Source organism: Mixophyes fleayi, chromosome 12 (assembly GCF_038048845.1).
Source record: "Mixophyes fleayi isolate aMixFle1 chromosome 12, aMixFle1.hap1, whole genome shotgun sequence".
NCBI classification, from domain to species: domain Eukaryota; kingdom Metazoa; phylum Chordata; class Amphibia; order Anura; family Limnodynastidae; genus Mixophyes; species Mixophyes fleayi.
The window spans coordinates 39,111,554-39,255,732 of record NC_134413.1 but is presented as its reverse complement, the minus strand read 5'-3'; the positions used below and the strand labels follow the sequence as shown (position 1 = coordinate 39,255,732).

At 38.1% G+C, this 144,179-nt stretch overlaps 1 protein-coding gene across 4 annotated transcripts; it reads left to right on the top strand.

Annotated features, from left to right (window-relative positions):
* The first annotated feature begins 36,969 nt into the window (after positions 1–36,969).
* NOVA1 (NOVA alternative splicing regulator 1) lies at positions 36,970–108,257 on the top strand. 4 transcript variants are annotated; one of them, XM_075192187.1, is made up of 5 exons: positions 36,970–37,793; positions 39,557–39,700; positions 99,707–99,873; positions 101,746–101,817; positions 104,279–108,257. In XM_075192187.1, the coding sequence occupies exons 1-5, from the start codon at positions 37,658–37,660 to the stop codon at positions 105,284–105,286; spliced, it is 1,527 nt and encodes a 508-aa protein (XP_075048288.1). In that variant the 5' UTR covers positions 36,970–37,657; the 3' UTR covers positions 105,287–108,257. The 4 variants fall into 4 exon arrangements, with proteins under 4 accessions (XP_075048288.1, XP_075048290.1, XP_075048291.1 ...); XM_075192190.1 differs by lacking the exon at positions 36,970–37,793 and adding an exon at positions 38,110–38,570; XM_075192188.1 differs by lacking the exon at positions 36,970–37,793 and adding an exon at positions 38,577–38,725.
* The last annotated feature ends 35,922 nt before the right edge of the window (positions 108,258–144,179 follow it).

Genomic DNA, 144,179 nt, shown 5'->3' with positions numbered 1-144,179 from the left:
GCAAAACCATAAATAATGGTAATCTCCTTGAAAAAATATTAGTTTCTATAATAAAAGGAGTATTTGTTCAGTAGCAGTCCATATCCCTGTATTTCATTCACCTCGGGTATATATATGATGATCCCAAAAAATCCGAAACCAAACCTTGTCACAAAAGCGATTTAACTTTTGCTCTATATATTTATAAGTAAACTACCAAATGAATAGATATGTTCCATGTGTCTTAGTCCATTGTGGTCAGATATTAACAATCATCGGGGCTGGCGCGTTTCATCACTTAGGATAGTTCACTTCAGTGTTTTGTCTATATAATAGACTTCATCAGGGGGAGAATAATGTGTCCCTTGCCAATAGTGTATCTATTTTAGTGTGCAGCATCATTTTGTGCCTGCGCACTTGCGATGTACAGCGCCATTTTGCCCATGCATGCCAAGCCACTTCATTTATGATCCTTATATAATGTCCCATTCAGATGAAGTACTGGACTAACCATTAACATCCATCTTTAAACTGGGCATACATATCGGTATCATTTTGTTATGCCCAATAGTAATATGGTATTGTGACCTTTAAAACACTACATATATACTATGGCCTATAAATAAATCATAAACAAGATAAAAACTTAATATCAGCCCAGTAATATAGTGCAGATACTGAAACAATATAAAACTCGGTAATATTATTAAAAATAAATACTGCATAAAATTTAAACAATCAGTAAAGATTATAAAATAAGTAATTAATCCAAACTGACATAAAATAAATGGACATAAAACAATTGATGTACAATATATTATAAAATAGATAATCGATCAAGTTGACATAAAAGCAACAGTCTAATAACGTCCACCCTAAAAACTCAAATATATAAAATTCATAAATGGACCATAACCATATACAGAGAATGTTATAAATACAAAATGCAAATCTATTTCAAACTGTCAAATATAAAATTCACAATTAATTATAGAAATCAAAGAAAAAGAGCTATTTCAAAGCTTTCACTTAAGCCTTGTGGTGGAAGGGTCCCTAATTCATATATCCAAAACATTTTTCTTTGCGCTAGCTTTTTCTATATATCTCCACCTCTAGACCTTAATTTAACATGTTCAATAGCTTTAAAATACATAAATTGTGGGTCTGAGTTGTTTTTAACAATTTAGTGTTTGGACACAGAGTGGTTATCTATCTTACTTTTTATAATTATAACATGTTCTTGGATTCTGAGCCATAATGGTCATTTGAGATCTTCCTACATACTTTACACTCTTTAAAATATCCCAGTGCTCGGAAAACGTGGCCCTAATTCTGTTTTCCCCACTATAGAAGTAGGTGATGAATGAGATATCTTCCCATTTTTGTTCTTCCTTTTTATATATATATATATATATATATATATATATATATATATATATATACACATATATATATATATATATATATATATATAATATAAATGTCTAGTGGCGTGTGTTAGTCTGTCTGTGTGTGTGTGGAAAAAATAAAACCAAGCTGTAGCGCCACCTGCTGGGCGGAGTTATACACTGACCTACTAAATTCTTAGTGTGTGTGGAAAAAAAAATTCAGAAAGGGCTGAAATTTGGTATACTAAGATGTTTTTAATTTGTTAATTTAATTTGTTAATTGTTAAAAGTGTTTATAAAGATTTTAAAAATATATATATATATATATATATTTCTTGAAGTCGAAGTGACAGTTGGGAGTGGTTGGTGGTTGCCGGGGGTGACAGTGGGGAGTGGTTGGTGGTTGAGGCCTGGGCTATGGCCCAAATGCATGACAGGAACCTTTTTACCACCTTAAGTAGCTTGATTTGACTGGAATGCATGAGTATCATGCATGGGTTAACATATATATATATATATATATATATATATATATATATATATATTATAGACAACATTTTGCACTAGTATTTCTATCTACGTCTAGTTGAATCCCATGACTGCTAGTGCTTGGGAAAGATTTGCCTTTAAAGCTATGTGCAGTATACTACTGAATTAATGGTCTGCAAAGAAGATCTGGGACTCTAATAAGATAAGCCCCTTACTTACTGATCTTTGGTACGCAGCCGCTCTTATGGAATTATAATTCACTTTTAGGTTTACAGATTTACACTATGCCTGGCGCTTCTGTTTTTTTTTTGTATATATACATATAAATATATATATATTAGATAACATTCTGCACTAGCACTTCTTTCTGAGTTTAGTTAGTGGAGAAAATCAGGGTGTAGTTGCTGTTTGACTCTGCACTCTGCACAACACACCCCAAAAACAATTAGATTTATTTCATTTCAAATCCAATCTTTTTCTAGTGAAAGAAGTAATTCTTATTTCTTCAATATATTTTTATTGAGTTTTTCAAAATTAAATGGGTTACAGAAATAAGAAAGGGCAACGAATACAAATGAGGGGAACAGACATAAGGGAAAAAAGAGGAAACCCCCACCCAGGGGGGAGGAAAAGTCACCCAATTAAAACAGCATTCCTATAACATACAGATTACTTTGTAAAGCAGAAGTAAGGCATACACATTGGTCTTTCTTGTAGCTCACCAATAAGAAACACAATAAATCCTGAGCATCTGGAATATTACATAGGCGGAACTTGTTCATTAGGCTGGGGACCATCTATGAGGGCTACTGGAGAAGGAGAGGGTGAAAGATTTGAGGCAACACGAAGTCTACCGGAGCCATCTGTGACATGTTCATGCCATCTAAACCATTTAATAATTGGGTCAGAAGCGGATGCTGTATAGTGCAGAAAGAAGCAATTTTGTGAGGGTTGGTTTTAGTGACATTTTTTTGAAGCAGACCGAAAACAGGGTTTAGCTGTGAGCAGCATCCACCAAATAAACAATTATTTCTTTTAAAATCTTTTTTTCTTTTCTAAACAAAATCATTTTTAGTCAGACTTGAACCCCTACAATCTATTTTGCACGCATCGGATAGATTGATTTTCCTTACAAACCGTTATTCCTCTGCTAAGCCACTCTGTCAGTCTCTACATTGGCTGCCTGTATTTCAACGAATCCAATATAAATTTCTTCTACTAACATACAAGACCATCAACAAAATTGCACCGACATACATTTCCTCACTTGTCTCGAAATATCTCCCCACTCGACACCTCCGTTCTGCACAAGATCTACGTCTCTCTTCCACTCTCATCACATCCTCCCATTCTCGGTTACAAGATTTTTTCCGGGCTGCACCCACTTTGTGGAATTCCCTCCCACGCACAGTAAGACTTTCCTCTAGTCTTCAAACCTTCAAGCGTTCACTGAAAACCCACCTTTTCAGACAAGGTTATGATATTCCTCAACCATCATCTTAATTTCCTAGATTACCCTATTACCACCCTCTACACAGCTAGCACAAGACAACAACCCTCTGACCAACATTACCACACACACAGCACATTCAATACTTTTACCTTTGCAGTCTAGCTGGTCCATTGTGCAATATGATGTAGCACATGCCCTTGTGTTTCTAACTCCCATTGTCCCATAGATTGTAAGCTTTCGAGCAGGGTTCTCTTACCTCTCTGTCTGTATGTATTACCCAGTATTGTCTTATCAATGTTTGTTCCCAATTGTAAAGCGCTACGGAATTTGATGGCGCTATATAAATAAATGTTGATGATGATGATGATTTTAAATTTGGTGAGGGGTAGTATAAGTTACCTCTTTATTAAGAGTTTATGTGTGCTCGAGTGTGAGCAGCAGTGCAGCAGGAGCTCCAAAAAACAATATATTTCTTCTAAAATCTATTTTTTTTTCTTTTATACTCAAAGTGATTTTGTCAGGGGCAGGCAGTGACATCTTTATTAAGTGGGCAAAAATCAGTGTGTTGTGCTTGAGTGTGAACAACAGAGTGTTCTTTTCTTTGACTCTGAGCAAAACAAAACCCCCAAAAATATAAAATTTGTTTGTTAAGAAATAATTATTAAACTGCCATGTATTTTTTCTGTTACTTTGTAACTAAATTTTAGCCAGCCAGCTCGCTACAGGCTTTGGCCAAAATTGGTGAAAATTTGAACAGTTGTGAAGAGATCATTAGTAAATAGACTGTACACGACTGGAAATGAATGTAAATCCTATAAATAGTAATATAGAAGCAAAAACAGCTCAAAATAACAACATTTTCCTTATTTCTCACAAATTTTAATTAAATCCAGACCCAAAAGCAAAATCTTTCAGGATTTTTTGACAAAACCAGTAACAAAGTGAAAACAATAAGACATTTTAGAGCCAAAACCACATCTAAAATACAAAGGGGGGGGGGGGGGTGAGCGCACATCTCTATTGATTACATGCATACACCCCTTCCTCTCCCGGTTCTGCCCCTAAAATCATAGGTGGTAGTAATTGTCCTTTGCATTCGAAGATGAATTGGATGTTCTTGCATACACTGCGTACAGTCTGTTTCTGGGCATAAGAAAATGCAAAATAATTTAATGCATAATATGGCATGTATCAACATTTATGTTCCTTAGTTAATCAGACCCAACATATGCTTCACAGGGACTCGCTACCCGGCTTTTTCAAGAGCATAGTTCACAATGATTACAAAGTAGCAGCAGCCTTCTCACTGTCAATAGGATACACATACCCAGTAGGAAGCAAGGGAATAAATAACCTTGGCATTAATGTAATTGTATTAATATAATGAATAGAGATAAATCGCAGGCACACTGTTAATCTGTTGCATAATAATGGAAAGAAAGAAACAGTGTAAAAGAAGCAAGTCTACTAAACGTAAGGTATAACCTTTAATCCACAGAAGCCTGAACACCATGGGTTTTCAATACAATGTCATAGAGAATAAATCAGGGAACAATGCTCAACAGCTGGGTCTAACATGTGAATGACAACCTCCCTGCCAGTCCATGGGGACTTTCTGTATTTAAATAATTAATCCTTTTACACTGTTCCCAAAATAGTACTTTATACACATGTTCTCCACATATGCCTAGATGTGCCTGTCAAATACCCCAGTCCTTTAGTACTCCAAGATTACAACAGTTATACTTCTTCTTTTCTTATCTTTCTCAATGTCATTAGCATTGTTAGTGATATTTTTGAAGTGTTCACAAATTCTAACCTTAATTGGAGGTCTCATATTTGAACCTACAGTTACATTTACAGGCACATAAATGAATCTCTCTGCAAGGTCCTCATTTAGAGACTGATGTTTTTTACATTCTTATTTTGCATGTACAGATTCTGTCACAAAAAGCATACTGAGGAGTGTATATTTAGTCACATATATCTTCAGAAAATCATATCTGGGAATGTGTCCATATTTTACCATGATTCTTCTCCAGGGATGTGCTATATTTACATGAACACTCTTACTGTACCTTACTAACTAATTCTTGCCCACCCTGTTCCGCCTCTCCAGACATAAGGGTAAACAACAGACGTATGCAAGTCGCATTACCCTGTTTGTACACAATGTAATACTTTTATTAGAGTTTCATATAACCAATGCAATTTTTATTGACAGTTTTACTAATAAATATGAAAGTTGCATTTTTCCTACAAAGTATATTTAAATACAAACATCCTCACATGTGTTGTTAATCACTTGGAATGGGAAGGACAAATAAGCAAGTCAAATAGCCAATCACTCTCTGTCCTCTGTTACATTCTGTTTACATTAGACAGTGTCTGCCACAGCCAAAGCCCCTCAAAACTGCTTGTAATATGTGGGGGTCTTACCATTTATTGATTCCTGTGGCGATACACTTACCTGTTCACAACTTAGCACGTGTTAAAGTCTTATGCATTGGAAACATTTCATTAAGACATTTAGATTTTCTGGACTTTAATGTGCACTAATCTGTGGGTGGGCAAGAGTGTTACCGACTAAACACTTTAACCAACAAGGATAATACTGGGTGCTAACTTAGGATACTGATAAATTACCAAATCAACAATTTTAATAAATCTCTTAGCAACATAAATATTAAATAAGTAAATAAAACCACAGACCTTTATATACTTGGCGAGGGTAATTGTTGCTCCTTATTGGAATTGTTGTGCTTCAATCCTTAAATTCACAACACAATACAGAGAAGAAAAAGAAAACACAAAAACCTTCTCTCAGGTATAGATGCCACCATATACACAATAAAATAATCATAAACTATAGTTTATTAAAAAACCCAACATAAAACAAATTACAGCCACATAATATTAATATTAAGTCCTCTTAAATAAATAATACTAGGACCCAACTATTTCAGTTGAAATCTCAATTACCCTATTGTGCAATTATAGGGAATTTCTTTATAATAATAATTTCCCACATACTGACTCCAGACTTTATAAAGGGCAAAGGTAAATATAAACAGTACCAAACTGTAGATTCAACCAGCGTTGGTTTGGGATCACATCCACAATGAACGGAGGCATATTCAGATTCCGCTTAGCAGGAGCAAATAGAAAATAAGAAGTGAGACTTGAACAGTCTGTGTTTACGGCTTCTGACATCACCGGCAACAGCTGAACTTCTAGTCTCTCATCAAGCAGGCGTGTTTTGACTATCAGTCTCCCATTGACTATCTTACCCTCCTTGATCCGAACAATCAATGAACAGCTGATATACCCGCGTTTTTAAGGCAATGTACCATTTCAACAAAAGTTCTCTGAGTCAAAATTTTCCTAGGTATTCATTACTGTAAATCGATTCCAATATTATGCGCTTCTCCAAATGAGTTGTGGTTTTCCTTTTCGAAGGAAACAGTGTGATTGTTGACATTCACAATTTCGAACATCCCAATGCTGACATTAAAAGGCCAATGCTGGCAGGTCCAGCAAATAGCCGCCGGTCCTACCGGCATTGGGCTGTTAAGGTTGGCATTGCGGTTATCAACATTGTGCATGTCAACAATCACACTGTCGATATTTTCAAGCTGTCCCCACAATGGAAGTGACGGCATTTAGCCTGCCAACATTCTCATGTCGACATGTCACCTGCCGACATTTCCTGTGTCGCAGTTTTGTGCCTAAAGAATATGTATGCCACAGGCAATTTGCCTGAATTTAGTTGCCTGCTACTAGGCTCTGAGCTTAATTACTATTACCCAAAGGCTCTAAGCCTGAATAGCCGCATGACAGGCATAAAGCCTGAATAAAATGGACTCAAATAAGCTCTAAGCCTAATTATAGTGAGGGGACAGGCTTAGGGCCTGATTGTGCCAAACACAGGCATGTACTATAGAACTAAAGGAGCAATGGGCCTTGCACCAAACTATCTGTGTCATGGGCCTAGTGTCTGAAAATGTACCATGGACCTTGTGCCCAAAGAATAGCCCTTTGACGTGATAGATGTTAGTAAAAGGTAGTTAGATCTGAAGTAATGAACTAGTGTTCAGAGCTGTTTTAAATAATACAGGGGATTTGAATTCCTCGCCCTACGGTCACATGACTGCATCTGTTATCGAAAATCACTTGTGCTTATTGAGCGGGCAAGGAGGTCTGCTGACAGTGCATGCCGCCGCATAAGGTAAGTATTGTTGCTTACAGTACCCCTTCCCTTAGGGGTATACACTGAACACCCTAAAAGGTTTGTCTGGAAATCTCTTGTGAAACCGTTTCAAGAGGACAGGAGCAGGTACATCCTTAGCTCTAAAACAGGAATGTCATTCGGGCTCATAACCCTTCCGAGTCAAAGATTACTTTGACTTCATATTCCTGATGTTCTTGCACAGAAATTGCAGAAGGAGGTTCCCGGAGGGTGGAAAATTTATTAATGATGAGTGGTGTCAGAAGAGAGATGTGAAAGACGTTGGGCATTCTCAAGGAGGGAGGTAGTATTAATCTAAAGGCCACCAAATTGATAATTTATAAAATTTTAAAAGGGCCATTAAAGCGAGGAGTGAACTTATTGGATGGGACTCGAAAGTGAAGATTTCGAGTGCATAACTAAACTATATCACCTGGAGATTACAGAGGAGTGGGTCACCTTTTCTTGTCAAAATATTTCTTACTCTGAGTGAAAGCTTGAATGAATCTCTCTATGACATGAGAACATCGTGACGACAGGTCTTTAAACAAGAAATCCACTGACGAAACTCCTGAGGATTGTAGATTAGTAGATTATGGATGAGATGTACATTATGAGAAATGTTTTCAGTTGATTAGTCCTTTCAGTTAGGCCATTCAACTGGGGGTGGCAGGCTGATGAAACTTTGAGCTTTATTACAATGATTCGGCTAAAGGCTCTCCAAATTTGGATACAAATTGGGTCCCTCAATCAGAAACAATTTCTTTGGGACGTCCATGTAAATGAAAGATCCCCTTTATATTTAGTTGAGTCTAGGTGGAGGCAGAGGGAAGCCCTTTCAAGGATACAAAGGGGGCTGCTCGAAAGAAGTGGTCAGTAATTACCCATACCACTGAGCAGCCTTCAAGAGAAGAAGATCCGTAGTAAAATCCATTGACAGATGAGTCCATGGACACTTGGGAATGGGTAAAGGATTCAATAACCCATAACGTGCTTGCGAGGTACTTTGTTTCGAGCACAAATGGAGCATGAAGAGACAAATTCCTTCATGTTGGCATATAAGGAGGGCCACCAATAGCTATTAGCTACTAGATTAGCTCTTTATAGTTTTCTTAGTGCCGGCATAACCAGAAAACCGACAAGCATATGCCCACTTGAGTAGTTTTTGTACGAAGATGGGCAGCAATGACAGAATCCTAAGATTGGAAAAGGTGGTGACTGCCAGAACACATTTAGGATCCAGAATGAATTCACCTTTTGGGGTGGTTCCATATTAGAAAGGTCAAAAGACCGAGACAGTGCATTGGACTTCTAGTTCTTAGACCCCGGAAAGAAGGTGATGAGAAGATCAATGCGGTAGAAGAATAATGACAATCTTGTCTGGCGAGGGTTCAAACACAACTCTGTTTGTAAATGGTCCCAATATGACAGATGTCGCCATTCCTCCAATGCTAACTTGATGGCTAGGAGTTCTTTATCCCCAATGCCGTGATTTTTCTCAACTGAATTTAATTTTTGCGAGAAGAACCCACACGAGTGAAGCTTCCCTGAGGAGGCTCATTGCTATAAAACTGCCCCTACCCCATAGGAAGATGCCTCTACCTCCAAGAAGACAGATTGGGCAACTAGTTGTTGAAGAACCGGGGCTGGAGAAAGCAGATTTGAGGGGCCCGAGTCATTAAGTAGAGGAAGGCAAAAAATTGAGTAAATTTAATCCAGGACAAACCATGTTAGAATGCATGGAGTGCAAATTAGTTTATTATTTTGCACATAAAGAAAATACTGGCTGCTTTTTCATGCAGCACACAAATACTTGATAGCTTTATTTATAAACTGAAATTTAAAGTTGATCTAGGACATGCCTTACCCTAACTATAAATTTGTCCCCATATTTTAAAGTTACCTCCCCTCCAATGCTAAATGTTTTTGCCCAGGTGCAAAGTTACTCATTTTGCTCTCTTTAACTACTCAGGCCCAAGATGTTTAAAGGCTTCTCTTAGGCACATGTAAGGGAAAATGTAAAGAATTATATCAAGGAGTAATATATGCAAATTTAGGTGTGTCACCATATTAATATCTAAAAAAAATAGTTAATTCACGCAGTATAAATAGATAAACAACCACTCTCTGGCCAGAAATAAACAATAAATGAGAGATTAAACAACAAATACAATTATGAGCACAGAGAAATTGTACATTTAAGGCACTTAGTACTAAGTCCCAGATAGGTGAGCGATCAGCTCAAGTCCATATTTTCAATGTAAATAATCAAAATATCTCAATGTACTTAATTATGAAAATCTTATAGTTTGTTTCTTTGCATAAACGCTCACAGAGGCCACAGGATTCCAAAAGAAAAACAGCTTGATGTAAATTAGATGATATATATTAGTTCATAACTAAAGGGTAAATTTGTATACAGCAGAATATTTTTATATGGCATATTCAAAAATCTCAAATACCTTAGTTGAAAATAATTTTTTTCTGCAGATCTCCAGGGAATGATATATAAAAGATGGTGATACCTTTCAGACGAGAGGCAATGCATCTTTAATTCCCAGGGAGTTTCCTCGGTCCAAGAAATAGCAGAAGATGAGGAGGTTGTGATCCTTAAGCTGTTCTTCTTAATAATATTGCCCATATACCTCTGATTTAATAGTCTGCTGCAGTGATTCCTTTTCACCAGCGACATGGAGATGCCTGAAAGTCCTAAAGGAGCCGGAGCTCCAATTCTAGTGCAAAGTTCTGTTTTCAGGTCTCTGTTCAACAGAGTCAAAGAGAAACTGGTGGTTTTACAGCCAATGCTGGCAGAGATAACCGGTAACAGGCTTCCCAATGGTAGATAGCTGTGGTTTCTCTTAAATTAGCAGTATAGGTAGAATTTTGTCAGGATAGTAGTGTAAATTCTGGCTTAACCAACGTGTTACGTTGAAAGGGCTTCATCAAGGATAAAGTATAGTAGAAAAACTGGATCTCTGGCGCTAGTAAATCCCAAATAATTGTATATATGTTATTAAATTCTAGGCAATAAATGCAGCAACTTAGAAAGGAGGTAGTGTCAACCCTCCATGAAAATATAACAACAAAAAAGGAGCGTTGCGCAAGAATCGCCTGGTAAAACATTTATTAAATCAGATCACGTGAAAGTAACCTATACAAAACTTTCATAGATCAATAGGTATTGATCTCATAACAGTATTAACATATTAAATTGGTAGAAGTATAGATATAGACAATGCTTATGAGGAGTGAAGCATAGAACATTAATATCACATGGCTTCCAATGAGAAAAACATTTGATCAATTAGCACTTAACCCTTGATAGATAGTATCCAGTTTAAATAGGGGTATCCAATAGCTGAATCAGTTGAAGTTACAAATGCGAGTAACTCTTTGGAAATCCTTAACAGCCGTAGAGAGAACCAATAAAATGTCACTTCCAGTAAATAACCTGTGGGAACAGAAGTTGCCTCTTTTGGTGAAGAGGAATACAGTAGCTTAAATGTCCCAAAATGCGATTATAAAATCATATGACCACAAACAAGTTATATCCGTATAACTGGGGTTTAAGAATGATAAGGGTATGTAGTAGATGAAAGCTTCTTACCGCCTGGACGGCTAAACATCGGCAGACATCACGTACCTCCACAAAAAAGCATGTGTTCTTACCCCCAGCGGATAATATCCTCACATCAAGGAGCAGTGCTATGTTAGGCTACTGTTTGATGAATCAATCCGGAGACAGACTGAAGGTCCTCTTCGGTGCGCACCAATCCGGATAATCTTTACAAGTCACGTGACCAAGGGTTCCGTTTGTAATACAAACTAACTTATCCCTTTATTGGGCTCACGATAACTCGGGTAATATAAACAGAGCAAAATAGCAGCTCAAATGGATAGAAGTTCCATCACTGGTAAAGTACAGATCATTCCCATCGGTACACGGACAATGTCTAATTGATAGTTCAGGCAGCAAACACAAGGCGACGCGTTTCGTCTGGTACACAGACTTTCTCAAGCAGTAAAACCCTAGCTAGGGAGCTGCCTTTTAAAGAGGAAATCTCATCAAGCATAATTAAGAACACATGTCTGGATACTAAGGCTAATACATATGTATAAGACCTGCTATTCAGCTCTTCATATGGAACAAAAATATATATATTGCGTTAAAATATATATATATATATATATATATAGATACGCATATACATACGCATAAATATATACAAACGTACAAACACACATACATGTAAAATCAGACCTACATATGTGTGAAACACATTTTCTATTAATCATAAGACAAAGAATGTTATATATATATACAGAAACCTAGATTTGAGCAATCATGGTATAAATCAGGATTGCCAATCATTAAAATCCATAGTCTCATTCAGGCCAGCTGGACAGAGGGCTTGTAACTTAAACATCCATGACACTTCACTTCTACAAAGTTTCTTATAACGGTCACCTCCTCTCAGTGTTGGGTCTAATCTCTCTATACCAATAACTTTAAGGCCCTTTGGATTATTATCATGCTTCTCACTAAAATGTCGGGATACACTATGATTCATGTAGCCTTTCATAATATTCTGTCTATGTTCTCTAAAGCGGCTTTTTAAAGAGCGGGTGGTTCTACCCACGTACTGGAGGCCACACGGGCACTCCAGCACGTAGATAACAAATGGAGTTTCGCAGTTAATGTATTGGGAGATACCATATTCTGTATTATTAGCCCTTGATTTGATAGAAGTAACTGCTTGTCCAATAAATTCACATGTAAGGCAGATGTTTCTATTGCACCTATAACAGCCTGGTTTCTTATTTAATAGCCAGGACTGAGATGTCGTTTTAGTATGACTAGTGTCATTTTTTAAGACACTTGGGGCCAACATGTTTTTAAGATTATTATTTCTTTTATATACCACTATAGGAACCTTATCGAGAATGTTACTCAGGATAGTATCCTGAAGTAAGATTTTGTGGTTGTTAGTAATAATTTGTTTAATTAGATGCAATTTGTTGTTAAATTTGGAGATATAAGTAAGAGAATCACCCTTATCATTCTTAAACCCCAGTTATACGGATATAACTTCTTTGCGGACATATGATTTAATAATCGCATTTTGTGACATTGAAGCTACTGTATTCCTCTTCACCAAAAGAGGCAACTTCTGTTCCCACAGGTTATTTACTGGAAGAGACATTTTATTGGTTCTCTCTACGGCTGTTAAGGATTTCCAAAGAGTTACTCGCATTTGTAACTTCAACTGATTCAGCTATTGGATACCCCTATTTAAACTGGATACTATCTATCAAGGGTTAAGTGCTAATTGATCAAATGTTTTTCTCATTGGAAGCCATGTGATATTAATGTTCTATGCTTCACTCCTCATAAGCATTGTCTATATCTATACTTCTACCAATTTTATATGTTAATACTGTTATGAGATCAATACCTATTGATCTATGAAAGTTTTGTATAGGTTACTTTCACGTGATCTGATTTAATAAATGTTTTACCAGGCGATTCTTGCGCAACTCTCCTTTTTTTTGTTGTTATAAAGTATAGTAGATAGAATACAATCGTTATATTGTTTTTCACAGTAGGCTAATTGGCAGGTGATTTGATCACAGGTGTTTTCCTTAATCCTTACTCCAGTTACACAAGGTAGATTTGAAAAGTACATGCAGGCATGTTCAATTTTCACTCCACAAGCTCACTGCCTTTGTCACTCGCAACAGCTAAACATAAGCAGTAGCGAGTTGGCGAGAGATGCCGCAGTGAACTTCAATTGGCTCACTGCAGCCCCAAATTTCAAACTGGCTTACTGCGCAGTATGCAAACTTCCATAAATTAGATGCAGTTTGAAAACAGGCCGCAGTATTATAAACTGTGGCTTGCATTCAATTGCATGCAATGTGTGGTGGTTTGAAAAACAAACAAAAAACTGTACATTTTAAAGCCAAACAGTTGGCTAAAAGTGTTTGAATGAAACATGTGGCTTTAGTGAGCAGTTTTAGAAATATAATTAAATAATAAAAAATTAGGCCGGGTGCCCCCCAATTCTTCAACAAGCCCCAGTGCTAAACAGCACTACTTCTGATATCCAATAGTAGAGGAGCCACTATAGCTAGCGAGACTTGTATTGACTCATCTGGTATTGGATATCAGAAGGAGGGTCATACATTCAAGGTCCTGGATTTATCGCTGAGAAGTGTGAGCTCTAACAACCTTGCAGTACAAACATTTGTTTGCAGCTGATCAGTGAGAATTTTGTGGAAGAAAGTACATTTTGATACTACAGTAATAAGATGTGCTGTGCACTATTAATGATCCTACATATTATAAGGATCTGACAATCAGGTACTTGATAAGGACATTTTAAGGAAAATATCAGACACAAAACAGACTTATAAGCTCCTTTGTTTATTTATGTTGTACATTTTAATTTAGATTTCAGATTAATGCTTTTTTAAGATGGTTTATTTGGTTTATTGTTTTTTTTTAACTAATATATAATTTAAAAAATATATATATTTTGGGGTTGTATGTATATTTTACTGAGGAAATAATGTTTTGCGCTCCTATTTTTTCATAAAATATAAATATCTTATTAGGAATTGGCGGCACACCAATTTATTAGGGAGCTGCATCTGTTTCATTCGGTACATAAAAGTGGTGACTATACGTATATATATGTTTGTGTATATTTTTATACACTTATGTCTGTGATTAAATATATACATATATATGGGCATATTGATTTTTATAATTGTTTGATGTGGTTGGTTTTTAAATCAGTGCCCAGATAATACCCGGGAGGGTATAGTATTCTGTCCTCATTCCAAACCCACTGTGGGGGCTACGGTAATCAGGAAGATTGGGACCCCAGGAGATGCAGCTTCTAGTGTAGGGCGATAACATGTCCAACAGGTTGGCTTTGACATCCACCCAGAGCTTGGTACCTATGTTAGAGAAGAAAAGAACTGTTTGGGTAAGATCGCTTGTAACATAATATATTTGCAGTTCTTAATAAAATGAAAACAAATTCTTGTGCTTTTCATTCACACCATATGCTATGTAAAGCTAATTTAATTTCCCGTGATGTATATATTGGTCAGTTTCGAGGTATGTCTGTAGAAGGTACGGGTCTCTTACCTGACCTTACATATCTAGCAATTTGGCGCTGTAAGAGTTTCAGTGCAGATGAAGGAAGCTTAATCGCGAGAGTTTAAAATGAGTATAGGATTCTGAGTAATATATTCATTTTAATCGCTGATATTCTCCCTATCCACGAAATGAGTTGTGTATCCCAGCCAATGAGATTTTTTTTAAAGTGTCTAATAGTATATACTACAAGTATTTTATTTTATCTAGTTAGCACTTAAAGTTTTGGTGTTGTTTAATAAATTGTTTGTATGCGGAGGCAAGTTGAGAGGAAGGAGTTCAGATTTGTCAGGTTTAATTTTCAAAGTAGAGAGTTCTCCATATGTGTGGAATTCAGTGCATAGAAAAGATAGAAAGGTGCGTGAGTTTGTTAATGTCAATAGCACATCATCCGTTTACATGAATAATTAAAATTCTTGAGAATCAACCTTGAATGCTTGTTATTTTAGGATTATTAAGAATTCTAGACACCAGTGGGAGAGGGGGGACAAAGGACAGCCCTGTCTGGTGTCATTTGCTATCAGGAAGGGAGTTGATGCTGCCCCATTAGCAAGAACTTAGGCTGTGGGGCTGTAGTACAGCACTGCAATTTCACAAAGAAAGGGTCCATGAAAACCCATAGTCTTAAGCGTGCTTCTCATAAAAGGCAAGGGGACCATGTGAAAAGCCTTTTCAGCACCAGACACCACCAGAACAGGATTCAAATGCTTATTAGCAATGTGGAGCAAGTGAATTGGTTTCCTGGTATTATCTGCCGCCTGATGGCCTGGAAATAAGCCCACTTGGGCCGGGTGCACCAATGTTGAGATAATAGAAGCTAATCTGTTTGCCAGCACCTTAACAAATAGCTTTGGATCCACATTCAAGAGTATTATGGGTCTATAGTTTACACATATAGGCTGGGGTCTGTCACAAAACACACCTGCTCCACACTTCTGGCGGTCACATGACTATAGCTGGGAGGCAGCATATCCAAATCTGCAGAGTATATAAAGCTTACTCAGACACTGTAGCATTGTCAAAACAATAAGTTTGCCGGCCAGTTTGACTTCCTGTTTGCTGCAGAAGCTGAACCTACCTGTGCTTCTCTTTTGGCTTGTCTCTCTACCTGTTAACCCCTCGTGTACGAGTCCTTGCTTGTTTTGACCACTCTCTCTCGGATCCTGATTTTGTACTGCACTACTGCCTGTGTGCCAGATTCCGGCTTCTTATTGAACTTCCGTTCTGCATACTGATTTTGTACCTCACTACCGCCAGTGTACCAGTCCTTGGCTAGCTGACCTGCTTTCAGATTTTCCTCTTCTCTCCACTGTATTACGCCTAGTTGCTGTTCAGATTGTGTTCGCAGCCGTAAGAGTCCATCCTGCCTTGCGGCGGTTCTTGGTGAAGACTAGGGGACCCAATAGACTCCGTGCTTCTGTTTGGCCAGTGCTAAACCAGGCTAACACATATATCTATCACCTCAGGGCTCTCTTCCTGAGACAATCGCTACATGGTCTCGACCAAGTTTTGGAATAAACCCCCATTCTTTTACCATTTTATTAAAAAATAAATTGTTTTTCCTGTCTGTTCATCTGGTGTAAATAAGTTGATTAAAAAAAAACAACTTGTGATTGACTGGCAGCTATGGAGACAACAGGTTACTCTCATTCATGTTCATTCACTGGTGGGTGCTCATAGTGATCATCAACCTTACACCTCATTTGGATTTTCCTGCCGCTTTTGTGGTCTCTCCTTTTTATAAAAGCATTAGCCCTGTGCTTTTGGGTTTCCCTTTTATAGTGGCTCAAACAGCCCAAGGCTTGTGGTCTTTCTGTTATAGTGAAAGTCAGCCCCAGGAGCTGGTTGAAAAATTGAAGGGTAGACACAGCATCAGATTTTTTAATTACTTATTACTATTATAGACTTCATGTAAACAGCTTGGTATGGGGAAAATGTCTATGGGCCAAGCCGTGTGTTTGGAATCAGGGAATTGATTTTTTTAGACCCTTTCTATAAGCACATTACTCAAATCACATGCACATTTGATCAATCTCACCAATCAGAATCTGGTCTAAAATGTAAAATATTTTTTTGCATTTTGACTTCCAGTTTTGCATTGCTTGCTACATTTTATGTTTTGTGTTTGTGTAAGGTAAAAAAAATATCGTTGCAGTTCGACCTTGGTGGTTTAAATTTATGTGGTTGATGTTCAGATTTGCCTTTGGTAGACTACATGGTTTGTATACTGCACACAAAATATATTCTGGCCATGGAATACAATATCCTCCTCCTCCCAGCCAAGTATATATTTACTAATGTTGGTATGCCTGCCAATTCTGCTGCCAACCCACTTGTCTGTAAGCGAAAGTGATTGTTAAATACATAGTTAAATAGTGGTTATACTTCAGTACAAACATTAATAGTGGAAATCCTTTCTTTCTGCGCTAGTTCATGTATCTCTGTTAAGAAAAAGTAAAACAGCTCTGTAGCCCTCCACATCACAAGAAACTAAGAGATTATCATTGTCCAAAGTAAGACATTGTCATTTTAAGACATTCAGTATATCTGGCTCCCATCTGCACATCTATATCCTATGTTACCTGTTCCAAGACATGTGGTATTATTGCAAGAACCTCGTGCCTCATCATCAGTCCCGTCCTCAAACTATTCGCTTTGCAGGGATCTCAGTGCATCAGTTCTCTGCAGTTCACCACCTCTCAGTTGGTATCCTGTATACCCGTGCCATGATTGCAAGAACCTCGTGCCTCATCATCGCTCCCATCCTCAAGCTATTCGCTTTCCAGGGATCTCAGTGCATCACTTCTCTGCAGTTCATCACCTCTCAGTTGGTATCCTGTGTTACCTGTTCCACGATCAAGACCTGCGGTATTGTTGCAGGAACCTTGTGCCTCATAATCAGTCCTGTTCTCAACTATTCGCTTTCTAAAGACTTCAACGCTTTGGTTCACTGCCGTTCACCTGAAGCATTTATCATCAAGCAGTCCTGCCCCACTTCACGGTTCCATCTCACCCTGCTCTAATCCCCCTTAGAGGACCGTGACCTGCGGCTAGAGAGCAGCTAAGTCCATATTCCCTGGTGAATACCGCTCTACCATTAGACTCCGCACCTCTCTGTGGGTAAGTCTATTTAGAGTGGGGCTTCGAGGTCTATTCCAAACTCAGGCTTCATGACACATGTATTTCTTGGCCTCTATTTCCATCAGCAACTATGCTTGAGCTAGGTACAATGCTGGAGAAACGGTCTTCTCTGAGAGAGTAGTAAAAATGTCCCTAGTCACATTTCAAAGTAAGTAAGTAACAGCTATGGAGCCCAGGATGTAATAAAGAACATAGGTGTTTATTGCAAATAAATAGTACGAACCAAATAATGCTGAAGCTGCACAGGAATATCTGAGATGACTGGATACTGGTTGCATGGAATACTGCAGATACAGGAGGAATGGTTAGATGAAGAGGGATCCGGAGCAGAGATGTTGAGTCCAAGAGCACAGGAGACCTAGGAGACAAACCAAAGGGAAAGGCAACAAAACAACAATGTCTAGCATAGGAAATAGAGGGAGGCAGGTATAAGTAGGGAACACCCAGGTGCAGGAGATAATTGGTGAGACAGGTTAACCCCTAGTAATAACAGAGGAAAGGCACAATAGCAGCACCTCTGGTGATAAAGAGGCACTGCCAGATATATATACAATGAACACAATAATAAAGTCCAATAGTCCTGGAGGCAGGAGCTGCCAATACAAAGCAGCAAGCTGCAGGCATATTGTGACAGTCCTCTATTTTAAGCAAGGATACCTAACAGAATGTATCACTGGATTTATTGTCCTTTTAAAATTTCCACAGATGTGGATACTTCTCACTTTGTCCTTCTTTACCACGGGAACTATATGCGTAGTACATTAACTCCATTCTATGAGGCAGAGTATTCCAGAGTCTTACAATTTTCGGAATTCTAACTCCACCCCTAGTCAGTTAGCATGTGGAACAGTAAGGGCTTTGTGAAATTTTGGAACAACTTTTGGATCAAACTCTATACTAGCATTAATGTGATTTACTGTGCTTATCCCTTTTTTAAAAAATGTTTGTGTGGTAGCTAGCAAAGTCCTTTAGTAGCTGCATCATTATTGTACACTTTAGATGTGAACAAACACAGAAGAGAACCCCACCCTTTCAAACACCTTCTATGACCCTATAAATTGATTGAGCAACTTCCACTTCTGTACACATTAGATGTGGTAGAGTTAAACATGTGAATGGGCTGCCAATCAAGTTGAATTTTTCTTATTCATTTGTGGCCTAATAGTGCCAGGCCACCCTGATGGCTGACTCTTGGCTCCTGTTCCAAAGTGTTCCTAGAAACTCTTGTTCCAGTGTGTTTCCTGTTCTAATGTATTCCTGTTATTCCTTCTGCTGCAGTGTTTTTCTGGTAATTCAATTAGCTCCACTGTGTTCCTGGTAACTCTTGTTCCAATGTGCTCCTTATAATAATCTACTGTTCTAGTGTGTTCCTGGTAATTCCATCTGTTCCAGTGTATCTGGGTATCTTCAGCCATCCACTGTATTCCTGGTATCTTCAACAGCGCACTGTATTCCTGATATCTTCAGCAATCTGCTGTATTCCCAATGTATTCAGCAATCCGCTGTAGTCCTGGTTTCTTCAGCAATCCGCTGTAGTCCTGGAATCTTCAGCAATCCGCTGTATTCCCCGTATCTTCAGCCATCCTTTGCATTCCTGGTATCTTCAGCAAGCTGCTGTATTCCTGGTATCTACAGCAAACTGCTTTTTTCCTGGTATCATCATCCAGTATATACCTAGCATATCTACTCATTTTGTACCACCTTATTCATTCTTAGTTCCACTTGACCTGCCGGTCATATCTGGTACCTGTATGGAGATCCACAACATGTGTAAGGATAGCAGCTAAGCTCATACTTCTTTGCGGGGGTCCCTGGTGAATACCTAACATGCATTAAATTATATGCCTCGATTATAGGTAGAGTCAAATTAGATTGACTATTCAAGTTCAGAATTCCTGGATATACCTGAAAGATGTGCCCTGTACTAGCAAGTATGAAGCTTATATATGTGAGCAGCAGAAAGCTTTATTTGGGGAATAATTAGTAAAAAGATTTGAAAGGGAGAGTTTCAGACTAAGAAAGACTTGTGTAACTGGGTGGAAAATCTGAGTACAAGTGTGTCAGTGGTGTTCTAGGTTTGCAAATAGCAACAAGTAGCAAAAAACTTTTACCGATTGTATAACTGTATATTTACTAAAGCAACTATTTAAATAGCCATCTGATTTAGCCCCGCCCCCTTTTTGGCACCTAAGGCTGCCGACGGCTGCACACTATGTGCAGGTCCGTTCGGCAGAGAGAGTTAGGGAGAGAGTCCTGCTCGGCTGCTCTGATTGTGTCAGTCAGAGCAGTTGGGCAGGACTCTCTCCCTAACTCTCTCTGCTGAATGGACCTGCACATAGTGTGCAGCCGCCGGCAGCAAGCCCCTGCTAGGGGGGCGATCGCCCCGATCGCCCCCCCTGGATTCGCCACTGCCTCTGACCCGCGCCTTGTCTTATCTCTGGTAACCACCTCTCAGTACCGCCTACAAGACTTCTCCTGTGCTGCTCCCCTCTTATGGAATTCCCTACCACGTTCGATCTGTCTTTTCCACAGCATTCAAATCTTTAGATGCTCTTTGAAAACCCATCTCTTTTTTTAGAGGCGACCCCACCGCCTGTATAATGTATACAAACAGTGGGTCCGCCCATTGCCACTTTAAAAGAGCCATTTGCACTGTGTCTATTAGAGATGACGTGATTTCCTTATGTAAAAATTTATGACAGTCGCATTTTCCATCTGTACATCATTAAACCTGCCGGAGATAATGAGTGTCTGCTATATGGTAAGTCCATATTGTCATAAATACCAAAAAGGAAAAGAAGATAAATATGTATTAATGGGGCAGTCTGTGAGTGCCCAATTAATGAGAGATTTACATTTGTATTAAAAAATATCTTTATTAACTCATTTAAAATGAATAAAAAAGAGTGTTCCCAATATTGTCCTAAGGATTACTAGTAGCGAAAAAACAAACTGATGAAAATGATAGACTGAGTTAAAAAATTGTCATAAAATGGCAGCTATGCCACCAGGTCTCACTGTGTATATATTCACACAATATGTTGGTTTGTATAGACACCAATGTGTTAAGTATTGATAACAATCTATTAAAGTCCTTAGTAATCATTATTGCTTCTCAAATAAAGAAATTATATCCACCTATTTTATTTAGTGTCAATTCTTCATTAGATATGATAATAGCTTATGGAGAGTGTCAAAATGATTGCCACATAGTTATATTGGCTAAAGAAACAAGGAGATATAGTAGTATCAGACTAAACAGATACCTATTCCATTTTGTATTCCCCTAACAATCTATGGTGAACAGATTATATATACACAGCGAGACCTGGCGGCAAAGCTGCCAATTTATGACAATTTTTTCACTACTGCCACTACTACCGCCGTTGTTATCTATAGTTATCTATCCATGTCTAAAAACATAGAAACATAGAATTTGACATCAAATAAGAACCGGTTCTTCCAACTAGTCTGCCCAATTTTTATCCTATGTTAACCTCAAACCTGATTTGATCCTTTATTCTTTGTAAAGATATCCTTATGTCTACACCAAGCATGTTTAAATTACGGTACTCTACTGTATTAGCCTCAACCACCTCTGATGGGAAGCTATTCCACTTATCTACTACTCTGTCTGTAAAGTAGATGTTAATCACATTTCCTCTTAACCTACTTTAAGTGCATTTTCTAATATTTCTCTTCCTTTGAAGAATGATTCCCTCCTGTCCCTTGTTAAAACCCTTGACATATTTGAAAGTTTCTATCATGTCCCCCCTTTCCTTTCTCTGCTCCAAACTATACATATAAGATCTTTTATTCTTTCCGTGCATGTTTTGTGCTGTAGGCCATGCACCATTTTAGTTGCCCTTCTCTGTACAGTCCCTAGTGTATTTATAGTATTCTGGAGATATGGCCTCCAGAAATGAACACAGTACAGTCAAGGCCAAAAGTTTTGAGAATGACACAAATATTATTTTTCACAAACTCTGCTGCCTTAGTTTTTATGATGACAATTTGCATATACTCCAGAATGTCATGAAGAGTGATCAGATGAATTTCAATTAATTTGAAACTCCCTCTTTGTCATGACAATGAACTTTATCCCCAAAACATTTCCATTATTTCCATGCATACCAGCCCTGCCACAAAAGTACCAGCTGACATCAGGTCAGTGATTCTCTTGTTAACCCAGGTGAGAGTGTTGATGAGGACAAGGCTGGCGATCACTCTGTCATGCTGATTGAGTTAGAATAACAGACTGGAGGCTTTAAAAGGAGGCTGATGCTTGAAATCATTGTACTTCCTCTGCTAACCATGGTTATCTGCAATCAAACACGTGCAGTCATCATTGCTTTGCACAAAAAAGGATTTCACAGGCAAGGATATTGCTGCTAGTAAGATTGCACCTAAATGAACCATTTATCGGATCATCAAGAACTTCAAGGAGAGAGGGTCAATAGTTGTGAAGAAGGCTTCAGGGCGCCCAAGAACGTCCAGCAAGCACCAGGACCGTCTCCTAAAGTTGATTCGGCTGCAGGATCGGGGCACCACCAGTGCAGAGCTTGCTCAGAAATAGCAGCAGGCAACTGTGAGTGCATCTGCACGCACAGTGAGATGAAGACTTTTGAAAGGTGGCCTGGTGTTAAGAAGGCCAGCAAAGAAAACACTTCTCTTCAGGAAAAGACTGTTATTCTACAAAACGTCCAGGGATTGGAATGCTGAGGACTGGGGTAAAGTCATTTTCTCTGATGAATCCCGTTCAGATTGTTTGGCGCATCCGGAAAAACGCTTGTCCGGAGAAGGAAAGGTGAGCGTTACCATTAGTCCTGTATCATGTTGTGACAGACCCGGGCCTTATATTGAGAATATCGTGCCAACCTGGTCTGTCCTCAGTGGGCCAACTGAACAACCATGGCCCACTCTGTTATTAAATGCCGCCCGGTGGCCAGATCTGTTATTGCTGTGGTGTCCAGAGAGGGAGGGAAGAGGCAGCTCACAGGAAGTGTGAATCAGCTGTTGACCTTGTGACATCAAAAAGTAGTGGAACGGGTTAAAAAGAGGAGGGTCAGGACCTTATCTAAAATCAGGAGGGGGTCTCTCCCTGTTTGCTAACTATTGTTCTAGCAAGTCTGCAACACAGCCCGAATGGCACCATCATCGCAGGGGGGAGACCACTGATGTCATGCACTATTTCCACCCCTGTTACCACGCAAATTCTTCACACCACCAATCACAAGAGGACAATGAGTGGGGGGTTGTGGAAGGGACAAAAGGGAGCTGTCTGGGGGAGGGGGGTGTTGTTGGAGAATCTGGAGACAGCGAGGACTTGGACTGTTGGAGAGTAACCGTATTCTCGCAAGGCCTTAAAGGAATGCTTGAGGCAGGAACTTCTTGACAGAGACCGGACAGTGTGCCTCTAGGACTGATTCTGTTACCACTCCATCGGGAGACACTCGCAGATTCTAGGGAATTGGTGAGCCTACATCGGTAGGGAGACTATACCCAGGGTCCCACCAAGCTGGTGGAGAGTTGGCCGAGCGGCTGGGATCAGCAAGATACACAGACCCACCTTAAGGATCAGAAACCGTGGCCCACTTGGATTGTTAGCTGTGGATTTTATTACCAGGAGTTTGGGCCTGCTAGGACTCTGTGCTTGGAGGTAACCTGCTGGGAACTTTGTTGGGGAGCTTTTACTTGCACTGGTGATTTTCTGACACTTGATATATTTGGTGGGGGAACAAGTTTCTCCTTGGGGAGCACTGTTGTATTTTACTAAGTGTGTACACTTTATGTAATAAAAGGGATTATTATTTCTTTCCTGTCTCCTTACTTGTGTGACCTGTGAACCTAGAGGACAGGGTATCTAGTGAGCTTTGGTTCTAACCCCGGTGTCCTCAAACATGTCAACAGTAAAGCATCCTGAGACCATTCATGTGAGTGGCTGCTTCTCAGCCAAGGGAGTAAGCTCACTCGCAATTTTGCCTAAGAACACAGCCATGAATAAAGAATGGTACCAAAATATCCTCCAAGAGCAACTTCTCCCAACCATTCAAGAACAGTTTGGTGACGAACAAAGCCTTTTCCAGCATGATGGAGCACTTTGAGATAAGGCAAAAGTTATAATTAAGTGGTTCGGGGAACAAAACATCACAATTTTGGGTCTATGGCCAGGAAACTCCCCAGACCATAATCCCATTGAGAACTTGTGGTCAATACTCAGGAGGCGGGAGGACAAACAAAGACCCACAAATTCTGACAAACAACAAGCATTGATTAGGCAACAATGGGCGGCCATCAGTCAGTATGTGGCCCAGAAGTTGATTAACAGCATGCCAGGGCGAATTGCAGAGGTCTTCAAAAGGAAGCATCAACACTGCAAATATTGACTCTTTGCATAAACTTAATGTAATTGTCAATAAAAGCCTCCGACACTTATGAAATGCTTGTAATTTTACTTCAGTATAACATAGCAACATCTGACAACAAGGTCTAAAAACACAGAAGCAGCAAACTTTGTGAAAACCAATACTTGTGTCATTCTCAAAACTTTTGGCTATGTATGTATTCTAGATGAGGTCGTAACATTGACCCATACAATTGCATTATTACTTATTTTTTCTGCTACTGATTCCTCTCCCTATGCAACCAAGCATCTGACTTGCCTTTCTTATTGCTTTGGTACATTGCTTACCTGCCTTTAAGACACCTGAAATAGTGACTCCTAGATCCCTTTCCTCCGCAGTAGTTTCCATTATAGTGCTATTAATACTGTATTTAGCCTCTGGTTTTTTGAGACCCAAGTGCATGATTCTGTATTTTTAGCATTACACTGTAGTTGCCACTCTCTTGACCATTCCTCTAGTCTACCTAGATCATCGATCATTTATTTTACCCCTCCTGGTGTGTCTACCCTGTTGCATATCTTTGTGTCATCCACAAAAAGGCATACTTTCCCTTCAATACCATTTGCAATGTCACCAATGAAGATATTAAAATCACTGGTCCAAGTACAGATCCTTGGGCTAACCTTTCAGATAATTCACTGGCAACCTTTCCCTCCTGTGAATGCACTCAATTTACTATAACTCTCTGTTTTCTCCCCTGCAACCAAGATTCTATCCATTTAACCATCTTAGAATCCAGTCCCAAGATTTTGAGTTTATTTAACAGTCTGTGATGTGGGAGAGTGTCAAAAGCCTTACTTATATCTAGATAAGCTACAGCTACGCCCCCCCATGATCTATTACTTTAGTAAACCAGTCAAAAAAGTGAACAAGATTTATTTGACATTATTTCTCCCCAGTAAATCCATGCTGTTTGGGATCCTGTAAGTTACTGGATTTAAGACATTCCATACCTCTTTCTTTTAAGAGTAAAGGCTCACTTGTTGGTAGTTGCTTTTCTCTTTTCACTTATATACCTAAAAAATGTTTTGTCCCCTTTATCTACTGACTGGGCCCTTTTCTCTTCAGCTTGTGCCTTTGCACATCTGATTACCTTGTTAGTCTCCTTCTGCCTTATTCATTAAGGTAAGTAAGGCAAAAAATTGAGTATGTTTTCTCCTGGATAAAACCATGTTGCAAGGAGTGCTATTAGATTAATATTTTGCACATAAGTTATAAACTGGCTGTTATTTTATGTAGCATGCAAATACTTAATAGCTTTATTTGTACACTGACATTTAAAATTGATCTAGGACATGCCCTATCCAACTATAAATCTGTCCCTTCATTTTAAATGTACCTCCCCCTCCAATACAACATGGTTTTGCTAAGGTGAAAAGTTACTCATTTATTTTGCTTTACTTTGCTTAATGAATCAGACCTCTTTGTCTTCATTTTTTTAGCCTGATTATTGTTCCTAAAGGTCATCTGTTTTGCTTTTACACTACTTGCTACTTCTTTTGCAAACCATACTGGCTTCCTTTTCCTTGTGCTTTTCCTAACCCTTTTGATACAAAGGTCTGTTGCTGTTAGTATTGCATTTTTTTAACTGTTCCCACCTATCATACACCCCTTTCAAGTTCTTTCACTCTGCCCACTCTTAGTGGGAACTTAGACCAGGGCAGCACAGTAGATGTGGTCTACTTAGATTTTGCAAAGGCCTTTGATACAGTGCCACACAAGAGGTTGGTTTACAAAATAAGGGAACTGGGTCTAGGAAACAACATTTGTACTTGGATCGAAAACTGGTTAGAGAATAGAGAACAGACAGTTGAGATAAATGGAACATTTTGTAATTGGTCAAAAGTTTTAAGTGGAGGACCTCAAGGTTCCGTTCTGGGGCCACTCCTTTTTAATATATTTATTAATCACCTTGGTGATGGTTTAGAGAGTAAAGTTTTTGTTTTTGCAGACGACACTAAACTCTGTAAAGTAATAAAATCAGAGCAAGATGTAGCTTCTCTACAGAGGGACTTAAATAAACTGGAGGATTGGGTGGCCAAATGGAATATGAGCTTTAACATAGATAAATGTAAGGTTATACATTTAGGGATAAAAAACAAGAACGCAATCTATAAATTAAATGGAATTAATTTAGGAGAATCTGTAATGGAAAAGGATTTGGGAGTGCTCGTAGACAGTAGACTTAGCAATAGTGCTCAATGTCAAGCAGCAGCTGCAAGGGCAAATAAAGTATTGGCATGCATAAAAAGGGGCATAGATGCAAGGGAAGACAGTGTAATTTTGTCACTGCATAAATCGTTGGTAAGACCTCATCTTGAATATGCAATACAGTTCTGAGCACCACTCTTTAAAAAAGATAATTTGGAACTAGAAAGGGTTCAGAAAAGGGAGACAAAATTGATAAAGGGTATGGAGTCATTAAGTTATGAGGAAAGGTTAGCCAGTTTAGCCATGTTTACTTTAGAAAAGAGGTGACTAAGGGGAGATATGATTACTATGTACAAATACAGAAAGGGTCAATACATTGAACTTTCATGGGAACTTTTTACCCCAAGGACTATACACAGGACATGTGGTCACCCCCTAAGGTTAGAGGAGAGGAAATTTCACAACCAGCAAAGGAAGGGGTTATTTACAGTAAGGGCAGTCAAGATATGGAATTCACTGCCTGGGAAGGTTGCAGATTCAATAGATATGTTTAAAAAAGGGTTAGACAATTTTTTAGCAGAAAAATGTATCCAGGGATACGACCGTTGATTAACATTGAGGATAGTAGTGGATATAGGGTAAAAATAGGACTGAAATATTGGGTCTGGGGGGATTTTTCACAATTAAAACAGATTGGCGGTTGCTTACTCTGGATCAATTTCAAATATAAGTGCAGGATCGCAGGAGATTCAAAATAGGTTGAACTTGATGGACTGGTGTCTTTTTTCAACCTCATCAACTATGTTACTAGGTATGTATTAATTGGGAAGATACAGTGGGCCTGATGCTGAGTTTGAACGCATTTGTGTCTAATAAGCAAAATATGTTAAAAAAGGATGCAACTACATGTATATTCTGAGTCGCATGTATCTTAAGGTATATTAAATCCATCGGAATGTTTAAAGCATGTGATACACTTTAAGAGTATCATGATGCTTTTAAGAAACCAGTTGTGATGATGACTGGCGATTTAATGTGGAACTTAAAAATCTGAAAAAATGAATTCTAAAAAACAATGTTGTCCCCCCCATAGTATAGTCCCTTCCACAAAACCTGCAAGCACCACCAGGATATGATAGGTTGGGCAATATAACAGGGACATTCACAGCATGTGGCCCATTTCTTATAATGTGACACAGCCCCAGTCTGTATAAAATGGGGCTAAATGGGTGAATCAGGAGTCAGACTACACAAAAATTGCTTCCACCTCTCATAGGAAAATACAGCCATGTGCTGAAAGTACAGGGACTGTACCCAATACCCTTTCCAGTGGGTATTAGAGTAACAGTCAAAAACAGTGAAAAGAAAAGCATTTTTGTATGTGGCATTATTGGTCCCAGCAAGTCCTGGCAGCCATAAACTGTATGGAAATGCATGTACTGTAATACGGTTTGTCCTCCTGCAAATTTACACCCTAACTCTGGATTTGCTCCTAACTTTAAACAAGACCCATAATGCCCAGGTTTGACACAATATAGACAAAGGTGCTCCTAGCACTTTGTTCCCTTTTCTCATTTGATACTTCATTTGTGAAGTGTGTCTGTCAGCATAACTTCATTTTTTAATCCATTTGTCAATTTAATAATTTGAGGCTGTAGAAACAAAAGGGATAAATCCATGTTCAAAACCCTTTTCTATTGATCAATTGTCAATATTAATACAATGGATGGATAAAAGGTTCATTTGGTGCATCAGTTTGAATCATTTAATCTCTGATTGCATAAAACTCTGGAAAAAATTCTATGTTGTGTCAAGAATAAATTTTTAAAAGTCTGCAGTATATTCGCTGCTGAGCACCTCCCCTAACAAACCTTGATAATGCCTTTTCAGCAGTACCTTTCTGAATCAATCATCCAAAGTCTGTCCCATTGCTTTGAGCAAGTCATTAAAGTCTTTTTATACTGGACTAGTAGTTTCAATAAAGGAAGAGGCCCATGTCAGAGCGATGTCTTTGAGAAGCAAATGTATACACTGTACTTTTAACCTTTCAGATAGGAAATGAGAATGTAGCAGTGAAATACATTGCTATAATGTAGTTTATTGAGGTTAGTGTTGTGACCCCATGGGGTATCAACACTACTAACCAATACGGAGCAGCTTTCCCATTCAACGAGGAAGAGGATCCCCCTCAGGATTTAAGTGAACAGTAAATTGGTGAATGGGAATGTGTGGATTATTTTTTTTCAAGGGATTTAAAAGCAGGTGAAAGAAGAGGGAACCATATGGACTTAGGTGAGTAATAAATGGGCAAAAAATGGTATGTTTTTGGAGAGTCTTTTTTTTAATAAAGGATTTTTTCATTGTTTGTTTTTATCTCAGTGTATTTTTTACAGGTGCACTACAGGTCCCAGAGAGCCCTGGATGCCAGGGCATGCTGGCACTTACAGCTCTACAAGTGCCAGCATGCTCTGACAGCCATGGTTACACTGGCACTTGTATTTCTATATGTGCCAGCATGCTCAAGCAGATTACAAGTTTGCTGGGACAAGTAGTGAACCAGAGAAAAATGCATTTATATCAATTAACTCTTTATAACCCACATTTTATTATTTTGCAGGCTTGATATTCCTAGAAAATTAATGCTTAACAGGCTGGGGCAGGTTAACTTTATCACAAGGGGGCCACATGCTATGGGTTCCACTGTTGTGGAAGTGTCTCAAGCCCAGCCTGTCATAGCCTAGTGCTGGTATCCGCTTTATTGGGGGGAACCCACATTGTTTGTCAGTCCAATTGTGCTGCTACCAGCCGAGGCTATGAGCACTGGTGCTGGCAATACTTGGGAGGCAACAACCGTTTTTCTTTTAGTTACTTACATTTTTTATTTTTTTTCAAAAAAACATTCTTCATTATCAAGATGATGATGATGTCTGGCATATACACAGCATGATGATACACTTTTACACCTATATGCTGATTCTCACAGATCTTAAAATCTGTGCAACCTATCCTATAGGATTAGATACACTAATATTTTGTGAAACTTTTTTGGCATGAGTTACACTCATTTTGTGGCCAACTCTGCATAAGGCCCAATGTGTCCTAGATATCGAACTTGCACTTGTAGGAGGTTGTGTTTAGATTCAACTTTAAGCAATGTTTTTGTAATTGAATTAAATTAGAGCAATTTTCAACTAATGTTTCCAAAGGCTGTCAATAACATTGTCTAGATAGATTAGCACAGTCTTGTAATTCTGGTCTCCTAGATATTACTCCATCAGTCTTTGGAATGTTTATGGAGCATCTGATTGAACTTGTAAAATGGGTGTTAAAAAGGGTGTCTTGTGTCTCTTTTGGGGTTCTAGCATTCCCTGCCACTACAGGCCAAATAAAGAGCTCAGAAATATGAGTCCTTTCAAAGAACTACAAAGGACTCCTGTTTTATTGGCAATGGGTAAGTATTGCAATGAGTACATTCATTCAGTTTGCTGTAGTCTACATGAAACCGAATATTGCTGTTTTTCTTTCAAAACAAACCTACTGGAGTGGCCTATGGATTTGAATTTCTTAAGTAATTTTGCTATCTAACATCTGTTTTAGCATCCTTTCAATTTCAATTTCTATATTTCTTAATATACTGTTGGCAAGATGGTTCTGTACCTCTCTCTGATAGTAGCATTGTTTCCTGTGGAAAATTGGTGGGGGATATTTTGGGTACACCCATACTTCATTGCTTGAAAAATTGCTTAGTCATAGTAGTCAAATGGGAGACTGTGTCAAGAGGGCAAACCATGGCTCTTCCGTCAATCTGCGTCCAGATGATTGTACAAGTTCCAATGAGATGGGCATGGGCAGCATTCAGATCAGAGCCTTGTATACATGCTACTTGTGTTTGGCCTAAAACAAAGGGTAAATATAGTGTAATGGAAAAGTTAAAGCGGATCATGGTGTTTTGGCCATGCATGACTGGCAGTGTTGAGCGAAATGTCAAGGGCTTCCACAACATTGGTTCTGAACTAGGTTGCTAACAAGCATCAGTTTGGAAAAGATGTTCTTTGACCCTCCATTCTCTGTTTCTATGACAATTTTACCGTAAATTTTATTGTACTCGCTCAGTTCCCTTTGAACTTCCACTAAGAGTGAAGCAATTTTTATTATCTTTATTTATAAAGTGCCAACATTTTATGAAGCGCTGTACATTGAGGGGATAGTGCTAAAAATAAATACAGTGACAGGAAACAAAAAGGTAAAAATGGCACTCTCCTAGCTAGCTTATAATCTAAGAGGTATGGGTAACAACTGATACATAAGGTAGGGGAATGACTATGGTAGCTGTTGGTGGGGAAAATGTGTGTGGTTAGTGTAAGGCAGAAGCATTATCAGCAAACAATAATAATGCAGCCATTGACTACTGTAATTTATATGCAGCCACTGCTGGTGTTGTATGATTCCTTATTATTTTCATTGCTTCGATCACCTCCGCAATCTCACTTATTGGATTACTATTGACTGGAGCCACTTGAATTTGCTGGAAAACGGCAACAGTACCATAATCATGTTCACCTACTCTCTATTAGATCCCTAAAGCAAATGAGTTTAGTTGATTGAGTTCAAATTCACTCCCTGGACTAGTAAATTCCTGCTACAAAGTGATCTCAGAGTAGTCTGTCATCACACATTCCATTCGGATCTTTCTTTTCTAACTTTCTCACTATTCTTTCCAAGGTCAATGCATACAACATTAGGGTTCCCCCTTCTTTTTGACCATGGGTAAGAAGTTTCTAAAAGCTCAATAATCTCACATAGATCTTTTCAGTCTGAAGCTGGAATTAGCATCACCAACATTTTTGCATCAACTCCTAACATATTAAGGGGTATATTTACTAAATTGCGGGTTTGAAAAAGGGGAGACGTTGCCTATAGCAACCAAATTCTAGTTATCATTTATTTAGTACATTCTACAAAATGATAGCTAGAATCTGATTGGTTGCTATAGGCAACATCTCCACCTGTTCAAACCGGCAGTTTAGTAAATATACCCCTAAGAGTCACATCAGCTTGATATAATTCTGGCATGCTGTGGAGATGGGCAATAATTTGTACTTGTTCTATCCATTCTGTAAAGTTGATGGTGAGAACATCAAATTGGTGGCACTTGGGAAACCCCAGCGAATGGAAAGCGCCATGAAACCTGTGGGATCGACCTACCTACCATTTCCTGAATCCATAAATATAATTTGGGTGTGGCTAAGATACCATGCACACAGTGCCAAAATAACATGTAGAGGGTTCGCAATATTCAACAAATACACTTTTAATTATTGATGATATATGTAACGCTTTATATATTTTTAAACAATCAATAATGACAAATATATCAAAATTAAGTAATTTACGGCCCACGTAAGTAAATTAAATTATATAATAGGCATTAAATCAGTAACACCAATGTTTAATCATTAGGCCTCCCCCTTGCACCCAGCCCCAACTATTAAATGAAATAAAAATAATAGTATTCACACTTAATAAATAAACCTATTTCCCACCAACTAGCCCTGACCTTAATTTAATAGCATGCACATTTAATAAATAGCCATATTTTCCCCCCAACCAGCCCCAAAATTAAATTAATAGTATTCCCTTTTAATAAACAAGTCTATTTCCCTCCCCAAACACCAATGGTAATAAATGAATAGGTATATTTATTATATGTAAATGCTATTTTCCACAACCATCCCTAGCATTAATTAATTAATATGCACATTTAAAACATAGCCCTCCTTCTCCCCAAACTCAGCACCACATTGAATTAATAGCCCAAAAATCCAAGCCAGCATAAAATTAAAGGTCCGATTACCCCACATTAATAAGTTCCACTATTAAATGTAATACCCCAACATCACACCACAAATAAATTATTAGCACCCACCAATAATTAGCCCCCACCCACAGCCCACCATTAAATTACTAGGCCACCACTCATCCTCATTGAATTAAGACAACCCCCTTCCCTTATTGCATTCAGACAATTCCCCCTTTCCTTTCCTCACACTTACCTTCTTTCCGGTGTGCTGTGTGGGAGAGTTAGACTCGTCTGTCTGCCTCTCTTGCAACCTGCACGTATGGGGTGGCATCTGTCATGTGGTGCGTGCCCCATGTGACTTTTCAGTCACAGACACACATGAAGGTGGCAGCAAGTCTTATGCACATATGTTCTGCAAAGATAGCATAGCATGTGTGCAGCTTTATATGAAATGGGAAAAAGTGTCGATACCAAAAGATACCCCCCACTTCGAGCACTAATTGAATATTAAAAAAGGCCAATTTAGCTTACCTATCATTCCTAAAGATGCAGCTTCCCTTGGTCAGCAGGATAACTGACAGCACCACAGACTCTCAAACAGGTTTTCAACATAGTTGCCAATTCCGCTTATAACAAGCGGAATTGGGCTTCTTTTTTTGTGAAGTTGCAGGGTTTTTTTCCACTGCCGCGGGTAGCTTGTTTTTGGGCTTGGAGACGTTATCAAGCCAGATGGCTTGATAAAGTCTGTTTCACAGACGAAACGCGTTGCCTTGCTCTCTGTTGCCTGCTATACCCCGAGTGTTCTTACCGGGTTACAACTTCTATATTAGTGGGACTCTTTATGCCTGTTTGTTGTTTGTCTGGATCCGGACTAACGGTGCGCACCGAAGATTCTGTTTACTACCTGGATTCACATACATGGTAAGGAGTCCTTATCCTCGCTTACGCTGACAAGCATTTGCCATTTGTTGATCACAATCACGGAACCACGGAATGGACACAATTGTTATATTCTGGAGGTATGTGGAACGTTTATTTTAGTTAGCCGCTGAAGCGGTAAGAAGCTATATCTCAGCTGGATGTCCAACGTATGCTCTGTGGTTTCACACACGGGATCTGAGTATTTTCTGTAGCCGCGGCTGCGGTAAGATATTCCATTATATCCGAAATTACTCTCAGTCTTACTGATCGTATGACTGTATACCCGTATATCGGCTATTATTAACATCTGACTATAACAAGGATGGTTCTGAGGACCTAATTTCATAAAGCTTTAGTTCATTGCATGGACAGACATCGATCTATACACTCGTATATATGCCCAATTTCTCCAGAGTCATCTCTAGAGAGAGTTTGGTACCTTCTCTACTACATCTTAAAGGAACGAAACTTTATATATTTTTTCAATGATTTTTACCAGCTGGTGATATATAAATTATTGGAGTATATTCCTTTACATGTATGCATATTTGTAAACTAAGATCATGTGGTCTATATCTTATTGAACCTATATTAGAGTTTTTGTATTGTTCATCTCAAAAAGGACAAGTGTATACTTAGCTTATTTAGTTTATACCACTTCATTGTGGCTGTGTGTGCTTGCTATATGCACTCTGCACATTTTATTATGAATTTTTATTAAATGCTTATTAAGGTACTTCTGCGCAACTCTCTGTTTTCTTTTTCTATATACATTATAGGCAAACATAGTCAGCTAAAGCATAGAGGTACATATGAGATGGGGCAAAAGAGAGTAGGCATACACATAGGTGTGCTATGAGGCCCAGAAGTGAAAGAAAGGGATCAGTAATGCTAGTACATTAATTACAGAGCGGATCACCGGCCAACATCCTCTCTCGCTCCCCCTTTCCCCTCTCCGTCTAAATGTAAATTTTTTATGGCGCACAGTGAGTGAATGTTACTGTCCTGGATGTGAAATATGAGACATATTGGACATAAAAACAAGCCAACACATAGAGGCAAACATAAAAGTGGACAGATAATATACAGACGTGGAACAGGCAGGTGTTAGAAAAAAGGATATAAAGGAAGAGGGTGTTAGGAACCCCAACAGCCAACACCACAAAACCCGGAGTCTACTCCGAAAATCTGGTTTTCACTGTTGCCCCTAGTGGTGGGGACAGACTTGGCTGCAGACAGACGGAGGGTCGTGAGATGGGTGCTGGCTGCGGAGAACCCAGGAAGGCGGAGTGAGGTCCAGGCGAGAGTCGAGGGCTGGCAGCAGACAGCGTATCCAGTAAACAATCCGAGGTCAGAGGTCACAGGCAAAACAGCAGAGTCCAGGCAATGGGTCAAGGGGCACAGGCAGACAATCGTAGTAGAGAAATCCAGGCAAGGGTCGGCAACAATAAACAGGAATAATGATAAGCAGGTACAGAGAGGGAGCAGGCTAAAGCACAGAAGCTGGAACTATAACCGGCAGGAAGGGCTGCTCTAGATGCCGGGACGCAGCGCTGATCACTGAGGGCATCCGGAGCGTTGCCTAGGCAACGGCCGGGGGCGGGAAGAAATGACGTCCCGGTAGCCCACTATGGAACCGACCCATGGGCACATGCCTCTCTGCCCCTGAAAGTGTCCCAGCACACTTCAAAATCTGTCACGTAAAAATGTGAAATTAAAAGCCTTTAAATTTTAAATAAGGAGATCTTTCGGTACTTGTGTACTTTACGGACTCATTACCTTATTATACAGAACTTTCGGTGACGTCCGATGCTACTTCCGATTCTTCGGTTGTTAATTCTTTGGTTGTTTTTTCCAGCAAAAACTGGAAATATCTTCTAAAATCACTTTGCAAGGATCACGGTTATTTAGGCTAGTCCTCCACATAAACTTGGCCATGTGCGACTCAAAGAAATTCTTGTTCGTCCATCTTCTTATTTTGTTTCCCCACTTAGCAGCAGATCCCCACATCCTTTCAATCTTCTGTGTATTTGCTAGCGTTTCGGGATCCGCAAACTTGAAGGTGTGATTCACGCTTAGATGCTGGAAACCACTGTTACCGATATCCGCATAAGCTCGCCAACAATCCAATATGATTGTAATGCCAGGCCTGATCCGTTCTCTAATAATGGGGAGGAGAGTGATGCTGAACGGTTTGGGATGAGGACGACAAAACATTCGTTGCTTTCTCTGCAATGAGTCCGCAAAGTACAAAAGTACCGATCTTTCATATGGCCAGATGCTCTCCTACAAAGGCATTCTTGGCATTTATTAAAGGTGGCATAGTCATACTTGCCAACTTAATGCAAGTATAATCCGGGAGCCTGCCGGGGAAGGTGGGCGTGCAGGGGAGGGGCCTCCGAAAATCGTGTCATTTTGGCCCCACCCCTGTGACGTAATGACGCATAATTTTACAGCGGGGGCGGGTCCAAAACCCCGCGATTCACCGGGAATCGCTGCGTTTTGGACCCAATTCTGGCCACTTCACTAGGAAGTGGGCAGATCCAGCAGATTGCCACACTCTCCCGGGAGTCCGTGAGAATCACGCAAACTGCGGGAGTCTTTCGGACATTCCGGGAGAGTTGGCAAGTATGTAGTACATACATATGCATTTTGCCTCTTTGGAGACAACAATCATTTATTGTGACTTATGTGCATAAATGTGCTTTTAACTCATAGCAAATAATCAGATATTGATCTAGTTGGACAATACAAACCTCTGATTGGTTGCTATGGGTACAGCACAGTTGTGCATATATCACCAAAGAAATGTTGACAAAACCTTATATAAAACCATCACTTGGATTATAGGCTGCTCTTCAGGCCAAAAGCCTAATGTAATGTCTTTTTTTACACTAAACACGAAATAATACAGTAAAAGATTTCTGTGACTGAACTATATCTGACCAGAGTGGACATGATGTAACAGAACCTGCTTCTAGCTAAGAAACCAGTGACCTTGCTACTTGCAGAAAACACAGAGCAGGTGCTTCCACTTTAAGAGACGTCAGCTTTATATTATACTGGACAGATACGTCACTAATAACGCCAACTGTAACCAATCATTGTCCCTCCCCAAACGCTTACCTATTGGCTGCGCGGTGTAACAGCGTTAGACCGGCCTTTATCCCACTGATTGGGTCGGTCTTCTGTCACCAGTTTGCGGGTCCCCGTGAGAAACCCCGCCCCCCATAGTTGTGGAGTTAGATTGTCTCTTGTTGCTAAGGCTAACAGTCATCACCACGGGCCTGGTTACAGCGTGTTGCTAACGTCTGTGCCGTGAGGGTCTACGAGCCCTTGTTTTCTGCAGCAACCCTGTGAATGGAGCTGCTTCACTGCACACCATGTATTCAATGACTACAGTCTACTCTGTTATACTTTGTTGCTGCTGCATTGGTCCCTGATAAAAGACAGGTGATGTGATTATTACATAATCTCCTATGTGGACTGATTACAAAAAAAAAGTGGACTGGGGGTGTCTCTAACAATACACAGGTAACAAAGCTTCGTAGTCTGGCTGTACGTTCCACACCTGCTCTGTGATTACTATGATACAGACAGTTTATGGTTAAACAGGTTTCAATGCATATGTTCCCCCCCAGGCATTACTTTCAGAGGAACCATCTGGCCAGGAACGCGTTAAATTACCATGTCAGAGTACAGAAGAATTGAAGCCTAAAATAGACCAGCGTGTTGAGTTCATGCTACTACAGTTGACCTATATAGGTAGGTGTAGGTAGCAGAGAGTCTTTGGGATAGGGATGTGCTACAGCATCCTCTATATACACAGACACTTCAGACCCCAGCCAGGAGAGGACAGAAAGCTGTAGCACCGAGAGCAGAAGCCACCAGAGAGCCAGTGTGAGCAGCAGGCAGGGGGATTATTAGGAAACAAAAGAGAGAGGAGGAGGAGAGAAAGCAAGGAAACAACTCAGAGCCTGCAAGCAGCACCGCTCCTCTCACACATACACATCTAGCTCTCGCTCTTCTCTTTCCTCCTCAGTCCTTCTTCATCCCCCTTTTCTTCCACACACCCCTTCCCTGCCCATCACTCTGCACCCTCCCTCTTCTCTGTGTGTCTCCATCCAAGCCATCCTGCTTTATTTTCTCCTGGCCACCCTCCTTTATCTTTCTCTCATTCCCCCAATCCTTGTCTATCACCCCCTTCTTTTCCCTGCACATTCTCCTTGCCACCCCCACCATTCTGCACTCCTCCCCCTCTTTTCTCTCTCTATTACTCTCTCTCTCCATCCCTTTCCTCCCCCTCCTGGCTTCTCATTTATTTATTTATTTTCAGCTGCTCTTCTCTGTCTGTTTCCCTCTCTCTTGTATTGCTGTGTCTGTATATTTTGGAGGTGCAACAGGGGGCTCCCCTTTGCAGTGCTTGCAGTGCAGGTAGTGGGGTCCCCCCTCACTCCCCTCCTTCCCCAGCCTGTAAACCCCCCCCCACCCCCCTTGTGTCCCCCCGTGCTCTCAGCCTGCTGCAGCCTACAAACATGATGGCGGCAGCTCCCATCCAGCAAAACGGGACCCACAGCGGGGTCCCCATAGACCTAGATCCCCCAGACTCAAGGAAAAGACCCCTGGAGGCCCCCCCGGAGGCTGGAAGCACGAAGAGGACCAACACCGGAGGTGAGTGCACCGGCTGCTGTTCTGCGAGGGGGTGGAAGAGAGATACTGAGGCAGCTTCTCGCCGACACCGGCCCTGTACGTCCCCCCCCAATGAGTTCACCACATCTGGGGTCTCCGGCACATAGCGGGGGCTGCTCCAGTAACCATGCCCATTGTAATCTACGGTCAAAATGGCGTCTTCTGTTATTATTGTAGGTTTTTTTTATGGCTCACATCCTCAACCTGTCCTATGCTCGCATTGCATTAGACTTTCTATTAAGGCGCCGCAAACATACGCCCCTTGTGATTTTGGGGAGCAGGCAGAGAGTGGCAGGGGTCCCTGTCAGTGAGCACTTCCTAAAGATGCTGTGGACGTATGGAAGGCTGATTTAAGGGTTTAAGCGGGAATCACCCCCTGGCTGATGGAGGGTTACTAACACTGCAATCACTCCAGAAACTAAGAGGTTAATTTCCAGTGCTGGAAGATGCATGGTGGAGGCAGGGACTAGACCAGTCAGCTGCACATCAGTGGCTGCACCTCTCGGTCCCCTCTCATTGTTTCTGGGCATCCTTTTATTTAGCAAGACAAACCTTCCTTTTCTCGACTGCCCGGAATTTTGGAGTAATACTGTGTTGCCCTCTTTATCCCCCAATCATTAATTGTGAGCTTGGGGGAGGGGGGGAAGAGAGAGGCTCAGCTCACAGGAGCTGGGGGGTGCTTCTTCTGCATCCTGGTGATGTGTCCCAGCATCTTCACGTTCATTTCTATTGGAGGCATAACAATGCAACGATGCAGAGGTGAATGCATTTGCTGAGGAATTGCAAGGACGAGCAGTGGGTTTTTTCTTGGCTTGGATGTATGCTCCCAGCACAGGAATCACACATGGACCTGCACTTTTATCATAAACTGTACAGGGATATATATTTACTGGAACATGTTGAGGTTATGCAAAGTCAGTGACTTGTTATATATTAAAAAAAAAAAAAACATGCAACATTTTATGACATTTCATTCAGCAAAGACAGTGTTTTGTCTCCCACATTATTTGCTTTATATGTTATATATTTTTGTGGGGTTTTTTTTATTGCTTTTACATTCTGCATTGGGTTTCTGGGTCTCTTTCCGATGACCTGTGCGTACCCAAGATAACAGTGATTTAAGCTGTAGATCAGTTTGAAATAAGAGTAAAAAATCTTCTTAAACTGCTTTAATTAATAAGCTTATAGGAGGATCATGAGAGATTGAAAGAAGCTAAAGAAATACATTGGGATTAGTGTGGAAGTCATTCCACATTACACTGATTTTTTTTTTTTTTTTTTTCTTGGCAACCACTTAATGCTTACAAATTAAACATGCTGTTCAGGGTGATAGTTTGTAAAAGGTTGATTCAGAGTGCACATTTTTAAATAGCTTTGCCTGTCAAATGCTTCATCTATACATGTATGTTCATGTTCCATTGCTTTGTTTTCAAAAGATCTCATATTATTTGTACACAGTGCGCACTTTCAGCCTTCCCAATGTTTATTGTTCCATTTATTGTAGGTTGAACTTCAATTTAAATATGTTTAATTTTGGGAAACATACATTAGTCTGATTTAGTTGTGTTCATTAATGGCATTACTGTGGGGTATTTAAACGACTAACGATAACAACGTGAAGCGGACACGTATTATTCTATGCATTCGTACATTGGGTAGTACAATGAACACCTGAAAAATTTAGTATCCCTTGCTTTTTCCTTGCCAAACACTAACTGTTGCTCTGTTTTTTTCTTACTCTGCAGAAGACGGACAGTTTTTCCTAAAGGTCCTCATTCCTAGTTACGCAGCCGGATCTATTATAGGAAAGGGTGGGCAGACCATCGTCCAACTACAGAAAGAGACGGGAGCCACAATTAAGCTGTCTAAATCCAAAGACTTTTATCCAGGTAAGGACCGAGATTTTGCTAGTATGTAACATGTCTAATAAGAAGTAAGATATGGATGTATCAATGAATAACTGCAGCTGTAATGATAAGGATGGAATGTAGAGTTATGTTTGCTGCCTGGGTTTGTTTTTCTGTTTTATCCTTGTTTTGGTACTTGGCTGAGAGGTTGCTGACCTAGCAGTCAGTTATTGCCCACTGTATACTTCTTAGTGGTAGTGGCACATCATACTCATTGGAAGGTTGTTGCTAAGTAACTATTCATTTTGGTACATAGGGAGGGTAACAGGGCAGCAAAATAGGTGACTGTGTATTGCAACGTAGCTGTGTGGGAGGATTCGGTTTGGTGCTACGCAAACTTGGTGATATTTTAGTTCGCTGCAAATGAATGGATATTGTTGCAACTGATTTTCATGTTGTATTCCAGCGTATATTTAGTTATATAGCCAGTGTATGCTGCTCAAATAATACAAAAAATGTTACATTGTACTCATATAATATATCTTAATATAATATCTAACTGGTTAGGCTTTTACAGTAAACCAGCAGTAAATGTCTCCAGTTTCCAGCATCGCAGGCATTTGAACATTCACACTTGAATTATTATGATTTGTGTGTACTTTATTGACAACCCAGAAGTATAGGTAAAGCATATATTACAGTGGGATTCATATTCTGCAAATCCTATTTAGATATATAAAGGCAGTGATTGTTATCAGTTGCTAAAGCAATGGTGTCACCCTGTAGAATATAATGTTAAAGGTCAGTCAGCTAATTAGATGTTCCCACTACAAAGATTCTTGCACAATAAGGTAGGCCGAAAATCGCTTATTGGACTAATATATTTAATAGCAAAATTTTTAGTAATTGCTCTAAAACGTACATTGTTTCCATTGCCCATCATCTCATGCCATTGAGCTGATGTGCAGACGTTTTATTTTAATATAATTTTATATGAAATATAATGCAAATTACAAGTGCACTAGGCGTCTGTTGTGACTGATTTTGCAGCCAATGTTTGCAAATAAGGCTCAGATAAATATATGCAAACATTTAGTGTTCATTTTCTATCAGACAAAACATTGTTTTAATGAGGTACTGTTATCATATGCCTTTTTGTCAAAAGAACGATTTCGGAAAGATGAGGTTGTGTAGTTTTTCTATGTGTGACTTTATTGTTAGTGCATTTGGACACCTTTTTATTTTCCATTTACATGTTTATTTTTGCCATTTTCATTACTTTTAATCCATTCCTTACAGCTTAAAGATCTGATTGCATCACTGGTAATTGAGTGGTTAATTAGACATTTTAGGTTAGGAATTTTAGATCAATTCTTGCAGTGCCATCTCCAGCCCTTGTATGTATCAGTGTCTTACAGCTCTATATAATAAAGATGTCATAGTCACACAAAGTCTGCAAACGGTCGTGGTTGGAGATTGTGGGTATCATACCTGGGCTTATCCACTCATACAGCATATGTACAGAGCAGTGTAGCTGAAGATACAAATGCTTTATAGCTATCATGATAGCTATAGATATAAATATATTATATATAAATATATATATATATATATATATATATATCTGTATTTCTATGCTATTTCTATGCGTAATTTTATATATATATATATATATATATATATATATATATATATATATATATATATATTTATAGATACAGATATATAGATATAGATATCTATATCTATATATATATATATATATATATATATATATGTATATATATATATATGTTTACAGATACACCTTGTTATCTTTTTATTCATTGAGGAAAATTGGAATTCCAAATTTAAATACAAACAAGGATTTCAGTTTACTGCATAAACAGATAAAAAAAAAAATAACATAAAGGGGGTTTAACGCTCAAATTTAATAAGGTAATATATCTGGCAGAAAACCGCTCAGCCAAATTGAATTTTCTCTTTAACAGCTGAAAATGAAATAGCATTTCTTGAATTATACATGAGGTTGTATTAGATGTGCTGCAATAATATAGGAAAGCAGTGTTTAGAAAAGATAGTCCAAATTACTAATTAAAAGATGTTTTGTTTTGCCAGTAATGCAATTCCACTTGAATTGGTGAAGAATTGGTTTTGGGCTGGCAGTCTAGGGATATCCTTGTAGCACACTGGGTATATATGTCTCTTCGCTATAGTTTTATTAGCTATTTCGACTGTAATGCACATGATACTGAAGTGCCGTCTTGGAGTTCAAAAACATTAACTATTCTAGTTGCTTTTTTTGATTATTGTAATGCTTTGAAACCATATACATTTGATTTCCTTTTCACCTTTTCCTGCCCATGCACTGCTTCTCTTCTTCTACATCTACATCTCATCTCCCACTGTTAGGAGGCATCACGCTGTACCAGTGCTTGCCAGGAGGTTGTGGGACATCTTGAAGACTCATCTTTAAAAACACAACGTATCACAGGCATTGGGGGAAGGACAATTATTCAGAAGTGTACACACTGTTATCCTATCAGCAGTGAAATAGTTATGAAGCTTGAATATTTAGAGATAACATTCTTTTAATATTACATTCTATCGTTTCAGTTAGGATTTCAGGCCTAACATTAAAGTGCTATTAAATAAACATATAACTACCGCCTAATTATGCTTCATTGAGCAATTTACAAATACATTCTTTTGTTGTATTTAATATATACATACATAGGTACACACTATTTGGTATTTTGTCATATTTGACAAATACCTGTTGACATATTTACTCTAAACCAGTTTTAACCATTTATTTCCTATGTTTGACCTACTTGCTTTATATGCTAAATATGAAAGTAATTCTTTAAAATTTGCTGCCCACGTCCTGGTTTATTGATTTTTGTTGTGTTTAAAAAAGTCAATGTCTATACGTCATTTACTAAGACTAAAATCCGCAGCATGAAATCAAAAAATCTTTCATTTTCTATTCAGGGTAATGTGCTTTCAGTGTAAGGGTTAAGCGGCTTGATAAATATAAAGGTTGTGTTTTGAGGTTCCAATACAAGGTCTATTTTCCTAGTCAGTTCATCGTTTTCTCTACAGCAACGCTGGCTGAAATCTCCGCAGGACTGTAGAATGATATCATATACTTTTTGTCCTGGAATTATTAGTATTCCCTCTAAACTATTTTCTCTTCTCCCTAATTGTACTGGTTTGGATTTTAAGGATCACAAATTGAAATTGCTAGACCGCAAGTCCAAAATATTTTAAATATTACATTTAAAGCCAATACTGTTAATATTTTGATACAAACACTCCTTTAATTAGATAATTCATGTTGTTATCTTGCATTATTAGTGAATGTGTACACATACAACTGTGTATGGGATTTTCCATAGATGCCTTGCATCCTGTTATTACTTAGACAATCAGGAATGAAATTATGTCACTTTATGCGTCTTCTCTCCGTGACAGCTGGTGGTGTTTCCAACGTAATCCTATTGTTACTGGACTTTTTTGTGTCCCTTGTCTTTTATTTTCAGGGTTTCAATTCGGTTGTAACAGTCGTTTTTACTTTCAGTATTGAAAATAATAAAAAAAAAGGCTGACAACATTATTTATTTTGCTTTGAGGTGCAATTAAAATATAGATCCAGTTTGCTTGTTATGAGGTCAGAACTACTCTGTGCCTATAAATACCACTACAGTATATGGTAGTACATGTCTTATATGGTCATCTGTAGACATTGGAATATATATATAGTAGAGCATGGTGCAGGATATGCAGAAAATTATTGTTTTAGGTGCAGTTTGGCTCAGCACTATGCTCTGTTTGTCATAAAGAATGTAATGTTTAATTTTCTTGTGATCATACGTGTGTTAATTTGGGAGTACTTATAGGAGAAGCTGAATACTGTATATTTAAGGGAAATGCTTAGTGACTGTACATATTTTTACACTCTGTAGGTTACTTTGCTTAGATATCCGCTTTGAGACTTGTTTTGACCCTCCTTATAACACCCATCTTTACAACGCCACCCTGACTTACCACCAGGTATATTCTCTTAACAAAAGGATGTAAAAATATATTCATTCCATTATATGTCACCCTCTTAGTAATGTCGCCCTCACTATAATGCCTGTCTTGGCCTGTGTTTTAAGATGGTGGTATAAAGAGGTAGCATTTATTTTCATTGTTGCAGATTTCATCTCGTGGACATTGCGAACCAGCAGAAGACGTCTTTCACTGGAAAAATATTTTTTTACGTGCATAGCTGAATATTATTCTAGAAACTGTAATCTCTGACAAGATTTAATTACCTCTCTCCCAATGTTCCTAGAGAACACTTGAGAATATCATAGATGTTTAGATTGTAAGTTCTCTCGTTCACCGTCTGCACTGACTGTATAATATCTTCTAATAGGAATTAAGGAGGAAATATTCATTTACTGAATGACTAGTTTAGAATGCAATTCCAGCAGATTTGGCTGGTGAAAGCAATAGTAAATTAGTTTATGATCAACACAGGTCTGTCTTGAATGTAATTTATTAGGAAGCGAAAATGAGCCTTCATGTGTTTAGAAATGGTATACATCTGTGCTATTGTTTGTAGTGAGAATTCCTCAGGTGGTAACATTAGAGCATAGAGTCACACAATGGATTTTACTGAGTGGTAATTAATGACAGACAACTATCACAAAACTTTGCATTATTATTACAGGTGACTATCAATTATCATACGATCGTAGTTTTGCACTATGTTTACACAACCGCAGTCAAAATCCCATACATAGTATAAATGAATGAAAATTGTAGTTCCATAATTCTAACTTTATTTGAAACTGGGGGTACAGAATATCCTTTTTTCAGTCCATCATTAGCAGCTAATGTTAATGTGGGACTCAATATTTTAACAGAGGGTGAACCTGGGATTCCTGTATCAAGGGTATACACATAACTCAATTTTTACACTTTTTTACAGCTGTTTTAGTCAACAAATGCGTTCTGCTGCTGTCAGTCACGCTCTAATAAAGTGGTGTTTAATGACGTACATGTTAATTCAGAAGGAGCCATTTTTGAAGACTGCAAAAGCAGGCTCTAGAAGCATGACAAACGTATATGTCAGACATATGGGGGTTCCTTTGCTACCCATAACCCCTCTTTCCTATAATCACTTTTGGTGCAGTTAATATTGAGTGCTTGTTCCAGGCTGCAGAGGTTTGTGGGCAGAATTGACTTGCTGTTATTTAGATGAAAAGTGATATCCTGAGATATAAGAAAGGATTTACTGAAGCGTGTTACACAATTACTTTGCTCTCGATCTGTACTACACAGAGGCAGTTAGCAAAGATAATCACAGCCGTGCAGAGACTCTTCTCATTGCTCTCCACTTTCACACTCCTGTATTTTTATCACAAGTTCCCACAGCCGTGTTCCTCATTGAAAAAAAAAAACTCTACTATTTCTCTCTTAGTTAAAATTATACCTGAGAGTGAAACTTGGCCGCACATACAACTGACAAGCTGCGCCGCAAAACACTATTTGTTCATCTCTGGTGAGAGCCACAGGCGAGTTCCTTTACTTTACTCTGCCAACTTTGTAATGCAATCACCGGTGTCTTTAGCCTTGGTGTGGGAGATTTAGAGAAAGTCTGTTTGTTTCTGTCACAGCTATTTATTTGTGGCCTGCTCTATGTGCATGTTTCTGGGCCTTGGCCAGCAGTAAACAGAGAATGAAAAGTGGCTGGTCAGGGACAGGATGATTACGCAGTAGGGATATAGTTGCTGTTCAGAATGGTCCCCGTTCAGGCCTACGTTACAGCACCGAGGCCTGTCTAGATGTTCACAAGTGGAAGCATCAACTTGCTTACCTGTATTTCAAGAAGTTTAAGCGCCTTCAGCCAGTAACCTTATGGCTTGAGTCTGCATGCGCTTGGTTTAAACTGCACATAAACTGGCTTACTCCCGAAGTCAATAAGGAACAGATTTTAAGATACGTATGGTGATGACTGCGGGTGTAGGTTTACTCTGCTCTGCTAGACCAGGCACTGCAGGATACGTACCATACCTGTGTGGAATATAAAATCTCAAAAGAATGCACAGAATAAAAAATATTAAGCAATTAATGATACCTGACAATAATATAGTCATTTATGATACATGGAAATTGTAAAAAAAATGTTGTTTTTTTTTATTAAATTTTTTTCCTTTGGAAAAACATTTATTAGGCTGTCCTTAATGTCTACTGTACATAACGGACATTTTTACAGTTGTCCCTGATTGCAGACACATGTTATAACATGCATACGAGACTGACTTAACTTGGACTCAGGACTAGCCCTATAGCTGGTGCAAGAGATACGACAGAAAAGCAAGTCACTTTGAGACAGCCAACGCTTGATTCGGACATGGCTGCTTGTGCTCGAGCTTGGCACGGCTTCACTGTAAATTGACAATGGCCAAACGTCCCTTCCTCGCCACATTCACGGCCATATCTTCCAAGTTCTGGGCATGTGTAGAGTGATTTTATGTACGATACGTTCAAAATCGGCAGATATGTGTCTTAATGACTCAGGCCCTTAGTATTTAAGGTCAAAACTTCTGTTCTATAGTCACCAAACACTTCTGTCTCATGCTGTAGAAATGTTTATTATTATTATTATTATTGTTGTTGTTGTTGTTGCTTTGTAATGCGCCACAATCGCCTGCAGCAATGAACAGTGGGGAAAACAGGTCATACATAAAAAAAGGTCGTACATGGTAGACAAAATAAATGCAGACATTGTAATAAAGTGCAGGGAGGGCCCTGCTCCTGAGAGAGCTTGCAATCTAATGGAGATTTTACAATCTAAGGTAATGTAATGTAATTTAATCTACTAATGTGTCTGTCATTGCATTGCTTCTTTCACTGTTGGACTGGCTAAATTTTGACTGTAAAATAACATAGACGTTCAACCAGTCTCACGTTCAATTGAATGTTTTTCTACTGTCTCCATGGGTAAATGTATGATGCAGAGAATAAAGTCATCACTCGTCTCCTAAGTAATTTGTGGCTTGTTCCCGAACCATCAGACTATAACTGTGTCCGAAACTACAGCAAATATGGACAATAATGGGATGATTACTGCTTTAGACTGGTTTACCTGCAAACAAAATGAAAATGCTTCACGTTCCTTATCTGTGAAGTCATGCAGATCTTTTCTTAGTCCCGCGGGGCGTGTGTATGGTTTTTGTGCCGTGGAGATGTCTCAGGGTCTGATGCTACAGTTCACAATGAGAGGAACTAGATGAAAGGTACACTACCATTGTATCTGTAATAATAGGTGAGTGCAATTTAGGGAATGTGAGTCATTTAAGACAAAATTTTTTACCATTATTATTATTTTATCTACATATTTCTTCTTTCTCATCATTAAACATGCCTAGCATGAAAAGGAGAATTTATTCCACCATTGGTTAGACTTGCTAAGTTGTGAACTTCGTTTCATAAACGTGTATTATACAACTCTATAAGCCACAAAGTTCATGGAATGCTGACTGCAAAATGATGGAGAAGTCAATTGTAGGCTTTTATTTCAGGTGGGTTAGGGTTATGTACAAACATTACTCAAAGGTGCAAATCTGCACTAAAACTATAAGAGCCAGGCAGCAATTAGTTTATATCTAGTACAAGTCAAACAGTGAAAGCAAACGTCTGATTGGTTCATATGGCTTTAGTGCAGATTTGCACTTTTGAGCATTGTTAGTAAATAACCCTCTAGTGTAGGAATAACGCAGCGCTAATTGTATTACCGTACTAATGGTAATGCATACTATTACCATAGTAACGGTAATATTGCACACTATTACCATAGTAACGGTAATACTGCACACTATTACTGTAGTAATGGTAATACTGCACACTATTACCATAGTAACGGTAATACTGCACAGTATTACCATAGTAACGGTAATACTGCACACTGTTACCATAGTAACGGTAATACTGCACACTATTACCATAATAACGGTAATACTGCAGACTATTACCATAGTGACGGTAATACTGCACACTATTACCATAGTAACGATAATACTGCACACTATTACCGTAGTAACGGTTTTACTGCACACTATTACCGTAGTAACGGTAATACTGCACACTATTACCATAGTAATGGTAATACTGCACATTATTACCGTAGTAATGGTAATAATGCACACTATTACCGTAGTAATGGAAATAATGCACACTATTACCGTAGTAATGGTAATATTGCACACTATTACCATAGTAATTGTAATACTGCACATTATTACCATAGTAGCATTAATAGTGCGCAGGCCATGTTATTCCTAGAATAACGCTGCCAAATTGAATCGGGCCTTATGAATGGAGTCTTGCCTATTGGATGGAAGTGGTAAACGATCATTTCTGTTCCTGGTAGACGACCACTTTAGTTCTGAGCAGGACTGTGTTCATTGAATGCATGAAAAATACAGCTCCCTGCTCATGCGCTATTCCATAATCAGGAGAGACGGATATCAATCATCTGAAAACTATTACAATAGGCACTGATGCCCAAGTTCAAAGTACTTAAAAAAATAAGTTGTCTTCATTAATGGTGATTTGTTGGAGGCTTACTGTGTAAACTAGCACCTTTGTACATCTGAAAATACATAGCATTATTTTAATAAAAAATCCTGGTGCTATATTTGCTTCAGTGAGGAACATCTTTGCAGAAATACAGCAACACCGCTATATAAGGTGGCTTAAGCAGTGGACATGATCATAATACAATTCTGTTGCATTGTATATGTTCATCCTTCGTACATTCTAACCTAAGTAGAATGTATGCTGAGAAATGCAGCCAGTGACCAAAACAAGGAAAGAAATTCTGAGGAATTGGATCAGTACGTAAATCTGCTTATTAGGTAGCATCAACCGCCAGTAAAAAGTAGCCACATTTTTGCCTGTCTGTAAGACTGAATACAGGTCTAAATATGATAACTGGTGGCAGTACTAAATTTCACATAACATTCACTGCACCAATGGTTTTGGAAGTAGTGCTTTGTGCGCTTGTACAGATGTAAAAAAGCACATTATACGGCAAAAATGCAATTTGCGTTCAACTCAATATGAGCCCCTGAATGAGGTTAGAAGCCCATGTCTTTTTTGTTCCTCAACACCTTTTTTCTTAACATGTTTCTATTTAACATTTTTGTTATACAATTTAAAGTTCCGTAAATAACTTGTCAGTAAAAATATCTAAGTAAAGAATAGTTTGCAGGGGTGAGGTAGTGTGAATGTGTACCCATAGCAACCAATGAGCAATTGGCTTTGATCGGTGTAGTACAAGTTAGACTGATGTCTCATTAGTTGCTATGGGTTGCTGAACAATTACCCTAGTGTACTTATTTTTAGTAAATCACACCCTGAATTACACACAAAAAGAGCACCCACTACATTTTAACTACCTCATTATTATTCCATAGTCATGTCATGGTGTTCTTGGATTTTTTTCTGTCATGTCCTTCAAACAAATATCATGATGATAATTTATCTTATTGTTCTTTTAGATAATTATACTTTTTGACGTGTGTAGAAATACTATATGTCTGCTGTTTTACATAGCTAAATTGTGTATTTTATTTATCATTTGCAGCTAGTCTATAGACATATACGTATAGATTAATTGTAGCTGAAGACGGAGAGGGTTTATTTAAATCACACACTTTGTGTGAAAGGATGGTAAATAAACAGGTTTCCACATTTGGAGTTGAATTTCGGTAGGTTTCAGAATGCTTAGTGAGACAAGACATGTTTTGTGTGATATAATATAGTAACATGGAAATCTCAACAGACAGAACTTGGGATTGGGAACTGTCACTCATCAGGATTCCATATTGTAGGCTCTCACTAACAGGTATTATCCAGTTCATGGGAAGAAGAAACTGAGCACATGTTATTAGTGAATTGGGGGAGTGGCATTTGTGTTAACCCCTCTTACGGTGGTGAACAGTTACCAGGCCTTTTTAGCAGCACTTGCGTTAAGGAAAGAGGTCCGATATGTGTCACAAGAAAGCTGCAGGTATTTGGGACCCGGATAGTAGCAATTCAACCACACCAGTCTCTGGTTTCACTGCAGCTGCTGTCGTGCTTAATTACCCTGACCTGTGGGGCAGGAGGAGAAGCTCTGTCCAACAGAAAAGCGGGCGGTAACTACCTACTGGCGCCATTTATACCTCTTTCCAATCCCCCCTCCCCCTGTAATTTACTCGAGTAATATGACATAAGTACACAACCACATATATATTTATATAACATTGCTTTCTACCCTAGCAGCACAAACACTTTACATTAGTTTTTTGATACAGATTGAAGAGTACAAAGACATAGTTCTGCAACAAAATGACCCATAATATTGTTCGGTAGACTGTGCGTGTTTCATCTTTGGGTGCTAGTTATTGTAGAAGTCTAAAAAAATCATATTTTTTGCAAGGATAGTATTATGTATTTATCGTTATATGTTGTCAAATAAACATATTATCAGAGTCTCTGTTATTTATCTTTCCAAAGTAAAAAAATTATGTGTTTTACACGTTAAATGTGCTATTTAAGAAATAACACCCTGTTAGTCTCTTTTAATAAATACATAACTTTTTTCCCTTATATGATTAAACTGAACATTAGCACTTTTATTCTTGCCAAGGTTTAATCAGTTATAGTTTTGTCCTGATAATCCCATATTTTAATAAACAACTATTCGTATCTTTAGATTCTGCATATTTCCAAATTGAGAAATGGAATGTCAGATTCTTCCTGTCAAAGAAAATAGATAACTGTGTTTTGTTTGACTGTACATTTAGCTTTTTGATGAACATAATTTCAATGATATAAAAATTGCATTGAAAGCATTTTGCAGGATATTACACTTGGCACAATGAATGAGTCATAAGTCGTTATTAAAGAGCTGGCAACAAATTGCTCTGCGTAACAAATCTTCTGCAGACACTTTCAGTTTGCACATATCTACCCTCTATATATTCGTATTTACCCTTGGAGCAGAAGAGTTAGATTGAGCCCGGGTCTCATTTAGACATTTGGACCCCAGCCAAATTTGAGGGCGCTTCTACTCCCTCCACCCGGGAAGTGAGGATATTCCTGTAATCTCGCAGCCCTGGGTCATCTGCAGGGACAGTTAGCTCCTGAGCATTTATCCAGTCACCTGCCAACGAGGAGAGACATTCTTTGGACATTCCCTTCATGTCTTTGCCTCTTCGTTCCAATGGCGACAACAAAAGTTGTTAGTGCAAAAGAGAGACTCACATACCGTAATGATAGTATGACACGGTAATAGAACTAGCACCATTAGACTGACTCTTAGCAATGGAATACCTGAAACACAACGCTGCACTTTACACTTGATTGGTAGGTGTAAAATCCTTCAATGGGATGCATACAATTTATGTAGTGTACAGATGATCACATTGAGAATTAATGATATTATAGTTTAAAATACACATATCTGGCACATAGTAAAACCAGATTAAGTTAATGGGAGGGTGCAAGCACTCGCATTCAGTTCTCATACTGACTGCAAAGACATCCTACATGACATTGATCATGGGCAGTGGCGGAATTACCATTGGTGCTGCAGGTGCGGTGCATCGCGGCCCATGGAGATAATGGGGCCTGCTGCATGGCAGATGCAGAGGGTCGGAACTAGCGAGTTGTGGGCCCCGGTACCCTCCTCCCCGCTTTCCTGCACCGGGGCCCACAGCTCGCTAGCTCCGCCTCTGATCATGGGTAAAGTCATGCACCCTGGTGTAGGTATGTGCAAATGAGTGTGTGAACAAAAGAGACAGCACTGACACATAAAAGTCTGCTCTGCAGATGGATATCTTAAATTGTGTCCAGAAGAGTGAATTCTCTAGTCAATCCACATAATTAGGTGATCTTATTGCTATTTAGAAACCTTCCATATAAAGCCATTCTTTATATTCTCTGCATATGTATACTCAACAAATGCAATATCTAGATATCAAGCACACATTCTACACTAGAACACTAAACGTTATAATGATTACAAGAAGATTTGGTTCGGAACAGTGGGAGGAGTCAGGTTGTGCTGACTTTTGTTGTGACGGGGTTATGTGAATGAGGCTATAATCCAAGGACAGAGTTGCAGAATACATCTCAGAGTAATCACTTGTGAATCCTGTAAATCAGAGATATGTTTTAAATAAATAATTGATGTTTTAAGGATTAAAATGTTCTTCTGAATATCTTCTCTGGTACTGTATATGTCTATGAGTTATTTTAAGTGTACTTAAAGCATGCAAACAATTGTTTTGGGGCTGAACTAATGTTCGTAAGAATGCAGCAATTTACTAGGAACGGAGGTATGCGTTGATAGGCTGCATTCTCTTGAGTATTGGTTCACCCATAACACGGCTACCTCTAGTGTCGGAACTAACGATACATTTTTAACAGCTCCTTATATATAGTATTATTTAAATAAAGTGTCTTAAGTGAAGATGTATAGCAAAATTATATACTTTACATGCTTTTTAATAATGAGCCTCATTTAAGGATAGGAGTAAATCCCGGTAGATGGTACAATTTTGCATCTTGTCAAAACCACAGGAGCAAATTTATAATGTACGGATAGAATTTACAGGTCTATTTATTAGTAAGTGGTGATAGGGATAGTATTCTATCGCCGGTTATGGAAGTGACAGAAAAGATGCTATCACCATGAATTACTATCGTGATATAATGATATTCAGCTGCCCGGTGATACTGGGCCAGTGTTCAGGGATAGACGCATGCGTGACCCACCTCGCCGATTCAACTATATATATATATATATATATATATATATATATATATATATATATATACATACGAAAAAAATAATATATATATATATATATATATATATATATTAATGAAATTCACAGTTGAACAACAGCTTTGTTGAATAAGACAACATGTTTCATTGCATATGTTCTGCTATCACCATCCTGAGATAGCGATAGCAGAAGCAGTATTGCAGCAGTATATCGCTGTGACCCTTTTTAAATTAGGCCAGAAAAAGTCAGTAAATCTTACCACCAACAGGGGGTTACATCCTAGCAGTGCTATTGCTGGTGTTAACCCCTTGACAGATAGGGAGAAGCCCAAATACCCATTTTTGATGGAGAATGAATTTTTCTGATAAATAGAGCTGGGAGGTAGGCACGTCCTGGCTCAAATGCGAATCACAGGGGGGTATTCAATTGTCGGCGGGAACACTGAAAATCCTGAGGTCCACGCACTATTACCGTTATTACGGTAATAGTGCGCTGAGAAACCGTTACTACAGTAATTTTCTCGCTGGATTTCAGCTCGCAGCTCCCTGAGCCGCGAGCTGAAATCCAGCTAACTACTTTTACGCAGCGGGGAAACGGCACAATTGAATATGCCCCACAGTGTTTTAAAATGAAGCTGCCCAGATTTTGTATGTTACATATAAAAAAAGCAGGCAGTATTTTCCCTGCTCACAAAATAAATTGCATGTACACCCCTTGCATTGCAGCAAGGTTTGTCCTGGTGGAAATGTGTACCCGTCAATTAGATTTACACCTAACTCTAAATGAGATTTTATATATGAAACTGTCCATTCTAAGTAAATTCATCAAAGAACATAATATCTGGCTTTCTGCACACTTCCATGAGTAGTTTTGCAGTCAGTAGGTTAGCAAGAAGCCGGCTACACTCACAAAATCACAAATCCTTCTGCATCTGTTTATTACAAGGAAGAACAGGGCACATTCTCAGGACTTGCTATGCACAGTTTATATTTTGTTGCAGTGATACAGTTAATGTATATCTAAATGTATTGCTTCATATTCAGTTTCTCTCTGTATAATTTTGGCAATGCATGGGTTACCTGTGTGAGGTTTTCTTTCCTCAGGAAGTCTGGCGATGGGTGGGCCTCAAATTTGTCTTTCTGTGTTTGGAAGTTGTGGGTTCTCTGCTTGGCTGGGAAAATGTCATATTTGGCTACTTGTATAAAGGAACGGAGGGGGGAGAAACAGGGGAATTGAGGGGGGCCTGCGAACAGCTGAAGTGACACTAAGCGCCAGCTGGGGGATCTGAAATCAAAATAAGCTGTGTGTGAGTTGTATTAACATGCAATTAGAATGCACAATAGCGATTGTGTGGATCAAGGTCAAATTGCACTGGAGAAAAAAAACAAAAAACAGCACAGAGCTCTTTTCTAATTTTGTTGTCACAACCCTGCATCCAGTATGGAGTCAGTTTATCCTGTGAACAGATTGAACATTTTGCACTACCTGCATGGATGCTTAGTATTCTGTCCATTTGATATGAACATTAATGCTATTGCTCCAAGACCCATACAAAGTTCACAGATGTTAGGATCCGGGCAGCAGGACTGTATATTTAATATTCTCTCTTGCTATTTTTGCTACTCTTTATGACATTGATGTTAAAGGCTGGTACATATAAAAGCAGACAAGACTTCAGAGCATGATAGAGACAGACATATTAAAAGCAATGATATGGAACAGAAAGTATAACATATGTAGGGCAGCTCTGTGTACATCTAATCATTGTCCACTGATTGGGAAAACTGAGCACTGGGATAAATCTTTTAGGGTCCTATGTCCGGTAGAAAGGCTCATTTTATTGGGGCTGGAGATGGCTGTATACCTGGTTCTTTTTGTCACCTTGGCTATAAAAGTCTAGTCCTACTTACTGTAGTATTAATCCTTTGTATTGGTGGTAACACTTCATTTGCTAAAATAAATGACTGGAGCAACACCAAAACACTACGTTGGAGAAAAAGCAATGAAACATTATGGTCTACGTTATTTACACTGAGCTGATATGTGCTGGACAAAACTATTATCTAGTGAAGTGCTTTGCAGGATACACTCGCATTTTAGCAATCCTTTCCATGCTGTCCACAATGATCCTTTCTTATTCGATCTCCAGAGAATCCTGCCTATTGTTTTGTATCTGTAAAGTTCAGGAAGAGGCTGGCGTGTCCTCTCCTGGGAAGTCATGTTTTTGTTGTTGTAATAAATGCATTGTGCATTAATTCCTAAACAGAGTAGAAATGTACCAGACCACAAACACTCCATGTTTAGAAATCAAACAGTTATTGCATTATTCTGCTAATATGAAATGTATTAAATGTGCGATCAAATGAATGGAGAGATGCCAATTAGCTAATAAAATTGTTTAGGACTGTCTTCGGTTACTGGTCTTCAGTACAGCCTTCACTCATCAGCTCATCAGTGGCACAGCCATTATGGATAATTTTAGCAGAGAAATAGTCTATTATTAAATATTGTATTAACCCCTTAGTGTTTTTACATCTTTAGCCTAGTACACTCTGACAATTGCAATTCTGTGTTTAAGATTTGTTTCTAACGCAAGTTAAGCACATGTAATTATCACAATCATTGTACTAAGAGACCATACAAATTTGCACTGTTGTGTGTGTGTGTTCCTTGCAATTCACTGCAGTGTTTTCTTGAATGTTTCTTGTTCCACTTCAGTACGTCTGACGCATTTCAATTCAGTCGAAAACTTACATTCATCATTGTAAAAGCAGAGGGATGAGGTCAAAAGGTCTTTTCATAAGCATTTCTAAGTGCGTTTCAATGATAACAACTTTCACAGACATGTTTAAAAAGGCGTAGATTAAACGCAGTCTACAACCATATCAAACACATACATAATGTGATTTAAATGTAATGTTACTTGTGTTAAAAATGGATTGCATGCATCAGTGTCTGCATAGACCTATTTTTTACATTTTACAATAATTTATATATACTTGAAAGAACATGTTTTACTTATTGCTGCTAAAACTTTCCATTTAGTTGCAATACTTGAATATGGAATACACTTCAATATTTTGCACATTGTTACGTCTGTGCAAATAATGCTATTTTCAGAAGTTTAGTCACAAATTTGATTCAGATATTTCTCCTGAATATATGAATTGCTAAGTATATGTTCATTACTCAGGGGTTAACTCAGAAACAAGAGTAAACATTTTAAACCTTATAACAAAAAAGTAACCCAATGAATCAGAGGCGGTAGTCTTCTTTACTGCTAATACTAAATGAGAGTGTAGCAAGGATCTAATAGTAACTGGATCTAATTGTAACTGGCATGTCTGCTACATTAGACCCAGAAATAGCAAGTAGCATATACCATTACCCTAAATTGATCACCTAACAAGTGCTGCTTTGTGGTAAAGTGAGTGTATCTATCATTGCTAGAGTGCAGGAAGACTTTGTCCAGGGGACACACGGGAGAACCCTGTTACTATCTTTAATACAGTTTTATTTACATCTATTTGGGACAACCACACTGACCAAAGCAGACATTGAGAAAAGGCCATTCAGAGCTAAAGGGCTCATCTAGATTAGAGCCAGCCACATTCCTGGGCACAGGTGGGGTTGATCTCGAAAATATTAGTGCACATGCATTTTTATAGCCCATTTTATAAATCTCAGTATGATTCTTTATCTCGTTTGTTAAACAGTCAAGCTAAGTCCTAGGCCCATCTCATTGAATTCTAGATGTTATATATCAATAATATACATTATATTTTCAATATATTTTCTGAAAGGTTACAACTGAGAACTAAAGCACTTAAATTCAATAGTTTTACCTCAGCTTAGTTCCTGTTGTTTACAGGCCCCCATCCATTTCCTGACTACATATCCCAGAATCCTCATTTAGTTGAAGTTGAGGGCCTCATCTAGAGTTGGATGCAATTTCCATCTAAAACACACATGTAAATTGCGTCGGACACATTTTACACGGGTATGTTGAGCGAGACGAATCTTAGCTGATCACCCTCATTATCAGTTCGGAACTTACACCGGTGGTCGACCACCGGCAAGTTTTCTGTCTTACAGGTGCATGTGCGTTTGAGTCTCAGTCTACATAAGTCAGACTTGCTCTAACATGCCCATAATCTATCCTGACTACGCTTAATTTTCCTGTTCTGTCTCTTCAATCGTAAGAGGATGCAAGCGGTCTAAAGCGCAAGGTACGACTCGTCTTCATATGGCTGCACCCGTAACTTGTGCACAGAAGTGAAAAGGGTATTATACATATAATACCGCACTTTGCGTCCACCTGTACATGACCCCCTGAATAATGATTATGTGCATTGTATTTTGCTGGAGTAATCATCATCATTTATTTATATAGCGCCACTAATTCTGCAGCGCTGTGCAGAGAACTCATTCACATCAGTCCCTGCCCCATTGGAGCTTACAGTCTAAATTCCCTAATATAGACATACACTCACACACAGACAACGACAGACAGGGAGATAGAAAGACAGAGACTAGGGTCAATTTTTGATAGCCGCCAATTAACCTATCAGTATGTTTTTTTTGGAGTGTGGGAGGAAACCGGAGCACCCGGAGGAAACCCACGCAAACACAGGGAGAACATACAAACACAGATAATGCCATGGTCGGGAATCGAACTCATGACCCCAGTGCTGTGAGGCAGAAGTGCTAAACACTAGGCCACTGTGCTGCCCAACAAATACCAAGTAAAAGGGACTCAGTTAAATGTTCATTAAAGGAGATTGACACCCAAGCACTTAATTTTATATCCTAAGTATCAGAAAGAGAGAGATCCTATACCAGGGACCTCTGCAGGAGCAATTTGAGGCTAAGCAAAATAGAACTTTGAAATGCAGAGTTTATGACAAATATTGTCTTGTAATGCATGTAGGTCAGTGCTCATGACCTATGCCAAGTCGCTATGTGTAAAAAAATATCCTGCAATTGGTGGCAGGAAATATAGCCAGGAGAGAGCATACATACTGGTACTTTGTTGAGCGGGTTTATTATTAAATAAAAATGTGTTTGGGTAAACATCTCCTTTTGAGTGTTTTGTTTATGCAATCTATACCTGTCGTACATAAGTCATTGAGAACTTATCTGAAACCTATGCCTGCCTATGTATTATTCCCAAACATCCCTTAATGTATTATTCTTTAATGTATATTATGTAAATTTACTCCTGGATTCCACTGACCTTTCTTGCATACATCACTTTCTTATTCTGCATTAAGCCTACATGAATACACTCCAGATATGCTGAGGTATTCATATTCATCGGTAATTGCTGAATGTTTATTTGATATTTAGGCCATATATTAAACCAGTTCACTGCCAAACTGGCAACAAAGACAGTGAATAATCATGCGCCTAATTTTAAGCCATTAAAGATTTAATTATAATTGTGTTGTGTCACATTTCAAACACTGGGGAGAAAATGCGTCTCTGCCGACCTAGCCAGGATTTTAAAAGCCATTTGAAATGTCTTGATCTATTTGTTTTGCTGTTCTTTCTTAATTCACACACAGTTGTTTCCTCATCTTCTAATGTAATTGTTCCACATGTCCGAGGCATAGGCATCCAGCAGCGAAGGACTTTGCTGTGTTTTTTTTTTTTTTTTGCTGATTGCTACAGAATATCGTTTCTCATCCACTCCTGCAGCTTTATTTTAACGAAGCCGTTCTGTGATCTGTAAACACGTAGCTTGGTGCAAATATAAAGACAAGTGACACATATCCAGGGGAAGGGACAGTGTAAAAGCGAGACACGGTCTGCAAATGAAGCTGGTATGGAGCATAAAACAAGAAGTGTGGTATATAACTAATGAGACAAGGCTTGTGCAGAAGGAAGAGAGATAGTCTATCTGTCAGGATGCGATAGAAGACATGACGGCCTTTCATTTGTAAGGACCGGTTACTGTACACAGATCTTAGCAGGAGACAGACCAGCAGAATTTTTTTTTTTACTAACCTGTCACCCCATTCCCATCTGCTTGCAGCAATAACAAAATGACAGCACTGCATACAATGTATACACTTGATGGTGTGGCATTAGAGAAGAAAGGAAAATATTTTAATGTTGTACCATTATGTCTGCTTTACTATATCAACTATATGCTTAGATCATTTTACATAGAGGATGCACTCATTACTCACGTGTATCCAGTGCACTGTGTACGATCCAAACAGGTACTAGCCTGTGTTCCAAAAATATGCAAACAGACCAGCACCAGTATTGAAAAAAACATTGAAAATTTAATTAATCACAAAAAATGTTACTGAATCATGTCCAATGATCGTTTCAGTGTCACAGGCGTACTTTATATATATATATATATATATATATATATATATATATATATATATATGTAACTGAAGTAATTCCTGAGTCTCATTGAGGTACTGTACAAAACCACACATTGATAAACTATAATGTAGTGCAAGTGCATGTGCCCGATTGCTTGCTTTAGCTGCTCTGTAGAAGTTTGCCCCTTTGATAGTAGCCCCTACAGTGTCAGCATGGCTGCTTGCCTATGCTTGTATTATAGTGTGGTAAAAAGGTGAGAGCAAGGGTCATGTGATAAAGGAGGGAAGACCATAGGCAATGTGTCAAAAGAGGTGAGACAAGGTATGGTGCAGTAAAAGGTTTTAGATCGAGGATAGCTTGGTCTGAAAAATTAGTCTGGGCATAAGATGGTGAAATAGGTGAGACCTAGGATAGCAGGGTAAAATGTTTGTGAACAAGAGTAGATTGGCAAAATGAATTAGTCTGTGCATAGGGCACTTAAAGAGGAGAGACATTGAATAGTATGGTAAGAAAAAAAGTGAGACAGACCATCGTGTGGTAAAAGATTTGACACCAAGACCAATATGTTAACATAAGTGACACAAGAAAAATATGTGAATGGAGGTAAAATATTGAATAGTGTGATAAAATGGGGGAGACCTGAGATAGTGTTATACCAGACAAGACTTAGAAGCAACCAACCTGACGAGTAATTTTCCTTTTTGGTCCTCTTCCTACATTTTGGTAAATATGGTCAGACAATAATAAATATATAATAACCACCGTAAGCGCTAAATGTATGAAAAAACAATGAAAAATTAGGGCACACAAACCTAATAACAGACAAAATAAAATAGAAAACATTCAAGGTTTCCAGTGCCTAAATGCACCCATAGCTTAGGAGATTACAGAACAAAAAAAGAAAAGAAAATATCACAATCAATACAAAAGTCCACAGTTATTTTTTCAATGTGATCTTCCCCAAAACTCTTAGTGGTGATGATATGGCATATAGCTGTATATCTGGAAATTTCAAATCCAAAGTGACACACACCTCAACATCACCTCCGTGTTAATGAATAAAATGGATTCCTACCAGATAGTAGGAAATCATAAGCATTGAAAGGTATCTTTGCATCCTTCTTTCCAGTTAATAAATGATCATAAATATTCAGAGATTTCTCTATGGTCTTCCTCATTCATCCAATAAGCTCATTAGAGCAAGCATGTAAAAAAATAATAAAGAGTGGACAACTCTAGCGTAATAAAGTCACTAGTTCCAAATTTATTTCTATAAAATGGTTCTATAAAATGGTAAACATATCACACAAAGGCAGCATATTCAGCATGGGTGCAAATTGATGCCAGAAAAACGAGGCTTTAAGCATATGTCATGAAGTTTAAAGATGTTAAAGTCTCCCAGGATACAAATATCACTCCTTGTCCATATAGCTCAAGTCTTGAGATGTAATGTCAATAGGATAGCACTCCACACCCTTTGTTAGTTCCACCTCAATCCACCCAACGCGTTTCGACAGATAAAAGGTCTTTATCAAGGAAAATCTTTTCTATTCTGTTTTATTTTATTTTTATTTTAAATATGGTCAGAAGATGAACAATATCAGCCTGTAATCATGGGTGCTGACCAGTTTGCTTCCATCCAGTTTGGCCACAATGTGTGTTGCAACATTGGACAGTAATCACAGGATCACAGCGTGTGGGCAGATTTAGGGCAGTGACAGACAGGTTTTTCAGAATACTGTGATTTTCTGACCAGGTGTTACATTAAAGTAAATGGCTTCCCTTATCACACCAAATCATCTCCACAGTCAAAACACTGCAAGCAATAATTTGAGACCAAAATTGTTATGGTGTGACAGGAGAGCAGTGTTGCCCATTCACTTTAATGTTGCGCTGACTGAGCATATTCTCCCTATAGAACACAATGATTTCCTGTTGAGAAGAAGGTGGGGTTCTAGAACACCCTTTTGACACTGTCTTTAGAAGAGTAATGTCTACTGAGAATGTCTACTGAGAAAGAGTCTACTGAGAAAAAGGAGATCATAAGCTACATCCCTGAAAATTTCTGGTCACTGAAAAACAATCTGTATCTGACAAAGCTGTAGCTGTTTCATATTAATTATATAATTTATACCTGTCGTGTAACATGACGATTAGTAATTCCTGTTAATTTGGACATTGCCGATTTACTTTGTATTCTACCAAACCAGCTCAGTAATTTTCTATGCAGCACAAGGCTAGTTTACTGGTAGAATGTGGAGTGTAAACTGCTTTGCTTACTAAGAAGAGCAACTGGTAACAATAAGGTTAATCGACCTAAAAAACCATTCTAAGCAACCACAATTGTAGAATAAGGAAATGTTGTGACCACATTATGGGGTGGATAGGCCAGTAACAAACTCTGTGGTATCTGTGGTTCTTTCTGATTACAGGGCTTCCCTAGGGTTTTGGCTGCATAGGATTTCCTAAGTTAGCAAGTACTGATCGTTATCATGTTAGCCAACAATTTTTGCATACAGCCAAACATATGGGAACAAGTGTAGTATTGATTTATTCTCAATGTCCCTGGCTGCAGACGTGTTTGGGAAATAAAACTGCCTATTTGAACAACATATTTTGAACACTTTCAGCTTGATTTGCCTATAAACCACTGTCCTTTTTTTTGTTGGTCTTCACAGTAGCTGCATGTAGTGTATCCTTCCCCCTCTCACTTGGTCTCTGGCACAGTAGTCTGGCACTGTGCATGGGGCTTGTTAATTTAAGATTGCTGCTGATGTTGTAGTAATTGCTCAATTAGCGCAAAGTTTATTTTTTCTTTGGCTCATTGGAGAGAAAAAATAAACCAAACAACCTTTCACACACTGTCACTAATTAGTTGTGTGTGAAGTTCAATGCTAATTATTTTAAAGGTTTGATTTTTTTCTGTAAGTAATGGGGGACTTGTGTCAGACCCCCATACTGAACATTTTGCCTGTCGTTTTAATGTATGCCTGCTTCTAGACCTATATCTTAGGTCCATTAAGGAGAAGATTTCAGGTCTATGTCCAATTGACTTTTCATTCCAGATGGTTTTGCTATAGGACAAATATTATAATGGTGCAGGGACGTTGCTGGGTCTTTTTTTATTTTTCAGTACCTCAGCATATACAGAGCTTAAATTCCATCTGCTGTGTGACAAATCAAATGTTTGCTTTTGACACAATAATTAATAAATACACACAAACCCACGGCCCTGCCAGCAATTACAGCTTCATCAGATTCTGTGTCGGATGATTATAGCCATTTTACTTGCTAATTAACTAACTCAATTAAAGCACAGCGTTATATTCTGTAGTAAAATTGTCATATCACATTATAGAGTGATATTGAGCATTAACACCTATCCTGCACCATGTTTGTATCACAAAGGTTATCACCTGGGGGTATATTTACTAAACTGCGGGTTTCAAAAAGTGGAGATGTTGCCTATAGCAACCAATCAGATTCTAGCTATCATTTTGTAGAATGTACTAAATAAATGACAGCTAGAATCTGATTGGTTTCTATAGGCAACATCTCCACTTTTTCAAACCCGTTTAGTAAATATACTCCCTGGAGTAACTGATGTCGTAGTTCAGGCAAGTCCTTAATTTGAGCAATATATGTTGAGACCTTTCAGGGGTTCCGTCCGTCTGTCCGGTCCGTCCATCTGTCCGGTCCGTCCGTCTGTCCGGTCCGTCCGTCTGTCCGGTCCGTCCGTCCTGTGTGTATGTTAGGGAACTTAGACTGTAATCCCCAATGGGGCAGGGACTGATGTGAATGAACTCTCTGTACAGCGCTGAGGAATAAGTGGTGCTATATAAATAAATGGTGATGATGATTACTGATCCACACACTATTTCAAACCAGTGATCAACAAATGGTCGCTGAGCTTCTCATTGGTTTGCCTGGTGTTTCCCATGTGTTGGTAATGATGGCTCTGAGATTCTGTCTATATGTGATGCTTACTTTTGTGTTTACAAACTGCAGACAGATGTCTGTTGTTGGGAGTAGCGAGAACAATGACAGAGTCCGCAATGACTTTACATATACAATTACGTACTCATCTCAATGGAATGAAGGATGCCTAGGGATACTGTCACTTCTTCACTTTCACATACTATTTCCCTGACTGCTAGTAAAGTTGTAAGAGGCCACATGGGACAGAAAATATATTTTACACTCGGGTTAAACATTCTGTCATATTAAGTGAATGGGCCTTGATTGCAGAAAATCACAATACACAAAATATATCAATGGGCCAAACTTGCAAGACATAATAATAGCAGATTATACCAATACTGGTACAAGCTGTTATTACAATGTCCATAATTGTAATGGCTGTCACACATTGAAGCAGACAAAGTGCAAATGTGCAATATTTTTTAAGGCAAAATGTCTAGCATCATAATTGTAAATGAAAAGATTGATAGATAATATAACTAAAATGTGTATAAATAGTAGGAAAAAGAGAATATATAAAACGGTCCTATGATAAATTACATGTGATAATATACGTATAAGGTGTTATTTATATGGTTATTAGGCTGCAGGTCGAATGTTTGTATAAGGGGCTTAAAAGTATAAATAGTTCATATTGATAGTAGAAATCTGAGATGACTTATAATTCTGCTTATAAACAGTATTACTAGATATGTTATTCTTTATAAAGCACAAACGTTAAATAGAAACTGAACTTGTGACATCACTTGTAATGACACTGGCAATAAGCTATTGTATTAATAATTTACAGGAGTTCATACATGTGTAATTTATGGCATATACAATATATGAAATATTTACTTCAATTGATACTATAACTATAAGTCAGTGAACTTTAGTGACAGTAGCCCTTGTGATTTTATTGAAGGCATTGAACTGTGTTGACTTCTATTGTCATTATTAATAATATACAGCAGGGGGTATGCCATTCTTTACATAGCAGTAGTATTCCCAATGATTAATGATGTAATGACATCACAATAGTTTGATACTTACATTAGAGAGCAAATAAACCCAATATTGGACAATATTTGCTCTTCATAAGCCTGTATATTACTAACTTACCTATAAACACTGAGGTGTTTATACTAAATTAAATCTGTACTATATGCTAGCTGTGATATCACATTGCTGTAACTAGCATTATCAGACTGTTATACACAAGGGTGGTGCTTCTCTATCTTCCATCACTCCGGGAAAGCCAGAGACTCGGCTTGGTTTTCAGTCATCAAGCACAGACAAAAGAGTGCTCTTTATAGAACCCCTAGATTCGCACACTTAGGGACATGACCAAGACTGTCCCAGCAAGCAGAACAGAAATGCTATGATTTGCTGTTAGATTCTTTTGTTCTGTGTCAAATCCGATTTAGACTATGTTTAAGAGTTGTGGGTTGCGGGTTTAGTTGTAGTGCCTGGTTAGGGTAAGACATGATCCATCATTCAGCCATCGCTCTCAGCAAAAGTGAACCTCATTGGAAGTGCGGAAAAAAGATATTTATCCGCCAGCCGCCATAGGAGAATTAGCCATTATAGATGAGCTGCTTGACTGTGCATCTCCCCAGTAGCAGAGATTCCATACATTGGACCATTCTGCCAATATGCAATCAGTGGTTTAATATTAAAAATTTAATTTGAGTCATCTCCTTTAATGCATCTCTATTTTTATGCAAGTATAATTAGATCAGTGTGGGTTATTAATCTCTTATTTTGTAAGCCTGGTAGATATCTCTTACACAAACAAATCTGTTTGTACTTTAAAAAAAAACATAAAGAAAAAATGGAAAACCTTATACGTTGCCTATCCAGATACTACTAGTTGTGTATCGGTGTTGTTTCATGGAGATTCCTGTAAAACGTTTTCTGAGCATGTAAGTTAATTACTGGAGCCGGGTACGCTTTCAGAAATTGTCCTTTGAGTGCTGACAGGCTGAGAGAATGCAGGGGACTTGCTTGGTATCTCTGGCAATAACTCACCACAGAATTATGCTGATTTAATTTCATTTATTTGCTGCAGAAACCTTCCAAGGACATCTTTTTGATTAAATTGTTCAAACTACATGAATATTTATAGGTATTTTCGTAAGAACCGTGTCATAAAAGAGACCCCCTGTGTGGTCTGTCTGTGACATTTCTGTTTCATAAAAGGATTACATTAAATACTTTTTTATGCCAGTTATTTGAAGGATTATAGAGTGGGTCTATTGTGTCTTACTGCTTGTAGCCTTTAAGTAGTTAGTTGAATCCTAAAATGTATGCAAATATAGTAAAATATTATTATTATTATTATTATTATTATTACTACTATTATTCTCATCATCAGCCTTTATTTACAAAATGACAACACAATGTGCAGTGATAGATATATATATATATAGAGAGAGAGAGAGAGAGAGAAGAAAGTTATGTTATGTCGCAAGTGCAAACAATAACATACAAAAGCAGGAAGTAATAAGGGCTCTATTCTGACAAGCTTGAAATCTATTACTGTATTACCATGTTCTGATACAGAAAATTATATTTTACCCTTAACATATCTAGTCAAACCACAGGAACACTACTTTTGGTTCCAAAATAAAATAATAAGGGTTATTTCTGTCTCAGTTGATCCATGTATTCCCCCTTTTCTAAAAATATTTATTGAAACCTACATATATTTGATATGTGTCTTAGTTTTACATTATTTCCCCCCCCCCTTTATTGTTAGGTAGAAGTAAAGGACATATTTAAAGACTAACCCAAGTTATAAGTAGATGTTCACCTTAGCTGTAGCATGCACGAATAATTCATTTTCACCCACCTTTGCTCAGCTGCCCGGGCACACATGTAATGGTAGATTGAAGTGAGAGTGAGGTTTTCTATCCCTGCGATAAGCAACGATATACAGCTAGTCCTATTGCTGCTTGATAATAAATAGGCCTTTATGTCTGATACTATGTAGCGAGACGGACGGATCTGTCAGCTGGATTGATGGACTACTTGCACCTTGTATATCAGAAACAATCATTTATAATACATAGAGTTAAACACTGTGCATCTCTGCATTTTATGGGATCGTGGAGTAATTAATTCCAACCAAATCCACTGCTCACATCTCATTATACAGACAATGCCACATGTCATTCCCACTGCACTGTGACACTCACAGAGTGCACTCTTTGGTCCCACCTTGGTGAAGGGAAAGCATAGGCTGCAAATGATTCAGAAGGTGATAGTAGCAGAGTCCTCTAACAGGACATGTAAACCTGTTTTTATTCCTAGTTACAAGGGGCGGAGCTCATATTTCCACTGCACACGTCAGGGTCAACAAGCGTGAACAACAGGGCAAATTATCAGTGAGTGCTTAAGAATATGTCCAAGACCTTTGAATACTTGATAGAATGTTAACCCATGTGCAACACCTTTCACCTGGCTGTTTGCATAACAGAACCAGGTCCATCCATTAGGTTTGGCATGTTCTGCCTTAAATTAAGCTAGTCTATGTTTACGTTTTAAGTAAAATAACAGATAAAGGAAGGATCAAATAAAAGCACACATATGATGCAATAGAGTCCTAATGCCCCCTTGCTCTTATTTAAGATATATATATATACGAACAAGCAGTATTTTAGGCGGTAAAGATGTAAATAATTAAGGGGATGGTCCAAAAGTGATAGTAAGTCTTTCTAATTATTTTTTTACTTTTGCTGACATAGTTATTTTTGTGGTGAAAGGCATGCCTGCAATTTGGTGCACAGAAATTCTATATGGGTGCACCTAAAAAATGAATGGGAGCATCTACCTTTGTAGAGCACTCAGAAATGTTAGTGGAATCTCCTTTACACTTGGTCGGAACCACTTTGGGGTGTCAATCTGTTCCTGGGGTCTCCTCACAGTCAGGTATACCATAAATTGTATTGACAACTGGCGGTCCCACAACAACGGCACACTGGTCTTCAGGGTCTTAGAACAATGACCCAGCTATTAAACCGTGGAACAATACTGCAGTTCCTTACTGTCTTAGGATCCCTGATTGGTTATGGATGCTGCTGTGATATCTTAGCAGTGCTTCTGCATTTATCAGCTCTCTCACAAACCACTAAGTGGGTACTCTGGCCAGGGAGGATAATCCCAGGAATGAAACTTACATTTGCAGCTGTTGCTTGACTTGCTGTGAACAAAACAAACCCCTTTTAAATAAGTACCATTTCTCTGTAAACATTACAGTTCCTTTAGATGAATGAAATACTTTGATGACATTCAATAAAATATACATTTATACCCATGGCTATTAAAACAAATGACTCCTTGGGGGTATATTTACTAAACTGCGGGTGTGAAAAAGTGGAGATGTTGCCTATAGAAACCAGTCAGATTCTAGCTGTCATTGAAGAATGTACTAAGTAAATAACTAGAATCTGTTTGGTTGCTATAGGCAACATCTCCACAACCCGCAGTTTAGTAAATATACCCCTTAAATATATTGTACAACATGAAGGGGAACCGAAAAAAGTGCATAGTGGTAGAAAATGGTATAGCAATGAAAAGCAAAGGCACTCAGAAGCAAAGGCACCAAACCTCCACTTACTATTTTTCATCACTTACTAAATCCCCTTTGTCTTTCAACTTTCTGCAAGGCTGCGTAACATTATTTTACAAAATATTTAGCTAAAAATAAATTTTTATGCTTTGGAATTTTATCCACAGTGATTCAACCCCACACTATGATAACAACTCTATTAAAATGCAATTTGATAATGATGTTACTATAGAAACTAGAGTCAATCAGATCACTGAGGAGGTAAAGCAGCACAGAGTAAGGGCTAAATATAAGACACATAAGTAGACTTATTAAATAAAATGAAGAATATGTGTTTTTCATAAAAAGCCTCTGACTGTTATCGCCTCTTAAATAAAGTGAGGGAAAATAGGAAATAATCTTCATATCCTGGGAGGGGGAGTATTTATTCATAGCAAAAAATGTAATATTAGTCAAAGATAAACATCAATTTTACTAAAGAGGAAGTAAAGCTGAAATAATTTTCTTGATACATTGTAGAAAATAGTAAATTGTATTGCCTTATCTTTAGTTGAATGGCTGAATAGCTCTGCTTAGTAATGGAATAAGTCAGATATTGCTTGGTACATGCTGTTGTGTGCTGGCATATTTGTAGTCTGCCCCACATCCTTAGTCGCAGAATGGAATCAATGAGAGCTATGTTTCCTCATTGCTAGTTACTGACTGTATGATTGCTGTACAATACATACATACAGGAATAGAATTATCCTCTTTGAGGGAGCTCATCATTACACCCTAATCAGATGAGGCTATGGGGTATATTTACTAAACTGTGGGTTTGAGAAAGTGGAGATGTTGCCTATAGCAACCAATCAGATTCTAGCTGCCATTTTGTAGAACGTACTAATTAAATGGTGACTAGAATCTGATTGGTTGCTGTAGGCAACATCTCTAATTTTTCAAACCCGCAGTTTAGTAAATATACCCCTAAGACTGTAAAATTGATATGTGTCTGTGTTAAATACCTCTGTATCACTTTCACATTAAGAAAATATATGGCCATGAGAAAATAACACATTATCTGGATGACAGAGGACATGTGTTTGGATAGGTCTGGACCTCATGGGCTATTCAATAAGCATCAGACCTGAGCACACCTTCCATAGTGCATACTCCCATATTGTCCCAGTTGCTCCTCTCCTTTTCACTTAATGCTTTTCCTCAATTATTATTCCATCTGACAACCTGAGACCCTTCTAAATAAAAATAAACCTCTCTTTTTTAGTAGATTAAAATATAGGGAATCCCTACCTTTCCCTCAGCCATTGCTCCTTTGTTACTCATTCCCTAGATGAGTGTTGTTACATCCCCTATAGTTACAAAACATATTCACATTCGGTAAATATACTGTATTTAGTCAGGTGATTTTAGAAAGTTCTGTCAGTTGCTCTGTAAAACATGGTTTATTCACTGGTTTTACCAGTTTTCTTGCATTGTTATAATTGTTTACATTGACCTGTTAGTATAAAGAATTTAAAAAATGGAGCATTGAAACAAGTATCCTGCCCTTAGTTACTGTCTTTGAGGTAAAATGATCTCACAGTTTTGTTTCTTTCATTATGTATTACAAAGAATTGTATTGTTACTTAGTTTTCTATTTTAATTGTAACATTATGTTAATCCCGTAGCTGTATTTGCTGTGGTTTATATCATTATGCAGCCTGCAAGTAGGATTGCACGTATGATTTGGTTGTAGTATAATGCTTGTGCATCCATCATTGTGCTTTTTGTCATGTGACTGTTATTGCCGCGATTTATATATCTTCATCCTCTACTATGGACTTTTGGGCACTCTCTTCCACTGGATCCAGTACTGTTATGGCCAAGCAGAAATGCCAGCAGAAAACAGGACAAACATTTTTCCTTCTAGCATCATTAACATAACGTGAGAAGTGTCTTGGTTTATTTATCAGTGTGTTTGTGCACCAGAAGTTTGGGTTTTAATAAAGGTGCCTCTCTGGAAAAAATTTGATGCCTGAAGAATTTGTAGGATCCACTATAGAAGGACCTACTGTCCTAATGAGGCCATCATATAGTGCAGTCCCTGCCCTATTAGAGCTTACAGTGTAAATTCTCTTACACACATACACACACACACTACAGTCCATTTTTGTCAGCAGCCAATTAATCTACCAGTATGCTTTTTTGGTCTGTGAGAGTAAATGGAGTGAACTCTGCACATATAGGGCCATGGTTGGAATAGAACATATGGCCCAGGTGCTGTGAGGCAGCAATGCTAACCAGTGTGTCACCATGCAGCCATAATGTCCTACATGACAGACCAGCAAAACTGAATCAGTATATTGAGGTACCTGGTAAGCTTGGCTCCAATTTACTCCATGGAAGGGTTGTCTTTTAATAAAGGACGTATGTGAATTGCACATGTTATATAGGTGCTTGAGACCAGGAGAGATGCCAGCCACAGAGCCTGCATACTTTATTTGTGCCCTGTATTAAAATGAAGAGTTGATGACTGCACGCCCACAAAGCTCTAGTCCCATGTTAAAAGACTTGAACGGAATCTCTGCAGGAGCCCAGGTTAGGGGCAACTTGCTTAAAGGACAGTCTCCTATAATTCCATTTTAGTGTTCTCAATTTAAGCTTCTGCATAAAAATTACAAGCCACATCACTCTCTGAAAATGTGGAATTCATGTGACCTATCATGCTAGTTGTTAAGTGTTGAGTGCTGTGTTTTCTTGCAGAATTTAGAGTACCTTGTTTGCTATGAGATGATTGTGTGGAGTGCTTTTACTTGTTCATGGCAGGTGCAAGCAGAGTGTTGTGTGACCTCTTGCTTATTGGTTGTAGAAGTCTAACGAGTGCTCTCCCCCCTCCTAACTGAGCGGTCTGTAAGCTGCAGACGCTCTTATCCAGCAGATCGGCTGAGCAACGATGAAAGAAAACAATCAGTGTTAATGCAGAACAGGCAGATGTTTGTGCTATTACATAACAGTGGGCAGATGTGTGTCAGTGACAGAAAACGTGATATTGTAACCCTTTCACAGTCTTGCTCCAAAAATGTAGTAGTGCTGCAGTGTTGGTGTCTATGTGTAAAAAAACTGACACGTATACTATCTATATAGCACATTGTCAATGAGAAGCCGTGTGCCACAAGGGAAACAGCTAGGCTCTTAGACCATCCACTCCTACATCTTAATACACCCAAACAAACCCATGTTGGACAGTATACAGATACATATTCCCTCTTCTTACAACCCACACCCACCCATGTCATAATGAATTACATAGACATACACATGAATATATGAAGACATGCACAATTATACTCTAAGTCTGTGCAGTGCAAACAAATGACAGCAGCATTTGGCCAGTTTGATGCGAGCAGGGAGAGTGTTAGAAAAGTGTTTCCTCCGTATTGATTTCCTTGGCTCTGCTTGTGCTGTTTTCCAGGCCCCTTTCCCTACACCCACTTCCCCCAAATCACAACAGCCAAAAACATTTAGTTTCTGACCCTGTGTGTCTTACGTCATCTGGACTCTGGATTCTTTCCACCCTCTCCCTTTCTGGTGATCTCTTTTCTTTATCCTTTTGTCTTCAGCTTCATTGTCTGCTCCCTTTCACTATTTACTGCTTACTGTTTTCACTTTCCTTCATTAACTTCACCATGGCTGCACTGAATGAATTTCCAAGCAGTACATTCCATCCCCAAGCAATGAACATGTCCTGTTTCTCCCTAGGTGCTTATGTGAATTTCTCCAGATTATGACCTATTTATTGGTCACCATGATAGTCTTATATCCGTGTCAAAAAATATAGTTTCAGAGATAAAGAAGTGATGAAATATTCTAGTGTGAACGTTTATAGAGGTTACATAAGGTAACTATTGGAGAAGTGTGTGTGATGAATTGGGAATAGTTGCACAGTTGCAGCTGAGAAGGTGTCAGGTAGGTCTGTTTTCAGTTCTGAAGGCAGCGTGGAAACCAGATGAAGCACAGGCCATCATGGTAGTAGCCTTATGGGAGACAGTGAGAAGTGGTTGTGAATGTGGTAAAGAAACAGAGATCAGGGTCAGCTGAGAATCTTCTGAAAATGAATCGCAACACGACACAGTTAGATAAATACCAACAGTAGAATTAGCAGAAGCAAAATGCAGCAGCATTGCTATATATTCTTTTCAGATCTATCATTTTATTTTACAGGCAAGAAGTAAAGTTAAAACTTATATATGTAAGACCTATTTTTTTTTATTGTAGCCCTTTATGGCAATGACAGAGTTAAGGGTGGACTGGAATTTTTAACCTTTAGAGCATATTATGTTGGCTATAACCATTCCTGTGTGTGGCTGACCTCCCTCCTTTTTGAACGGCCTCCCCCTTAGTGTGTCAGAGCTCCATGTCCACTACCCAGCGTCCTCTATTCTCATGGGCTCACAGTTCTGACATCATGCTGAAAGTATGCCCAGGAAAACTCTGCTGAAAATACAACAGAAAAACATCCTGAAGTTAAACAGTGGGAAAGTGCCCTAGAACAGCATACCATGTTACCATGTTATTGATTCTTTATTAGCATACAAGCAACGTACAAAGCAACATATTCAAGTGTAAAACATTACAGCTTAGCCGAAACACAATATGTCCTGTAACAAATCAGTCACACGGTATATTACAATACAGGGCATATGGCATATGATTTGACATCCTATACGAGACAACATTTCCAACAAAGATCAGACTGTCTGATGGGGATGGGAATGGGGAAGGGAGGGGGAATTACAGCCATGAAGCTTTATTGAAAGACAGACACATATATGGGGGAAGGAGAGGTTGTTTAGTCCTATTCTTCATTGGGACGGTCTATGATGGAATAGTCTCTAAGCAGTCTGTAGATCAGCCTGCGACAGTCCTGGATCGACATCTTCTCCCTTTTAAATACAAGACGATTTCTGGCAAGCCACAAATCACGCTTAGCACAGCTCATAAGACGTCAGGCCTCCTGGATGGCCCCATGGGTATGTGTGCTAGGAAATAGTCCATGAAGTACCGAGTGGTACGAAAAAGCTGTTCCTGGACGCACTGGGCCTGATTCATTTTCGGATATAAATCCATTGATGTGCCATACCATGCGTGAAATAGCTCTGCGCATGCTCAGAAACGGACCTTACGCCAATAAACCCAATTGCATACAGTTCATGTCTGAATGCAAATGACACGGCTGCTTTCGACTTGAGAGGCGGAACTGGGGAGGGAATGGGCAAATAGTTGTAGACCATTTACAGTAAGGGCATGCAGAGGACACGTCGATGCAGATGTGGCAGATTCAAGTCCTGTGATTCTCATAAGTACTCCTGGTTTCAGCTGTATCACATGCACCAGCTACAGGGCAGGTGTAAGTGATGGCATAGTCATTTTATTTTTAATAAACTATACATATGCATGCCACTCAATAGCACAGAACATATGTAAGCAAGGAGGACTGACTATATAAGCACATTGTCTGTACAGTGCGTATTAAATACATCTTGATTTATGTATTTAATGTAAAAAAATATATATTTTAAATCATTATGTCTATTAGTGATTATACTGTTTAGAGTTGTTAATTTATTTTATAATTTACATTTTTTTAAAGTGTTCAGATATGACCTTTTGGTGAACAGGTGCTTGTGCGTCTACTTCAGTCTGTTGTGTGATTCCACATACGACAAGTAATGTCTACGCAGAGCATACTTCATCATCATCATCAGCAGCAGCAGCAGCTATTTATACTTACACCCAAGTTAAAATTGAAACGTATCTTGAGATACATTCGGATTAGAGAATGGTCGAACTATGCACAAGTTCCGTGCTCTTTTTTTGGAACAAGAATCAGACTCTGTCTCTGAGATCATGTTCCAGGACATCCAACAGGGCATGGGCAGAGAGGCAGTGCCAAAAGAGGTGCATAGATGTTTCCTCATAGACGATGCACCAGGGACAATGTCTATACATGCCCAGGTTCCAGTTGTGCATGAAGGTCCTGAACAGTAGACCCCATGGCTTTCCATCCATGCCAAGTCTTTTTGTCTATTGGTGAGCTAGTTGGAGGCCACATTTTCCTAAACAGTCATTACTGTGGCAGCAGGGAGCCCTGGAATAGACTCCATTGTGCCCTTAGCCCTGATGAGTTTGTGAATAGTCTTATTACCAATTAGTCCGCCTTAACTCCCTCCAAATGGTGCTCCCTTACAAACTTTTTCATATCCAGGTAAATCCAGGGAGTGTCCCAGTTGTAAGAGAAGGAGCTATCCCACTTGTCCCAGCCAAGGCCCCTCCAGAGGGATAGGGGGAAGAAGTGAGACATTGGGTTACCTGCAGAGCCATTCTTCTCTGTACAACATCGTGTAATTGGTGGTTTTGGAGTCCCAGACTCATTTTGTGATGGCCTTGCAGACCTTGACCAGAGATGGACACACATGGGCCCATGTACTGCAGATTGAGAAGACTCTTGTTGCGCAGCACCAGTGCTTTCTGGTAAGGTTTCTGGGGCTCCACAATACAATATACTACCTAACTGTAGGCAGTCACTTGACCCAACACTTCAGAGCCATCCCTTCTCTACCCGAAAAGACTCCCAGGATCCAATTTGATTGAGAATGGGAAGGGAATTGAAGATGTCATGCACTACTGCCTGAAGAACAGGATACATTGTTGGAGTATTAGTGGGCAATGCAAGGTTTTATAGAAAGAAGAGGGACATATTTTCATCAACTAGTCCTTAGTTGGACATAAGTGGCTAAATGACGCCGACATGTCTGTGTACCAATAGCAATGTATATTTAGATATTTAATATATACCAATATATTTTACCAATGGTGTTTTCTAATGTTGCCTTTTTCAATTACATAGTATTTCTATAGAGCAGTTACATTGTACTTAAAACCTCACACAAATTTTGAAGTTATAAACTTTTCAAGTAGCTGCTTGATGTCCAATACATTTAATCTACGGTTTTTCCCTTTCCCATGATAGCAAATGTTCGAATTGTAGTATCAGCTCCTGGTGACCATAAACAGGTTACTATGTCTAGAAGGTATAAAGTTACTATGTCTACCTGTTTCCCAGGCATCGAAAATAAGTTGTAGAATTGACTGGGTTCTTTCATACTGTCATTCAATATACAGCTCCATATAAAATTGTATGTGCTATGTAATAATAAGTAAATAAATAAATACATTGGTTTTATATGCTGACATAAGTATTTATAAATAGTTGTAAGTACAGGTTATATCAAGTAACTAGAAAAATACTATTATATAGAAAAGTAAATTTAGAATTAAAATGATATGAAGCATTATGATGAAATATGGTAAGATCTTGTATATACATATAATGGGGTAAATTTATCAAGCTGCGGGTTTGAAAAAGTGAAGATGTTACCTATAGCAACCAATCAGATTCTAGCTATCATTTATTTAATACATTCTGCAAAATGAAAGCTAGAATCTGATTGGTTGCTATAGGCAACATATCCACTTTTTCAAACCTGCAGCTTGATAAATGTACTCCAATATGTATGACAGAAAGGGCTTATATACTGTACCATAGAATAACATTATAGATATAGCTCATGAAACATATCAGGGAAAATTGTAAGAGTTGGACATATAGATAAAACATATTTTTTTTAAATTCAAATGTTAAGATTCTGCTGAATGCTAAATTCTGCTACAAATATCCCTGTCAAACATCAAATTGAACCTCAGCCTGCCTATTAAATTAAGCAAGAGGGGGTTTATTTAGGGATATTAAGATTTGGTTTGTCAAGTCGTATGTATTTGCCTACAACCTACTGAAAACCCTTCAGCTAAATCCTAAACTGAATCCTGGATTTGGCATTTCCCTAATTTTAAAGGTAATTGTTGTATATGAATATTTCATTTTATTTTAATAGCCTGGTTCAGTAAGATATCAAACATGGTGGAAGAATGAATCTAAAATGTTACCCTGCCTAGGGATTATTCCAGTACAACACCTCTGAGAGTGAATTTGCCTCTATTATTTACTCTCTGCCATACGGTTTCAAGCCTTCCCTTACAGCTATAATACCAAGCATTGCTGTACAGTGGAAAATCATAGAATCCAACCAAAAAGTTATTTATAGTACTTCCCACCGCCCGGGGACTAGGCCAATTTAGATTCTCAGTGACAATATTGTTTTTTTTCTTCCTTCTCAAATCTCTGTGCATTTCCCTGGGTATATGGATTATGTAGGCCAGAGGCAGGACGACGGTCTAATTACACAGTGTGACTGTGAGCCTCCAACCTCCTACTTTTCACTGCACTCAGTATACTGTCTGTCTCAGGATTATTCTGTTACTTCTGAAGACTAATATATATACTTTCCTTTTACTAATGTAGAGTGAGACAGAAAAGGAAGATCTTGGAATATTACAAATTTAGTAAGAAATGGTATTATTGCCACCTCAATAGCCCGGCTCAGCAAATCTATAAAAATTACAATAAATTCATACTCATTATTTCAGCATTTGGTCCACTACCACAGTTTCAGGTTTATCTCTTTATCGGTTACGGTGGAGGTTTAAAAACAAATTCTCTGAAAATAAAAAAAGAATGGTTGTGTGTGGAGTTGAAGGAGATAAAATGAAAAATATGTTTACATGTAGCCACCGTTCTTCAGATCCACCATGGTCCCCAATGGTCCTAATGGTAAATTGCAAACACGCAACAGTGTCTCCATGACCTTGCCCCCTAATCTTCCTTTTCACCATATTAAAAGGGGAAGTATAATGAAAAATTATATATTTTGTTAAATGTCTTAAAATCATGATTTACAGTGAACTTGCAGTAATTGTATGAAAAAGTCTTGCTGGTGAATTAAAAGCAATTTTAAATAAAGTATTAACTATGGGACGTCCAGACGAAGAAACAAATCTTGTCCCTTTATCAATCCAATTTGCAAAGAAAATGTTCGGGTCCTTTCATATATTTTATTATATTTTTGATCATCATTATGGCTCTTCATGATCAGCTTCTGGAGTATGACTAAGAGTCTCAGAACAATAACATTGTGTATATTTCACGTGTAACCGCAAGTAAATAATGGATGCTTCATGTATTTAAACCACCCTTTGATAATGCTCTGTCCAGTTCTTTTATACTGTCATTAGCAGTCAAGAACGAGACACAAGGGACATGGCCAATGGCGTGACAGCATGTTTATAATAGAAATAACTGACTTGATATACCTTGCAATTTCTGCTTTTTAGCCTATACCAGCACCAATTGGCCAATTATAAAAGAGATATGAGTCTATGTGGATTCTAATAGAAGAATAATGAAATACTCTACTCTATTTTACTTTGTAATATAGATGCAGTGACTTTGACCTACAATCCTAAAATATATCTAAAAAGACTTTCAAGTTGAGGTGTTGAGAGCCTCCTAGTAAGTAGGTCAGACAGACTGCCATGCCACTCCTGGAAGTAACAAGACATAGGGCTAGATTTACTAAACTGCGGGTTTGAAAAAGTGGAGATGTTGCCTATAGCAATTAATCAGATTTTAGTTATCATTTGTTTAGTACATTCTACAAAATGACAGCTAGAATCTGATTGGTTACTATAGGCAACATCCCCCACTTTTTCAAACCCGCAGTTTAGTAAATACACCCCATAGTCTCTTAAAAACAGGTATTGAAACAGCAGTTAAGGGGTATTCAACAAAACAGTGAGATACAATTATACAGTCTCTATTGTTTGACAAATGTCAGTTCACCAAAACTCTCCCAGCCTCTGTACAGACTGGAGGCTTAAGATCTGGGCATCATATCTGAGCGTAGATACAATATTCAGAGTTATAAGTAGAATTAAAAAGCTCACTGGGGTGAGAGTGAGTATAAATAATAAAATGAACAAATTTCTATGGGATGATACATTGTTTAGCTGATGTGAGTTTACCAGCCGTACCAGATACATAATGTATTAGAGTGCTGGAAACGACACACTGTAGGCTAAATTTAGTTTATTTGTTTTTTTGTTGTTGTCATAGAATGTGGTGAGAAAATTTAGTATTTTTTTTTAATCAAATATTTTTATTAAGATTTTAACAGCACATACAAGAAAGAAAAAAAGAGGCATCCGACCTCTTAGAACAAAAAAAAAATAGCTATCTTACCTCACCTATCTAAAACGTAATAACCTGATAATTGCATATTGCATTACATTAACGCAAATTCACTTGATAACAGACATTTGACAAACAATCTCATAGGGGGTGACAAAGCATCGGTGGGTTATAAAATGTCATACAGCTAGAAAACACAGTATAATAAGTGTTATATGCGAGGCTCATGAGTACCCTAATCAGTTCAGATGGACACCCCAGTTTCCCACAGAGAACAGTATTTCTCACATTATAGTAGTGGTGCACAAATTTATCAATAGTAACCAAGGGGACATATCATGCTACCAAAGGGAACAGTTAGTAGAAGTCATCAAACAACAACTGTAGAGCATATGTCTGGACTTAGCCCATCTGGACCAAACTTTAAAATGCTTAGGCATGGCATTATGGGTCTGGTAAGTGTACCTTTCGTGCCCCACAGCTTAATTGACCAAGGCAATCCATTTATTAAAACTAGGACCTTCTCGCAGCATCCACGTTCTGGCGATGATAATCTTGGCTAGTGTAAAGAAGTTTCTAAACTATCAGGTCAAACTCTGATTAAGGAAGAGATTCAGGCCAAGTCCATTGATGCATGTCTTAGGAGAAATAACAGAGGGATAGTTATACCTATATTTTGCACATCAACCATCACCCACGAACCTCAAGGTTTGGCACTTTTTCCAAAAGGTAGTAGGACAATGTTCACACTTAGGACAAAATGGAATCAGTCCTGGCACCCATCTGGTAGAGCCAATGGGTGGAGTAATATACACTTAGGACAGATGAAATCAGTCCTGGCACCCATCTGGTAGACCATGTGCGCCAAAGAAATATAAGTGTCCACCTCTAAATGGTACATCCTATATGACCAAATTTTGTTTTGCGTGGGTGGGGCAAGCAAATTTGTTGACCAAATCTGTTTGTATGCAGCTAGCATAAGCCATCCCCTAGGATTCATGATTCACTCCTGCTAATCCCATTATTTGCTGAAGCAAAGTATAACACACATACAATGTCCATTCAAAGTAGTTCTCAGCATTATTCACAGATTTGCCTTCCCAAAACTTTGCAGTCTTTAAAGCTAAATACATGCTCAAATAAGCATTGAAAATCCCTCATGCATCCAGTTGTAAATTATCTGACAAAAAATATCAAATAATTAAATGATATAGTGGTGTAAATGCCACAGAATTGCTGATTGGTCTGTTTATGATCTGATTCAAAACATGTTTTGGTTACTGTTTTCACAATTCACAAAAACATATAATTTAGTTTGACCTGACAATCTAGTTTATTCAACACCTCATATTAATGAAAACAAGCGATAGGAGTGTAAACATCCTTTTCAGGATCCAGACACAATTCTTTTAAATGTTTTCTTTTGTCATCTCCACTGTGCGCCATCTAACAATGGATAATTAACAAGCATGTGATAATTATAAGTAGCAAAGATAAATGACTAATTCACACTTGACCACTAAACTGTAAAACTAAGCCACCAGAAAAGGCTAATCATTACAGGAGTTATTAATGTAGTCATTTAACGCCTATATTATCAAATCAAATGTCCTTATTGGCTCTCTAACAGTTGATGCAGATGTCGCAGATCACCTTTGCACACCAGGGATGAATTTACCATATAGGTTTATGGAGGCACACATCTAGGACATCAGCACTCAAGGGGTAGCAAAGACGTCTGGTAAGATGCAGTGTAACAATCACACAAGTTCTGTCATGACATAAAAGTCCATTCGCACCTACATCTAGAGAACTGCTCCTGGATGTGAACTGGGAAATACAAAACAAGTCAGTTTCTTGCAGCACAATGGACAGATCATGGGTGGTCTGATGCTGGTGTTTAGGTGCAGTGCTTTCCTACTGTGCCCAAAATCCATCAAAACAATATTCTGTTTTACAATGCAAAATATATAAATGTGTTGACAGGGGCAGAGATTCTGCATATATAGAGGCATGTCTTGCAGGGTAAGACAATGGTTTTAAGCTGCAGAAAATGACGAGAGACTTATATCACCCAGAGGTGGCAAAAAGCTGTACTTGAGATTTTTACTAAGTTCTTTGTGTCACAGAGGTGCAAGTACAACTATGTGCATAGATATGCAGACAAAATACAAAGGGATATATTTAGTAAATCTTCTAAAAAAAAGTAGAGGTGTTGCCTATAGCAACCAATCAGAATATAGCTATCATTTATCTAGTACTTTCTAGAAAATGACTTTCCCTTTTTAGAAGCTTTAGAATACCTCCTAATTGTCCCGATTGGGAATGTTGGGGGAAGGGATTTAGCTAATGGGCAGCAGCCTTCTGGGGTCGTGGTCACGCCCCCATCGTGATGTGACCACACCTCCATCATGGCATAGTCCCGTCCCCTGTACCACTGCCAGGGATTTGCATGTTGGGAGGTTACGTTAGTAATTATACCCCAAAGTTTTAACGAAAAGACAATTCATATATTTTACACTTGAAATAAAGGCAGCCTCCGTGTTCCTTTACTTTAAGGTGACACATTAATAAAGGGTTAAACAAGCAGTATAGTGGTTAAACAACTGAACAGTTCTTACTAATTGATGGCAAGGGTTCAAATTTGATAGCAGAGTTTGAGCAGAGACGATTGATCATAATGGAGATCAATGTGAGCATGAATAAATCTATGTGCTTTAATCTATGTGCTAAAAGTAAAAGTAGGCTAACAGTTGGGCTTGATGATGTGTTTGTCCCGCCCACTTGATGACAAGTCGTGTCATCAAGCCCCACCCATCTCTTCTTTTCCTACCTATCCCCCACATCTCCTGAAAGCATGTGTGTGTGTGACGCTGTACATCTATTCCTTGTATCTCATTTATATATCACATCCTGCAAAGCAAAATCTCATTTTTGCATTTGAGCATTATGTCACTAACAATAATTTGCACTAAATAACCTTTATTGAAATTAAAAGAGCAATGACAAAACAAATAGAAATATAGACATTGGCAGTGCTACATCTATGACAGACTGCATTATGAAGCAGTGTGGTCATGAAATGCATGCACAGTTACATAACTAGAGAAATGCAGCTGTCAACTGTTTTGGGTTGTCTTGCGTTACCTCCTTCATAGATACCTTGAGATTAACTAGCTGATCAGATACCATTGTACAGAGGGAACTACAATGAAGGGAGTTAAATTTGCAATTGCTGAGCTACAAAACACTCTTATGACTGTATTTGTGTCATTATTGCATCAATACTTTAACCAATGAGGCATGATGTCAGTATCTGGTCCATTTTATGACATAATTAAATCTTCTGGAGAAAAAAAAACATCTTAAACCAATAAGTAAACAGTATTAGGGTCTGCAAAGACCAACATGTCCACTGTGGCTTGAACGGCTACTGGACAGGACAGATAGGCTGATCATTGCAACATCTGTTTTACCCATCATTAAACTTTAAATGAACCTCCCACATGTATTTTGCTGAGCGCAAAATCCTCTGCTGTATTCTACGTATAGCTGGGAAGTAGGACAGAATGTAGGGCATCTTCTAATCTGAGAGGAAACACTTGCAGAGAATATCTGAGAGCCAGCGAGATAGCAGATGGAAGCAGGGGAGACCTGAAAAGATCATCTGCTGGTGAGGTTACAGTCACTGAAAATAAAATCTTACTCATCCACTAAAGGCTAACACCTATCGGCTGTTAATACGCTTTTCAACAGCTAACACTGCATTAAAAATTAAATTAATGGTTACTAATGGTCTCATTCCTACCATTTCATTATAAAATTATAATGTTGCAATCTTTAGGATGCAACACAACCCATTTCTAATGCATTGACCAACACTACCAGAGCAATAGATTGTTGTAGTGGTAAAAATGCAACACATCAAAACGCGTTGAAAACACACCAATAACATGTATTTTAAAACACACGTTAGCGTTCATACACTTGACCCATTTTCCCAACACATATGTGTGAACAGCATTCAAAGCCTCGAATATATATTAGTACCTTACTTTGCATGGCCTGCAGTAGGAACATGTAAGATATGTAGATAAAGTTTCTGAATTAAATAACATTGTGTGCTTAAGTGTGGCAGTACATTTATATATGTGGGCAGCACGGTGGCTTATTAGTTAGCACTTCTGCCTCACAGCACTGAGGCTATGAGTTTGATTCCCGAGCATGGTCTTATCTGTGTGGAGTTTGTATGTTCTCCCAGTTTTTGGTGGGTTTCCTCTGGGTGTTCCGGTTTCCTCCCACACTCCAAAAACATAACGGTAGGTAATTGGCTGCTAACAAATTGACCCTAGTCTGTGTATGTTAGGGAATTTAGACTGTAAACTCCAATGGGGCAGGGACTGATGTGAATGGCAAATATCAGCGCTGTGGAATTGCAGCGCTGATATTTGTACAGTGCTGCGGAACTGGTGGTGCTATATAAATAAATAATGATGATGATGATGAATTAAATAACAATATGAGTTTAAGTGTGGCAGTGCATCCATATAATTTCTTGCGTTAGAACTAACTATATTCTGTATTTGCTTTACTTTGAAGTATTAGGTCACAGAAAAAGGATCATATTGTTGTAATGCTGTCCTTGAACGCCAAACAGTCAGATCGGTAAGCAGTTAGGTCACAAACGTGGTGACCAATGGCAGTGATCTGTTTGTTAAAGTGCCTTGCTGAAAAGACAGATTGCAGTGCAGAGTATGTGGGGTCTAATGATGACACAATAAATGTCATTGTAAGACCAGGTTTTCCACTATTCCAAAGTAAGACCTATCCATTTGGATTTTGATTATGTATAACAAGCCCACAAATAAATTGGCCAGCCAGAATCTTTCTATATATGTAGCTGTAAGGTGGCAACATACGGGCAACGTCTCCAACTCAACCTGAGAGGATCATTGTGAAATCTAGACACGTGTTGTTAGACCAGTCGGCCCACAATGTGGCCATTCATTTCTTGGCTGGAGCAGCTGAATGACTTTTGAGTACATTGTGGCTTGCGGTATGATCAGATCACTAAATACACAGGTCATATTATCACTATAGTTCAACTATACCCAACAATGAACCTATCCATTTTGATAGGATTATTACCTTGCATCAGGGTAATTTTGCAGTTGCCCAATATTGGCTGCAATATCACACATTGTGTTGGTATTGTAAGATTAATCAATGAATGCTCTATACCAGTGCTGGTCAAACTATGGCCCGCGGGCCAGATCCGGCCCACTTAGAGGTTCTATCCGGCCCGACAATATTTTAAAAAATTTCATTAAAATATGCATAAAATTATTAGGGCCAACCCTGTGTGTCAGAACCTTCATTTTTATGCCTTCCCAGCTATTTCCTCCATTACACTTAATCCTTCTTCCTAAAAGGACACTTCGTATGTCAATCACTCAAACACCCGCCTGCCCCCTAATAGCTGAAAGTCATGTGAGAAGAGATGGGCTGGGCCATATACTAAGGCGGATTTCGATTGGCTGCTGTGTTGTCAGTTAGTGGCTCACCAGAAAGACGGATCTGCAACAACCTGCTGAAATAAGTGCTGTGTCTGTACGATCGCTGCACTTATAGAGGTAACACTGCTATATAACACCCTCCCGTCCCATTCAAAAAGTTTGTATTATATATTTCGATATTTGAGTTTTTTAATAAATTATATTGGCCCGCCTAAAGTTTTTCTTTTTTATTTGGCCCGTTCCTGAAAAAGTTTGCCCATCACTGATCTATACTGTTAGCGACAGTTTAGAGTCCTGGCGATTCCTGGCATTATAGCGTGGGTGGTGTTATAAAGCGGGCACAAAAGCAGATGTACACACTTTGCGCATAAAAATTACAATTTCATTACTGAAGGAGTTAGTTAGCAATTGAGAATGCTGTTGTGAATTGAAGGAGTTGGGTCATGGTATATCGTCATCATCATTTATTTATTTATTTATATAGCGCCATTAATTTGCAGTGCTGTACAGAGAACTCACTCACATGTGTCCCTGTCACATCTAAATATACGTGTTGCTATAAAAAGGTGACATACAATAGAATGTATATAATACTAATAATTAAATAATAATAATATATAACCATCATTATAGGTAATGGTACTTGACTACTTATGGGAACACCAGTGAAGTAAATACACTTAGTGAAGACATCCACAATCGAAGGTTACAGAGCAGGAAGTTTTCCATTATAATTTGTTGAGGCATCCAACCTACTGGTTGTATTAGTTGGTTTGGCGAAGGTTCTTTACATACTGTAAGATCGGGTAATTGGATGGTGTTGTAGGGGTTGCATACATTGTTATATTATATGAGCTTTGTAGTTTTTGATTTTACTTTGTCTTGATGATGTTTGTCAAAATAGATGATACTGGGATATATGAAAAGAGATCAAAAAGGTTACTATATCATACATTGCTTCTAAGAAAACAGTTTGTCTATTGAGTAAAGCCAGTGCTTATGGCTTTCAGAGAAATATGGCATGGTGTTGCAGGCAATAGACGGTCTGATTAAACACAGGTCTTGTGTTAGGATAGTATACTACTATTCCCCTTCCTCTTCAACAAATCAAATACTTCCACTTCGTTTTTATATTGTAATGCATCCATTTGAACTTTACACATATTTGGATTAAGTTAGGCCCCTTTATCTAATGGTAGCTGTGAGAGTAGAACAAGTTAAGCAGGCTCAGGATATAGACATTTACTGCAGGTGCTTTACAGATAGGGATTTTCCATACTTTCTGCAAGTCACATTACACCTGTGCTTGCGCTGCTGTCTGATTCTACTGGTTGACACAGCTGTTTTACGTTTACTTTAGGAGTGGCCACCAGAATATAATGATAATACTCCTTATATCCCCCATCACTTGTCTGTTTCTTGTAGTGTTGAAACATCATCACCAACGACACATGCTGGGACAAATGGAAATAAGATTGCAGACAAAAGCAGGACGTAGAGCCTCCTGCAGTCATATATTGTTTCTGAGTGCTAGCAGGCAGCATGGGTCTGATGGTAGTTAGGACATGGCATAGAGTTCCCCGCTGCCTCCTTGTCAGCTGAACGGACAGCTAGAGAGAATCTGAAGGCTCAGAAATATTTTGCAAGCTGACCATTTTTTTTTTTTATAGCACACAGTCGTATAATTGAGTTGTAACAAGTGCAACTTAAGTGGGTCAAAATTGTACTGATGTATACGATCAAACATGATAAACAAAAAAAACCTGTTTTGTTTAAAGTGGAACTGAATCAAAATAATTGAGACACTTAGGTATGTATTTACTAAACTGCGGGTTTGTGAAAGTGGAGATGTTGCCTATTGCAAGCAATCAGATTCTAGCTGTCATTTTGTAGAATGTAGTAAATGAATAATAACTAGAATCTGATTGGTTGCTATAGGCAACATCTCCACTTTTACAAACCCGCAGCTTAGTACATATACCCCTTAAACTTTTAAAACTTTATGTAAAAGTTATGCTTACACATGTCATCTTTTCATGACAAGGAGCTGCCAAGGTGATCTATCTCGAAGTGATACTGTGTTTATATACAAAATAGTAGAGATGAATTGCTCCTGTTATTTATTTATTTTTAAATTGTTATAAGTAAAAGTGTACAGGTAATCAAAAATTCTGCTGCAGCATACATTGCTGTCAAAGGGTCAGTTTATTTACTATCTGTAAGTAGGCAATATGCAGGTATGGGGGAGGGAATCCAATTGGCCACTATGTTCTGAGGAACATCGCAACTGCATGGAATGGATTTTTCCAGAAATGTGGCAGTGAACAGCGAGTGTATAAAAGATTTTATGAAAACCCAGAGCCATTCTTATATATAAGGCTCCATTGCAAAAGTGCAAACCGTCTATCCCAAAATGCAAGTGTTCTTGTGTGATGCCACATTGTTACTTTTCCGCTAATGCACACGATTTTATGGAAAAGCATGTGGAAGTGCATGTATTTCTAGGCCAATATGGCAGCATCTGTTGGGTGCATACAGGGCATTCCTTGATGGATACGGATTAAGAGCATATCTGTGCCTACTTAGCACCAACATGCAAAAACAAGATTTGTTTTTTTATGGATGAGATTATTTAATTAAGGTAAAGTTGTGGAGAAAGCTTATATACAGGGATGTTCCACTTTCTGAAAGGGAACACATCATTTGCCATCCTGCAAAAAAAAAATTTTTTTCCAGTCTTCCAGAGATCGGGTCTCGTTCTATTATTTTAATGGGACACATTCTACACCTTCCAGTTGTACGTCTGTGAAAAAGCTCATTTCTATGTGTACATTTTGACCAATCTATTAACAAGCTTGTTTCATGCTATAAAAACGCAATTGGTTGGTGCCTTGACGTACTGGACTGCAGTGTTTGCCTTCTCCTTTTGGAGGTGCCTATTTGCTCAATGTAATAAAAACATAGTTGCTTACTGTTCATAGCCAGCTTCCATGGAAAATGCAAATAGTATAATTATGTAAATCACCTAATTAGCCCCACCCACCTCAGAGTGGGCTGTGACATCATCAGGCAATTAGTACTATCATATGCACTGCCCCACTCACTTGATGGCTTGAATTGCCCACCTTGCGAGAGTTTCCTGGACTCGCACAAATACAGACAATTCAATGTTGCCTTAATCTTACAAGTAATTTAAACTAAACTGAGCAGTGTTTTAAAATAAAAACTTAAAAGTTGATTGAGTAAAGTAATGGTCCAGCTATGTTTGTATATTGGACTTTGAAGTGACATTTCACTCTTTCCACCTTGTGCGTTCAGATCATGCCGCAGAGCTAGGTGCAGATTGATGCTTCTAAGGGCTGTGAAGCGGGCGTACACCCTGAAACAGCTGGGCAAGTAGGCACACAAGAAGTGTTGATGTGTATTTTTTGGGGGATTTTTAAATAATACTTAATGTTTTAGAATAAGACCTTTGTCAGATGTAGGCAGCTCCTGAGATATTAGTGCACAAATTCAACTAATAACTTGCATCTGATCCTCCTTTCTGCTTATTCTAATATAAGTATGTAAGATTGTCCAATGCAATCATAGTTCTGGTAGTGAATGGGTTAAAACCAAGAGTTTGTTAATTGCAATGTTTCGTTAGCGGAGCATCTCAGATGCTCAAAGCTTTTGTGTTTTATTAATTGGAAAATTGATCCAGTGAAACCCTTGGGACAGATTCAAGCACTTACCCACAAAGTGCCGTTCTCAACTACTGCACTGAGTCTGCTTAACCTTACTGTGATTTTCCGTGTGCATCTTCCAGTATATTCATCCCATGGTTGCTGTTCCTGTGACTGTACGTTACTAAAGAACAAAATCATATAGGGCAGACAAGGTGGGGCTAATCAAACACAACTTGTAAAATGTGCATTACTATTACAGGACAGGCATAGACTAGGTTCCATTTCTATGAGAACTGTTTTTGAGAGACAGCCATTACAACAAGCTGAATCAGGGCTTGGTTACAGAATAATTTCAAATAGCCTCATATTCTCACAGATGTTATGTTATCATTACTGGCTCAAACTATAATCTAAAGATGCATTGGTCTCCCCAGCACCTATTTCCTAGGTACTCCACCTGGCTATTTTTATTTGTCACCCAGCTCTTGGAGCCCAACAGAGTTCTATTATAATAGAATAAACCATTGTTTCTCCTATTAGAACAGGCACTATGGGCCTAATTTAGAGTCGGACGCAATGTGTGTCTAAGACGTACATGCAGGAGTGGGAGTGTGCCGCAGCTTGGTAGGGTATTACCAGTGGCAAGCAACCCCAGTTACTTCCCACTCGTAATACCCTACAGAGCAGCGACCAGTTCCCGCAGCTAGCTAACTACTTACGCCTCCTAATTCCTGCCGCACTTTTTCAGTCTTTTTTGACGTGTGTTCTGTCTGCGTCTTGATCCGTCTAGGGTTGTTTTTGCGGGTAGACGCCCATAGTATCTAAATTATTCACGGTCATGCCTACATAACTCCGTGTTCCACCCTTTCCCTCATAGTGAGATGCATGCTGTCGCAAGTGTACACTGCGTCTGAAAAGCAGACAGAACTGATGCTACCTGCACATGCCCGTCAGTGGAAATCTGCACAATGCGTCTGAAACGTACTTTGCGTCCGACTCTAAATGAGGCCCTATGTGAGCACTACAGTGTGTTAGTCCACTGAACACCAGTTTGACCAGTCCTGGCAGGCGTGGGCAATAACCTCCAAAATTTTTAAATATTATTGCAAAGTATTATAACTGTCCCCACCCAACTACTTCTTAATGCCACACGGCTGGCAAAATTTTCTGGGAACACTGCAGCGTCATATATTATATATATTTTGATGGTCCACAGCTCAGAGGTCAGTTCCAGCACATAGAAACACAGCTTCGTACCACGTTCCAAGTATGTACTGACATTTTTGTTAATTCATAATAAACTTATCACATCAAATATGGAACAAGCTGTGTTCCTAAACTGTCAATCATACAATTAGGTGTGTAAATAGCTAAATATATAGCTAATATATAGCTAAAGCTATAGTTAAAGGGATCAAAGCTGTGATCCTCTGTGATGGAATGTACTGTACCTCAGTGCAAAGTACCCCAGCACATGGGAACTGACCCTACTGACCCTTAATTCTTACCCTAAAGTCGCTGAGTACACTTTTTGCAGATTTTGCCTTTTACTTAATCTGTGAACAATTTGAGTTTGTGTTAAAATTGTTGTAGTTGTTTAATATTGTAATAATACAAAACAAAATATAGTGCTAGATGTTGTCAATACCGGTGTGTGTGCAATACTGTGTACTGTGTTCTGTGACTATCATGAATCAATCACATGCAGTTTGTTTTTTTAATCCCAACACGTTCTGTTCTTGCTGTCCTATTTTACTCTTCTCCTGGCTCCATAACCACCAACATGTCAAATGCATGAAGAAGGACACACTAAAATAAATGCAGTTTAATTTGCTTTAATAGATATGCAAACATGTCTGTGGACTTTTAGAAAAAAGTATTATTAGAAACAGTGGCTATACTAAGCTACATACAAACAAGTCAATAAAATACATGCCAATGTATAGAATGGATACTATGTAAATTTAGAAGAAAGGCTAACAATTTTGGTGTAATTCATCCATAAAGAGCTATAGCTCGGACTCAAAAGAGGAAACGTTTGGAAATAAAGAGGGCCACATGGATTTGGGCCCAACCTAAAGAGAGATATTTATGTTTATATACAACACCTATTACATATTTTATTTTCTCTAGACCCTCGAAAATTTGTATTTTACTATAGCTTGAGAATATATTATTGACATGCTTCAAATCAATAGACAAGCAGAATATGAAGAGAGAAGAGGGGTTAGAACAGCCTCTAGCCAATCATAGCATTAAAACTGTAACTGCAGCACAGATTATTTCAGCTCGAAACTAGTACTGGAAGATTGTGGTGTTAAATGCAAGTCTTAATGGAGCAAAGTTCATACATTTATTTTGTTTTATATGAAATTGTGTTTGGAACCCTACTAGTAGTTCATGTGCCTGACATATACATGGTTGGAATATAAGCCAAATTGGATCTCTTTACACTAAGCATAGCGTTCTCTATTAAAATGCTTGCAAGTAATGTAATCCTTCAGGTTTTATTTAATACTGGTTGCGCAGCACAGCCATGCAGTAAGATTTCTCCAGGAACAACCCTCCAGATTATATTCTTAAAATATGAAAAGTCCTAAAATATGTCATTATGCCAGTTGGTGTCACCTTGTGGTTTGGTTTCCTCTTTTCTAGGCTATTACTCTCTCTTGTACGTGTGTTAAAAATGTCAAATATTGTCCTCTCACCTTGGAAAGACCCATGTTGTTGTGCTACGTATTAATGGGATTAAATGTGTTGAATATAAAGGCCGTTTATTTGCAGTTGTTCAATAAGGTAGAGGCAAGGGGTCAGAGGTCATCAGTAAGGCTGCTCTCTTCATCACAGATGGACTGAGAATAAGTGAATGCCTGGATGAGGCCTGTGTCATGGAGATAAGGAACAACCCCTCATTTTAATAGCTGTGATGATTGCTTAGAAAAGAACAGCTGTCTCCTCTCTTTCTGCAGCTTAAACTAAGGCCCTGAAACTCCCTATGGTTTTACATTCCACAGCAGGCTACAGAACCTACAAATATAGGACAGATCATCCAGAACAGAGAGAAGCACATTAACTCTTCACCAGGAAAATACTACGGTGGCGGCTTCCATTTTGCCGGCATCACGTATATATTCCTGCTAAGGACAATGACAGATATAGTAGAATCCCCACCAGGTGACCCGATCCCCTTTCTTAGATGTTTATCTTGTCTATTAGAATATAATTTCCTTTGAACACATATTATGCTGGTAACACATGGTACATTCTGGTTGTTCACGACATAATCACGGCTGTAATAATTTGGACAAATCTGGCCCTTTGGTGGTTGGGCTGAAAGATCAGATTACAAACTGCCCGTTTTGCATCCTCCCTTTGTCCAATTAACCTGTGCACTCACCAGTAGGGATTATTGTCTGACTAGATTTTCCATTCTGCTCAAAAAGATCCGAATAGATTTTCAGTCAGAAGTTAAACAATCGCACAAAGCCATTGTTAAATTCTTGACTGGATGTCTCTGAACACATCAAACCATTATAGCATTATTTACGTCTGTACACTTTATATACCATTATTATATTATAACACCACAGCCCAACTTTACATATACTATACATTATCTGCTTATCACAGCAGGAATTAATCTGTATGCTCCCATCACACCTTATTGGTATGGTCTAGCCCTATGGAGTTTATTTGTGATTTCGCTACTACTACCACTAATAGTAATAATAATACTTTGGATGCAGGGTCTTTGCCATACAAAAACGTATTTTAGGGCAGGGTAAACTCAGGACCCAGGTAGCGCATGATACCTATAACCTTTAGAACTGGTACCTTCCTTTTGAGAGCAGTCACAAATCTCAATGGGTGCACATCCTTTACAAGTTATTAAAGAGAAAATAAAGCCACGATTTTACAGTAATATATAATCGAGCTGAATAATTCACATGCAGTCGAGGACGTTTTAATCCTTAACTACATCTGTCTACCATGCTCTCTCACAACGAAAAGGTGTGAGAGAGCATGTCCATGATAGATGGGGAGGTTCCTTTTCTAAGATCAGACAAACTTGCTATACAGAAATGGACTATGGTGATTGGTTGATTTATACCCAGGAGCTGGGCCAGTGATGTTACAGCAGCTTAAGTAACTGCATTCTCAGCATTCTGATCTATATCGGTACTAATCAATACCACTTTCCTAATAAGGGGGTGTAGGCTTTTGTTGTCTGTAACAGAGCCTGCCATGGGATGTCAGGTTAGTGACAAGTTAATAAACAATGTATCTTATATTAATGGTTAGGGTTAAGTTGTGTCTTAAGAAGTCTTACCGGCTTTAAGGTTTTACTAGCTAGCTCCACAATGCTACATTTTTTTATGCACTTGATATTGTCCACATATCTTACAGATACATTAGTAGTTGTTAATATTGTGGACATTGCCAGGTAGTATTGATTGCCAGAAGAGGTAGCTGCATTGGGAATATTGACAATGGAGTGTGTAGGTCCAGTTCTGAACCCCCTGAAGAGAGGCGGGAGACCTTTACATATCCACATTACTCCAGTGTATCGGACTTGTCTTGAATTAAGGATGAGGTTACACTGAAAGTACTTGAGTTGGTGGACTCATTCATAAATATTTATCTGGGTCTCTGCACCTATCGCTATTGTTTTGGAATCTATTTAATTATATGGTTAATATATGTCACAGGGTGAGTATTAAGTCATATAAAAACTCTGGATCTTACAGGGAAACTTTCTCCTATCAGCTTTACTTGAACTTTGTAGATGTAAACAAAAACATTTTATAACTTGTTTAAATGTTTTGTGTACCACAGTTTCACACAATGATCATTTTCTTAGTTTACATCATAATTGAGTAATAGTAAAGTTTAGACAGGACCTCCTCCATAATCTCGCACAAATGGTTCCACATACAGTACAGCACACAAATAAAAATAGTTTCACATACTTGGTTCATTTAAATGGTAGTAAGGTGTGTTGTGTCACTGAATTATTAATAAGCAGAATGATTAGGGCCTCCTCTGACAATGAAAATATATATAAAGCGCATCAAAGTGTTTCTGGTAAACATTAACATGTTAATTTTAACAGCTTTCCCACATTGTAGTTCACAGTCAAAACGTATCTGCAAGCTAAGTTTTTCCATTTCTTCTTTGCACTTGTGCGTTTTATTGGCCGGTAGACTCCTAATCAAACACTCCCACACTTTTGTTGAACATAGAAAAATGATAGGCAACCCTACTGTATAGGTTAATATATAGAAGGAAGTTGCAGAATTAAATATTTGTTTTCATTTACCACCCATACCTTTTACAAGTACTGTAGTTATTTCGTTTTTTTGTAAAAAAAAATCCTATCTGATGCATTTACTATAAATTTAGTTTAGAAAAATACAAATGTGTTCTATCGCCTTCTAGTGGCAAAAGACGGAAATGGCCAAATCAAATGTTTAATTGAGTAAATTTTACATATATAGTTCATACCTATAAATTATATGTACATTTTGCAGTCTTTATAGTTTTTATTAGATGCTGCATAGAAAACATAATTACATGCACTTCCATCAAATATAGGTTAGTTTACAAGACCATATTCTTATACACATACTGGCTTTTCTGCATACTCACAGGTAAAAATGTTGTTGTTGTTGTTTTTTTTTATAATTTACAGTCATTCCTGCATTTTTACTTGTCTTTTCCAAGCAATGTTTTGATGCAATTTACTCTGGCTCACATCTGTGCAAATATGCAAAGTGGTTGTTCAGCAGCTCATTCTATAATATGTGTACATTACAGGGTGACAGCAGACATTCTGTGTATGTAATCAATATTCCATTTATAAATACACTAGGAACCAGTGACATCTGTGAATTATTATGCCTTTTTTGCGCAATAATGAAGAAAGTAACATATCTCTAGCTCTTGCTCACAATAGTTTAACCACGACTGAAGCTGCTAAATATGCAGTGCATGGAGAAATAATTTGTTATAAATTATTAATATGTATCACGGTGGCATCTCTTTAATATACGTCCCAGCATTCAAGGGTGGTGTATGCTTAATCCCACAAAAAAATAATACCCCCCCCCTCCATAGATCTGGGATTATCAAGGCATTTGGCAGATTATAGCAGCAGGAATCAAAGCATGAAAAGGGTTTAAACCTGTTGGGTTTAATAATGCATCTGCAGTATGACACATTAACCCCTTCCCTTCAAGACTGAAAGAAAATATAAAAGTATCGGTTGTCTTCATTCAACAGCATTTTATATTCAAATAGCTTAATTACTTACTAACTGCTGTCTTTATATGGAAAAGAAACATCTCTTATAAGCCTTGTATATATGGGCACTCATGGATGTTTTGCAGCTGATTAAAATGGATCCTTATGCAGTGTTCTCCCCAGGAAATTTTGCCAGCCGGGTAGCATTAAGAAGCTGCCGGTGGGGGCAGAGTTATACGTTGCAATAATATTGAAAAATGTTGGAGGTTATTGCCCACACCTGCCAGGACTGGTCAGACTGGGGGTCAGTGGTCTAACACACACTGCTGACTGTAGTGCTCACATTGTGTCTGTTATAATAGGAGAAATAATGGTTTATTCTATTATAATAGGACTCTGTTGGGCTCCAAGTAAAAACAGCCGGGTGGAGCACCAAGGAAATAGGGGCTGGGGAGAACGCTGTATGTGTGTTTCTTTATGTGGTGGGGAATTAAGACTGTAACCTTCAATGGGGTAGACACTGATGTGAATCATTAACTATTCTCTATATAGCACTGCGTTATATATTGTATAGTGGCACTATAATAATAATAATAATAACTTGCCTCTATGTTAAACGTGATCAATGCTGATATTCCAAAAATAATGTAAGATATGGGGCTTGTACGCACATATTGTTTCTGACAAGCGTTTGCTTTGCTTTGTGTCAATTTTGACATTGGTGTGTTTAAAATACAACGGTGTTCGATGACCATGCTAATTTAAGTTCATAGTACACTATGTGGCAGGGAAGCTTTGAGACCCGTTAATAAATGCGCTTTTAATGCTCTGTTGAAGAGAGAACAAAGTACAGGGTTTGTCTATGCTTTAACTAGCGTTTTTCAACACCTATGTCCATAGCTTACATGCATTGACAGCATACAGAGTCCTGAAATGAAGCAAAGACAACACCGCACACTGAAGCTTTCCTTAGTGGAAGTTGCACGATTATCTCAGATGAAATAAATAATAGATTCAAAACGACAATTGCATCAACCCTTTGTTTTACTAAGCAACATAATGCAGTAAAACAAGTTTCAGGAACACAGTATATTTCCATTATCTGCTATCTAAAATGATACAAAGACACATCTGCTTCTGCCACAAGCATATCTATAAAGATAGAGTATATTAAATGCTTATAAGTGCTGCACGGATCTGCCACAAAGCTAATTTCATTGAAAGCACAGATCACATTGATAGCAGCGAGCCTTCAACAAACATAATGTTATAAAGAACTCTGTACTATATCATGTAGGAGGGAAGTATTTCCATACAGTTTTTTATTTTATATCACATTTTTTCCATGGTAAACTCTTATAAAAGGTTTCATCACTTATTCAAGGATAGTTGCTTTTAAAGAATATCTGGGATGCAAGTGAAATTGTACTTGGTTGTAATCTCTTTTTGTCAGATGTCCCATGATTCTTTCTATCCATCACTCAGTCCTTTATGACATTTCACTATTTAGCGGCAAGACATGTGTACAATAATGTTTTACTAACTCAAAGAGTTTTGTTTTTGGAATGAAAATGATGTATTTGTCACTTCTGGCTGTAGGCCACCTGTTCAAAATTTACTTTTAAAATATTTTCTAAATAAATGTACAAGAGGGGTGGCTGGGTTCTCAGTGCCATCAGCATTTATATTACTAACAAAAGTGCTCCCGTATAGTTATCCCTCTAGCCCTGTCCAAAAACAAAATAATAATAAAAAGAATAATATAGATAGTCATAGCATAGTACTGTGTTAGCCAGCAGCTTTTCTCTGAAATTAAGGCAGTATATGCATACTTGCCGACTTTATGAAGACGGCTTCCGGAAGCTGCCTGGGGGAAGTGGGTGTTTCGGGGGCGGAACTATGCAAATCGCCCTTTTTGGGCCTGCGTCGTAATGACGTAAACGTGTCATTTAGCAGCGGGGGTGTGGCCAAATACCGCAATTTCCTGAGAATGGCGGCATTTTGGCTCTAATTCTGCCCACTAAGCGGGATGCTGCCATACTCTCCCTTAAGTTCAGGAGACCTAATGGGAGAGTTGGCATGTATGAGTATATGACTATGTTGGTACGCATTGCTAACTTTTGAGACACAGAGACAGACCTTTTGTCATGACATTTGTGTTCCAAGGTCTTGCAATAGCTATCAACCAGGTCAGATATTAAATGTATCAGTTATATGTAATATTTGTTGTTTTTTTTTGTGTCTCTTTTTAACAATCCATCAACTAAGCTAAACAGTTAGCTTCAGAACCCTGTCGCAAAAGGCAGGTTAAAGTGGACATATATAAACACTTCCTTATAAAGGGGGTTCCAGGTAATTATAAAATACTTTACCTTGGTCATGACATGTTATGTTATGAAAGCACCCCTACTTCGGGTCCAGTGGTACAGCCTTGACTGTTGTGGCTCCTTTTTTTTGGCTTATTTTGCCAGTTTACCACTTCTACTTTATTAGCCAATTATAGAAGTAGAAACAGTTTTGACAACATGTAAACAATAATTTCTGTAGAAACAGCAACAGTTAAGAAGTATATAAAACATGGGGTATAAACCCTTAAAGCATAAACTGAGCAAGCCATGAACACAATATAGAAATATACTAAGGAAGAAGAGAGCGGCCCTGCTTACTAGAGCTTACAATCTAAAGGCAATGAGGGACTGCCATGTTTATTTACAAGGATGAATTGTGTCACCTGCTTAATAAAGGAGGATCCGTAATGAAGCCAAAACTAACAAGTTGTAAAAAGGGTTTGATTGTAGCTGTTTCTTTGGTGCTGGTAATAATGGAAATGAATCCAACTTTCCCGATATCTATTATTTTTATTTCAATATTGCATGTTTTCTAGAACATACTGAAGCTAAATTAATGTGTGTACAGCACAATTTTGCAGATTAGCTAATTTTGGGTTTGGTTTACTGAGAACTGTAAGCTGGGCTGTAAATCTCAAGACATCACGGGAAAGATATATTCTTAGGATTTGCCCTGAAAATCTTTTCTCATGTAGAGTACAGTGTCTGGGGGTTGGGGTGCATGATAAATACAGTTTTCACCCAGTGACAGTCACATACCAGCAATTAGCCACTGTGAACAATTAGCACATTCCATTTGCTTGCTAATTATTACAATTAGCCACATAGTCTTTAAGTGATTGGGGGCAACACATTAAGACTCCATTATATCTGTCTTTAAATATAAAGACAGAATATTTGAACCTCAGCGCTCTTAGGCACTTTGTAGCTTAAGGCAGCCACCACTGGGCTGGTACTGAGGCAGCTGTGGGTACTGCTGCCTTGACTGCAATCACTTGGGGCGTTCTTAAATGGGGATGGAATTAAAACATGTAGTTGAAGTCCCTTTCTTTGGGCAATAAATGGGAAGCTGGCAGCTCCGCACACATTATAAAAAGTAATATTTGTTAAAGGTGCTCGAGGAGCAGGTTTCCAGATCACATACATACGATTAGTGGCAACTTGAATCACCTACTAATTTCCCAGCTACCTTTGAAGCCCAAGCTGTACTTAATTCTTAGGGGTATATTTACTAAGCTGCGGGTTTGAAAAAGTGGGGATGTTGCCTATAGCAACCAATCAGATTCTAGCTTTCATTTATTTAGTACTTTCTACGAAATGACAGCTAGAATTTGATTGGTTGCTATAGGCAACATCCCCACTTTTTCAAACCTGCAGCTTAGTAAATCTAGCCCTTAGTCTCTTTTTTTTTGCACACATATAGATTCAGGTTTGCTAGCTCAATATTTATTTTTATATTGTGTTATTCTTGATTACCTATACAGAGTGAATGATCATTGGTCTATTTTCTTTTACATAATAAAAGGCGATCCAGCCCTTTCACATTCAGACTTTTTAGGCTTTCATCAATATGTGTCTTGAGAAACGCTATTCATCAGTAGTACATCATGGAAGCACAGAGGGTAATGGTTTTCAGTGAAGCTGAGGGCCACAGAAGTGTCTTGTAGGGCCAGGTGAACAGACCTTTGTTTAGTTTCGCTCTCTCGTCTGGGTTTGCTTTGTGCTTGGGTTTCTTACAACATTTAATATGTGATCTTGGCATTACAACACAGAGGGAAGGCTGTGCATCCGCTGAGGATGCTGTGTCTTATACTGATTTATACTGTGGTCCGAGAAGTACTTATAAGTACTTATTTTTTTTTTGTTTTTTATTGGCTTTATGCGAGTACTTCTCAGCAGCGTTATAATACACCGCTCTGTCCTGTCAGCTCAGTGACAATGATGAAGGACCCTGCTGTTCCTTTTAGACACTAATGAAGCCTGAAAGCTTTTAAACATGACAAAATTTTCCAGAGTTTGTTGATTTACGGTTTTTATTTTATTACCATTGGTAACCACAGCTCTGGCAGCATGGCAGGCGTGCGGATCACCACTGAGAATTTCTTTGCCACTTTATGGCAGCAAAAAGCACTAAAGTAAAGGGAGATAATTCTTCTTCCACTCGCAGAGTATTTTCCAGAAAAATATATTGATTGTCTGTCTGTCTAAAAATCAGAGCGCATACAAACATCTAGGGTATCCTTTGCACAGGTATTAGGTGGATTGCATTTCTTCTTTATAGAGACATACTAGAATAGGCAGTTATGCTCTAATGCTGCTGGGCGGCAAGTTTTCCACCTTCACAAGACTTCCATTTATTGGCCTCTACATACCCTCTTACAACTTTAACTAAATACATTGCTCTATCTTCCTTGTTAAATTGTATGCTGTTCATCATGTGGTCTTCTGTCACGTGTTGTTTTTATTGCATACATGCCTACTTCTAAGATTTCTCCGGGGGAGAAGTCATGTGACATGGGGCAGGAGGAGGGCGTCACCATAGCCCCGCCCCCACTCTAAAAAGCCGTTAATTTTGCCAAATGTCGGGAATTTTGCCTACTCTTCCGGGAGTCCAGAAGGACTCCCCAAAATTCGGGAGCCTCCCGGGAATTCCGGGAGAGTAGGTAGGTATGTTTTATTGCCCTGTGATATGATAAAACTTGGCCGTGTTCTCGGTATTGATTACAACTAACAGTACAAGTTTGTGTGATATTTAAGGGTGACAAAAATAAAAAATAAATTCTGATGATGTAAATATCTGGTTGAAAACCACACAAGTAAACTAGAAGAATAGAGTTATGCATTTATTACAAGTTGCAAGCAATCATCTACAAACCACTTAAAAAAGTGACCTGACGGCAGACAACCCCCCAATCAATATATGGTTCTGAAGTTCTACACTAACTTTCCATACAGTAGAAGAGGCTTGGATAGTGTAAGATGACAAAAAGACATAATAGAGCAAGTCTTCAAAGCCAAATAGTAAAAATAATGCTAATAACAAAATTGGGTCTTTTTTGACTCTGTAAGTAATATTAACACACAGTAATGTCTTTCTAAACAAGAAAACATTATTATATTAAAGAGACCATTTATGACTCTATTGCATGTGCATTCAAATAATTTATCAAATGCAACCCATTTTTCTAAAACCATTTTATGATAGCTGCTTTTGTCTATCTAAATGCACTGTGTATACCGGATCCTGCTCATTTTGGGCATATGTGCCTACTCTCCCACAATGTCTGGGAGACTCCCGAATTTCGGGGAGTTCTCCCAGATGAATACCCCAACCTTGATCTTTGTGCAAAGTGGGCATTATAAGTATATTATACTATGATACTATAAAATGTAGTAGTGGCCTCTACAGGAGCAATGCATTCACTAATGTACTTTTTTTCTTTTTGCCTGCTCTGTCCATAATTTAAATCCATAGTAAACACTTAGGGGTATATTTACTAAACTGCATGTTTGGAAAAAGTGGAAATGTTTTCTATAGCAACCAATCAGATTCTAGCTGTCATTTTGTAGAATGCACTAAATAAATGATAACTAGGGGCCTGATTCATTAAGGATCTTAACTTAAGAAACACAAATATCAGCTTTCAGTGTACAAATAAGCTATCAAGTATTTGTGTGCTATATGAAAAAACAGTCAGTATTTAACTTATGTGCAAAGCGGAATACTAATCTGCACCCCTTGCATTGTAACATGGTTTTGTCCAGGAGACTTAAATAAGAATTTTCTTAAGTTAAGATCCTTAATGACTCAGGCCCCTAGTTATCATTTATTTAGTGCATTCTACAAAATGACAGCTAGAATCTGATTGGTTGCTATAGGCAACATCTCCACTTTTCCAAACCTGCAGTTTAGTAAATATACCCCTTAAACTATTGCAAGATACTCTACATGTATATAGAGTGTAATCCTATATTTGTCTTTATGTTATTGTTAAGACTTAAAATGCCAAACCTGCTTGTTCAACAGTAGGTTAATACAGTGTCTGTTTACATTTGCCCCTTCTCTTTGATCCTAGTGCCATCTGCCCTCCTTGGTTTTTTACTGTGAGTTTCGAGACGTAAAATGCACCGTGTATTGTAATAACATGTATTACTGGTTAAGTGTGCCACTGGGTGAAAATCTTAAGTGCATCCAGTAAAGGGATCACTAGCATAGTTAATAGCGTACAAATGAATTCCAATGACAGATTAGTTTGTTTTTCAATGCTCTAGAATCCTGTTGTTTAACCAAGTGGACCAGTTTATGTGTGTTTGTGGTGGGATGGTCCAGGAGGTATAGTGTTCACCTCAGTGTTGATTTATCTCTTCTGCTCTTCTGGAGCTGTGACATAAGAATAATATTAATAACATCAACCTCTCCGTCTTCACAGGTACCACAGAGCGGGTCTGTCTGATTCAGGGCACAGTAGAAGCCCTCAATGCAGTCCATGGGTTTATTGCAGAGAAGATTCGAGAAATGCCGCAAAACGTGGCCAAGACGGAACCAGTCAGCATCCTGCAGCCACAGACTACAGTCAATCCTGACCGTATCAAACAAGTATGTGTCTCAGGGCCACAAAGATCTATTTACAATGTTATTGTCATTGGCCTCATAGCTTAGTAGTGATGTTTTTTATGAATCTGTTTAAAGGGAAAGTATGTTTATTCTCTTAAAACATAAAATATGGCACAACCTTTTAATGCATAACACACACACACACACACGTACGTCTCTGTGTGTGTACGTCTATATAAAATAATATATTGCTCAAATTCAAGATTTTTTTTATAATTTGTCAGAAAAGGCCATTGGGTAGATTTATCAAACCTTCTAAAAAGGGAAAGTGTAGATATTGAACGTAGTAATGAATCAGCTTCTAGAAAACACTTATCTAGTACATTTTAGAAAATGATAGCCAGAATCCGATTGGTTGCTATGGGCAACACCTCCACTTTTTCTTTTGGATGGTTTGATAAATCAATGCCAAAGAGGCAACTTTAAAATAAACTATGCCTGTTTATTGGTTTATTTTATAGTTATAGTTCCTTTCAGCATGCCAGAACCAAATTTATGCAGAACTTGTTTGTGGGGCTTCACATAACAATTCACTTGGTCACTGAATTAGAAAGTTGTGTTTAATGAACCCAAATGAAGCAATAATATTTCTCAGTGTGATTATAACTTTTGTGATTCTGGCAATTAACCAGTTATTACATATTCTTAGTAAACAAAGAAGTCCCGATTTATTAAAAGCAAATCCACATTTAAGAAGATCAGCTGCAAATAATCTTTGCAACATCTAGTATTTCCCCAAAACAGTCTTAGGGCTAGATTTACTAAGCTGCGAGTTTGGAAAAGTGGGGATGTTGCCTATAGCAACCAATCAGATTCTAGCTTTCATTTATTTAGTACATTCTACAAAATGACAGCTAGAATCTGATTGGTTGCTATAGGCAACATCCCCACTTTTTCAAACCCGCAGCTTAGTAAATATACCCCTTAGCTGCTTAAGATATGGTGCTTTGTTCTACATCTAACTATAAAGTGGCAACATGGTTTTCCTGTTTTAATTCCTGTAATTATAGACAGCTCATAGCTGTGTACTCTGACCCAGCATGGGGCATTGTCAACACTGGCACATGCTTCTTATGTCAGTAAGATAAAACAAGGCTCATAATACACCTGTCTGCATTAGAGTAAGTTCAGGTGCATGCAGCATAGTTTCATAGTAACAACATCAGATTTGCAGTAAGCACCTGAGCTACTTTCAATGCATATTTGACCAGTGTAAAATGTCTGGTAATCTTACACTCACAGGGCACAATCAGATTCACTTGTTCCTTTTTTCAGATATAGGCCCTGCAGTAATAATTTGCATTGACTTAACCTCGTATTGCCACTCGGTGATGTCACTTAGTGAACACTTTGAATAAGCAGATGGTCCCCTATTGTGTGTGTGCAGATAGAATATAATCCTCAACTTGAGTGACCCAAATCTCCTTATTGTGTTAAACCCCCTTTTTCTCACATAATATTGTGCCAACTACCCTTGCTGGATAAACGTTTCTGTTATCAGAGAAAGGACAATGCTATTCACTTATAGTTGACTGAAACTGGGTTGTTTTGACTTTTATATATGGCTTGTGGTGGGACCTTTTATTTTCCTTTTTTAACTTTCCTGCTGAAATTGTTTTCTTTTCTATCACTAATCCAATCTCATCCATCCTCCTCTCCACCCTTGCTCTTCCTGGGAATGCTTTTTATTTTACCTGTTTTATTTCTCTCCCCCCTTCTTCTTTGGTTTAACTCCTTCAATGCCAGGCAGGCTTGTGCCACATTGCTGCCCTGCAGGCTGACACTGGCAGTGAAGGGGTAAATTTATTACTAGAGCTGACTGAATTCTGCTTCTGACCCTGCTTTGTTCTGCAGACATTGTCATCATTACCACCAGCCACCAAGTCCTCTCCATCCGACCCCATGACCATCTCCAGAGCCAGCCAGGTACAGTACCATTCTCCATATATCATGTTACTCACATAGAGCAGTGCAGCTCCATCCACATGCCAGGGCTCATCATCATGGGGAGTGGGACAGTGTCCCTATAGCATATAATCAATTTACATTTACATCAGATTTGTACTAAAAATAGAATCTACATTGTAAGCTAGCGATTAAATTGTAGCAGAATTTTTGCATCAAGGTCGCTGCAAATTATTCACCTAATGAGTTAATTGCAATGTACATTTTACACTTGCACAGCATAGAGCAAGCTGGGCATCCCTGGGGACTAGTGTCTGTAGTGGGCAGTAAATTGGCCTTTTGATAGTGAGAAGTCTCCAAGCTCATTATGGAGGTTATGTTGAGTTGTACACAAACTGCGTATTTGGTGTATAGTGTACACAATGTTCTAGTGTGCATGCTCCGAAGTAAAAAAGCATAGTACACGCCAAAAACGCAATTTACTTAAAACTCTACATGACGCCCTATATGTGATAGAATCAGTCTATCTTCATAGTACAGTTTTATAGTGGAAAACACCAAGCAAGTACACATGGAAAAGTTCTGTGAATGTCCTATGTAATCTGAGCAAACAGATTAAGGACCACAAGATTACATAGCCTCTGCCCAGGCAGAACTGTCAGTGAATAGACCTGTAAAAGTGAATAACACTAGCAACCTTCTGGTTGCTGAACTACATCACCAATGATGTAATGTAGTACATATAAGTATCATTTATGTTGTAGTTCAGTGAAATCTGAATGTTGCACATGTCTTATATATAACATTTTAAATTATGTATTATAGAAATAATTTTAGTACAATAATCTAGAAACACTTCCTTGAATAAAATAAGGATAATGGAATGTAATGTGACCCTTCTAGAGTTCTAGGTTAGAGCCCAGAAGAAATAGTGGTTTAAATGTAGGGGCATTAGTTTGTACTCTATAAAGTAATATTGAACGACAATTTAAGATACACAACAGAACTACCATTTTTGTGATGATCCATTAATTTCACTATTTTTTGCATACATATAGAATATTTTGCTTCATTAAGTTTTGTTTATTTTTATTAGATTCATTGCAACTTGTTATATCAAAATATTTTCTAAGTTGAGACAGACAACAGTTCAATTCAATAACATTTTGTCTGTTAAAAGCATGACATAATCAGATATAGTCGGTGATTATAGAGTCAGTGACTCATTGTAAAGTTTCCCACTTATGGCCACACACGTGGGGGACCAAACTCCATAGATCCAGTAACTCAATGCTAAGCGACAGAATCACATGGGAATCAGTTAGTACAGTCAGCTGATGACCACACACAATGGTGGATTGAAGTCCTCAGCCAACCAGGATTTCAAGCTGTCCAACTTGGTTAAATTTTAGTTAAAAACAAACAAACTGTCTGTTGAAATCCCCGCATGTGACGTCACCCCATTCACTGGTAGAGTCGCAAAGAACATTTCAAAGTGTAACTTACAATAATCAGGATTCATGTAATTGTTCCCAATACCATGTGATTTAGTTAATACTATACCTCCAGGTGTCCAGTTTTGCAAGGCACAAAATGATGCTCAGTATCCAGCACCCAAAACTGCAGGGTCTCCATTTTGGTCACAAGCGCTGCATGCAGAAAGACTCTCTTGCAACTCCCCACCTCATGCAGAGGTCACAACTGATAAGCAGACAGAGCTAATTAGATCAATCATTAAATTACAATGTTTCATTACAGTCAATTACACTCTGCGCTCTTTGGTCCTGCCAGCGATTTTGTAATTTACGGGTGTTCTCCTGCCTGCAGCGCCTATCAGGAGCAGTTCTCACTGCCTCTGCTTCCCACCAGCGTAATGCTCAACTTTTAACCCTTTCCAATAACTTACCATACTGCACAATATGACCATCAAAGAAGAGCTGGATACCTTGACATTTCTTTAGTATGTTCTCCAAGCCACACAGCTATTTAGGTTCTAGTTATAAAACTTGGGCAAATTTAGAATAAGAACACTGTATATGTATACAAAATAACTGCAATGAGTAACTTACAAACAGTATATAAATATATATATATATATATATATATATATATATATATATATATATATATATATAATATTCTATGTATTTTTAAAAACATAAGTTTTGGACACATTTGAGAGACGCATTAATACTTGTGACCATTCAGATTTTGTAGAATTACAGGTCTCAGCAAGCTGAGTTTCTGCTTCCACGGAAGCTGGAAGAACACAACTTTTCTTCTGCTAATGTTACACTATGGTTCATAACAATATCTGCTAGTAAAATAGTCTGCTTGTAATGAAATATGTTACTTAGATATTGTCCCTCATCAAAGATAAACACATCACCACATTGAGGGCATTTCTTGATATATAATTCATGTGATTTCCACCTGTCTTTTTCTTTTCCTTGGTTTCTTCTTCATGTTTTTCTAACCTCAGGTGAAGATCATCGTTCCCAACAGCACTGCGGGTCTCATCATCGGAAAGGGAGGTGCCACTGTGAAGGCAGTAATGGAACAGTCTGGTGCATGGGTACAGCTTTCCCAGAAACCAGATGGCATTAATCTGCAGGAACGAGTGGTGACTGTAAGTGGGGAGCCAGAGCAAAACCGCAAAGCAGTAGAGCTGATAGTGCAGAAGATCCAAGAGGACCCACAGAGCGGTAGCTGTTTGAACATCAGCTATGCCAATGTCACCGGACCTGTAGCTAACTCCAATCCCACAGGATCCCCCTATGCCAACACTGCTGAAGTCCTGCCTACCGCTGCTGCAGCAGCAGGGCTTCTGGGACATGCCAACCTTGCCGGAGTGGCAGCCTTCCCAGCTGTTCTCTCCGGCTTCACCGGTAATGATTTGGTTGCTATTACATCAGCTCTTAACACCCTAGCCAGTTATGGCTACAACCTCAATACTCTAGGGTTGGGACTGAGTCAAGCAGCAGCCACAGGAGCACTAGCAGCCGCTGCTGCAAGCGCTAACCCAGCCGCAGCAGCAGCAGCAAACTTGCTTGCTACATACGCCAGTGAAGCAACTGGAGGTGGTGGCACTGCAGGGGCAGCGGCTGGAACGTTTGCATTAGGCAGCTTAGCTGCTGCCACCGCAGCTACCAATGGATATTTTGGGGCAGCATCCCCTCTAGCAGCTAGTGCCATTTTGGGTACTGAGAAGTCAACGGACGGCTCCAAGGACGTAGTAGAAATTGCTGTGCCAGAAAACCTGGTAGGTGCCATTCTTGGCAAAGGTGGCAAGACATTGGTGGAATACCAGGAGTTGACTGGGGCCAGGATACAGATCTCCAAAAAAGGGGAATTTGTCCCCGGCACCAGAAACCGTAAGGTAACCATAACAGGCACACCAGCCGCCACGCAAGCTGCCCAGTATCTAATCACGCAACGAGTCACTTATGAGCAAGGTGTTCGAGCGGCCAACCCGCAGAAAGTGGGTTAAATGCCCTCCCTGTCCTTCTTTCCTTCCCTGGATGTTAACTTAATTGTCCCCCTTTATCCCTTCTTCTTTTCATGGATGTACTGTATTTTGCAGGAGCGATTTATATTTTATTTTTTATTAGAATTTCTTTTTTTTGTTTGTTTTGTTATAGGCAGGGGAAGTGCGCGTCGGGTTATTAATATATAATTATGCAAATGAACGCAACAGTGTTGACAAAGCGCATCTGTAAATAATACATGTTCTGCGGATGTTTTAGAGAGGGAATTTTTTTAGTATTTTTTATTTTTTTATTTTATTTTTTGATTTGAAGGATTTTGACAGGTTAACTCTCTCTCGTTGAGGTTTTATTGTTTACGCGTCAAAAAGTTTTTTGAAGCCTGCCATTTTACCAGCATTGTTGTAGTTGAAAATGAACTGAATGTAAACATGAAGTGACGCATAGGTTTTAAACTCTGTGAGGACTGGTGAGTCCAGTAATGCACTGCAGCGTCATGTGTTGCTGGTCCCCTCAGAACCACACAGTAATCAGTATTAGTCCTAAGTGACGCTGTAACTGAACTACTGTTTTGCTGGAAAACAGCAGGGGGGGGGGGGGTTGGGTGGGTAAGTTACCTATAAAACAAAAGGGAGTAAAGAAAATCAAAAGCACTGTCCAACTTCACTCATGCTTCCTGCCCTGGGGTGGCAGCGTATGAGGGGAAAAAAATGTTTTGGAATAAAAAAAAAGAAAAAAAATAGTTTTAAATTAAAACAAAAAAGATATATATATATATTATCTAAAAGCAATATAGTTGCAAAAAAGCACTGTAAAATATATATTAAAAATGGTTAAAACTGTGGAAAAAAAATAACCTTTTTTGGTAAGTTTACAGATCAGTGTCTTCATAACAACCTGTATGACGGTGAATATTCCGGCTGGCCAGGCTACATTTCTATCATTTATGGCTCATGGATCCCATCAGATTTACCTCTTCTGACGGGTGAAGTTTGGTTTTACAAGAGCTGTGTCTGTTTTCTTCCTTCATTGGGTTCCCCCTCCTGCCCCTTCATGCTGAAATCCTTTTAATCCCCCAGTCTCTCACCCCATCTTGTTTTAATTGCTTTATAAATCACCCATGCTCTATTCCTCCCCTAGATGACCTTGTTTCCAATCGTACTCTGGAGAGACAACTGATGTCACACGTTCAGCAACATTTCACAATGGCAGTTCTAGTTAACCTATTCATTGCTATTGTGCGGGGCTGTGGCAGCTAAATTGTTATTCGGCAGGCATTCCTCTCTATCAAACAACCTCTAGCTTTGATTTTTCTCCAAAGTAAGATATAACCGAGACAGTTAGTTACCGCTTTTAATTAATGTTAATGGTTTTCATTTGGGATTCGTAGTACTGGGGTTTTAACTAGACCCCACAGTGCCTGGCCAGCCATGCACCAGTTGATCCATTAACATCCTCCCCTTTTAGACTTAGTGCTGTGCTGTGTGCGTATTGGACATTTTCTGAGCCAAATCATGCACGCACACAACAAAAGAAAGTGCCAACTGTTAGCTGATGAGGTTTCATTATCTGCAACGACTTAGTGAGGGCGTTGCCTTTTAAAACGCTTCTGATTGTGTATAATTTTAACACTAGCAATCTCTTAGTGTTGTCAATGTAGATTTTACTGTGAACAGTATCTGTGATTTTTAGCTGTTTTGATCTCTCCGGGGCAAGGCTCAGTCAGCCACCGCAGGCTCCGATAGTCGTTTACCTGCATGTTCTTTTTCCGTGGGGCATCTTTATGTCGGCTTCAGTCAGTACTTCCCTGCATGCTCGTTTAGCTGAGGTAGTGTTCATTTCCGGCGTGTGTCTACCTGTCGCAGCGCAGGTTCCTCCAAGGGCCATTTTATTATTTTTATTTTTAGAAATAAGCCGTTTTGTTCTCCAATTTGTCACCTCCTTCATGTTTCTGAGTGCCAACTAGCCAGATCATTATGTTAACCTCTGCATTTGGGCCACCTCAAGCCACTGAAAATGTGGCTGTTCATAAACCCAGCATCTTCTCATGCTATGCATGCAGTCGTAAAAAAAAATAAAAAATAAAAATCAATGGACAAGAAAGTAATTAAAAATAGTAAATAATAATACTAAAAAAAAAAACAAAAAAAAAAAAACTAAAATGCTGGCTACCTCTGGATCATCAGGCTGAGAAATTCCCAAACAACAGTTTTCCTTCCATCTCAACTTCAATTCATTGATAACGTCCATCATAACCAACTCAGTGACATTTTCCGCTGCTCCTCCTGTGCAACCGATAACTGAACAATGATTGTGATGTCCTCTCGTCTGGCTTCTCGTCCAGCATCTCTCTTTCTGAACTGTGATCTTCTTTTTTGTTTTTTATTGTTTTACTTTTTTTTCGTTCATTGAACTTAAAAAAAAAAAAAGACCTTCATCATCATGTTATATAATATAATTATGGAGTATTGATTTAAAACATCCTTCCTGTCAGTTCCTTTACCCCCAACTTTCCTGCCTTACTCCTGTGCAGTTTCTGTTCACTGTTTTAAGCCCCCCCCCCAAACTTTGGAGAGGTCTGAGACACACTGTTGCGCCAACCCACAAGATGGGTTGCAGGCACCTCAAGTTTAGGGGGGGGATCCAGCCATTCCAATCTGATGATCAAGTCAATTTCTTTCTTTTTCTTCTTTCCTTCCTCCCATTTTCACATTCTCTTTGATTACAGAAAAAAAAAAACATTTTCGAAAAAGAGAAAACTGATATATATTAAAAAAGGAATGATATTGCTTGTTTTTAAAATGGAAAGAGCAAAGCTGTCGTACAACTGTGTTTTAATTGGTAATGGTTATTTATCGTTAATAGTCTCTGTAGCTCTGTAAGTTTTTATGACAATACAGTGTAACTAGTGGTTAGCCGATGATGCGAATATATTTACTCATATCATTATAAATGTGCTTTGTTCATCATGTACCATCACTGTCTCCCGTCTCATTATTTTCCTTGCATGTCACTAGTTTCAATTCATTTATAATACATTAACAGTGAATAATACCTATCAGATTTATTTTCCCCACTGTCCTGGTGTTAGCAGGTGCACCAACACAGAGCTCCAGGTCATCAGCTTTCCATGCTCAGATATCCTCCTTAAAATGAACATGCTGCATTAGAGAGATTTGCTACACTCACCGGATGCTACCTTGATTACAACCGTCAGCCTCTTGTGATGTGTTGTAACTGGCACTAAAACGCTCTGCTTCTGGTTAACTGTGTAGTCAGGTGGCAGTGGCAGGGCACAACATGCAATTGACAAGGGCCGATACTTGTCTATATATTGTTATTTTATATTCTCTACAGAGAAAATCCTCTGAAGCTAGCACAGAAGTCACTGCACCCATTGCACATTGCAGCATATTCATTTTGCAACAAAAGGCAGTAGAGCAATTTTATCACACAATAGGAAAAGCTGCTTCAGATTTTAAGAGACCAAGGGCTGTGAGAAGCAGATAGGTGGCTTCTGAGGGACCTATGTATATGAGTTTTGGGGGAAAATGTTTCAGACCCTTTGTCATATCTTTCTATTCCAACAATCTCTGGGAATCATACATTCCATTCACAGTGTAAGAACTCTGCACCCTCTGGTTCAGATTGTGTGTGGTAGCAGTTGGGCATCCTTTCAGCCTGTTACATGGATTTTCCTATAGCCATCACTGTTAACATGCTGTAACCATTCCTGGCGATAAGGCACATTTCTTTCACAATAACAGACTTGCAACATACAGCAAATCTACCTTAATCTAGACTAGCATGTCTGTTAGGATAGTATTGAATTCATTGTAAAATAGATTACCCTTTTGTCGTCAATCCTCAGTATAGATACAAAAAAACACATCTAGCAATTTATAATGTTTTTCCCCGATAGTGAAGCTGCCACAGTTTTCAGTAAAGACATTAGAGCCTGTTACATAAATGGCTTCACCAAGATGTGTTTAATAACTGGATAGCAGGATAGCACCAAATATTCCCAAGGCTCAGATATGGTTATTCCAAAGCAGCTGTCTGATATTGTTTAGGTGCCTTCTCGTCATTTTAAAAGGTGTGCAACATGTCAACAGTACTTTAATCTCTGACACAGGAGGGTCTCTGAGGCATTTCATTGTAGTCCCTCTTCTGCAGTGAGAGGGTTAAATGTCCATTTTTTATGTATAGCTCATGGGTATTTTCAATGGATCCATTTCCTTCCTCAGTCTAGAAAATCTGAGAGAAGGAACCACGATTGTAACTTCACCACAAGGGGGGTGGTTCACAAAGAAAGGTTTCTTTGCCTGTCATTTCGAATCATAACCAGCAGCACGTCTTGAAGCGGAGAACAACACAGGAAGCTGCTTTTGTCTTGTAAAAGAATGCCGACCCATTCATGTCTTGACAATGTGCTTCTTTACAGCATCACCATTAACTCAGCTTCACTCATAGATTCTCCTGCACCCAGCACCTCCTGTACAGTCTTCCCCCTTCATCCCTCAGCACTGTAGTACAAGGACGGGTTTCAAAGCAGCACTGTCCCCACTCTCAAGTGATAAAAAATCCTTTTACGGTTTGAGATCTTAAAGCAGATGCGCTTGAATTCGAGTATATAGATGTGAACAGATCAGATCTTGCAACTTTTCATTAACAGGGAGTTGCTAGATTGTTGTTATGAGCAAGCCCAGTGTGCTTTAAAATAATCGTGGGTCAGATTTAAAAATCCAGTGGGGAGTTGCCATGCTGTAGGGCCATAATTGGTGATTTCAACACATAAAGAAAAGTCACAGTAGCTTGATATGAGTTCCTATTACTTATACTCCACCCCACCCCCCTGTAGTTCTATTTTTTTGTTCAGTAGCTCACAGTTGTGGTGTAAACCAGTCACTCAATTATGCCTTGACACAATCTAATTATGTCCAAGCATGAGCTCCCATACATGGACCATTGGGACTGGCTCGGAATTGCCATGGATACAGAGACCCTGCCAGCCCGCTCAGCTGTTCTCTGGAATGCTCAATTCATCCTTTGCAAAACAGGGGAATTTAAATGCTAATGGTTATTTCAGACCATGATTGACATGGAATAAATGCATTCAGCAGCTCCGACCTCTTATCTGATAACAGAGGACCTCAGTTACAAGTTCCTGCAGTTTAGAAGGGCCTAGTGTTGGTTTGCTTTGCCTGTGTTTATCTTTGTATTGATATTATATAGTACTTGCAGTGTTCGAAGAACTGCAATTATACCGTGATACAACACTGCATAAGAAGTTTATAATATTTAATGTAAGAGGCACTGAGAGGGGAAAAGATTTTACTTCGTTAAGAAAAATAAGATATTGAGGTCAGAATAGAATCAAAACCTTCCTTTTATATAAAAGAATCATATCTTAAAGCATGTGCTCTAACGGGATTAACCACTACACATTGCATGAGACTAGACGCTCTTTACTATTTCACACACCACATACAGAATGTACCTTACTCTTCGTCTGTTCTACATTATTTATCACAGTTACAGCTGAGTTCATTGTAGGAGAAAATAATAAATACAAAATTATGTTAGCTGATAGTTTTATCACTAGAACATTCCATAAAATGTATTATCGAAGTCATTAAAATAAAGACATAGTCAGCAGCCATTTCTGCTTCAACTCCAGTTCTTGTACAGTGTTGTTTAAGCAGGAAAATTATTAAAATTACTTAAGTTTCTATTTGCTAAATAAAAGCAATACAATCATAAAATGACTAATTTTCCCTGTTTATGCAAAAATTAACATTAAGAATAGACAAAAAATGTCTGCCATATTTTTACCTATTCCAGCGAGGTTGATAATTAATAGAGGGTGGTATCCAAGTCTGTACTTGCCAAACGGACATAAGAAGAGACATGCATAGGGTTGCACTATTCAGGGGGCATCAGATAAAAGGATCCTTGATGCTTTTTTTTCTTAGTTGGTACATGCCAACTACCAATTTATCCATTCAAAACTAGTGGAGAATGCTTATTACAGTGGTGTATGAGCATCCAGGGTGTACAAATACTTACTTAGAGCTTATTCATGCACAATAAACTTGGAGCAGCACCAAGTGTAAATATTGCCGGAGCAGCTATTCAGAAAGAATGGCAACAAGTAAAAGTAGCATTTCTTAAACTAGCTATTAAGGGCAGATTGGGAGTCCAGGCTTCAGAGAAATGGTCATAGAGGCTTTTAAATGAGTAAGGGAATTAGCATTTTTTTTTTTTAATTATTCACAGAGGTTTTATTATGGATAAAATGTGCCCCACTCTTTATAGCTGACTTAATTGTAGCTAGCTATGATTTAGGCACATGGCTAAGCACAGGATGATGGCTTCTAATCATGTCTGGGGCCTGTAGCCATGGAGAAAGTATAAATGCAGCTCAGAGTAGTCCCTATGTTAGGGCATAACAGTTATATAAAGGGGCTTTGTTTACCAAAAAGGTGAAGTACTTATTAGATTCTAAATGCACTCCTTGTATATTTTCTAAACTGCAGGTTTGAAAAGGTAGAGTTGTTACTATAGCAACCACTCAGACTCTAGCTATCATTTTGTAGAATGTAGTAAATAAATGCTAACTAGAATCTGATTGGTTGCTATGGGAAACATCTCCATTTTTTTCAAACTCGCAGTTTTGTAAATATACCCCCTTGTCTCTTCAATCCAATGCTATAATGAACGTCACAGTGAAGATGTTGACCGATATCTGTCGTAGTCAGTTAATGGAAAACGTTATGCTTACTCTCAGGGAATACTCCTAGGACACTAGGCTCACATTATTGGCACCCACATATATGGGGAATAGATTGTAGGAATTTTTAAACCCAAATGTATTTTAAGTGAACAGGGAAATCATTAATCAGTACTAATATCAATATGAGATTTTAAGGTTTTGTAGAAATAGTGTTACTTTACTTGTTTTGGTAGCTTGAATTTGCATAATTATTTGGTATAGTCAACATTGTCACAATTGCATGGAAGTCAGCTCTAGCTGACTCAAGGGGTTTAGCTTGCAGAAGCTTTATCTCTGTCCTCACCAGCAGTATCTGCTCAGGGACAAAGGCCTAACTCCCGGGAATAATGCACTTAATTTTCATGCTTTGTTGAAGGTGGGGGGAGGGAGCTCATAGGATGAAGTACGCCTCGACTCCTGTGCCTCCTTAATGGCTTTCTCTTTTCAGGGACACTTTCAATCAATATTTCATTTACTTTGCTGTGATTGAATGGGTGCTGTTCTGCACAATCCCTTCTCCAACCTTAACTGCTTCAGTGCTGGAGATCCCACTGCACATTGCTATAACGGGCACGCAGTAAACTAGGTACAGCAACAGAAAAAGCCACCAAAACAACAAACATAACGGACACAGTGTCTGTCAGTCTTGCTTCATCCATGCCAGGGATTCTTCGGACGACCATTTCTCCCAAAGAGCAGTCAGGGATTTTGAATTGTCAAGAAAAATTTTGAAGCGAATAGAAACCAAGCTACCAAGTTTCCAGTGATGACAGTCACCTGAGCTCCAACACACAAAACCTTTACAAGTCTCTACTCCAATAGATTCTCTTTTACCTTGTATCCACAAGGATTAGGAGGTCAGATTTTAATGGCAGTAAAGTTGGAGCATGTGTAGATAGGGGTCAATCATTCTGATTGATGCATGTTCAAATGGATATACAGAGACTTAAAAGCCTAAAGGAGTCAGGTTCATCCATTGTCAGAATGACATTGACCAAACCAGTCCCAAAGGTGTTACATGTTAAATCTTCCTCAGGCTTTGTTAAATGGAGCACATCCTACTTGTATTTATACCATAACTGAAAGCTACCCCCTTATTTAAATGTAAGATCTCCATATTCTGGTATATTTTAACCCTGTCCATTCAGAGTTTAGGTTTAGCTCTTTAAAGATTATGATATAATTATGCAAACTTCTAGTGAGTTGTACATATGTGGTTATGAGGGCAGAGTTTATAACTAAGGTTCTATTGCTACCTCAATCTTGGGCAGGGCATTCTCCTCAGTAGATGGTAATATACATAGTACTTTTCAGCAGAGTAGTATATTTGGCTGCAGATTTCTTGGGTGGGGTTCCTTGTAAGATTCAAGTGAACAATGCGCTTTAGGCCCCATTGCACAAACATGTCAGTCACCATTGTAAAAGTGTTTGAGAATGATATTCGAAATCCTACACTATCCACTTTCTCTTAGATCCCATTTCACTTCACTCTGCTACTACCTCTCTACACCCTCACTCTTCCTTTTCACGACTTTGTCTTTCAGAGATTAATTAATTATGGAGCCCTCCTGATTATGGTTGGTAAGACAAGCTCTTCCCCCCCTTCCCCAAAAGAAAAAGTAAAAAACCTAAACGTTAAAGCAACAATACAACAGAAAAGTAAACCAAAATGCACCATTCAGCCAAGTTTGCAGACTCCCCCTCCCACCTGTCAATGTAGTTCTTAGATTGTTCCATTCATTCACTATTCATGGGGGAGCTGAACTCATATTTTAATGTCAACACATACACATTTTGTCTTTTTCTTTATTTTGCTTTCTCAAAGGTTATTAGGGTCAGCGGAACCTACCTCAATGATACGATGTATCTCTGCAGACATGAGGTGAGTTCCAGTGGCCCTATCCATGAATAATATGGTAACCCATTCAGTGTCACAGGGGCGTACAACACCTTGTGTTGCATGGATTCATCACAATGAAAGCGTTACAGACCCTATTTTGCTCTTCCCACAAACCTGTCTTATCATTACATCTGTGAACACAGTTTATTAAATCCTGCCATGCCCAACTCTCCTCAATGTACTCTAAAATATTTCATCCCATCACAGTGGCTAACACACAGTCACCAGATTCTCTTTTTTTTCCTCTCTCTTTATATATTTATATATATATTTAAAATATATGACAATGAATATATTCTGGTCTCGCTTTCTAAGAAAGTGCTCAGGATGTTTACGTTAAGAATGTATCGATATGGTGCTATCGGAAAATACGAGCGAAAAATAATGAAGAATAACAGAAAAAAAGTTATCCCACTCATTTTCTTTTGTGTACCACTTTGAATGTATGAGAAATATTTTTCTACTTGAAAACAAAAAATAAACAGTGTGAAAGCATTAAAAATGGGTAAATTTAAGTAATTTGGCTACTAAGTCTGAGCCCACCGTTGAGACAGGTTGCAGTATACAAAAGGGGTGACCGAGATTTAAATTCAAATAATGAATGATGCAATTTGTATCTGTTATACATTCTTATAGTAGAATAAGGGACATATATGAAAACTGATTCACATGTAACTATATAAATTTGCTTTAAGCCAGAGCACCCAATCAGACGTTTTGTTTTAAGTTTCTAAACTGTCCTAGAAATATGACAGTTAGAATCTGATTGGTTTCTAAGGATTACAGCACTGATTTTGCACAATTACTTGTACATCAGTTTTCATGAATGTTTCCCACTGTGTATCACATTGTGTTATTTTGTGAGAAGTCCAAACATTAGATATTTCAGAATGAAGAGGATCCCATTAATTTTTAATGATGTATCTGAAATAGAGAATCCCCTAACACTAAACAGGTTATGTTTGACGTTAATGGTCTTGTTTACATCAGTATCAGTGTTCCTTTATGAGAGGTTAGCAGAGATTATGTTTCTAAACAGTTCTTGAAATTCAAACCTTGGGCGCACACAGCACGGTAGCTAACCCCACTAAATAAATATATCTTGTATCATTGTTTCAGTATATGCAATTTGGGAAATCATTTTACCAGTTTGTTAATGTGTATTTATATGTATGTAGTGTCAAAATGTATATCAGTTCTTTACAGGAAAAAAAAACCTGGAAGTTTATTACTTGGAAACACAACAAATACTGTGAATGATAGGAACAAAGGAAGGCTGGACACTAACACTATAAAATATAAGTTCAATTCAAGATCATTTAGATTCCCGATCAACTGTATATTGTTTTTAATCTATCCACATTATAATTATGTTCTGAATACCTGAGAAATCAATATATATTTTACAGCATGTTAGTGAATTGAACCATATACTTCAGTGGTTCCAGCCTGCAATAAACAAAAACTATATTCATGAAGAAATACAAGTTAAATCGAAATTGTATAACCTGTCTCTTATAAGACTTAGGGGTATATTTACTAAACGGCGGGTTTGAAAAAGTGGAGATGTTGCCTATAGCAACCAATCAGATTCTAGCTGTCATTTATTTAGTGCATTCTACAAAATGAAAGCTAGAATCTGATTGGTTGCTATAGGCAACATCTCCACTTCTTCAAACCCGCAGTTTAGTAAATCTAGCCCTTAAAGTCTTCTGGCACATTTATGGGGAGACATAAACCCATTTTTGACACACTGATAGGAAACCAGTGGCCTATATTAATATATATTAAATGTACCTATTTAAACATGTTTAAATGCTAATGGTGGATATTACATGACTACATTGGGATCAGCATGAAACGATGAAACTCTACTATCATTATATTACAGAGAAAGTGGACTTATAATGGGTGTTATAATTTAGTTAGTTTATTTGCCCTAGGTATAACAGAACTGCTCTATCAGCTCTACAAACATTTATTTAAATATTTCTATACCCCACTAAAAAAAAAATCATTCCTCAATGAATAATAAGATGATGTGTGACCTATGTGCTTGTAACTTAATTATCCAACTTGTTTCACTTGAGTTTGGGTCGTCACATCCTCTCAGCTCCATGTTCACTCCAGTAGAAATTTGCAGGCAACTAGGACTGTTTTTCATAACATTTTGTTGAAAACCCTTAGATAATCTGATACATTTAAATATTGTTTTCAACCATAAGAAGAGAAAAAAATAATCTTATTAAAAGCTGAGGGACATAAGTTAAAAAATGAAAAGGTAAATGTAACATGTTTGCTACAGAAGGGTACTTCTGGTGTATGGTAGCTCACACTCCCATTTACATCCTATAGTGATTATTCTTGTCACTATACACCTGGATGACTCTATAGGAATCTGGGGTAGTCATGTGACCACAGTAGTAGTTTCTGGGTGCACAATCACAATGTCCTATTTGGCTGTGTAGTTGGTTTGCTGGCTATGTTTCTAACGTGTATAAGGTCCAGTACAAATATGTTTTGATGTTTGTAACCACACACACCACAGTGACATTAATAACTATGTTTGTGTGGTAATCTTACAGCAAAATACTACATCACATTTTCAGCAAATGTGCTGGGATTACCTCACAGAGAGATTTTATTGTTAACCATATTGCAGCACATACTCGCAATGACCTTTTAGCACATCACAACAGAAGTACACAATAGATATACCTCATTTTTATACTCAAAATATCTGAACTGTGATACTGAGAAAGTAATTTCACCATGTTACCTAACAATTAACAAGCACAATTTAGGTTAAAAAAAACAACATGTTTAACAACAGGTGAACAACAAGACTGTAAAAGTACCATATGAAAGATATAAAAGTGAGGCGTTAATTACTGGCAGCTACACAAAACCTCTTGTTCGTGGATCAAAGCAGTGGGAATTGGACAGAACACAGCTCTAAGCTAATATATCCTGTGTGGAAATGGAGTGGTTGAAGCACTGAAAAGAGAAGGTACTGGCAGGTTTACGTAGCTTAAAAGATGCCCTGCCAGCTATGGTACATATATTATACCGAAATAAATCCCCATAGACATGTACATAAACTACCTACTTTAAATACATACCTAAGTAGTGAATCATTTTCAGTGTTTGTGCATTGAAAGAGTGCGTGCTAACAGTGTAATAAATATAGCATTCTGCTTTCAGCACCACGGACAGCAAATTCATTGTACACAATCTATGCCTGCACATTGCACTCTATAGGCAACCTAGCAATAATGCTGAAGGACATACAAGAAAAGACAGCAGCAGAAAGAAGCGTACCTCCCACACTGCCAGAAACAGTACTTACGGTACAATATAATGTACATTCATCTTTTGTAAAGGGGCATTATCAGTAAAATATAGTTTGCTTTGAAAACACATGCTGTATTTTATATTACAGCAAAGGTAGCTTATATAGAACCGTTGTATGCACAGTTTGTTTTACATTAATGGAAATACAATAAAAAGAGTAAATTACAGTACAAAGAAAAAGTCCAAGTGCATCTGACAATAAAGAAAAAATACAACGAAAAATATTCCTACCGTGAAGAGTTTATGGTCTAATTAATATAATGTAGGTCTTGATAATAAATTCAAATACTGATATACATACTCAAACCTTTATATTTTATAGACGGGCAATGCAATTTTCTAATTAACATCTATTATCATGTAAATAATTGAGCTTTGTGCCTGGTTTCAGGCATTTTCTACAAAAGTATGTTATCAGTATATCCTCACAAGTGCTTCTTCTAGGGATCTCATCATTTTGAAAAACCGGCGTGAACTGAAATTTGTTTAAATCCATCTTAGACCACAAATCCATCCTATACTGTCCATAAGATTCAAAATAAAGCTAAATAGCCATAGGAGCTTATTGTAACGTGTGTTCATTTGGATCCATCAGCAGTTTCAATTAAGAGAAAAAAAGTATTGTGAGCTAAAGATTTTGTTTGCAAAAAGGTCCTGGAATACTCAAGCTCTCTCTGCTGCTGACTGATAGATATATTACAGAAAGTGCTCCAGCGTATATTGCCAAGATATAGGTGAAATCCACAATGTGTATACCCAGCATCTCTAATCTCCACATGTTGAGCTGAGAGACACTAATAGTACACACTCACCTATGAATATGGGTGTATTGTTTGGTGATATACTGACATACATGCTATTGTTATTACATTGCTATTGTTACTATTGCTTTTACAACTTTGTAATTGCTTATTACTGAATATGTCTATGTGCATTTATAAGTCATTTTGAATACGTTTACTATGGTAAAAAGAGCAACATACTACACTAGCATTTAAAATTATGCATCCAAATGCAATGCATAATACATACATTATAAATTAGATGTCGATGAGGTTACTGCATGCAAAATCACATGTAAACTGCATATTATGTAGGTATCCTAACTGCACCCTAATTTGAAAGGTACTTGTAAATTATTACACAAGGTTATTTAGGAAGTTCTTCTAAAGAATCATTAAAAAAGATGCCAGATAGGAAGCCATTAGAAAAGTTTTTTTATATTTAAAATACACATATTTTGATTACTACTTGTATATTCCTCAACACAAGTGTGTATTCCTCATACTGCATAGACAATAGGAAATATGAAAATCATAAGTATATTAATATATCATAGTTAATATCAACATTTGGTGAATATTATTTGGATTAGGCAGAAATATGGAAAACACAGAAATAATGGGTTACAAAGACATTTAAAACGACTGACTTTGAAAACCATTTTACTCCATTTAGTCACAATGAGTGTTGCACAAGTGTTTACACTCTTGAAATTGCTACTTTATTGCATATACGATGTAAAGATTTGTTTTTAAGGTGAATTTATTGTACCCACATCTGCCCATGTTGTAACTTTACAAAGCGTAGGTACTTTGTAAGTGGCAGCGAGCAGTCAATTTTCATTTGGATGGACGACTGATGTTTCAAGAAAGATTTTCAACACGAACATGTTTATTAGCAGGTAAAGCATCACTGCTGTTACACAATAAAACAAAGAGGTACAAAGAAGGTAACTATCTGGGAGAATACGTGGAAGATGAAGAGGAAGAAAAAAAGCAAATTTACCTGCAATGACTACTAGAGCCTAGAGTCAGATTGTTATTATTTTATTACATTATATTTCATTTCAGAAAGGTTTCATTAGTAATATGCTGCTCATTGTAACACTGTAAATATATGTCATAAAGATTTGCTGTTAGTAAACCTTTTCACTTCTTGGAAGGTGTTGTTATAGTCTGTACATACATACATATATATATATATATATATATATATATATATATATATATATATATATATGTTATGTGTCCTAATTACCTTTACAACTTACTATAATGAAATTATAAAATGAACCTAAAAATTAGCAATGTATGTTTACACCACATATGTATATCTACTATATAAATGCCTAGTGGCGTGTGTGGAAAAAAAAAACCAAGCTGCAGCGCCACCTGCTGGGCAGAGTTATACACTGACCTTTATACACTTTCTTGAAGGAGAAGTGACAATTGGGAGTGGTTGGTGGTTGCCGGGGGTGACAGTGGGGAGTTTTTAACACCTTAAGTAGCTTGATGAAGGATGTGGCGATGAAGATGAAGGATGAGGTGATGGAGAAAAATGATGAGGTGGTGACATGTGGACAAAACCACGTTAAAAAAGGGAGCTTGCGTCGGGAAGTAACGCTCTTCCCCTGAGGAGGTCTGGGCTAGGCCCAAATGCATGACAAGAACACCTTAAGTAGCTTGATTTGAGTAGAATGCATGAGTATCATGCACGGGTTAACTTATATATATATATATATATATACATATATATATTAGATATCTTACAGTGAACTTTCAATTTGTATGTGATGTAACACAGTAAACTAGTTTCATTGCCACCAGTCACTGCATAATATCTAATTACTCTAAAAGCCATCCCTTATATTCATTGGCAATAGTTTATGTGAGATAATTAGGTGACAATCTCTCTCGGATTAGATAAGGGATACTATCAAAAAATTGAAAATAAAGTACAGTTTAAAATATTTTCGCAGTTGCACTGATTTAACATTGTATTAAAGAAAAATATATATTACTGTTTTATAAAGTTAGTTCCCACACCCCACAGTTTTGTCTCACACAGCATGTGTGTTATCTGGCCTCACACTATAAAAGGCCAGGGGTGAATGAAGGATTTCTATGGGGGGTTGGGGGGTTCTCCATGCTCGATTTCAGAACAAAATAAAGAAGAACTGATGTTTGCAGTTAAATTGCTTTACATATACAAGTACAGTTGAGTCCCAAATTGTCGCTTATTCATATAATGTTTCTTAATAACCAGATTAAGACTTAATATTAATTTTAAAAGGGTAAACGTTTTTTATACACTATACAATATATTTTTAACTGTGAGGCTAGCTACATCCACCATACGGTGTGTGTGTTTCATGTACGTACTGTGCTACAGAAAGTATATAGTAAGATATATTTACCATAGTAACAAAAGTTCTTGCTGCATCCACCGTGTGATGTAAAATGCTATTGTTTTATGGTTTTAAAGTTAACTAGTTTGTTTGAGCACTCAGAGCAAATCTTACAAAATGTACAGTCACAGTCAAAATGTATTACTAATTACAACTTACACATAGATGTCATAACTTAACAAAAAACAAATCTCACATAGCCCTATCCATGCTTAGTGGTGTACCTCCACCCTGCTTCATGAAAGCAACATAGCTTGTGCAGGGGTTATTGACAGGACCGGCAGACAGACAGCAGGACTGGCAGAACAGGCATCAGGATACAGAGAAACAACTGCACCAGCTAAAATCATATAATTAACCAAGTAAACTTCCTACAATATATTTTCCATTCTAGGGAAATAATCATCTAAATTAAATATTGCGGAGGTGCCATCACTGTAACTAAATTGTTATATTTCAGCACAAGATGTGATGCACTGCTTAAGATATAGCAACATCAAAACATAACCTTTATTATTTTTACTCAAAATGTGTTTATTACAGTAAAATATTCATTAAGACATTGACAGTATAGAAAGTGTACATGAAATAAAAATATTGCTGTGTACGTCTGATCTCTTCTTGTCTGCGTTCACATGCAATATTCATTAAACTATATTAAGGTAGTACTTAGTATTCAGGGGAACTACCTATTTACATATTAAATTCTATACTGCCTTAAGGAATGTAGGAGTATATTAAACACTTTGTAATCAATATTTATATCAAAAGGAGAACTGCAGGGAATTGTGTCTACAAACCTTAATATAGTTTAGTGAATACTATTTGTGAATTCAGAGAACAAATATCCCCCCCACTCATTCCATCAGCATTCAACCTCCATTAGTAACAAAACAAGCCCTTATAACAGGCAGAATAAGAGACAGAAGATGCACTGTCAGGAATGGGAGACTGACCGGACAGACAGACAGATTGCCAGTATTTCCCTATTTCCCCTGCGGTTCAGGCAGCTAGAGATTCCCTTCCTCCCAGAGCTGTGTGCTGGGCGCCTCTGATGTCATAGAAGAGACACTCAGCACACGATTGGTCTGTTTTGCTACCTGAACCTCCATCTCCTCCACTTCTGCATATAGCACAGTGCAGACCCGGAGCGTCTATACAGCTTCTATTTCACATGTCAGATGTCTTCTCCCACTATTGATGTCCTCAGGCATGGACATAAAGGTAGAGGTTAGTGATTGTGAGAAATATATACATATATATATACACACACAGTGGCTGAGATGGGCAGGTGTATGGCGGCATGTCATGCTGGCACTTGTCATGTCCTTGATTGTATGGGGTACTATAGCCATAATTCTTGTCTGCTCTTCCAGGTAGAGGGAATGCGCCACATAAGGGAGAGAGGTAGCTGCATGGCTAGTCATGTGCAAATAGGAGATGTCATGTAGCTGAAAGCCAAGTGGCACCATGACAGATTTTAAGGATTGGGGAGGGGGGAGAGGTGTAGGATGCAGATGTTCAAAATGCTTCATACTAATTCTTAATTTTACACTTATTTTGCTTAATGTCCTAAGATTATATGCTATATGCACTATTATTACACTACTTTGTTTAACCAATTTAACATAGTGTGATATATTTATGCTCGGCACTACACTAATATATTTGTGGTTGTTACTTCTTTCTCATTTAATTGACATTGCACGTTACATTGATGCTCTTGCAGTGAGATTAGATGGTTTGTTACATCAAAAGCATTTATTTAATCCTGTTTACTCGGACCAGGGAACATGATCATAATGAATATGTAGGTGAGTGCCTTCTTTCCCCCACATGATTCAGATGATGTCATTCTACATGGCGCAGCTATACACTCCCTCGTTTGACTAATCTCTGCAGCATCCTTTGGTTGTGTGAGCTGACTCTACGTTCCGCTGAGATCCATCCAGGCAGCCAACGACATTCCAACCACAGCTACAATTCGTTGATCAAATACAATTGATTTTCTCGTCATCAGAAGCCTGGCTGAACTGCAATTTATCATTATTCCATTAACTGCTGCTTGATACAACTCCTGTAGAGATCCAAGCTCTAATAACTCTCAAAATGAATAGCTCTCACAGGAAGGCTGCAATATCTTCAAGATAACATTTTAATGGCATTTCCTTATGTACCTGCTTGTATATGGAGACAAGATGGTTGGTTGGTTGTGCAGCATTGTAATGCTAATGAAATAAGCACAATACAACTTTAGGAAGCAGGGGAGGACACTCAAAGGTCCAGGCACACTAAACTTATTACTATGCACGGATACACAAACATACATTCATACAGATTTGTGCCACAGTAGAAAAAATATATTATTATTTAGTATTTGTTGCTTTACTACATTATTGATCAGGCATAGCACTTTACAAGAACAATTTATATACGGGAACAAATCAGGATCTCCACTTAAACTTTTTTACAGTACTTATTGGGATCGTAGTATTTGTAATACTGTGTAATAGCAATAGTAGTTAGTATTTTTCTTAATTGATATTTATAAAAAAAATAAAATGCTTCAATTCATGGCATACTTACCCTTTTTAGATAGACTTAGACCTGATTTGCTTTCTATATCATGTTGCACACACTTAGTCATTTCTCAATTTACATTAGATAGTGATAAGTTCCTTTTATCTCGTGCTGGTGTGTACTGCATGCTTTGGAACAGGGAAGGGATGCTGGTGAGAGCAGAGCTTCTATATGTTGACCATTCATAGTAAGGAATGAAGGATCAACAATGAGAAAGGAGTGTTATAAGTTGAGTTATTTTAATACTGCTTTCATCGTGCCCGTTTTTTTGTTATGAGCTGTATGTGGTTTCACACACTCTGGTTCAAAGCAGATTTCAGTGATATTTTCTGTTAGCTGTATACCTCCACAATATCTGCAAATTCAAGATGCAGCCAAAGCCAGGAATTGCTAGAAAGGTGCAAAGAAAAACAAATTATGAAAATCTAAAAGATTCACCCTGGCTGAAATAATGAAATTAAAAAAAATGTCACTTTGAAACATCTCATTAAAAGCTTCTGTTTCTGTGTCTGCCAAATATAAACATAACATCACTAGGAGGTTCAAGGATGCACCAGAGTGCTAGATAGATAGATACAACCTACATAACATCAATATAAAATACCTTAAGAGCCTGTGAAATTTGGAATTTATTATTGAAGTAATTACATTCGGAGGGGCATGCTATAAGACATTTAAGCTCTGCTGAACTATTATTTTGCTTCTATGCTTGCTTGACTGGTTGCACAATATAAATTATAGTGATAGATAGGCTGAGAGAATTGATTTCCCCCTCCTCCTTCTTTTTTTTTTTATGCTGGTACATGGAGCCCAGCATGCAGACTGCGTCACAAATTCATGTACAAAATGTGAACTCAGAACTCTATGGCTAGATAATAGGATCTCCATGGCAACATGCATTCTTAATCCCCGTGAATAAAAGCTGCTAACCTTAACTTACAATCTACATAACGTTCCAGTGAACAGACACTTGTTACACAACAACCTGTTCATCTTTAATGGGAGTACAAAATGACTTACAGCAATGAATGCAACAGTCATCTTATAACACCAAAATATAAATATAGCCAATAACAATAAAAACTTGCAGCTTAAACTGATCAATTAATAAATGGATCAAAATTGCAAACGCAATAACTTTGTATCATCAGTTAGAAGTATAAATCTGTTATTTAACATGAATGAGGTTCTCAATATGCACAAGTGTATGTGCTGGGTGTTTATGCAATAAGGCTCAATTGCAGGATCCAATTCAATAGCCTCAATTACATTGATGTTCCAGTAATGCACAGAGTAGACTTTTTTTTTAGAGCAAATGTCTTTATCAAAGTGCATATATCAAGTGAAGAGCACAGGCATAATTTATGAAATTGGAAGTCAGATCCACTAATTAACATTTAACCAATAGACAATGCACTCTGTCTTATCTTCTCATCTGCAGATAATCTATAAAATACCCAATGATATCTGACAATCTCATAAAGAGTATTAAGATGAACAAGATAAAATGATAAAAAATATGTTACACGTGAAGATAATTGCATATGTACATTGCTTGGAAGCATCAATTCTACTAAATTCCTCATGATGATTATACATGTATAACTAACACCAAAAATCACCAATGTATGACATGGGTGCAAATGGCCACATCATGTATTAATTTCAGAAAGAAGCAGTTTAACACCAAACATTATCTACATTTTCCTGAACTTAAATTAAACCTAACTCATTTTAACTACCTAAGTATATGGATGTCTTAGAGGCCAACTCTTCCCATTTATGCCCAGACTGGAAATCTAGCAATTCTGACTTTGCAGGAAGTGCTGGTGAGCCTAACATGGTCAAGAAGTTGGTCTGGGTTCTGATTTTTTAAAAATGGTTGCTCAGCCTTAGCCAGCCTCCCACTGGTGTTTTAAATAATGAGTTGCCTCCACATATGCATACCACCCAACATTTTAAAATTAAGAATTTGGACAGAGGGATAGAGAGTTCGCACAAAAGAAGGGGCAGTGTCATACTACATGAGTGGCAGTGTAGTGTTAATGGGAACATAGATGAGTATCAGTGTAGTGTGGGTGGAAACATAGTGTACGTGTCAATGTAGTGTGGTAAGAAACATAGTGCGAGTGTCAGTGTGAGGGATGAAATATAGGTTGGGTATCAGTGTAGTATGGGATGGAACATAGTGTGGGTGTCAGTGTAGTATAGGATGGAACATAGTGTGGGTGTCAGTGTAGTGAGGGAGGGAGCATAGTGTGGGTGTCAGTATAGTGTATGAGGGAACATAGTGTGGATCCCAGTGTAGTGAGGGATGGAACATAGGTTAGGTGTCAGTGTAGTGCAGGAGAAAACATAGTATAGTGAGGGAGGTAGCATGGTGTAATGTAGGTCGAAGTGTACACACTATACAGCTGAAATGTGGCTCTGCTGGATGTTCTGCAGATGTGTTTGGCTGTGCTCACAGTGGTGAAAACAACTTGACCAGATGTAATCCTACATAAATTTGCTCACTATGGGAATTATGAGGGCATTACACGTTCTGGGCAGAACTGAAATGCTGCTTCTGTATCTTGCTCCAGGACCTGAAACAAAAATCAATGTATATTAACGCAATTAAATATGGCCCCCTGAGGGGGCTCCACTTAAAATTTGTGTCTGCACATCTATGCTAAAGATTGCACTGTGCACATACAGTATGCCTACTGCCCCATGCACACATTTTGCCCCTTTCTAATGATCATTCATCAGTAGTGTACAATCCCAATTCCTCTCCCTTAGACATCTGAATGACACAGTATAAATTGCATACTGCTGATTCATTTCTTCACTCCACAAAACCACACAAGGGGGCAGATTCAATTAGCCGCGTTGTCCTAAAGATCAACGTGGCTGCGTATTATTACTGTTACTGTGGTTATTTCTCTGCTGATTGTAGCTCGCAGCTTTATGAGCCGCGAGAAAAAATCAACGGGGATTTTCCGTCAAATCCCACAGCCGCGTTGTTCTAAAGGACACCGCGGCTAATTGAATCTGCCGCATGGTGTATATCCTTAACTCTAATACCTTTAGTGAAGTAAAGACATGGACAACTTCTGAGTTTGGTTAATTAGGTCACAGTTTATTGAATCTATTATATAAAATGAGGGCAATTGCAAGTCAACTAACAGCTAATAGCAAAACCAAACAATGTACGGCCACAGGCACTACCCCTAGTACCAGGACTTAGTCCCAGTTGATTGGTCGGTGCTGAATCTGGCGTCATTGTGACTACTCCCCTTCTGGGCTCACAATGACGTGCTCACACAAAGTAGGTCAAGGGATTACCCACACAAAGGGGCCAAGAGCCAGGGTGCTTCGAAGGGGGCAGTGACATGTGGCCAATCAGCCATAGCAACGTACGAATTAGTCGCTGACTGCAAGAGCCCTCCTGCCAAACTGTGCCTCCTCTGGAGCCAAGAAAAAGAAAAATTGGTTTGCATAGCAAATATAATCATAGGGTGGGATGGAGGTGATTTGTGCAGCATAAGAGATCCAGCATTCTCTGGGGTAGGAATATATAGAACAAGATCCAACATCTCCCCAGGTACACTACTGGCTGGAGAGATAACCAACTTAACCGTTAGTAGGTAAGTGCTTGACTCATGAACAAGCATATAGTTTAAGGTTGTGTGGCTTTATGTGCCTCACTCATCATAGCTCCTGTAGAGGGGTGTTTTATATTTATATCACATGAACACAGCTCGGTTCATCATGACAGACTGCACACTATGAGCTCTGTCAATGATTAGAGGCTGGTTGTGCTGCATACACAAACATATATTATACCCTTTCTACTCTATACAAAGCAAGGTAAACGTATTTATAGAGTAGAGAAATGTAGAGAAGTGTATATACAATACCTGGATCATTAGGCACAGCAGGCTTACAGAAGAAATAAAACAATTGTGCTATAATCATCAGTACTTTTGCAGACAATTTTGAACATCTTATAGCAAACAATATGCATTCTGTCCAAGATGTGTAAATATATGCATTGTCCTGACCCTAACAAATTCTGCCCAATATACACACAATCTACCTGATCAATGCTGCAGCTCCCAGTTACTGATAGACTGAGAACACTCTGTGCAGCCAGTGAGGTCACCACTTTGCAAGCCTATCAGTGACTGGGAGCAGCTGCATCACATGATCAGTAGCAGGGAATTAGTAGTAGGGACTCTGTGGTAGAAGAAGCACCGAGGAGGGGACTGGAAAAATTAATGGATGCACGGTAGGCTCATAAGTATGGTATAGAAAAGGCTGAAACCTATTGGTTAAGGTTAGTATAGTTATTCTTTTTTTTTTAGAAAAAAAAAAAATTGACATAGGACATTGTCTTAGTTAGGAGACTCTCTTTTTAGAAGCTAGATGTCTTTATTTCTTCATACAGCACTAAGACACCATCTCCTTTACAGCTTCTTCTATCCAGGCTCCACTAGGAAATCTAATGGTAAACTCTGTCTCAGTATTCACAAGACACATGTCCAATTTGTCTTTTGATTAAATTGGCCCGTGGTCAAATAATCTGAATAACTGCAAGAACAAATTTTGTGGGTGACTGTAGTTTATAATTAACCACACAGTAGGTAATATCAGCACAAAAGTATGTTCTTTTTTTACACATAATCCAAAAATTTTAAATGTTTATTTCTATAGACTAGCATAAATGCCATATGTTAACAAAAAGTCAATCTATATATGGCAATATGGCAAATAATGTCAATCACTTAAAACAACATAAATTCACCAAGGAACTTATTAATGGTACTTTTAATGCAGCTCATAAGAGATCATATTCAAAATCGATTCAGTCGTTAAAGGTATTTTTAGTCTCAACAAGGGCTGAACTCAAGAGCATGTTGAAATGTGCTCTTGTGGCTTGATGGAAACTATATTAATTTGCAACGGCATGCTTATGATTAGTTGATTAAGACATCTGTAGTTCGAACAGGGAGTTTGGAATCTATTCATGTGTACAAGCAATTAATTTGCCTCCAATTAAATATATATTTATTAAAGTGTTCTTCTCTCCTATGCACAATGAAGGCAGTGATTGCAGCTCCTGATTGGTCATCCCATTTACCTCCCCCCTCCCTCTCCCAAATGCAGCATCACACAGCTCCAGTTTTCAGCACAGGTTAAGGTATAGGTGGTAATTCAGCTTTAAATTTTAATATACACTAAAGTCTGCCCTTGTGTCCGAGTAACAACTGACATGATTATTCTGTTTGGTTCCTTTCAACACAAAATATACAGGATCTTACTTTGGGGGTAACAGGTATTCAGCAGGAATTCTCCATTCCAATATCCACAAAGTCTTTAAACTGCTTGTGGCCCTAACACTCCAAACTCCCTCTGGAAAGTCTGTTTCATAATAGTTTTACATGTGAGCACAATGTATTATGCGCAAGGTTTTTTTATATGCACTACTACATTTTAAATTAAATGTATCACACGGGGGACTTGATACTAGACTTATTTAGAATGTGTTAATTCTGCCATCATTCTTTTTGATGTGCACAGCTGTAACCAATTTTCATTACATGCCAAAGCATTAATAAAAGGCAACAGGGGGAAAGCTATTTCTCACAACTGTGGACCATAATCAACATAGTTTGATACATGCAAAGTGATATTAAAACAGCAAATAGGGTGATGCAATTTAGAAGAGAACCATGCTTTAAAAAATAAATAAATAAGTAATATCCCTGTTTCATAAGAGGATTTACAAATAATTATTACTTTTCTGCATTCTTGTGCTGTTTTAACACTTCTCTTTGCCTGCAGGAGAATCCATCTGATCCCTTTAGTAAGGGCTCTCACATCCCCCTCCCTCCTACTAGCTATGACTCATTCACTGCAACAGAGCTTGGCAGGCAGCCAATCAGCAGCCACCACGACTACAGATGTGTTGCTGGAACTGTTGATAGACTATGGAACACAGTCAATCCTTAATGCTACAGAAAAAAAGCAGCTACGTTTCATTGTTGATTTCTACTGTAAAGGCAGCAGAAAAATTCTAGCAATAAATGGGAATGTATCACCCCACAGCAACATTTGTAAAGAAATGATTTACCTCTAAGCCCCCAAAGTCAGATAGAATACCATTGAGGCAGGACGTTTGCTACACCAGCATTGCACATTTTAACAGTGCATAACCATCCATGGGATGACTTATATAATGATTAGGAAAACTATACCAGGTAATAAACTAAAAGCTGTCTGGTTATTTTACAGTATAATGCAGAGATCAATGTCAAGCTGTTCATGTTCAGCATGGGTGGGAACTTTCCATCCAATTTCAACAGTTTATTACATTGGCCAATCGAAAACAGGGGTTAACATCCAAGTAGCTAACAACACCTGATAGTCATTTCATTACTCAATACCTGTCACAATTAGTCCCACCCCCAAACTGCATGCTGTTATTTCATTTGACAGCTCTCTACCTCTGATTTGACAGTGTAATACACTGCTGAAATCTGTGTTGGTGATTCCTAATTATACCGCTAGTAATGATTCCTTAATGAAAAAATAATATATTTTATTACAGTACCTCTATAACATATTTGAGGATGTAGCTTCCTATAAAGAATTTCTATGCTGAATCTTTACAACAGTTGTCCATGCTTGGCAAGTACTAATACATATTTTTAGGACTCCTATAGAGACTTCTTTAAAAGAAAATATACACAGTCAAGATCTATTTAATGAGAATAGGAATACATATTTAATGATTTGCTTTCATATGCATGTTATGTTTAAAGGACCATGTGTGATATCAAGGAGTTAAATCCGCATGTCAGGGGAAAGCTCTGATCCAGACCCCTCATCCTCTGACAATCCCAGATAATTGCAGGTTGTGTTCCTCTGTTTTATAAGCAGTACAAGGAAGTGAGGCAGGTCCTTGCTGTGACTAATTATACCTTCCAATCAGAATGTCATTAGCACAGTTTGTTGTGGCTGGGTTGATAAAAAAAATTGGCAGAAGAGGAGGAGGAGGGAAGATGGAACTAAAGTTTATTCATGGTAAGGTAAAGGGAATACAGCGCTCAGTTATCACTGCAATGCATTGTTTTGCTAAAAGGGTAACCCGAAAGGCATTCATTGTTTCCAAAACAAACACACACTGATCCCCTCTCTGATTGAAAGAGAGCCTATCGTTTGCCCGTCTACTCTACAAAATACTTGCAGCTAAATATATCACAGTCCCATCAGCTGTCACCAGTGTCACACATTTCCAAAAGCTTTCAAAGACCTTGATAGAAGCCCTGATGTTTGTATAATTATTTGAGAAAAAGCCCTTGAATTAAACTATAACTTTTTCAACAAGGAGACAAAACACATTGAGCTAGTCCCATTGTAGAGTGAACTCTGAATTTATTACAGTGGATCAATAAACAGTCATTGTACATCTTATTGTGCGTTGTCCTGGGCTCTGTATCCTGCAATACATCCTTCTTGAACCAATCAGTTTAGAAAATGAATGAGGATGAACTGTCCTTTAAAACTTTACTGAGCTGTTTATCCCAACGCTCAATTTTGCAAATCCCACACACTTTTAGTGGAACGCACACACATTGCACCACAACTGTGATCCTAATATATAATAAAGTGATGTTTCAGCTATCTGGTTATGTGATTTAACCACTATTGCTAACACTGCTGACTACTGACATCTTATTTATATAAATAACACATTCTGACATTAGGATGCATTGTGTAAGCTTGCCGAGCAGGGTCCTCTTATCTCTCAGTCTGTCTGTATTACCCAGTATTGTTTTATTACTGTGTTTGTTCCCAAATCACTACAGAATATGATGGTGCTATATAAATAAATGTTGATGATGATGTTGATGATGACTAGAACTCTTCTCAGCCCTTGCCATTCTATAATATTGCTGCACGGTGGCTAAGTGGTTAGCACTTCTGCCTCACAGCGCTGGGGTTATGAGTTCAATTCCTGACCATGGCCTTATCTGTGTGGAGTTTGTATGCTCTCCCTTTGTTTGCGTGGGTTTCCTCCGGGTGCTCCGGTTTCCGCCCACACTCCCAAAAATATACTAGTAGGTTATTTGGCTGCTATCAAATTGACCCTAGTCTCTGTCTGTCTGTCTGTGTGTGTGTGTGTGTGTATGTTAGGGAAGTTAGACTGTAAGCTCCAGTGAGGCAGGGACTGATGTGAGTTAGTTCTCTGTACAGCACTGCGGAATCAGTGGCGCTATATGAATAAATGGTAATGATGATGCTCTGTCAGACTGGGGTACTTGTTCTGTTTTGCCACAAGCCATTTTCAAGAGAAAATGTGGCTCATCTCAAGGTCCAAATTCTGCACAATTTTCCCAACCACTTGAGATCAGAATATAGGCAGCTCACTGCAGGCAGGTCATGAGGCAGCAGGTCATTAGCAGATGAAGTTGTGAGATAAGCCAAGGGTAGTACTGGAATAATTCAATTAAAAAGGTCAATTAAAGCTGGCAATATTTAATGTAGTCAACAACCCACACCCACGTTTTAGGTAGCCAAATAATTGACACAACATTATAGAACATAAAGTAAAAAGAATGACATTCCTAATGAAAATGAAAGCAGAATTTCCAATATTCCTCTTTTATAGAATACCCCATTTGTGCATGTATGTTTCCTGTATATTGTGTGTGCCGTAGAACTACTTGGTGACTTCCTATATCATTTATAATAGGGACATATCAGATGAGCACCCGTTCAGGAAGTATTTGTCCTGCATTTCAAACAGCTATTGATCCCTATGCCGTGCAGCATTTGCTGTCCACACAGACTGATGTTTGTATTCCTGAACAGGGGCTTGTTTGGATGAGTCCCTAAGGTACATTATTCCATATTCACAATATATATTTTTATTACCCTCTAAATATCACTTACATTATCATGTAGGTTAAACCATTACATTCAGATCAATGTCCACTTTCACAGTTCACAGTCAATTCTGTATTAAACCTTATGTCATTTAATTGACACTGTCTCAATGTAGTTATCACCTCATACTGTAAAAATCTCCAAGTAATGGCCAGCTATGAGTGCAATGTTTTTCGGCAGAAACTTGTGCCTTTCTTTTCTGTTGCTCTCAGTAACATACTTATTGTTATTCATATTATATAATGACTATTGCCGAGAGATAGTACAAGGAATTGTAAATCACAAGCTCCACCCAGTGGTATACAGAGAGAACTTCACTTCATCATAGAAAAGAACAATGCAGATGTTGCAACCAATAAGAGAAACACAAGCCTCTAGGCATTGATATACATATATATATATATATATATATATATATATATATATATATATATATTCAGGCAACACCTCTGCTATACAATATTAGTAGCAGCAGCACAATCTAAATTGAAAATCATGTCTCATTGATAGATCATACTTATATATCTGAACAAGCAGCACTAGGACCATGTGGAGAACAAATTAACAACATTTTTCCTGACCTCATAAACTAGCTCAGAGTAAAACCTTACATATTTTATAATTTTTCAAGTGTCTTCATTGGACATGCACCACCCCATGCCTGTTCAGAAGAGCAGAGCCTCTGGATGATGGACCCGACCCTCCCAAATTCTGCCATGGGACCCGGCGATGGAATATTATGCTTCTGACTTGATGTGTTCAAATTAATGTAACTGTGCATATACAGTAGTGGTGGGACTCTGATTTTCCTCTGTCTGCGTACATCTGCATCCACTGCATGGTGAATGCACCTTGGACAGATGTAGTCAATGAGATTCGATGATCACTATGATAAATGCAGTGTTAGTAGAGACTGACAGTTTTGCAAGAAATAAATCCACCATGAATATTCCCATATTTGGTGTGTTCATCGTATGTCAAGTAGTGCCGATCTTTACAGACACTGCATTAATCCGGGCTCACAATCCTGCAAACATGCAGAAGTGGACATGCGCTAGACGGACAAATAGGTTAATTTTCCCAAAATGAAATGTGCTGTAAGCCCAAACTTTTCAGTAAGTAACTGAGCCTTAGAATTTCGTATACATGTGTAAACGTTGTACTGGATCTGCATCTTATAGCATCTTACATCCCTGCCTGAAATAATTTATTGCAACAATTGCCTCCCTTTAGTATTTTGAATTGGTTTGATTTCAATAACTACAGTTATAACGGATGCTATTGCTACTAAAATTACATATTTCATAGGGATGCAAAAAGACAAACGTCCATATAGTTCAACATATTATAAGGTCCAACTGTCTTGATACTGAAGAAGGCACAACAAAACCACTGTGAGGCACTTTATTTCATCATGGTGGTAAAATTCCTTCCTGGCAACATAAATGGTAACCAGATTAAATTCATTGGATGAATAACCCCAAATGACACGTCTAATAATAGTGTAAGAATGCCATCGTATCCACTTCTAAATCTGTAAAATATAATTGCATAGTTACATAGTTAGGACAGGTGAAAGGAAAAAGTCCATCAAGTGTAATTTTTTATGCAATGTAAATGTATTGATCCAGAGAAAGACAGAACAAACCCCTCAGGATCATCAGCCAATTTATCTGCCTAGGTAAAAAAATCCTCCATGTCAATAAATGTCAATAAGATTAATTCCTTGAATCAATCACCCCAACTCCTCAATTTTCTCATTATAAGTATTGATACCATTTATAGTAAGAAATCAATCCATTTTTTGGATTCATTCGAGGATTCTACCATTACTACTACACTTTACAGTGTTCCACAATCTAACTACACTCATAATGAAAAATCCCTTTCAATGTTGGGGATATGGATGGCCCCTTTGCACCTGGGTGTAAATAGCTACGCAGACCAATCTTTGCATTGTCCTTCAACATATTTGTAGGCATTAATTATGTCACAGTGATTTCTAAATGGATAATGGTCACGTGCACTTACTGTGTTTTTATTTGATTTTGCAGCCACTGAGGGAAAGAGAGAGAGGGGGGGGGGGGGGGGGGGAGATCCAGCCCCTCTAGTACTAAGGTGTTTTAGGATAATTTCCCAAGGCACACTTCTATTTGAATATTGGGGAAAGCTTATTTCAAATTATTAGACAGATGGTTTAGGCTTCTTTAAATTGGTAAACAGAGCAAGCATAAAATAATCACAGGTATACTATGACAACATCAAACAGAGGCGGAGTACAACAGTAATTCCTAATTCTTAAATTCTTACTATTAGATATTGTACCTCTTCTTGCATAAAACAACAAAAAACAAAGACAAAATGCACACATCTATAAATATGAGTAGTAGCCCAAAAGAGGCGAGGCAAAAGGTCATAGGACACAATTGCAGAGTGAAAGCAGAAGAAATTCCTATTTGTAGCTAAATTTAGCAAAACTTCCTTTCAATGTCGATGAAACTGTATAGCAGTAGTAGTTCAAGAGGGTGCGGTTATACAGTTTGTAAAGAAATGTAGCAGATGGAAACAAGGTGTAGTCCTGAGAGTGTTAAGTGATCTATAAGGCTCATTGAAATGGTGCCACACTCAAAATTTTGACACTGTCGAAAAGGTGTAATGGGCTGTTCAAATACATTAAAGTATCAACTGTTTGGATTTATTTGAAAAGGGTGAAGAGCATAATAAGGAGACTGAGTCCCATGGATGGGGGTGTATAGATGAAAGTCAGCCCATCTTGGGATAGGGTTCTTAGTAAGATTCCTGTGTAGGGTGAGTAGAAAAAGGCAGGGGTTGTGGTGGTGTATTAAACACCCTCTAGGTTATCGGACTAGGAATGTTCCTCGATCAAAATCAATATTTAAGCCTGTGGGTGAAAGGGTTTTGAGGTTAATAATCCTCATTGGAGATGTGTTTTATAAAATCTCCCTCTGCACGGTCTGGGCACCTTACATATCCATATATATATATATATATATATATATATATATATATATATACATACATTTAAAAGTAGTGGGGTTGTGCTCATGACATTTTAAATAGCAGTTTGACACTCTGTGGGTTTCAAACTCTCTCTTGATATTTCTCTGATAATGTTGTTTGTCACATGTTATTTGTCCCCTTAATGTCATATTCTTCTCCAGTTATGTTTAATTTGAATTTCTTGACTGACTTTGTCCTATTCTGTCCTGTGAGTTTGCATGCCTGACATCTATTACAATAGTAAAGACCATGGCTGTTTTAATTTAGCCAGGTTTCTTATTTGTTCACAGTTTATAAAGGAATAAAGCTTCTAACTAGCTTATTTTTTAAAGTATCTGATCTTCTGTAGGTTAATCTTGGTCTTTCGGGAAGGATCTCCATCGGTTTTACATCGATTAACATGACCTTCCAATGTTTCTTTTAAATGGTCTCCAGCAATGTTGAGTTGTGAGTGTATTTTGTGATGAAGCAAATGTTTTGCTGCTCTTGGTAGATCATTCCTTTGGTCTCATGAGGGTTTCTCTAACAGTATCTTTAATTTCTTTATAGGCTTTGTCTACTAGCTGCTTGTCATAGTGTCTTTCTATGAACCTTCCTTTTAGAGTTCCAGCTTGTACATGAAGGGAGGTCAGGCTGTAGCAGTTACCCTGCATTCTGATGAACGGCCCTTTTGGGATGTTATTGAGCCATTGCTATAGGTGATTTCTGGATGCCGGTATGAAAGAGGTAACATCCACCTTTCAAAAAATTGTTCTTGTTTCTATATGACCATCCTCAATATAAATTCCCACATTTAAAATTTCTACCTTTTTTTTATTGGAATTTGCTGTGAATCTTAAGTTGAGGTCATTTGTGTTAATGCACCTTATAAACTCATGTAGCTCCTCTATGGTTCCAGTCCATAGACATAGCATATCATATATGTACTGATAGCAGCCTAGAATTGTTGCTGAATAAGGTTTGTTATTCCAGATCCGGTTGTTTTTCCAGTTTGTCATAAACAGGTTTGCAAAGATGAATCGAATACCTTCTAGTATAAAGTCTGTTTGATCAATGGGGATGTCTGATTCCTTGGTAAGGATTTTTTATAAGTGTTGACATCCTGCTTTATGGTGAATGATGGTGTGTAAAGAGGTGACATAACATGTCATTATAGTGAAGTATAATTGACATGTGATTTCATTAAGTTTGGACATGGCTGGTGTCCCTAAGGTAACTTTTCTGTTTGGCAATGATTGGTTGGAGTAATATATTGATATAGCTTGATTAGTTGTATGTTAAAGAGTCAATACCTGATACTATTGATCTCCCTGGGGGGTTGGTTAGTGTCTTGTATCTTGGGCAAACAATGAATTATATAAATTGTAATGTGCTTTTTCCAAGGTAAACAACTGTTTGTTAAGTCTCCCATTAATATAACCACTCTATTTCTTTTTTTATACAATAGCCTATCTTTGAATTATCCAAAGCTCATATGACTTTCTTATACACAGGTTCCAAAAAGTACACCCTATTTTCGAGATGTAGTCTAACATTCATTTATAGAATGGCAAAATTGCATTTGCTTATCGTACATCTTTGCCCTATTTTATGCATTCCAGAATTTTATGTTTAGCCCTTGCAGCAACTACCTGACACTGGGTGCTGTTACTCAGTTTAGTGTCTACTAGAATACCCAGATCCTTTTCTAATGTATAATCTCTCGAATTGTGTCCCATTTATTGTATAGGTAGCATAGTTATTACCATAGTCTAAATGCATTACCCTATATTTCTGTACATTGAACCTCCTTTGAGATTTCTCTGTCCAACTCACCATTTGGTCCATGTCCCTCTGTAGTGACTTAATGCCCTGCTCTACACTGATGATTGTACAAAGCTATTGTTATCTGCATTTATAGACAGCTTACCTTCTAGACCTTCTACAAGCTCATTAAGGAAAACAATGAAAAGGACCGGGCCCAATACTGATCCTTTAGCACCCCAATAGTAACTTTAGTCCAATCTGAGTATGTTGCATTTATAATAACGCTCAGCCAGTTATCTACCAAGTAAATATTTTTCCCTAAGTCCCTGTGCTTTTACAATACCAATCTTTTATGTGGAAATATATCAAATACAAATAAATACCGAATTACATAAACAACATCCAGTTTATGACATCCTTATAGAAACTGATCAGATTAATTAATAATGACCGGTCCCTTAAAACATGTGTGGACCCTCTATTATTATTTTATATACAGTAATATACATCTGGATGTTATCTCTTAGAATTTCTTTCCATATTTGTACGACCCACTGATTGAGCCTGACAGACCTGAGATTAATTGTACCTCAATTGAAAATATTGGGACCAAATCTGCTCCCTGCCAGGTTAACTTTCTAGTCATGATTTTCATCCCACCAGGTCTTAGTTATACCCACCACATCATAATTCTCTTACACACTTCATTGTAGCTCACTTAATTTCCTTGGAAGAATTTGTTACAATATATTTCATTTTCTGCTGCCCCAATTTTATACACCTCCTTTCTAAATACTCCTCCCACTGCTCCTCCATTTCTCTTGACACTGCTCCCCCAAATCCCTAGTTTAAAATCTCCTCCAGCTGTCAGTTCCTCCACCAGCACATCTGCATCCTCGTTTAGATGCAGCTTGACCCTATTAAATAGCCTGTAACTGAAAGAGAAATCATTCTTTCCTTTTACTACTTCTCAGCCACTTTTTAACCTCCTTAAACGCCTGCTGTCTATAAGGTCTAGCACATGGCACAGGTGGAACATGACCTCTGAGCTGGCTGCTTTAAGATTACAGCCTATTCCCCTAACCAGCCATTTACCTCTAAATTGCTTATTGGTACTGACATGTACCATGACTGCTGGGTCCTTGCCAGCTCTTTCCCACAATCTATCGATCTGATCTACAATATGACGAACCCAAACATCCGGGAGACAAAACTGTTCAGCAATTATGGTCCTGGCAACAGATCAAGCTGTCCTCCTAATAAATGAATAACCAGCCACCAGAAAATGTCTGACATTTACTACACTCCTGTTCCCATTTTAACTAAAGTAGTTATTCCTGGTTATTAGTGGAAGTATTTTGCTGCTTTAAGACTGATCTTCCTCTCTTACCGCTCCACATCTGCTGCATCACTTTGCAAATCTCTACACTGGCTCCCCGTGTCCTCCAGAATCAAATTCAATTTATTCACCCTTACCTACAAAGCCCTCAACAACACTACCCTGCATACATCTGAAATCTCATATCAAAATACTCTCTCTCGCCCTATTAGATCTACCTCTGACCTTCACCTTGTCTCATCTCTGGTAACCACTTCTCACTCCCACCTACAAGACTTCCCCCTGTTCCCCACTTATGGAATTCACTACCACACTCAATCAAACTTTCCCACAGTCTTCAAATCTTTAGAATCTCTTTAAAAAAAAACCTCTTTTTTAAAAGGTGACCTTATCCTCAATAACACTGTTCACACTAATGTACCCTCACAAATATCCCAATCTCCAAACTAGCCACACTAGCTCCTCTTTTTTCAGCCCTCTTCAACTTACAATGTAAGCACTCTAATGCGCAGGGCCCTCCATACCCTTGTTTTCATGTCTGCATTTATTTTGTCTAACTTGTAATGTCCCTGTTTTTTGTATGTACTGTTTTCCCCTACTGTACGGCGCTGCGAGCACTGTGGCGCCTTACATTTCTACTATAATAATAATAATAATAATAATAATAATAATAATAAAGTATCCTTTGCAGCAATGCAGCAGACATTCTAATTATCATAATATTTGGCACATTTAATGGGGTGCATCACTTCTGACACTCTTCCTTTTAGCCCGTTTTCTAACAGTGACCCAGCTTCCTACCTCTGGCTCCTGCTTAGTCGTGCAGCCAATCCCTTCTATATTGGCACAACCGAACTCTCCAGGCTCATTGGACCTCAGCAATGCCCATTACTTGCTTAGATCCAGAATCTGGATTTCCAGGTGAGCAGCTATTGTGACCTAAGTGCATAAGATGCACACTCGTCGGCATTACTAGTCATGGAACACTGACTGTAATTTGCTTAAGCTATATGTGGATACTTAACTCTAAAAATAAAGGTTTAAAGATCTATTAACTAGATACTTTTAAATTACCAATATACTACTTGTAATTACAAAGTAATGTTTTACAATAGATTAATGTAGTTCTATAATGTAATTAATACCTTCTTCCCTACTTTCGTGTGTTGAACTATGATTTTGTTAAACTATACATTTAACAGAACAAATGAACAGACACTTGCTAGGTAAATGAAAACCTCCACACAGCTGAGGAACCTCACTTGGGTTTGCACTGCAGAAACATTAAATAACAGCAGCTGAAATAATTTAAAAATAAACCTCCAAGACTTTATTGTTTGGTTGAGCAATCTTACAGTAACATTTGAACATGAAAAGGCATCGATAGATCTATGATAACATAGATAAACATATCAAAATAAGCAGAAATAGTGAAATAGAAATGAAAAACATGTTAAACACAAATATGCAGCAAGAGGGAGGGGGGGCTGTGACCTCCAGTCTGCTGCAAGCTAGCAGGTGGCAGCTGAAATAAAATGACGCATTAGACTGAGTTGATGTTTTGTAGCATCAGGAGGTGCTAGAGGGAGTAGACAGAATTTAGGGGTTAGTGGGAAGTCATTGACTGAACTAATTAGGATTCTTAAGGCATTGCAGTAGCTGAGCAATTTTGGAATAGACCACCAAAGATGTAGAAATGTACCAAGAGCTATACAACCTCTCCAGCAGCTGAAATTATTTAAAGGTGATAACACAATTCTCTACCGCCCCAAAATTTCATGTTATTAAAAGTCAACTCAAGAGAGTTCCAGAAATACAATCTATTACTGGACATTCACATCTTGCAAAGTGGCCTATTTCATACACAACATTTTGCAGCAATTTAGCTTACCTTTAATTTATGCGTATTCATTTGGTCACCACTAAGGCACCATTACTACAAAGTAAACAAACCTAACTTCTTTCTATAATTTACCTTTTCTATTCCCTTTATTAATAATGTGCCCTCTTCTGCAGACTCTCATGTTCTCCTATGTCCTTCTTACAGTGAGGTGTCCAAAATGATACACCGTATTCAAGATGTAGTCTAACTACTGACATATACTGTTACTAGCAGTTTCTTTTTTGTTTCCTTTACCTGTATATATATCACGCTTTAAAAAAAAGCTAAATATTTCTGTACTACATAGTAACACACTTTTAAAGAGTTCATCTTTATTGACGTAGTCAGAAAGTTTGACTATCAAACTGATGTAAGTCAGTATAGATAATCCAGTTTACTTTATCATGTATCAATTGCCAATCAGTTTATCTTCTACTATTCAAAACTCTATAATTTAAGTGATTCAGAGGAAGCAGCCCAGCAAATCTCCTTCAGATAGAGTCTTTTTTTACAGACTTCCAACTTTTCAAAGTTAGCACAGAAACTGGAACAAACAAATGCTCTGAAACTGGAGCAAACAAACGCTCTATTCTCAATTGAGGAGTGGAAGTCCGCAATCAAACTTACACCAAGCCTGGGTCCTAGCCGCTTTGCTATCCCATATAGTAGGACTTTTAAATTAGCTCTGTGCTTTATCAAAAAGGTGAACAGCACTTATGCATCATCGCATTAACTGCTCACATGACAATAATACTTAAACCTTTATGACAACTTCAGTTGTGCAAATTACAGAGCACTTTTCATTATTGAATATGCTTGCAAATAGATTGAAACCCCTCCTTTCCGATTTAAATCACTCAAAACCCTCATCGAGAAGGGTGGTGAGGACACATTAAGATTAGTTAATACCATACACCTAGTTTCTGCACAAGGGCCCTATGATAATTTTGGTAAACGCCAAAAAGGTGTCCAACCATATTAATTAGAAAAACATGATGTTTCCACTTACCCAGTTACGTGTAAAAGAAAAATGTATTTACTATATTATTTCACTCTATAAATAGAGTTTGTATCAATGGTTCTTTGTCTGACACATTTTACATCATATATAATACTTGCCAGGGGTTCCCCTTTTCGCTGTTTATCATCATTTTATGCATTGAGGCATTACCTGCTTTAGTTAGGAATAACCAAGACGTTAGGGAAATTCAGCATGTGGAGGCTAAAATTAAGTGGCTTCATGAATAATATGCACCTTTTTCATTTCAACTAAATTTCTGCAACAATTTCGTTGTTTATCCAACTTTAAATTTAGCCTAATAAAATCATAGCCACGCAATCTTTCAATTTCCTCACATCAACCTCATGATCTGAAAGCAAAATTCACTTTCAAATGAAAATCGAATAATACCTAATATCAGGGAATGATAATCCCACTCAATAGGCAGTATTAATTATGACTTAATGATTTTCCTCTTTCACACCATAACGAATAGTCAGATAGAATAAATGTATTAAAGGTAAATGTCTCAGACCGATGTATCTTTTTAAGACAATGCATACGGTTCTAGGGTAAAGATACAGGAACAGTCCATCCTAACTCCTACATTCAAAGCTTGGAAATTGATTAATACATCGAGGATGGATTTCAGTTCTGCACATACAACTCTGAATTTTCTCCTTGGGGTGTATTTACTAAAATGCGGTTTTGAAAAAGTGGAGATGTTGCCTATAGCAATCAATTAGATTCTAGCTGTCATTTGTAGAATGTACTAAATAAATGATAGCTAGAATCTGATTGGTTGCTATAGGCAACATCTCCACTTTTTCAAAACCGCAGTTTAGTAAATATACCTCCTGGTCTCCAATAAGGGGCACTCAAAGCATGGCATCTAAACAATAACTTAGAATGTAAAAAACCTGCTCTAATATATACACTTCTGAAAATCCCCACATGCCTTTTCCTTTCTATATTGTCTTGTAATATATGCCATGTCTCTCCTCACGTGTCTAAAATGTGTTATTGTTATTTAAAAATAACACCAATAAGAATTTGAATTAAGCTCAAAAGACTGTAAATGAGATGTAACATGCACTTAGTTTTATTGATTGAAATGCTATAGGCACAAGACTCTGTAAAATAGATATCCATTGCATTAAAAATGCCACATTTGTTTAATGGAAGTTAATACTTATGTGCTGTGTTACTGTAATTGTCTATTTTATGTAAGTAAATAAAAGTAGAATAGATAAAGAAGAAAGTAAAATAAACTGTTTTATTGGTTAAGTATTAACTTCCAACACATAGATCAGTTAATTTGTCTGTGGTCAGACATTTATGAATTAGCTAAATGATTGAATCTTTTTTAGCACCACCATAAGTCATAAATATAGTAGATCCACATTCAATAGAAAGGAGAAAAACAGGTTTATAAGGCTAAAATAGTATTAACACACTGGCAATATCTTTTATTTATATTATTTATACCTGGTCTTTACCGATGGGGGCTGCAGTGAGGTCGTGTGTGAGCTTTGATGATGTAACAAAGTCTGGAAACATTAAATGTCTTTGTGTTCCACTCTTGTTCCACATAAATCACAAACAATATGTATTTCGCACATAGGTGCTTTTTTTAATGGCTTATGGGACTGTCCAACAATAACAGTTTATATATTCTACAAGCGCATGCTGCTGCACCTATAGTTCACATATTGTATCACTTTCTTACAAGAAATAAAAATGTGAATAATTCCCCCTGGCAGCATCATAGTCTTGCAAAACTTTTCCCTCACATCATAATTATCTCACTGTGTTGATATATTTTTACAACCATTAATCACAAAAATACCATCATGTAATCTCTGACCCAAATTTGGTTTCGAGTTTCACAAATTAATTTTAAAATAAACTATTTCAAATTTGTAGCACTTAATCTCACCACTTCTCCAAAGGTAATTGAATCGCTACAACACGCCTTTGCTTTTTCATGGCACCCAAAGCATGTCAAGTATTTGGGAGTCTTTATCAATAAGGCCCTTTCCCAACTCTTTGATGTTCATTTTCAGCCCACTTTCAACAAGCTACGAAAGGAACTGAGAGAGTGGCGAGGGAAAATTTTCTCTTGGGCAGTTAGAGCTAATATTATCAAAATTAATATTCTCCCGCGTGCTCTGTATCTTATGCAAACACTACCGATATACATTCCTAGCAAGTGGTTCTCAAATTTGTACCCACTGATTAGAGACTTTGTGGGGGGCAGAAGGAAACCTCACTTTAAGCATGGCATGTTATTCAGATGTAAGCACTTGGGCGGTCTCCGGCTCCTTCACTTCAAGACTTATTATTATGCCATTATGCTTGGAAGGATTCTAGATTGGACAAGGGCGAGAGCGGACAAGCAGTATGCGTCAATGGGAGAGTGGTCTCTTGTTTGCGAATTATTCAACACCCCATGATAAAACCTATTATGGTTTGCTGAACCAAATTTTGAGAGCATAAATACATCTGTTCGATTTTTTTCTCCCTTAACCCCACTGTTTGCCAACCAGATCTTTCCTGGAATCCAGGAAAAGGAGTTTAAAAAATAGTCTCATGTAGGGGGTCATCTGTGCTAGCCAGCTGATGGGCCCATCTGGTGTGCACCCCTTTGAATATATCCAGGCCAAGTGGAGTTTACCCAGCTCAGAGCTCTTGCACTATTTACAACTTGAACACTTCTTAAGTACAGGGGAGTTGCGCAGAGGTGCTAGTAGAGAATTGACATTGGACTATGTGTGTTACTTCCATATCCTCTTCGCATGTCCTTTTCGGGATTTACAAACTTCTGAATGAAAATCGTTTTGCCTCTCTGCTAAAGATTACAAAAGACTGGGAAAGAGATCTTGGTAACTTTGTTCAAGAGAAACACTGGAACAATATCTTTCAGACTACCCAAGCTAGCTCATTTAGCATTTTGGTGCTTGAGACACAGAATAAGGTACTTTCCAGATGGTATCGATGTCCTAATGTCCTTGCTAAAATGTGTACTGGGATCTCTAACACTTGTTGGAGATGTAATCTGGCAATTGGGACACCATTACTCATTTGATGTTAATGTCAATCTTTAAGACCATCTTGAGATGGGGTCGTTGCTACCTCAAAAGAAATGATGAAACCTGAGGTCCAGGTTTTTGG

What these genes read in the sequence shown, in the direction of transcription:
- NOVA1 (XM_075192187.1), top strand. Translation starts at nt 37,658, where the DNA reads ATGATGGCGGCAGCTCCCATCCAGCAAAACGGGACCCACAGCGGGGTC. An exon ending in ATCCTGACCGTATCAAACAA is followed by an intron (nt 99,874 to 101,745) that starts GTATGTGTCTCA and finishes TTTGTTCTGCAG; the next exon opens with ACATTGTCATCATTACCACC. An exon ending in CCATCTCCAGAGCCAGCCAG is followed by an intron (nt 101,818 to 104,278) that starts GTACAGTACCAT and finishes TTCTAACCTCAG; the next exon opens with GTGAAGATCATCGTTCCCAA.